The following is a 144,179-nucleotide window of genomic DNA, read 5'->3' on the forward strand; positions in this document are numbered from 1 at the left end:
TTATCCCAACGTAATGATGCTGTTCCAAATACTTATAACAATCCCTATGAATACCCCTTAGCAAAAAAAGGAAAAAGACCAACAGAGGTTCTTACAGGAGAGATCTCAGAGAGAGGGAGGATCAGCATGGACCTGCTACTTTGTGTCCAGCAGCTTCACAACTGACTGCCTGCTCAAACCAAACCAAACCAGAGAGAAGCCTAGCTGGGAGAACTGGCCACTCCCTTTTCATTGTACAAGTGTCTTTTTTTTACTTGAAAGCTTCTTCAAGTAGATTAACCCCATACATTTCGGAACCTGTGTCTTTCCAACCTCCTGAAACCAAAACCAAGGACAACATAACCTTGTTAAAGGAGCAGCACCATCACACCATGTGTTTGATTGTGGGGCTAGGGATGCAACCAGGGGAATGGGTCAGGTTTGGAACTAGGGTCCATGACTTCTATCCCTGCTCCTGGTGTAGGAGCAGTCGAAAGCGAGCTGTGAGACTTAAGTACAGAGGATTTCATTTTGCAAGGCCAAAGGAAATAGTAATGATAAAAGTAATGAAACCAGTGTTGTGTTTAGATGAGATGAGATTGTTGTCTGAATTCAAAATGAAGAAGACAGGAGATGAGTAAGAGAGGAAAAAAGGCAATAAACATTAAACACAACTGGGTCAAATGTTACAAAACAGAATTGTCAAACTCTGTGTTGAAGGCTAAAATGTGAAAAGAGGAGAAGATGAGCAACTTGTTCTTGACTTTGCATTGAGGTTCACTGAAGCAGGACAAATATAGAAAGGTCAGTGTGAGAGTGAAATCTCTGGACGTGGGGCTGGAAAGGGGCATCAGCTGTGAAGGTGTGTTATTGGTATTGGACAGAAAATGGAAAAAATAAATCTAGACCAGTCACTCAATTTAAATTCTGAGAGTAGGGAAAGCAAACAGAAGGTTATTATGAGGAAAATCATCTTCATACTAAAAATGATCAAGGGTTGGAATTGACCCCCACAGAGGAGAAATGGAGACAAGATAATGGATAATTAACAAAGGGCTGAAAGGTTTCTCCTTTAGTTCTGTGTATAACCAGTTGCAATGGGAGTGAATGTCTTCACTGTTATCTATCTAATGGACCATAGAGCTATAGAGGTATATGGCATGGAAACAGGCCCTTTGGCTCAACTGCTCCATGCCAACCAGGTTTCCTGAACTGAACTAGTCCCATTTGCTGGCATTTTTCCCATATCCCTCTAAACCTTTTCCCATTCATATCCAAATGTCTTTTAAATGCTGTAATTGTATCCGTCTCTCCCATTTCCGCTGGCAGCTCAGATGCACTGCTCCCTGTGTAAAAAGGTTGCCCCTCAGGTCCCTTTTAAATATATCCCCTCTCCCCTTAAAACTATGTCTTCTAGTTTTGAACTTCCCTACCCTGGGGAAAAGACCTTGGTTATTCACCTTATCTGTGCTCCTCTTGATTTTATAAACCTCTTTAAGTTCACCCCTCAACCTCCTACTCTCCAGGGAAAAAGGTCTCAGCCTGTCCAGCATCACCTTATAACTCAAACCTTCCAGACATGGTAACATTTTTGTAATTTTTTTTGCACCCTTTCCAGTTTAATAGCATCTTTCTTACAGCAGGGTGAACAGAATTGTATGGAGTACTCCAAATGTGGCCTCACCAATGTCTAATATAGCTATAAAACGCCATTCTAACTGCAGTACTCAATACTCTGACTGATGAAGGCAAGCATTCTAAATGCCTTTTTCACCAACCTGCCTACCTGTGACACCACTTTCAAAGAACAATGTATCTGCACTCCTAGGTCTTGCAATTTGACAACACTCCTCAGGGCCCTACCATTAACTGTGTAAGTCCTGTCCTTGTTTGTCTTACCAAAATGCACCTCACATTTATCTGACTTAAACTCTATTTGCCATTCTTCAGCCTGTTGGCCCAGTTGATCAATATGCCATTGTACTCTTCGATAACCTTGTTCATTGACCACTCTACCACCTACTTTGGTGTCATCTGCAAACTCACTAACCATGTTTGCTCTATTCTAATCCAGATTGTTTATATGAATGACAAACAACAGTGGAGCCAGCACCAATCCTTCGGCACAGCATTGGTCACAGGCCTCCAGTCTGAACAATAAGTCTCTACCATCACCCTCAGTCTCCCATTGTCAAGCCAATATTGTATCCAATCGATTAGTTCTCCCTGGATCCCATGTAATCTGATCTTACTAACCAGTCTACTATGTGGTACCTTGACAAAGACCTTGCTAAAGTCCATGTTGACAATGTCTACCGCACTGACCAGACTGAGGTTTAGGAGGGTTAAGGATGAATGGGAGATGAGTATATGATGGAAATGCAGAGAAGGCCAGCATCAATTCATCAACTCTGAGCCAAGGTTCCTTGAGCAGCTAGCTGACTCAAATGTTATCACTGTGGATCTCACCTGCATCCACCAGTTCACACAGAATACAGCCACAGTACACTTCATGCAAAGCCATCTCTACTTTACTGAATTATTTAGTTAAATATTTTAAAAGTGATTATTTTTTAACTGCTGCAACAACATCTCCTGATCTAAACCACTTGGCCAATCAAACAATACATGGAAGAAATACCTACAGGTCTGCTCTTCTCTTCATGAAGCTGCTGTTGCTGTACTCCCTAATGCCATTTGAGAAGCTTCTGACCCCACATTTAGAGTTAGAATACAGAACAATACAGCACAGAACGGGCCCTTCAGCCCTCAATGTTGCGCCGACCTGTGAACTATTCTCAGCTCGTCCCCCTACGCTATCCTATCATCATCCATGTGTTTATCCAAGGATTGTTTAAATCTCCCTAATGTGGCTGAGTTAACTACATTGGAAAGTAGGGCATTCCATGCCCTTACTACTCTGAGTAAAGAACCTGCCTCTGATATCTGTCTTAAATCTATCACCCCATAACTTATAGTTATGCCCCTTCATACAAGCTGATGTCATCATCCTAGGAAAAAAACTTTTACTGTCCACCCTATCTAATCCTCTGATCATCTTGTATGTCCTATCAAATCCCCTCTTAGCCTTCTTCTTTCCAATGAGAACAGACCGAAGTCTCTCATCCTGCATTGAACTCCATTTGCCACCTCGCAACCCAATTTTGCAGTTTATCCAAGTCCCCCTGCAACCTGTAACATTCTTCCACACTGTCCACTACTTCACCCATTTTAGTGTCATCTGCAAATTTAATGATCCATCAACTTATGCCTGCATCTAAGTCATTTATGAAAATGACAAACAGCAGTGGTCCCAAAACAGATCCTTGTGGCACACCACTCGTAACCAGACTCCAGGCTGAATACTTTCCATCAACCACCACTCGCTGCCTACTTTCAGAAAGCCAGTTTCTAATCCAAATGATTAAAGCACCCTCAATTCCATGCCTCTGCATTTTCTCCAACAGCCTACCATGTGGAACCTTATCGAAGGCTTTACTGAAGACCATGTACACCACGTCAACTGCCCTATCCTCATCTACATGCTTGGTCACCTTCTCAAAAAACTCCATGAGGTTTGTGAGACATGACCTGCCCTTGACAAAACCATGTTGAATATTTGAAATCAAATTGTTGCTTGCTAGATGATTATAAATCTTACCTCTTATAATCCTTTCCAAAACCTTTCCTACAATACAAGTAAGGCTCACTGGTCTATAATTACCTGGGTCATCTCTACTGCCCTTCTTGAACAAGGGCACAGCATTTGCAATCCTCCAGTCCTCTGGTACTTAACCTGGAGACAATGGTGACTCAAATATCAAAACCAAAGGCTCAGCTATCTCCTCTCTAGCTTCCCAGAGATTCCTGGGATAAATCCCATCTGGCCCAGGTGACTTGTCTACTTTCACTCCTTCTAGAATTGATAACACCTCTTCATAACTAACCTCGATCCTTTCTAGTCTAATATCTTGTATCTCATTCCAAAAGAGAAAATGCTGGAAAATCTCAGCAGGTCTGGCAGCATCTATAAGGAAAGAAAAGAGCTGACATTTCGAGTCTAATTGACCCTTTGTCAAAGCTTTGACAAAGGGTCAGTTAGACTCGAAACATCAGCTCTTTTCTCTCCTTACAGATGCTGCCAGACCTGCTGAGATTTTCCAGCATTTTCTCTTTTGGTTTCAGATTCCTGCATCCGCAGTAATTTGCTTTTATCTTGTATCTCATTCTTCTCCTCTACAATATTCTCCTTTTCCTGAGTGAAAACTATGAAAAATATTTGTTTAGCATCTCTCCGACCTTCACAGGGTCCACACTCAACTTCCCACTTCTGACTTTGACTGGCCCTGAAGACATGCAGGTCCTGGGCCTCCTCCACTGCTGCCCTCTCACCACCCAACGCCTGGAGGAAGAATGCCTCACCTTCCGCCTTGGATCACTTCAACCCCAGGGCATCAATGTGGACTTCACCAGTTTCCTCACTTCCCCTTACCCCACTTCACCCCAGTTCCAACCTTCCAGCCCAGCACTGTCCTCATGACCTGTCCTACCTGCCTATCTTCCTTTCCACCTATCCACTCCACCCTCCCCTCTGACCAATCACCTCCATCCCCACCCCCATTCACCTATTGTACTCTTTGCTACCTTCCCCCACCCTCCTCTCTGACCTATCACCTCCATCTCCACCCCCACTTCACCTATTGTACTCTATGCTACTTTCTCCCCAGCATCCCCCCCCCAAAATTTATCTCTCCACACTGGAGGCTTCCTGCCTCTATTCCTGATTAAGCACTTTTGCCCGAAACTTCAATTTTCCTGTTCCTCAGATGCTGCCTGACCTGCTGTGCTTTTCTAGCACCACTCTGATCTAAACCCTATTCTACCCTAGTCATCCTTTTATTCCTCACATACCCTATAGAAAGCTTTAGGGTTCTTCTTTATTTTATTTGCTAAAGACTGCTCGTGTCCTCTCTTTGCTCTTCTTAACTTTCTCTTTAAATCCTTCCTAGCTGATCTGTAACTCTCCATCACCTCATCTGAACTATCTTGTCTCATCAGCACATAAGCCTCCTTCTTCCACTTAACAAGAGATGCAAATTCTGTAGTAAACCATGGTTCCCTTACCTTATCACTTCCTCCCTGCCTGACAGGGACATACCTATCGAGGACACGCAATATCTGTTCCTTAAACCAGCTCCACATTTCCATTTTCTGCATCCCCTGCATTTTGCTACCCCATTCTATGCATCCTAATTGATGCCTAATTGCATTATAATTGCCCTTGCCCCATCGATAACTCTTGATCTGTGGCATGTACCTATCCCTTTCCATCGCTAAACTAAATGTAATTGAATTATGGTCACTCTCTCCAAAGTGCTCACCTACAACTAAATCAAACACCTGGTCTGGTTCATTACCAAGCACCAGATCCAGTGTGGCCTCCCCTCTTGTCAGCCCTTCGACATACTGTGTCAGGAAGCCCTCCTGTACACATTGGACAAAAACTGATCCATCCGACGTACTAGAGGTATAGCATTTCCAGTCAATATTGGAGAAGTTAGAGTCCCCCATAATGACCATCCTGTTCCTTTCACACCTACCCAGAATAATTTTGCCAATCCTCTCCTCCACCTCTCTGGAACTCTGCGGACACCTATAAAAAACCTCGGCCCACACTACCTCGCCAAAAGTTTTTTCAGCCACCATTATACTATCTTTGACTAACTAGGCCACACCTCCCCCTCTTTTACTGCCTTGCCTGTTTTTAATGAAGGATCTAAACCCTGGAACCTGCAACATCCATTTCTCACCCTTTTCTATCCATGTCTCCGAAATGGCCACAACATCAAAGTCCCAGGTACCTATCCATGTTGCAAGCTCACCTACCTTATTTTGGATACTTCTGGCGTTGAAGTAGACACACTTCAAACCAGCTTGCTGTCTGCCAGCACATTCCTGTGGCTGTGAAATCCTCTCCATGCCCTCCCTAATCTCATCCTCCTGTGCACTGGAACTACACCTCAGGTTCCCTTCCCCCGCTGAGCTAGTTTAAACCCACCCAAATAGCACCAGCAAATTTCCCACCCAGGATATTAGTACTCCTCTGGTTCAAGTGAGGACTGTCCTGTTTGTACAGGCCCCACCTTCCTCAGTTATCCAAGTACCTGAAACCCTCCCTCCTGTACCATCCTTGCAGCCACATGTTCAGCTGATATCTCTCCCTATTCCTTGCCTCACTATCCCATGGCACGGATAACAAACCAGAGATAACAACTCTGTTTGTTCTAGCTCTCAGCTTCCATCCTAGCTCCCTGAAATCCTGCCTTACATCCCTATCCCTCTTTCTACCTATGTCATTGGTACCTATGTGGACCATGACTTGACACTGGTCACCTTCCCCCTTCAGGACCCCAAAGACATGATCCAAGACATCACGGATCCTGGTACCTGGGAAGCAACACACCAACCATGAGTCTCATTCGTTCCCAACAAACCTTCTATCTGACCCTCTAACTATTGAGTCCCCAATGACTAACACTCTCCTCCTTTCCCTCCTGCCCTTCTGTGCAACAGGGACCAGCTCTGTGCCAGAGACCTGGGCCCACTGCATACTTCTGGTAAGTTGTCCTCCTCAACAGTATCCAAACCAGTATGCATGTTTTTCAGGGGAACAACCACAGGGAGTCCTTCCACTGACTGTACTTTTCCCCCTTCAAACAGTCACCCAGCTTTCGTCGTACCTAGGAGTAACTGCTTCCCTGTAACTCTTATCCATCACAGCCTCTGCCTCCCGAATGATCCGAAGTTCATCCAGCTCCCACTCCAGTTCCCTATCACGGTCTTGGAGGAGCGAGAGTTGGGTGCACTTCCTGCAGATGGACTTGGATGGGGCACTAATGGCATCCCTCACCTCAAACATCATGCAGGAGGAGTATTCCTCTCTCTGCACTGCCATCCCTGTTAGTCTACTTATCACAAAGTAAAACAAAGGTCCAAGCTCCCGCCCTTCAAGTTGCTGCTGCTGCTGAAAAACAGAAATGGAGGACTCCCGCACTTGAGGTAAGTTTTTAAAGGTTCAAATCAGGGACTCACCGCTCCCGGCAGGCCCCTGGTCCAACCTCCCTCCCAGCCTTCGAGCTGCTGTAGCTGCTGCTGAAAAACACAAATAGAGTTATAGAGATACACAACATGAAAACAGACCCTTCGGTCCAACTCATCCATGCTCACCAGATATCCTAAACTAATCTAGTCCCATTACCAGCACTTATCCTCTAAACCCTTCTAAACCCTATTCATATACCATCTAGATGCCTTTTAAATGCTGTAATTGTAGCAGCCTCCAACACTTCCTCTGGCAGCTCATTCCATACACGCACCATCCTCTGTGTGAAAAAGTTGCCCCTTAGGTCCCTTTTAAATTTTTCCCCTCTCACCCCAACCTTATGCCCTCTAGTTGTGGTCTCCCCTACTCCAGGGAAAAGACCTTGTCTATTTACCCTATCCATGCTCCTCATGGTTTTATAAACCTCTGTAAGGTCACCCCTCAGCCTCTGACATTCCAGGGAAAACAGCCCCAACCTATTCAGCCTCTCCCTATAGCTCAAACTGTCCAACCCTGGCAACATGCTTATAAATCTTTTCTGAACCCTTTCAAGTTTCACGACATCCTTCCTATAGGAGGGAAACAGCTGATAATTCCACACAACGTTCCAAAAGTGACCTAACCAATGTTCAGTACAGCCACAGCATGATCTTCAACTCCGATACTCAGTGCTCTGACTAATAAAGGAAAGCATACCAAACGTCTTCTTCACTATCCTGTTGACCTGTGACTCCACTTTCAAGGAGCTATGAACCCCCCCTTGTTGAAGCTGCCCACCCCACTCTCTCATGCTTTTTCAGAAGCATTAGTCCTCCGCTTTTGCTCTGCGCAAAATTAATAAAATTAATAAAAATTGCTCAGCAAAAACTGGTGGGAGTAGTTCATAATCTCCCTAGGCATATCTGCTCTGTAGAGCATAACTTAAATCTATAAATAATGCGTACTTTAAGAAAGGTACCACTATAATTCTGGGCAATTTTAATTTTCATATGGATTTGATAAATCAAATTGGCAAAAGTAGCTTTGAGGTTTGATTTATGGTATACTCAACACTGTTTCTTAGAACAGTACATTCTGGTATCAACCAGGGAAGAAGCGCTGCAGAATCTGGTAATACATAATGAGACAGGATTAATCAATGATCACACAGTAAAGGATCTTCGAGGCATGGTGATGGTGTAATGCTCCTAATTCAAGAAATAAGAGACTGAAAGCAGAAAATGGAGGCTAATTGACCTGTTGTCTGCCGTTGGGTAAATGCTAGAATTCATTGTTAAAGAAGTAATAGCAGGACATTTGGAAAATACAGTCTAATGGAATCAGGATGGATTTACGGAATAGAAATGATGGTTAGTAAAGTTCTTTGAGGATATAATACGCAGGGTGGATGAATGGAACCAGTAAATGAAGTGTGTTCGGATTTGGTTGAAGTGTTACAGAAATGATCATTTCACAAGATAACAGCTCATGGTACAGAAAATGTTACAAATGTTTGGTTGATGGACACGATGCGTTACGATAATCAAGATGAATGAATCATTTTTTTGGTTGGCAAACTCTAACTAGAAGATTATTACAGGAATCAATGTTGGGACTACACACAATTTATTAATGACAAAGGATGAAGGGATCGAGTATATTGAAACCAAATTTCCTAATGATACAGAAATGAATAGGAAAGCAACTGGTAAGGAGGTCATAAAACATCTACAAAGGGATATAATAAGTTGAATGAGTGGTAAAAAGTTGATAGATGGAGTGTAACATGGGAAATTGTGAAGCTGTCCTTGTTGGTGAAAGGAATATAAACAAGACTGGATAGAAACAAGACAGCTACAATTCCTGACATGAAATTTAAAGAGGTTACCTGATATCTCCAGTGCATTTCCTGCTCATCTCGCCCTCCATCTTGGATAGCAGTCATTCATATCTCAGGGCATGTTCTGTGGGGCGACATGGTGGCTCAGTGTTAGCACTGCTGACTCACAGCACCATGGACCTTGGTTCTATCCCAGCCTTGGGTGACAGTCTGTGTGATGTTTGCATGTTCTTCCCATGCCTACATGGGTTTCTGTCGGGTGCCCCGGGTTCCTCCCACAGTTTAATGATGTGCAGGTTAGGTTTATTGGACATGCTAAATTTCCCCTTAGTGGCCGGGGATGTGTAGGCTAGGTAGATTAACCATAATAAGTGCAGGGTTATGGGGATAGGGTGGGATGCTGTTTGGAGGAATGGTGGCTCCTTGATGGGCTGAATAGCCTCTATCTGTACTGTGATTCTTTGGGCAATAATTGCACACAGTCCCCTCATTCATGGACATTGGCACTAGACACATATCAGCCTCGCTACACCCTCAGGGCACATCTCTGAGACACAGGCAGGACCTACACCTCAAAGCACTGGCACTTCTCATTGGAATCCTGCTGCCAGTACACTTTGTGTTCATGGAATGGGTATCCATCTCATTGATTGGTCTCAGATACAACTCAGGCTCTTCACTTGCTCTCTTAGCACCCACTCATTTTGCACTTGCTTGGATGCTTAGAGCTTCTCTGCCTTGTCTTGCCATTTTAAGCATTGTTCCCCCAGCCAGAGCTTAAAGAACCACTACTTTTTATTTTTACTTGTATTTTAGTGCAGACACAAAGCTAGGCAGCTTGTCTTGGTGGTCAGCGGTGATCAGTTGAGAGGTTGGACATGTTGCTTTACATCAATCTCATGCCTCACCTTGTGCCAGCAACTTATGTGGCAAACACAATGTGCTTCAAGCAAAATTGACCATATTTCAAAGTTTAAGAGGAGTAGTCCACAGTCAAGGCAAGCAAGCCACCCTCATTCACCATTCCGGCATAGAAAGTCATCTGTCCATAGGCTGAGACATAGAGTCATAGAGTCATAGAGTCATGGTCAGTCAGACACTGATGCATCCTCTGAGGGGTCTGTGGCTTCTTTATAGGTGGAGGAGGAGATGTCTCGCAGGTCTGCCATCTTGATGGCTCAGACCTTGCAGATTCACTGATATCTGGAAAGACAAATGAAGAATGTGTCACTAAAAGACATAAAAGTTCAGGTATGTTAAAGGTACATTAATGGTGGCAGTAATGAGAGAGACATGGACATATTATCACAGAAATGGTTGTGGTCCTCACTTACAAGGCCAGGGTCTTCTCATAGAGGGTGAAGAGCCAAATGTCTGGTACCCTGGCTGTTGTCTTGGCTCTCTCTACAAAAGTGTGAAACATTTTCTCTTGGGATAAAGCAAAAAGAGCAATTCAGTGAGTTGGTGCAGGTGCAGGAAGAATGGTGAGCTGACCCAAATAGATAAGTAGGCATCTCAGAAGGCATGCAGGGTTCATATTGAGGGGGGATTGGCTAGGGGAGAGCGAATACAGGAGATATGAACAGAGGTGAGAGTGGTACACAGTGAGTCTCAATGGGAGGTGAGTGAAGTAGAAAAGAGAGAGTGAATGTGAGGTAGCAGGGACAACATGATGGTAGTTTCCCTGACAGAGCAGATACGATCATTGACCTTCTCCCTGCATTGTGAGTGCTCCTCTAGTCCATGGAAACAGCACTAACCTGAGGCCAGGCTGGCTATCTCCTCCGCCAGTCCTGAATAAAGAGGACAGCTCTTATCTGCACTGGATAGCATCACAGATCATTTGGCAATAACCTTAAATTGAATAGTGATCAGTTTTCACACCCTATGGATAGTTAACTTTTTGGACCAACTTTGGAACTGTCAAGTCAACATGAGGTGAAACCTGGCAACAACATGGTCTGGCAGCTTCCATTATCATTTATCCCACCACATATTAAATCTGTTTCCTTTCCTTATTAATTGTTTCCTTGTTTCTTTCTATTTAGGGTTGGGATCATTGAGTTTCCGTGACACAGATAATTCATAGTTTTGCTTAAGAGAACAATGATGCATTATGCATTGTGTTAAACAAGAAAGTCATTGCCCATTCATAATCAATGGACTCAATTTGTTCCTTACATTGGGTTTCTTACCAAATTGTAATGTAATGGTCAAAAGTAAGGTAATCATGTCCAATGTTTGATGGTTTACATTCCAGAAATCAAAAGATTAAAAAAAAGCAAAGAGGAAAACATGAACTGGGGGAATTGATTGGACTGCAATGTGACAATATTAATCATCCAAAATAAGCAGTGTACCACATTTCTCAATAGACCCTGTTAATGGAATTACTCAGTGACATGGCAATAGTAATAATTTAAGTAAACTTAAGCTGTTATAATAACAAATTTGACTAGTCTCCATCTGTGTTCAAACTAACAGACTGTATTTAAGAGACAACCAAAGTCAAGAATTTAGGAACCATTTAACAGACTGTCTTTCCTTCAAGGCTATTCATCACCGTGGAGCAGGTGAGGATGAGAAATCGAGCAGCAATCGCAGGAGAGTGTGAGATATCAGGGTAGTAAACACAGGAGAGTGTGAAATGTCAGAACAGTAATCATAGAACCCCTACAGTGTGGAAGCAAGCCATTCAGCCTATTGAGTCCACACTGGCCGTCTGATGAGCACCCCACCCAGACTCACACCCCTAACCTATCTCTGTAACTCTGTATTTCCCTTGGCTAATCCGTTTAGCCTGCACATCTCTGGACCATGGGAGGCAACTGGAGCACATGGAGGAAACCCCTACACACACAGGGAGAATACACAAACTCCACACAGCCAGTCACCCGAGGTTGGAATCAAGCCTGGGTCCCTGGCGCTGTGAGGCAGCATTGCTAACCACCGAGCCACTGTGTCACCCGTAATCACAGGAGAGTGTGAGGTATTGAGACAGTAATCACGGAAGAGTGTGAGATACGGGGCAGTTACCACAGGAGAGTGACAGCTATTGGGACAGTAATCATGGGTAATGATGAGAAATAAGATTACCGAGCACTGGACCCCGCTCTCTTGTTTCATAGTAAGCAGTCCAGGAACTGTGCAACTTGTTATTGGAACATGTGTTTATACAATAGAGAGAGGAAGACAGCCTGGGATTTACATTTTAAAAATGCATTGGTTCCACATGCTGTCACGCACTAACTTTTTTTTTATTTCAGAGGAGTGATGACTAGTTTCACTGCCCAAGCTGGACTCTGCATCTTAGTACTTGCTACAGTTGTAGGAGCAGATGTTTTGCCATCGTTAGACAGGTAACATATGCTAGGTAAGAGCCAGGAGTGACCTTATTCTAAGACACAGATTGTGAAAACATTAAATACTACTGTCCCAACGAGACTTTGTACAGGCTTCATTCCGTCATTAGCACCGCCCCATGCTTTGTGCCTCAGCATTGTCTTTTTCTTTATCCCCCAAAGTCTTATCATTTTTTTCCTTAAATGTGGCTGTACCATTCGCTTAAATATTCCCAGCTGTCACAGATTGCACCTTCTTACTGTTGGGAAGGTAAGTTTCCTCTGAATTACTTATTGGATTTATGAGTGACCATCTTATATTATGGTCCCAAATTCTCATTCTTGTAGATGAGGGTGCTGAAGCCTTTCTTCTGGATTCCAAAATGCTGCCAGACAGAAGCATAGTTTGCCCATATGTCTAAATGAAACTCCAGCTCCCTCTAGTGGAGGAGCAAGATTTTCCAAAATTCATTTACCACGAACCGTGCTGTACACATTATCTGATCAACTGCTCCTTGTTAGAATTCTAAACCAGTCACAGAGTTATAACTCATGCATTAAAATTCAGAGATACATTTGATTAGGAAAAACTAAAGGCTAAGCATTTGTTCATATAGTAACTACCAATCTCATTTATGTTGCTGTAAAAGCTCCACTGGTGCTAAATGGGAATGAGTTTTTTTTTCAAAAATAGCAGGTGTTTGTGAAGCTTTTAATGCTGGATGATTGTTCCTCACTCTTCAAGAATTGCACAAAGCTGTACTTATTCTGCAAGTTTCAACTTTGTCCTTGTTCCAACACACCAGGTTATAGTCCAACAGGTTTATTTGGAAGTACTAGCTTTCGGAGCTCTGCTCCTTCCATCAGGTAACTGGTGGGATAGGATCATAATACACAGAATTTATAGCAAAAGATCGTAGTGTCATGCAACTGATACAATATATTGAACAAACCTAGATTCCTGTTAAGTCTTTTAGAATGGGTTGCAGGTATCGATTTATTAATATGTAAATCCTGAAACTTCTTTCAAGTCACATTCCTAGGTAACTTAAGGTTTTATAAAAAAAGGTGACATCTCAGCTCAGACAATGCATTAAAGGTGTGAGGTTAGAATTTGTCTGTTTTCCAATCTTAAGTCTGATTGGTTCTATTTCCAAAGTAGGAATTTATAAAATGTCATATGAGTTGACTGCCTGTAGATCGTGTGTGTGTTGAACAAAATAGTGTCTGCAAATACAATTCTGCAAATGCAAATTCACCCGATAGACTTATATGTGTGCATAGGTGTGAGCGAGAGAGAGAGAATATGTGCTTGTGAGTGTGTGTGCGTGTGTGTGTATGTCAGTGTGTGTGTTTGTGTGAGAGTGTGTCCATGTGACGGAGTGTAAGTCTGTGAGAGGGTGTGCGTGTGGGTAGGAGTGTGTGGGGTGTGTATGTGTGTGTCTGTGAGACAGTGTGTGTATGAGAGAGGGTCTGTGTGACTGTGAGAGCATGTAAGAGAGACAGAGAGAGAGAGAGAGTGTGTGTGTAGTGTAACAGGGTTACCTGTAGTGTGACATGAAGCCAAGGCCCCAGTTAAGACTATCCTCACGGGTAGCGAACTTGGCTATCAGCCTCTGCTCAGCCATTCAGCGTTGTTGCATATCCCAAAGTCCATTTTGGAGGGTGGTCACCTGAAGGTCCTGAGCCAAATGTCCCTGACCGTTGAAGTGTTCCCCAAATGGGAGGGAACACCCCTCTCTGGCAATTGTTGCGCAGTGTCCATTCATCCGTTGTTGTAGCTTCTGCTTGGTCTCACCAATGTATCATGCCTTGGGACAGGCAATTAATATAACAAACACACATCTGATGAAGGAATAGAAGTTTGAAAGAAGCCGGAGTGGAGAATGGAACCAGTTGTTGGATGACGCTCTTGCCAATTCCTCGATGGTATGAGAAATGAGTTTTTATCTGGTTGACTGAATCATCAACATGTAGACATGCAGCAAAAGGGACTGTGGAGACAAATCTTCAAATATATTGTTCTCACAATAGGGACTCTGATGAACTGTTCACTGATGAACTCACCAAATTACTTATAATTGAAACTGCCAACCAACTGACAAATTCACTGCCATTACCCAGTGAAAGTTGAGAACTATAATTGTAAGATTGGATGTTAATGAGTAAGTGAGACCTGAGTTGGTCTGTCCTAACACTGTCATTCAGAGTGTGACCAAATGAGAGACGCCCAATTGTCAGACAGTGGGTTCACCTCCAGATCCTCTGATTACTTCTGAACACAAGGCAAGGTGGAATACTTGTGGTTTAATTACAAAGCATTCAACCTTTGTGAGAAGATTTGTAGCTCGGGTGCTCGTTGTTGTGGTTCTGTTCACCGAGCTGGGAATTTATGTTGCAGACGTTTCATCCCCTGTCTCGGTGACATCCTCAGTGCTTGGGAGCCTCCTGTGAAGCGCTTCTGTGATGTTTCCTCCAGCATTTATGGCTATCAGCATCTGCTCAGCCATTCAGCATTGTTGCATATCCCAAAGTCCATTTTGGAGGATGGTCACCTGAAGGTCCTGAGCCAAATGGCTATCGATGATACAAATGTCGCAGCAAGGGGCCCAGCAATCATTTCCCTACCTTCCCACAAAGTTCTGAGACATACCTGATTCGGTCCTGGGGGTTTATCCATCTTTATACATTTTAAGATGTCCAGCACCACCTCCTCTGTAATATGGACACATTTCAAGACATTGCTGTTTATTTCTCCAAGTTCTCTAGCCTCCATATCCTTCTCGGGACTGTAAATAATAACGCAAAATACACATTTAGTATCTTGCCCATTTCCTGCGGTTCCACATGTAGATGGCCGTGTTGATCTTTAAGGGGTCCTATTCTGTCCCTGGTTCCTCTTTTGCCCTTAATGTATTTGTAAAATCTCTTTAAATTCTCCTTGACTCTATTTGCCAGAACTATCTCGCATTCCTTTTTTTTGTCCTCCTGATTTCCTTTGAGTATAATAGAGTCATAGAGATGTGTAGCATGGAAACAGACTCTTCGGTCCAGCTTGTACGTTCCGACCAGATATCCTCAATTAACCTAGCCCCATTTGGCCCTTCCTATTCATATAGCTAATCTTGGATCAGAAGATGTAATACCATATGAGTGGAGGTAAGAAATAAAAGAGAAAAAGATTTTAGTAAGAATAGTCTCTAGGCCCCTTAACTGGAGCTGTTTGGTAGGACAGAGAATAAATGAAGAGATAATGAAGACATGTAACAAAGGCAGGACATTAATCATGGGTAAATTTGATTTTCATATAGATAGTTGCATTGGGAGAGGAAGCCATAATAAAGAATTCATAGAGTTCATTCTTAAAACAATGTGTTGTAGATTCAATCAGGGATCAGTTTATTTTAGATCTGGTGATGTTTAAAGAGGCAGGTTTAATAAATGATGTCAGAGTAAAAAAATTGCCTTGGAAATGCTGACCATAACATGGTAGAATTTGGCATTTAATTTAAGAGGAAGGAACTTGTGTTGGAAGTGACTGTGTTCGACTTTAATAAGGTTAATTGCAAAGAAATTACGGCAGAACTAGCTGGAGTGAACTGGGAAAGGAGTTTAGCAGCAATGACAGGAAGTAGAAAAGAACAAAGGAAATAGGTCATGGCTCACAGCAAAGATATATTGCAGTGAGGAAGAAAGAGTCTGGGAAAGGGTACATTAGTCATGGCAAACCTGGGAAGTTAAGACTGGCATCAAATTGAAGAAAAAGCATATAATCTGGCAAAGATTAATGGTAATTCATAAGATTGGGCAAATTTAAATAACCAACAAAATTTGACCAAAAGAAAGGAGAAAATAGACTTTGAAGATAAACTTGCCAGTAATGTCAAGATGGAAGGCAAGAGCTTCTTGAAATATATAAAAACCAAGAGATAAGCCGAAGTAACATAAGCACCTTAGCGAATCAGGCTGCAGAAATAATAATAGATAACCAGAAAGTGACAGAGGAATTGAATAAGTAGTTTGCATCTGTCTTCACAGTAGAAGACACTAATAACATGGCAAAATAGTCAAGAGCAAAATGAGGAAAGAAATTAAGTACAATAACTTTCACTTTCACGAGGTGCAGAGTATCGTGGATAGCAAGTATAGAGAGGCGGTCGCACTGCAGACACAGACCCCACAGGCAGGAAGGGAATGGGTGACCACTAGGCAGAGCTGGAGGGCTAGGCAGGAATCTCCTGTGGCTATTCTCCTGCAAAACAGATATACTGATTTGGGTACTGTTGTGGGGAATGGCCTCTTGGAGGATACCAGCAGCAGCCAAATTCATATCATCCTGGTTGGATCTGCTGCAGAGGGAGGGAGAAATAGGCATTGAAATACTATAATTATGTGGGATTCAATCGTAGGGGGAATGGATAGGTGCAAACGAGAGTCCAGGATGATGTGTTGCCTCCCTGATGCTAGGGTCCTGAATGTCTCTGAGTAGTTGCAGAACATTCTGGAGGGGGATCGTGAGCACCCAGTGGTTGTGGTACGCATTGGGACTAATGTTATAGGTTAAAAAAGAAGGGATGAGGTCCTAAAAGCAGAATATAGAGAACTAAGAATGAAGTTGAAATGTAGGATCTCAAAGCTGGTTATCTCAGGATTGCTACCAGTGCCCCGAATTAGACAGAGCAGAAACAGCAGAATATATAGGATGAACATGTGGCTGAAAATATAGTGTGAAGGGAAACCTTTCAGATTCGTGGGTCAGTGGTACATTCTGGATGAGTTACACTTGGGTAGGACCAGGACTGATGTCCTTGGGGTGTATTTGGGAGAATGGTTGGGGAGGGTTTAAACTGATGTGGCAGGGGGATTGGAACCAGAGGGGTGGGGCAGTAGATGCAGAAATTGAGTGAAAAGTGGAAACCAAGGTAAACATGACTAGGAACAAGAACAGGAGAAAGTGCGGAGTGCAGATGCTGGAGATCAGAGTCAAAAAGTGTGGCACTGGAAAAGCACAGCCAGTCAGGCAGCATCCGAGGAGCAGGAGAGTCGACAGTTTGGGCATAAGCCCTTCATCAGGAATGTGGGGTGGCCAAAGGGGACTGAGAGATAAAAAGGAGGAGGTGTGGGGCTGGAGGTGGGGGGGAGGTAGCTGGGAAGGCGATAGGTGGATGCAGGTGGGGGGTGATGGTGATAGGTCAGAGTGGAGGATGGAGCGGACACATGGGAAGGAAGATGTAGAGGTGGGAGAAGCTCAAGGGGGCGGTGCCGAGTTGGAGGGTTGGATCTGAGGTAAGGTGGGGGGACGGGAGATGAGGAAACTGGTGAAATTAACATTGATGCCATGTTGTTGGAGTGCCCTAAGGTTGAAGATGAGGCGCTCTTCCTTTAGGGCGTTGGGTGGCTAGGATTTGGTGGTGGAAAAGGCCCAGGACTTGCATTTCCTTGGCGGAGTGGGAGTGGGAGTTGAAGTGGTCAGCCACAGGGCAGAAGGGTTGTTTGGTTCGTGTGTCCCGGAGATGTTCTCTGAAACATTCCGCAAGTTGGAGTCCTGTTTCTCCAATGTAAAGGAGACCACATCAAGAGCAACAGACACAGTAGGTGAGGTGTTTGGAGGTGCAGGAAAATCTCTGCCAGATGTGGAAGGATCCTTTGGGGCCTTGGATGGAGGTGAGGGAGTTGGTGTGGGTATAGGTTTTACACCTTTTGCGGTGGCAAGGGAAGGTGCTGGGAGTGGAGGATGGGTTGGTGGCTCTGCAGAGTACTGAAAGGGGTGGGGAAGGAAATTTATCTCTGCTGATGGGGTCCATTTGGAGACAGTGGAAATGGAGGAGGTTGATGCATTGAATCCAGAGGTTGGTGAGGTGGAAGGTGAGGACCAGGAGGGCTCTACCCTTGTTTCAGTTGGAGGACTAGGGTTCAAGGGCAGAGATGTGGGAAGTGGAGAAGATGCCCTGGAGGACATCATCGACTACATGGGAGGGGAAATTGAGGTCCTTGAAATAGGAGGCCATCTGGAATGTTTTGGAGTGGAATTGCTCCTCCTGGGAGCAGATGCGGCGGAGGTGAAGGAATTGGGAGTTAAAGGATAGCATTTTTACAGGAGAGTGGGTGGGAGGAGGTGTAGTCCAGGTAGCTGTGGGAATTAGTGAGTTTGAAGTAGATGTCCATGTTGTGTCGGTCACCAGAAATGGAGATGTTGAGCCCCAACCCCCCCTCCTATTTATCTTGCAGCCCCCTTGTGCCCCCCACCACACCCGCCACATTCCTGATGCTGGAAATGTCAACTCTCCTGCCTCTTGGATATTGCTTGACCCGCAGTGCTTTTCCAGCACCACACATTTTGACTAAGAACAAGAATAGGCAAGGAAACACTGCTGAAAAGAGCAGGGCAGGTGGTCTGAAGTGCATGTGTTTCAATGTGAGAAATATAATAGGCAAGGTAGATGAACTTAGAGCTTTGGTTAGTATTTGGAACAATGACCTTAAGGTGATTACAGACATGTGGCCGAAAGGGGGACTGGACTGGCATCTGAATGTCCCAGGATGTAAATGTTTCAGGTGTGATAGAATGGGTGGGGGAGTTGCATTACTGGTAAAGGAGTATCTCACAGCTGTACTGAGGGAGAAAACATCAGGGAACTCATGCAGTGAAGCAATATGGGTGAAACTCAGAAATAGGAAAGATGAAATCATGATGCTGGAGGTACACTACACGCCTCCCAAAAGCCAGTGGGAGATATGTAGACAGGTTTTGGAAAGATGTAAACACAGCAGGGTTATTGTGGTGGGTGATTTTAACTTCCCCTGTATCGACTGGGATTTACTTCATGCTTGGGACTTGAATAGGGTAGAATTTGTGAGGACTATTCAGGAAGGTTTCTTAACACAGTATTTAAACAGTCCAACCAGGGAAGGGGTTATACTGGACCTGGTTTTGGGAAATGAGCCTGGCCAGGTGAGTGAATTTTCAGTGGGGGAGCGTTATGTGACCATAATCCCATGAGTTTTAAATTACTCATGGACAGGGACAACAGTAGTCATTGGGTGAAGGTGCTAAATTGGGGGAAGGTGAACTACAACAACATTAGGTAGGAACTGGAGAATTTTGATTGGAGGTAGCTGTTTGAAAATAAATCCATATCGGACATGTGGGAGTATTTCAGGCTGTTGATAAGAGTTCAGGAGTAGCACATTCCCGTGAGAATGAAGGATAGGTATGGCAAGTTATGTGAACCTTAGCTGACCAGAGTTATTATCACCTTGGTCAAAAAGAGAAAGGAAGCACACGTAAGGTCTAGGAGATTGGGAACTGATGAAACCCTTGAAATATATAAGGAAAGCAGGGAAGAAGTTATTAGAAAGACTAAAATGGGTCAAAAAAAGTCATTAGCAAACGGGATTAAGGATAATCCCAAGGCTGTTTATACACATAAAAAGCAAGAGGGCAGCCAGTGAAAGGGTTGGCCCACTCAAAGACAAAGGAAGGCACCTATGTGTGGAGCCAGAAGATGTTGGTAAATGAATATTTTGTGTCGGTATTCACTAAAGAGAAGGAATTGGAGGAGGATATTCTCAGGGAAGGGAGTGTGGAATTTCTAAGCCAAGTTGCAATTAAAAAGGAAGAAGTGTTATGCATCTTAAAAAGTATTAAGGTAGGTAGGTCCCTAAATCTTGATGGGATCTATCCCAAAATATTGAGGGAGGAAAGAGAACAAATTGCTGAAGCATTGACAGACGTTTTGGTATCCTCTTTGGCCACAGGTGAGGTGCCAGAGGACTGGAGAATAACCAATTTCATTCATTAAGAAGGGTAGCAGGGATAATCCCGTATGTTACAGATCTGTGAATTGCATGTTGGTGAGGGGAAAGTATCGAAAAAGATTCTCAGGCACGAGATCTATGCATATTTAGAAGCAAATGGACTTAATAGTGATAAGCAGCATGGACTTCTGTAAAGCCTTTGACAAGGTCCTTCGTGGCCGACTGGTACAAAAGGTGAAGTCACATGGTATCATGTGTGAGTTAGCAAGATGGATACAGAACTGTCTTAGTCATAGGAGACAGAGGGTAATGGTGGAAGGATGCTTTTCAGAATGGAGGGTTGTGACTAGTGGTATTCTACAGGGATCAGTGCTAGGATCTCTGCTGTCAAATGATTTTGAGGAAAATGTAGCTGGTCTAATTAGAAATTTTGCAGACAATACAAAGATTGGTGGATAGTGAGGAGGATAGTCAGAGGATACAGCAGGATATAGATCAGTTGAAGGCAAGGGCAGAAAAATGGCAGATGGAGTTTAATCTAGACAAATTTGAAGTAATGTGTTTTGGAAGGTCAAGTACAGGTAGAAATTATACAGTGAAAGGTAGAACCATTAGGAATATTGATATGCAGAGGGTTATGGGTATGCAGGTCCACAGATTGTTAAAGGTGGTAGTGCAGGTAGATAAAGCAGTAAAAAAGTCCTATGGCATGCTTGCTGTCATTGAAAGGGGTGTTGAGTATAAGGATAGATAAGTTATGCTGTAGCAGTATAGAACTTTAGTTAGGCCACGCTTGCAATATTGTGCAGTCCTGGTCACCACATTACCAGAACGGTGTGGATGCTTTGGATAGGGTACAGGAAAGGTTTACCAGGATGTTGCCTGGTATGGGGGATTTTAGCTGTGAAGAAATAGAAATTGAATAGAATGGGTTTGTTTTCACTGGAATGTAGGAGGTTGAGGGGATGAAAGTTTATAAGATTGTGAATGGCATGGATAGAGCGAAAAGCATGAAGCTTCTTCCCAAGGTGGGGGGGTCAGTTACAAGGGAACACAGGTTCAAAGTGCAAGGACAGGAAGTTTAAAAGAGACGTACCAGGCAAGTTTTCACATTAAGGAGGGTGAGTGCCTGAATGCTTTGCCAGAGGAAGTGGTGGAAGCAGACACAATAGCAACATTCAAGAAGCATCTAGACAGATACATGAATAGAAAGGGAATAGAGGGATAGGGATCCTTTAAGTGAAGACAGTTTTAAGATGGAAGGGCAAAATGTATCAGTGCAGGCTTGGAGGGCTGTCTACCTTTCCAAATGCTTTGTGAATACTGGTGTTATTCTCAAAGATTCTCTCTCTATCTTACCACACCCTACCAAAATACTTTAAAGTCCTCCCAAAATACCTCACAAGGAACACAGTCTCAGCTCTGATCAGGTCTAAACTGTCCAGTTTGTACAGGTGCCATCTTCCCCAGAATCAGTCCCTGGGTCCAATGAAACCGAAGCTCTCCCTCTGAGCAGTTAGATCTATACTCACCAGGGTTTGGAAGGATGAGAGGACATCTCAGATGCTGAAGGGAATTGATGAAGTCGAAGTAGAACAGTTGTATCCGAGAAAGAGAGGTCATAGTTTGAGGCTGGGGGGTGGTAGATTTAGGACAGAGTTAAGGAGGAATTACCTCTTTCAAAGGGTTGTGAATCTGTGGTATTCACTACCCCAGACTGTGAATGATACAGAAGACATTTAAGGAAGAAATAGATTTTTAATTAGTAATGGATAAAGGCTTATGGGGAGAAGGTAAACAAGTCGAATTGAAGCCGAGTTGAGATCAGCCATGATTGAATTAACACTTTCAAGGGGCTGGATGGCCTACTGCTTTCCTAGTTCTTATGCTTCTAACTTTTTCTTCGAGTTTTTCAATTAAATCCAAATATTTAGCTGAACTAGAAATAGTATGCTTTTATAATAAAGTGCTTTCCTCATTTTCAGCAATTCCATTTTCTCCCGTTAAATTTACACTTTGAACCAATCCCAAGATGTATTCACACAACTTCTGTCTTCTTTCATTTATGTCTTATCAACTTTGAAGAACTTTAGGAAACTTTTAGTGACTGTCACCATTTCCACAGGGCAACTAATGATTCCAGGTCACTGGGAGATTCAATACATGATTATTACAGGAGAGTCGACATTTCAGGCAAGAGCCCTTCATCAGGAAAGAGGCTGTGAGCTGAGGGAGTGGTGAGACAAATGAGAAGGGGGGTGGGGCTCGGGGGGAAGGAAGCTGAGAGTGTGATAGGTAGACAGAGGTGGGGGTAATGGCGATAAGTTGGAGAGGAGGATGGAGTGGATAGGTGGGAAGGAACAAAGACAGGTAGGACAGATCATGAGGTACTGAGTTGGAAGGTTGGAAATGGGATAAGGTTGGGGGAGGGGAACTGAGGAAACTGGTGAAATCCACTTTGATGCCGTGTGTTTGGACGGTCCCAAAGCGGAAGATGATGCATTCTTCCTCCAGGTGGTTAGGGTGTGGCGATGGAGGAGGCCCAGGACCTGCATGCCCTTGGTAGAGTGAGAGATGGAGTTGAAGTGTTCGGTCACAGGGTGGTGGGGTTGGTTGGTGCAGGTGTCCCAAGGATGTTCTCTGAAGCGTTAGCAATAAGACGTCCTGTCTCCCCATATCTTCCTCCCCACCTATCCACTCCACCCTCCTCTCCAACCATCACCATTAAGCCCAACTCTGTCATCAATGTGGTTTTCACCAGTTGCCTCATTTCCACTTCCCCCCACCTTATCCCAGTTCCAACCTTCCAACTCAGCACCGCCCTCATGACCTATCCTACCTGTCCATCTTCCTTCCCACCTATCCGCTCCACCCTCCCCTCCAACCTATCACCTTTACCCCCACCTCTGTCTACCTATCACACTCTCAGCCTTCTTCCCCCCAGCCCCCCCCCCCCCTTTCATTTATCTCTCCACCCCCTCGGCTCACAGCCTCATTCCTGATTAAGGGGTCTTGCCCGAAACATCAATTCGCCTGTAATAATCATATATTGATTTTAGTACTACATTACCAATAGCTAATTCTTATGGGAGGTAAGATAAACATTGCTGCTTTGGTGCAATTGCCCTGTTGTTGGCAGGAGTTCATTAGCTGGCAGCAAGTCATGATGACAGCACAATGTTGAGCAACAGTTGCCACTTATAAAAGGATGCAAGTTCCTGGTAGCAGATCCACAGCATCCTCACTGAAGATCAGTGAGATGACAACCAGGAATTTCAAAGCATTCAGGAAACTAACAGCACTAATTTCTGTGAGTAAATAATGTCATAGACTCATAGGAATGTACAGCACGGAAACAGACCCTTCGGTCCAACTTGTCCATGCTGACCAGATATCCTAACCTAATCTAGTCCCATTTGCCAGCACTTGGCCTATATCTCTCTTAACCCTTCCTATTCATATACTCATCAATTTGTCTTTTAAGTGCTGTAATTGTACCAGCCTCCACCACTTCCTCTGGCAGCTCATTCCATACATGTTCCTCCCTCTGTGTGAAAACGTTGCCCCTTAGGTCCCTTTTATATCTTTCCCCTCTCACCCTAAACCTATGTCCTCTAGTTCTGGACTCCCCCACTCTAGGAAAGAGGCTTTATCTATTTATCCTATCTATGTCCCTCATGATTTTATAAACCTCTAATAGGTCACCCCTCAGCCTCCGATGCTCTAGGGAAAATAGCCCCAGACTTTTCAGCCTCTTCTTATAGCTGGTAACATCCTTGTAAATCTTTTCTGAACCCTTTCAACTTTCACAACATCCTTCCAAAAGGAAGAAGACCAGAATTGCACGCAATATTCCAACAGTGTCCTGTACAGCTGCAACATGATCTCCCAACTCCTATACTCAATTTCTGACTAATAAAAGAAAGCATACCAAAGGCCTTCTTCACTATCCTACCTACCTGCGACTGTACTTTCAAGGAACTGTGAAGCTGCACTCCAAGGTCTCTTTGATCAGCAACAGTCCCCAGGACCTTACCATTAAGTGTATAAGTCCCGCTAAGATTTGATTTCCCAAAATGCAACACCTTGCATTTATCTAAATTAAATTCCATCTGCCACTTCTCAGCCCATTGGCCCATCTGGTCAAGATCCCATTGTACTTTGAGATAACCTTCTTCGCTGTCCACTACACCTCTAATTTTGGTGTCATCTGAAAACTTACTAACTTTACCTCCTATGTTCACATCCAAATCGTTTATGTAAATGACGAAAAGCAGTGGACCTAGCACCGATCCTTGTGGCACTCCACTGGTCACAGGCTTCCAGTCTGAAAAACAACCCTCCACCACCACCCTCTGTCTTCTAACTTTGAGCCTGTTCTGTATCTAAATGGCTAGTTCTCCCTGTAGTCCATGAGATCTAACCTTTCCTAACCAGTCTCTCATGTGGAACTGAGTTGAACGCCTTACTGAAGTCCATCTAGATCACGTCTACTGCTCTGTTCTCATCAATCCTCTTTGTTACTTCTTCAAAAAACTCAATATAGTTCATGAGACATGACTTCCCACACACAAAACCATGTTAACTATCCCTATTCAGTCCTTGCCTTTCCAAATACATGTACATCCTGTCCCTCAGGATTCCCTCCAACAGCTTGCCCACCACCGACTTCAGGCTAACTGGTCTATAGTTCCCTGGCTTGTCCTTAACACCTTTCTTAAACAGTGGCACCACGTTAACCAATCTCCAATCTTCCGGCACCTCACCTGTGACTTTCGATGATCAAATATTTCAGCAAGAGGCCCAGCAATCACTTCCCTGGCTTCCCACAGAGTTCTAGGGTACACCTCATCAGGTCCTGGGGATTTATCCACTTTTATGCTTTTGAAGATATTAAGCACTTCTCCTCTGTTATATGGACATTTTTCAAGATGTCACCATCTATTTCCCCACAATCTATGGAGATCAGAGTCAATGAAGGATTTATGACTTCCATGTCCTTCTTCACAGTAAACACTGATGCAAAAGACTCATTTAGTATCTCCCCCATCTCCTGCGGCTCCACACAAAGGCTGCCTTGCTGACCTTTGAGGGGGAAGAGAGTGGTGCTGCAAAAGCACAGCAGTGTCCGAGGAGCAGGAGAATCAATGTTTCAGACATAAGCCCTTCATTGACTCTGATCTCCACAATGAAAATGGAAACAAAAGTATGAATAATGCATAAGGAAGATTGCATCCTTGTGATACATTACTTCTTCAAATTTTCCAACACCCAACAGCTTTTAATGAGTGCATTGATTGTGAACAGGTTGACCACCATTTTCAGTTTATTTGGTCGTCTGGAATAGATACTACCTGACAGCAGTTCACTGCAAAACCATTTCAAAGCTTGTGTGCTAAGTGGGGAGTGAGCCATTTTATATTGTTATACCATTATCCACACTCAAATGGACTTGCAAGACATTTAGTATGTATTGTTAAATTTGAGATTGTCAAATGTTAAACAAAAAAAACCACATTGCATTGTTGAATTTTCATTCAGCACAAATGGAGACAGGGTTACAATACCCAGCTGATCTATGTTTGGAAGCTAAATATTAATGATCCATCTCAGAAACCAAACATTAACCATTCCAACACATCGAACATAGTGCTTGAAAGATACAGGAGAATGTGAAAGATTACGTGACCAGTGAGCAGGGAGAGAATTACCACTACCTCTATATACCAGAAAGAGTGTGTGGGTCAGAAATCCAGTCACAAATACCTGGATAGCAGTCAAGGTTTCTGAAATATGCAACCAACCCATATTAGATCATTATTGATCATGAGGATTGTGTGGTTAAGTGACAGCAATCAGCAGCAAGACTAACAAGCTGTCAACCAAGAGCAACAGAAAGCAGGTGAGTGACCAGGATAAGTTATCAAACCTTCTTAACATTACATTGAATTTAAATTGTTAATTTTGTTAACTTCAATCTTATCTGTTTGCATAATTGTTGATTTGTCATTCTTGATTGAATATTTATTATTAAATTAGCCACATACAGCTCTTATGGAAGCTAACATAAGGATTGTCGTGTCAGGTACAAGTACCTTGCTGGATCATCAACCCACAACATGGTGGTAAATCAGGAGTGTGATGGCTGAATGGCCTCAGACAGTGACCTTTCCCCATTGTGCCCCTCCAACAGTAGCCTAAGCTTCAGGGCAACCTTCAGCACCCAGTCCTGAACCTTAGAATATGCTTGTTGGCAAGACTTGGTTTAAAATGACTCCACACACTTGAAGACCAGTACATTTCAGGGAGAGCAGGGGTGTCTTTCCCAGGTGATTGCCCTTGTATATGTATCTGCAAACAGCCCATAGGATACAGAATTCATAGCCAGCACAGTTTGACCACCTTCCTGAGTAAAGTTACAGCTTCCTGCAATTGGGAAATAAGATTTGCCAAAATTCGTTTACCTTCATCCATGGATTTCATGGTAGATGTTTTCGACATGGACTTCAGTAAAGCCTTTGACAGGGTGCCTCATGACAGACTGGTACAAAAGGTGAAGTGACATGATATTGGGGTGAGCTGGCATGATGGGTACAGAACTGGTTTAGTCATATGGAACTGAGGGTAGCGGTGGAAGGATACTTTTCGTAATGGAGGGATTCACAGGGATCAGTGTGTGACCTTGGCCGTTCATGGTCTGCATAAGTGATTTGGAAGAAAACATGGCTTGTCGAACTAGTAAGTTTACAGACAATACAAAGATTGGTAGAGTTGCTGATAGTGAGGCTGATTGTCTGAGGTTACAGCAGGATATAGATTAGTAGCAGGCATGGGCAGAAAAATGGCAGATGGAGATTAATCCGGACAAATGTGAGGTGATGCATTTTGGAAGGTGGAGTATAGGTGGGAATTATGCAGTGAATGGCAGCATCCTAAGGAGTATCGATATGCAGAGGGATCTGGGTGTGCGGGTGCACAGATTACTGAAGGTGGCAGCGCAGGAAGATAAGGTAGTAAAAAAGGGCTATGAGATAGAGTCATAGAGATGTACAGCATGGAAACAGACCCTTTGGTCCAACCGGTCCATGCCAGCCAGATATCCACACCCAATCTAGTCCCACCTACCAGCACTTGGCCCATATCCCTCCAAACCTTTCCGATTCAGATACCCATCCAAATGCCTCTTAAGTGTTGCAATTGTACCAGCCTCCACCACATCCTCTGGCAGCTCATTCCACACATGTACCACTGTCTGTGTGAAAAAGTTGCCCTGTAGGTCCCTTTTGTATTTTTCCCCTCTCACCCTAAACCTATGCCCTCTAGTTCTGGACTCTGCGACCCCAGGGAAAAGACTTTGCCTATTTACCCTATCCATGCCCCTCATAATTTTGTAAACCTCTATAAGGTCACCCCTCAGCCTCCGACGCTCCAGGGAAAACAGCCCCAGCCTGATCAGCCTCTCTCTCTATAGCTCAAATCCTCCAACTCTGGCAACATCCTTGTCAATCTTTTCTGAATCCTTTCAAGTTTCACAACATCTTTCCGATAGGAAGGAGACCAGAATTGCATGCAATATTTCAACAGTGGCCTAACCAATGTCCAGTACAGCCGCAACATGACCACCCAACTCCTGTGCTCAGTACTCTGACCAATAAAGGAAAGCATACCAAACGCCTTCTTCACTATCATATCTACCTGCGACTCCACTTTCAAGGAGCTATGAACCTGCGCTCCAAGGTCTCTTTGTTCAGCAACACTCCCTAAGACCTTACCATTAAGTGTATAAGTCCTGCTAAGATTTGCTTTCCTAAAATGCAGCACCTCGCGTTTATCTGAGTTAAACACCATCTGCCACTTCTCACCCCATTGGCTCATCTGGTCAAGATCCTGTTGTAATCTGAGGTAACCCTCTTCGTTGTCCACTACACCTCCAATTTTGGCATCATCTGCAAACTTACTAACTGTACCTTTTATGCTCGCATCCAAATCATTTATGTAAATGACAAAAGGTAGAGGACCCAGCACCGATCCTTGTGGCACTCCACTGGTCACAGGCCTCCAGTCTGAAAAACAACCCTCCACCACCACCCTCTGTCTTCTACGTTTGAGCCAGTTCTGTATCCAAATGGCTTGCCTTTATTGGAGGAGGATTGAGCGTAAGGATAGAGACGTTAATCTGCAGCATTAGCGAACTTTAGTTAGGCCACACTTGGACAGTTGTGTACAATTCTGTTCATCACACCACCAGAAGGATGTAGATGCTTTGGAGAGGGTACAGAAAAGGTTTACCAGAATGTTGCTTGGTATGGATGATTGTTGCTATGAAGAATAGTTGGATAGACTGGGTTTGTTTTAACTGGAATGCAAGAGGTTTAGGAGTGACCTGATAAAAAGATTATAAGATTGTGGATGGCATGGATAGAATGGAAAGCATGAGGCTTTTTCCCAGAGTGGAAGAATCAATTACTAGGGAACTCAGCTTCAAGGTATGAGTGGGGAAGTTTAAAAGAGATGAGTGAGACACATTTTTCATGCAAAGGGTGGTGTGTGCGTGGAACGAGCTGCCAGAGGCAGTGGTGGAAGCAGATGCAAAAACAGAATTCAGAAAGCACCTGGACAAATACATGGATAGAAAAGGAACAGAGAGAAACAGATCCTATACTTGAAGACAGTTTAATGTGGAAGGGCAAAATCTATCAACTCAGGCCGAAGGGTCTGTTCCTGTGCTGTATTGTTCTTTGTTGTTCTGTAAAAACAAAGTGAATTTATTAATGTTAATGCATAACATGTGAATAGAGAGACTTACACAGAGTGAAAAATCTTGCTGTCCATGGGGGGGCGGCACGGTGGCTCAGTGGTTAGCACTCCTGCCTCACAGCACCATGGTCCCAGATTCGATTCCAGCCTCGGGCGACTGTCTGTGTGGAGTTTGCCCGTTCTCCACATGTCTGCATGGGTTTTCTCCGGGTGCTCTGGTTTCCTCACACAGTCCAAAGATGTGCAGGTCAGGTGAATTGGCCATGCTATATTGCCCATAGTGTTAGGTGCATTAGTCAGAGGGAAGTGGGTCTGGGTGGGTTACTCTTCGGAGGGTTGGTGTGGACTATTTGGGCCAAAGGGCCTGTTTCCACACTGTAGGGAATCTAATCTAATCTAAATATAATTTAAACCATGTCAGAGGAAAATTATAGTTTATTGTTCTCCTGTGTTCTGTGTTGTCTCTTACAGGGACTTAGTGAGAATAGAAGATATCATCTGATTCTGTATTAAAAATAGAGCAGGTTTTTTGGGAGAAAGTTGTACAGTCTACTTTATTTCTTGTAGTAAACTGTAACTCAAGCATGTCTTTCCCCAAGAGAACCAAATTTTCACCTTGAACCAGACATACTCACTTGGTCTCTGTGTCACTGCATTCATCAACAATCAACCTTGGAGAATTTTATGAAGTATTTCATAACAGTCACCATTTCTGCGTTACACCCAATTTTTGCCACTCAGTCATTACATTACAGACAAAGGCCAACAACGGATGGACAACAAATGCATTAAGCACGCCCTTGATAAAGATATGATAGTGTGATAGTCGAGTGAGCATGGAATGGAACTGATCCATTGAGATGTTGATTGGTGCTAGACCCTTCAGTCATGCCCTAACTGTGCGGAATTTGATTCCCTACCTGGTCATCAAAAACAAGTAGAAATAGGATAAAAGTGATTTTAAATTTTTCAAAATTTTGTCTTGGCAACAGAGAGAAAAGACACAATGATGGACTCTTCCCCAGTGAACTCCCAAAAGTCCTATCCATCTCAAAAGCCAGAAAAATTTTGATTGACAATATAGCCCAACAATAGTAAGAACCATATAAGTAAGACTGAATGAATGAGATGTTGGTTAATCTGTCTAGACACTCTAATAAAATGTGTAGGTAAAGTTGCCAAAGTCCTTGTAGACCATTGAGCTGCCATCTCAAAAGCAAGAGGCAAATGATGGTGGTTTAATTTAAGGGATATCACACTGCAAGTGAGCAGAGAGGTCGTGAAGCGACATCCTTCATGGTATCTTCAGCCAGAGCAGGAATGGAACCCATACTGCTAGTATTGCAAACTGAATGCCCAACCAACAGAGTTAACGGAATCCAACAGCTTTGTTACAAAGGATTCAACCTGTGAAAATAAAGTGAGTTTACTGTGAATTGTCTATAAACTGCAAACAGAGATTTACTCAGAGTGAAAGACCTTGTTGTCCAATTTAAATAATCTAATATTATGTAATCACTTAATCTTATTGAAATATTATTTAAAGCATGTCAGAGGAAAGGTTTTCAGCTTATTGTTCTCCAATGTTCTGTGTCATTTTCGACTGGGGACTCTGTGAGGATAGAAGATACCATCTGATTCCTTACCATCTGGGAGGGTGTTACACGGTAGAATTAAATTTTGCAGTCACAATGTTTTCCTGTATTTTACCATATCCATTGGCACAAGGGTGCCCTTCTAATATAAACACATCAATCCAATCCCTAGAGGAGCAGAGCTGAGTACATGATGATGCATATGTTGAGGGTTTCACAGGGATCTAGAATCCCTACTGTGCAAATTTTAATGCAATTTTCAGAGTAACTGCCGTTTGAATAATAGCTCCTGTGTTTCCTGCATTATACCAAATCCCACACTCTGTGGAATTATGGCAAATATATACTAGAGAAATAAAAATTTAGGCCAAATGAGACAGTGCTGTTCTAACAATGTCAACAGAAATGTTTTGAGTTCATTGTTCTCTGGGGTGTTCTGTGTTGTGTTAGTGGGGACTCTGTATGAACACAAGCTACCTTCCAATTCCCTACTTAGTATACAGCAAGTTTCTGGGTTGAAATTGCAGAATGGGATTGAAATTTGCAGTTGCAATATTTTTGCACATTTTCCTGTTTCCATGTGTATACACAGAGTCTTCCAAAACCCATCAAACCAATTCTGTGGCAAACTAGCAGGGATGTTATTTAGTAAGTAAAGGGTTGAGGATTTCACAAGGTTCCAGTATTCCTGTATTATTCACAGATTCTAACCCTTATGAAATTCTTGAAATCTTGCTGCGCACAAATTGGCAGCATGTATTACAGGAAGAACTTCTCAGCTGTAAAGCACTTTGGGGCAGTGACAGGTGCTATTGAAATATAAGATATTTTCATATGAGCAGCCCCTGATACTGATATACCATCAGTATTATAAAATCAATCAGCTGCCAATGAAAGATCCTATCACATCCTCACTTTGTCCCACCTTTGAACAATTGTTTTTCTCCTCTGGTGCAGTGTTGTATTCAATATCACTGAATTTAGCTCCACACAAATATAGCTGAACTCCATCTGAACCAGATACAATGGATGAGCACATGGATGATAATGGGATAGTGTAGGGGATGAGCTGAGAATAGTTCATGGGTTGGCGCAACATCGAGGGCCGAAGGGCCTGTTCTGCGCTGTATTGTTCTATGTTCTAAACATTGACAATTTTTCCAACATAATTTCCTAATCAGCCAAATTGTGAACTAACTACGTTCAATGTTTTCAGTGATGAAAAGGATCCTGAAACTAAGAAATTGGCAGAGGCTGAAGTGAACATGGTTTGAACCAATTGGTTCCACAGATATTTGTTCAACAAAAGTTGTTCAACAAATAGTTTCTAAACTACAAACACTTAAATTAGTATCTCTAAAACATTCTCCTCATATTGCATGTTGATGATATTCCTTTGTAGGTTGAAGGAAAATGTTTGTACTAGATTTTTAACTTGATATTTAACAGAAATTCAAGCAGGCTGGATTCCGAATGTTAACCATAACCTCCTTGTATTTGATACCTCTATGTTTAAAGCCCAAGATGCCATCCCTTACCAACCCCTATTCAACCTGCTGTCTACCTTCTGTAACTTGTGCATATAAAGATAGATGAGGAGAAAGTGAGGACTGCAGATGCTGGAGATCAGAGCTGAAAAATGTGTTGCTGGAAAAGTGCAGCAGGTCAGGCAGCATCCAAGGATCCAAGGATGCTGCCTGAAGAAGGGCTTATGTCCGAAACGTTGATTCTCCTGCCCCTTGGTTGTTGCCTGACCTGCTGCGCTTTTCCAGCAACACATTTTTCAGCATATAAAGATAGAGACATAGTGGTCATGTCACTGGACCAGTGATCCTGAGACCTAGGTAAATGCTCTGGGTACATCGGTTTAAACCTCACCAATACATGAAAGCATGGGGATTTTGTGGCAACACCAGAGGCTCTGGAGTTAACTCCCATTTCAGGACTTGATGGTCACGGAAGGTACAATCAGATGTGATTGATCACGTTGATTATCAACTTGGAAATCCTTGCAATGGATCTGTGAGAGCTTGTAAGAATGGTAATGTTCCCTTGTTGAACAGTCTTGATGTGGAGCTGTGCTCCTCAAGCTAGATGTCAGTGACATGTTCCAGGAAAACTAGTTATGGAAACGCACAAGAGTACGTGTCACACAGACAGAGGAGAAAATAGAAGAAGAAACAAAGGAGGCAAATTCCATTATCAGAAAACTTGCTATACACCTGCACCCACTTTAGAACTGCATACTGCCTCTGCTAATTCTTCCTGCCAAAATGTATCACTTCTCTGCATTAAATCTTATCTTTTACGTCTTGCTCCTGTCCCGTAGAGGTTAACATTTTCCTTTGTGCAGTTCACAGTACCAATTTCAAGTCATCTGTAACTTGAAATTATACCCGACACATCCATGTCTAGGTCATTAATTTTTATGACAAGAAATACAGGGCTCCTAACACTGACCCCTTGGGAACCTGGGTTTGGACTCCACTCTAGACAATGTAGGTGAGTGCTCACTCTGAATGCCAAGTTAATGCCTAACAGAGAGATTGGTATCTCATGAGAGCAGCAGCATTGGATAGAGTGGATCTGAATTTATTGTTCTTTTCAACCCGATAAGGACAAGATATTCAAAAGATTAAAGACTGGGAGGGAGACAATGACTAGTGGGTGGCTCAATGATCTTGTGCATCCCTCAGGACAGAAGCTCATGACTGAATTCTCAGATTGCCATTAGATTGTTCTATATTCGTTGATGCTATTGAAAGCTTAATTCTAAAACATCTTCTCAATTTCTACAGTCAGTCAAAACCGAATTGAGAGAAATGGATCATCTGACTAGCAAATTTCTGTACCCTGTTTTCAACAGATGATTGAAGATATGTAACTAAATACTGTCTCACTCATCTGTCAAAGAAATTGTTGTGGCTAATTCTTGCTATACTTTGGGTGGAGTTCCTTATTTTTCTCTCTATTTCAAGTACAATCACTCATTGTTTGTAATTTTCTGAATTGTAATGTCGGTCACGTGATTTTAATTTTACAGTCCATTTATGTTCACATTTAAATGGGAAGCTTCTGTATGTCAAGATTTTTTTTCTTGCGACTGAACTCAAATGGAATAAGTATGAAATGATTCTTTGCTCCATTTGTTTGTTTCTGATTTAAACCAAGAACTGAATGAAGAACATTCAAACTAATATCCAACTAAGCATATGATGTGGAAGTGGCAGTGTCGGACTGGGATGGACAAAGTTAGAAGTCACATGACACCAGGTTATAGTCCAACAGGTTTATTTGAAATCACAAGTTTTCAGAGAGCTGTTCCTTTGTCAGGTGGTGACAAAGGAGAAGCGCTCTGAAGGCTTTGGGATTTCATATAAACCTGTTAGGCTATAACCTGGTGTTGTGTGACTTCAAGTTAACGATGGACACTGAGCCACATGAGACAGTATAGGGTCAAATGGCCAAGCACTTTTGATTAAATTAGATCCCTACAGTGTGGAAACAGGCCCTTCGGCCCAACAAGTCCACGCCGACCCTCTGAACAGTAACCCACCCAGACCCATTTCCCTCTGACTAATGCACCTAACACTATGAGCAATTTAACATGGTCAATTCACCTGACCTGCACAGCTTTGGACTGTGGGAGGAAGCCAGAGCACCCAGAGGAAACCCACACAGACACAGGGAGAATGTGCAAACTCCACACAGACAGTTGCCCAAGGCTGGAATCATACCTGGGACCCCTTGTGCTGAGAGGCAGCAATGCTAACCACTGAGCCACCGTGCTGCCCATGAGAGGTAGGTTTTAAAGAGCATCTTTAGTAGGCACAGGTTGCTTAAAGAACAGAGAAATTTCTGTTTGCAATTCTTAGTTTAATACATAGGCCGTTGAAGGTAGCAGTTATGGGTAGGAAGTGATCCATTGCAGGAGATCATTTGGGAAGATCAACGGAACCAACCAAGGATTTTCCCACAAGGAGAACAGCGGAGGAGATATGTTGGATGACGATGGTGTGTTTGACAATGACAAAGGCAGCTGGGAGGTTGAAGTGGTAAAAGGATAATTCGTCATGGACACACATTGGTCTGAGGATGTTTTGATATGCTTCCCTACCAGGAAAAATTGAGCATGCAATGATGTTTTAAAATGCTCATAACTGCATCAGACATTGATGGATGCTATAGTTTCCAAATGAGTCATGATCACAGATGATTATGTTTGAGTCAAATATTCAAAAGTGATCACAGTTTGTCAATTTCAATATGTACGGATATAGGTGTGAAATGCAGTTTCCTACAAGTTATGATGTAAGCAAAAGTAAACAAATTATTACTGAGTATTGTCATTATTTCCCCAGTAGACTCCCTTAAACCATTCCATGCCAACTGACATGCCTCCTTCTGTCTGATCATTCTCTGGTGACTTTGTGCTGACTCTGCAAGGTGACTTCAATGATCACCTCTGCCAAGATGACTAACACTTTGGAAAAACAAGGGACACACTATCAGTGGAAGTAATAAATAAATAGTCAATAATGTAAATCTAGCAATATTGGAGAAAGAACGGTAGAATGATATTTAAAAGTGTATGAGAAAATGAAAATGAACAGTTCACCCAAAGCTCCTTCTTTAGCAATTTACAAATCCCCAACATCAACAACCTAGAGGACAAAAACAGTAGGTGCATGGCAACACCATCTGCATATTGACCGTGTTTTAATAACATGACTGGACCAGTAGTCGCTAGCCCCAGGCTAAGGATCTGGGATAGGTTTAAATCTAACAATGGCAGATGGCGAAATTTCAATTACCTGGAGTTAAAAGGTAACAATGGTGACCATTGTCAGTTGTCTTAAAACCTCACTTGCTTCATGAATGAACTCTAGGCGACCATAAGATCACAAGAAAGTGGAGCAGAATTTATGCACGCCCGGACTCTCAGCCGCACCACACGCTGCCCTCGAAGCGGCTGCGGGGGGGGGGGGGGAGGGAATGAGACTGTCACACACCTCCTTCTGGAATGTGCCTACGCAGAAGAAGTCTGGAGAGGCATGCAGTGGTGTTTGTCGAGGTTCGTCCCGAGCAGCGCCATGACGCGGGACTCCATCCTCTACGGCCTGTTCCCTGGGACGCACACCGAGACGAACATCAACTATGCCTGAAGGATCATCAACTCGGTGAAGGATGCTCTCTGGGCGGTCCGAAACCTGTTGACCTTCCAGCTGAAGGAGTTGACCCCGACTGAGTGTTGCAGACTGGCACATTCCAATGTCCAGGACTACGTGTTGAGGGACACGCTGAAGCTTGGGGCAGCTGCCCCCAAGGCGCGATGGGGAAAGACCACCGTGTAACATCTGCCTGCCTAAAGAAGAACAGGGGGTCCGTGCAGTCATTTGGGCTCTGCTGACGCCTCAGCTAAAAATGTAATCGTATAGACCTGTAAATAGGAATGATTACTCTGTTTTCAGTATACAAACAAATGGAATGTTTACATATGTATGGCATGTCCAACTGTACACACCATTAAAGTATTTTATGAATAAAGTATATTTTTGAAATAAAAAAAAGAAAGTGGAGCAGAATTAGTGCATTTGGCCCATCGAACCTGCTCTGTTGTTTGATCACAGCTGATATGTTTCTCAACTCTACTCTCCTCCCTTCTACCCATAATCCATGATTCCATTAGTAATCATGAACCTATCTATTTCTGCCTTTAATAGACTCAATAACCTGGCCTCTATAGCCCTCTATGGCAACAAGTTCTACAGATTCACCACTCTCTGGTTAAAGACATTCCTCCTCAGTTCTCAAGGACCATCCCTTCACTTGGAAACTATGCCCTCAGGTCCTAGTCTCTTCCACAAGTCCACTCTATCCAGACCTCTCTGTATTCTCTAAGTTTTAATGAGATCCTACGCCCTCAAAATTCCATCAAGTACAGGCCCAGAGGCCTCAACTGCTCCTCTTAAGACAAGCCTTCATCCCTAGCACCATCCTTGTGAAGCTCCTCTGGACCCCTTCCAAGGTCAGCACATCCTTCCTTACAAATGGGACTCAAAACTGCTTCAAATGCAGTCAAACCAGATCCTTGAATAGCCTCAGCAGTAATTTCCTGCTCTTGTATTGAAACGAACAAAATATATTGTCCTTACTCAGTCTTGCTTGCGTGTGATTCCAAACCCTTAGCAATGTGGTTGATTCTTAACTTCCCTCTGATATTGCCCAAGCAAGCCACTCAGTTCAAAGGGTAATTAGGGATGGGCAATGACTGCTGGTCTGGCTGTGACATAGAATTCTGTTGAATGAATGTAATTCCTCCACACATCTCACACCATTCTGACTTGGAACTATATCACCATTCCTTTGATATCATTGGGTCAAAATCCTAGGACTTATTCCTAACAGCTATTACAAAGTTGACCACTGAACTCCTGACTGCTTAGACTGCAACCCAAAATGACAATGAAAATGTGCATCCATGACACAATGTGCTGTGAGCTGTGCCCAATGAAGATAAATTCATCGGGCTGGCAGGAATCTTCATAACTCACAATATGGTCCTGACCAATTCCAGACTGTGCTACTGCCTCAGACAAAAACAGTAAATGCAGCAAAGTTTGCATCGAAAGGGCAAGATGGGAAAAAAGATAAACATGTATTGGGAATAAAAAAAATTTAAAGAAACATTACTGAGATCCAAGATGGCAGTGATCCAGTAGGTCTGCCCTTCTGAGCTCTACAACAGAACCCAGACAAAGTGGTGCATTCACCCTCCCTTTCTCACCCACTGTGGTAAAAATCTGCTGTTTTGGATCCCTAGAATTTCTGTACGTCAGTTTAATTGATTCAGAAAAATGACTTAAGGGAAAATAGTAGCAAGGATTTCAATAAGCAGGGCACTCCCCTGCAGCTATGGACACACCCATGGCTGCAGCATCGATCTCTGCGAAGGCCCCAGGGGACTTCCCTGTGGAGCAGAGCCTGGTCTCCAAGTTGGTGAAACTCAGACAGAAAATCAATTCAGCGATGGAGGAGATCCCTGGAACCGATCTCTGACATAGTGCAGAAGCATGACCAGGAGACCTAATGTCTCAGGCAGCGCATTGTGGAGGTGCAGTAGCGGACCACGGCCTCTAATATCGTGGCAGAATCCACAGCGGGTTGGGTCCAGGCCCTGAAACGGCAGGTACTGGCCTTTGTAGAGCAGGTCAATGACCTCGAAAATCGAGGCTGTCGGAAGAACTTCCACCTGATTGGATTGCCAGAATGGGAGGAAGAAGGCCAGCTAGTCAGCTTCCTGGAGCAATGGCTCTCGCAGTGGTTGAAGCTGGAAGTCGGGGCGGACTGGGTGCTGGTCAAGCGGGCTCAGTGCTTGGCCCGGATCGGACCAGTGCCCTCACCCAGTCCCAGTGCGACTCCAGTACTATAGAGATAAACAAATGATGCTGGAAGCTTCTAGAGCACTGGGGAAGGATCCATGTGCTCTGATATACAAAGAATTATGTTTTTCCAAGATTTTTTGGCAGCCATGATCTCCAAGAGGAAAGCTTTTGATGAGATAAAACGGAGGCTGAGGAACTTGGCTATTCAGTACTCTGTAAGATATCCGGCAATATTACGTTTCAGCCATGGAGGGTCCATGTTTAATTTTGACTCCCCGAAATGGCAAAGGACTTCCTGGAGACCTTAAGATGGACTGACTAGCTCAAATAATATGGAGAATAGTGTTCACTTTGTTTCCTTGGTTTTGTTTTTTTAATATGTGGGGGCCCTTTTTTGTCTCTTTCTCTCTATTCTTCCTTCTTTCTCCCCTTTGTTTTGTTTGTCTATCATTCCTTTTTTGTTTCTCTCTCTCAGTACGGGATGGGGTAGTGGGGTAGTTGTGGAGGTGGGTTTTTTTTAACCAGCATTAGATAACTTACAGTGTGGAAGCAGGTCCAACAAGTCCACACTGACCCTCCGAAGAGCAACCCATCCAGATCCATTTCCCTACATTTACCCCTACACCTAACACTACAGGCAAGTTAGCATGGCCAATTCACCTAACCTGCACATTTTTGGATTGTGGGAGGAAACCGGAGCACCTGGAGGAAACCCACGCAGACACGGGGAGAATGTGCAAACTCCACACAGACAGGTGCCTGAGGTGGGAATTGAACCCAGTCTCTGGTGCTGTGAGGCAGCAGTGCTAACCACTGTGCCACCGTGCCGCCATATTGCTCAGGGTCAAAGTATGAATGGGATGGGTTGAGTGCCCACTTTTAATTTTCTTGTTGTAAGACATGTGTAACTTTTTTTACTTTGATTTGCCTGGGTTTGGGGCATGGCTTCAGCTAGAAGGAGCCACAGATGGGTTAATGCCTAGTATGAGCGCCCCCTGTGGGCAAGAGCAAAGGTCTCCTCTTGTTTGTTTTATATGTTGGTCGTTTGTAGACGTGGTTGTTAGAAATGTTGATTTGGTAGTTTATATGAACTGTTTACAGTTTTCACTCGGTCGATATGAGTGGGGTTCTTCTTCCCAGTGGGTCACGGACTGTTTCAGATGGCTATGGTATACCATTTTTTAAAATGGTGCACCTGGAATATTAAGGGCAGTCATTCACCGATTAAGAATGACCGATCAAGCCTTAGAAAAGAAAGGATCGATGTAGCCTTGCTGCAAGAAATACATTTAACTGATAAGGATCACTTAAAGTTACAGCAGGGATGGTTCAGCCGGGTGTTTTTTGCATTCTTTAATTCAAAAAGTAGAGCAGTTGCTATACTCATCCAGAAGAATCTCCCACTTCATCCGTTAGACCAAATTAAGGACCAATATGAGCTGTTTATGATCCTTAAAGCTTTAATATGTGGAGAGGAGTATGGGATTTTGAATGTATGTTGCCTCCCCACCCTCCCACCCCCCCCCCCCCCCCACCCCCCACCCCCCGGCACACCCCCTCAAATTTTTAACGGATGCACTTTTCAGGTTGATGGCCCTTGGAGTGCGTCATACAATTATAGGGGGAGACTTTAACCGACCTATGGACCCCGAGGTGGACATGATGCTTAGGGGTCTCACAGGTATATCCCCACAATCTAGGCAACTGGTGGACATGAAGAGGGAAATGGGGCTGGTGGATATGTGGAGATGTCTTCACCCTGAAAGTAGGGGCTTCACCTTTTTCTCTAACCCACATAAGTGCTACATTAGGATTGACATGCTTTTTGCCCCATCGACCTTTTTGAATTCAGTGCTGTCCTTCAAAATTGGGAATATAGCCATTTCTGATCTTGCGGCAGTGTACATGGAGGTTAAGGCCAATGGTGATGGGACAGGCTCGTAGCATTGGCACATAGATCCTATCCTCCTGAAGGACAGTAAGTTTACTCAGTATTTTTCGCGGGAGCTTAAAATATTTTGGGATATTAATTCGGGTCTGGCCAGTAACCTGTTGGTGCTCTGGGAGACTGCCAAGGCCTATGCAAGGGGTTTGATTACTTCTTACTCGGTGACCTGGAAGCAGCAGAGGGGAGAGCAGCAGTGTATGCTTGAGGTCCAGCTGAAGGCAGCTGAGATAGTATACTTTAACAGTCCATCTGTAACCAAGTTGCAGTGGATTACAGCCCTCAGCGCTGCTCTGAATGCTGTGCTCACCCAGACAGCAAAGAGGGAGATTTCCTTTGTGAAACAGCGATTATTTGAGTATGGTGATAAACTGGGTAGATATCTGGTGTACCTGGCCAGAAAGAAGGGTGCCCCCCATTCTATCATATCCCGAGAGTGTGCTGGTACTCTCACTTGCGATTCCAAAAAGATTAACACTGCATTCAGGAAGTTCTACTCTGAGTTGTACCGGTCGGAGGGCTGTGAGGATAGATTGACGAAGATGGAGTCCTTTTTTAAGACCTTGGACCTCCCAGGTGTAACTTCAGAGCAGGTGTCTCTTTTGAATGCCCCTCTGACAATTCAAGAGATACAGGAGGCAGTGACGCAGCTCCAGAGCGGTAAAGGGCCCGGCCCAGACGGATTTCGAAGCGAGTTTTATAAGGAATTCATAGACATACTGGCCGGGCCAATGTTGGATATGTACAATTATTCATACAGTCAGGACTGCCTTCCGTCCTCTCTGAGAGAAGCAAATATCTCCTTTATTCTCAAGAGAGGGAAAGCCCCAGAGGATTGTACTTTGTACAGGCCCATATTGTTATTAAATGTGGATTTTAAAATTTTGTCGAAAATACTGGCGTTGAGGTTGGAGAAGGTCTTGTCCTTCATTGTGAAGGAGGACCAGCCAGGTTTTATTAGGGGTTGTAGGTCCTCTAATAACATTAGACGAGTATTCAATTTGGTTCAGATATGCCAGCAAGGGTCAATTCCGGGCTTGGTAGTCTCCCTAGATGCAGAGAAAGTCTTTGACTGAGTGGAGTGACCGTACCTCTTCTATGTCTTGGAACGGTTTGGTCTTGGAGGGGTCTTTGCCAGGTGGGTGGCAGTATTATATAGTGACCTGAAAGTAGCAGTTCTCACTAATGGAATAAGGTCTGACAATTTTAGCATTGGTAGAGGCAGCCTAAAAGGGTGCCCCCTTTCACTGCTGCTGTTTACATTGGTGATTGAGCCATTGGCAGAGGCTATCTGGAGGGACCCCAATATAATTGCCTCAGAGGTAGGATCAGGAGGGCATAAGATCACCCTTTATGCAGATGACGTTCTTCTTTTTTTAACTAACCCGACAATATCTGTGCCCTGTTTCATACAAGTTCTTTCTCAGGGTAAAAAATCAATTTTATGAAGTTGGAGGCTTTGCCCGTGGAAGGTCTTGTCAGAGTACCCGATCTTTGGGGTGGGATCTGATTCCCTTTCAGGTGGCCACAGGGAGGTTTCCTGTATCTAGGCATTTTTATACCTCCGGCCTTTAATCAATTATACAAAGCTAACTTTGTGCAGATGCTAGAGAAGATCAGACAGGACCTTCAGCACTGGGAGGATCTTCCGATATCCTGGTTGGGTAGAATAGCTCTGGTCAAAATGAATGTTCTTCTTCATTTATTATATCCCATGCAAATGCTCCCTTTGATGCTGCCCAGGCAAGTGCTATGGAGGCTTAACAGTTGGCTCAGTTCTTTTATCTAGCATCAATGGCGACCTCTTATTATGCTCCTGCAGGGGATGGGGGGTGTGGACTTTCCAGATTTTCAGAAATATCAGTTAAGTTCCCTATTATCCTATGTGGCTGATTGGGCTTGCCAGGACCTGTGGTCAATTTGGTTGGACATCGAGGTCTCCCAAGCAAAATGGCCCCTCATTTATTTGTTGTTTATGGACAAGATGAGGACTGTAATGGAGCATTGCAGAAATCCGATTGTCCTTAACACAGTTAAAGAATGGAAAATGATGCAACAAAGTGAGGGCAATTTACAAAAAACTTCCCCTTTTACTGCCATAGTAGGAACGTTAGAATTCCAGCCAGGATTGATGGATTCTGGCTTTAGGCTCTAGGAGTCTACAGGAGTCTCCTGTTTAGAAGGTCTATTTGATGGGGAGGTCTTTCGAGCAGTTGAGCCAGAAGTATGAACTATCTAGGAGGGACCTCTTTCGTTATTTTCAGATTAGGGACTTTGTCCAGAGAAAGACTACATTAATGGTTAGTCCCTGTAAGTCTGTTGTGGAGAGGAGAATACTTTGGTCCATGGGTACTCTCTCGGTAAGCACCCTCTGTCATTTATTAGGAGATAGTGTATCAAAGGACATTGAGCAGCTGTGCAGGAATTGGGGGTAGAGATCTTGTTAGAGGTGTGGGAGGATATTTGGGAGAATGTAAGGAAGGTTTTGATTTGCAATAGGATGCAGGTTATACAAGTGAAGGTACTCCATAGGGCTCATTTGGCACCGGAGCGGCTTGCGAAATTTAAGACAGGAGCGTCCCCAGTATGCCCTAAATGTAAAACAGATATTGGTACTCTTACTCATTGCTTATGGTACTGTCATAAACTTCGTAGGTATTGGGGCGCTATAGCGTGTGTTTTGGAAGGGATCTTGGGAACCGAAGTCAAGGTAGATCCGGTGTCCCTCCTCTTGGGTTTGCCGAGACTCCCCTCTTTGGACACACATGGGAAGAAACTGTTTAATATTCTTTCATATTGTGCGAAGAAGAACATCCTGATGAGCTGGATGCCGCAAAATTCCCCCCAGGGGTCTCGGGGTAGTGTAGGTTAGTTATGGAGTACATCCCCCAGGCTTCCTTACAAGTAAGGTGCACCAGAAAACAGAACTCTTTCATAGGACCTGGTGGCCCTTTTTGAACTATGTAGACGCAGACTTGTCAGCAATATTGGTCAGGGCCTTTGTGCACCCATGAGGGCTGTGTCTGGGGGTCCCTGGGAGGAAGAATTCCAAACAAATACCGGTATGCCAACTGATGCTCCTGGTGGTGGGGAGCTTTGATGGGATTACGCTGAGTGTTGTAACTTAATTTAATTTAATTTAATTTACCTTGGTTCAATTCAGTTTAATTTAGTTTTTTTTTTATTTAGTTATTTATTGAATTGTAGGTTTTTTTTCTCTTTATTCTTTTTTTCTTCTAATTTGTTTGTGGAATAGAGTAATAGTTTGTTTACTGTTACTGTATCATATAATTTTTTTTGTAGTTATTTCCTAATTTTGTAAAAAATTCAAAACCTTTTTCTCAATAAAAATATTTACAAAAAAAAGGAACATTACTACCCAGTGAATATGGTAGAAGTGCAATATTGCAGTTCACCCTACCCTTTCAACTCTCCACCATATTCCCTTCCCGTCAAGATCATCATACTGAGGTTTGCTGGGAATATACTTCATTGTGACTGTTTGGCGGAAACCAGCCTTGCCACACACATGTCTTCGGGTTACACTCCCTCCCTCCTTGAAGCTCAGGGCCACAAGTCTTCCCACTCCTATCAGGGTCTGCTCTCACCTCGCCCTTCATTCCAGCACCCCCACCCTCACCCTCACACACTGTCAAGGACTCTCACCCACTGCGTACTCTCACCTTCATCCAGGTCTTATTGGTCTCCCAAGGTCACTGACCTCCACTCTGTCCACTCACCCACAATCAGCGAAGTCCACCAACACGTGTACCTAAGGAGATTGGTGAGGGTTTTGAGGGAGATTGGTGAGGGTTTTGAGTGAAACTATCATGGTATTCGAACAGATGAAAGACTCAACAGACAATCAAGGTATTTTTCAATGTATAATTTCAGTTACATCACATTGTAAACTTTTGCTATAAATTCTGTGCCTTACAATTGTGTCCTCCACAATCCCCTGATGAAGGAGCGGCACTCCGAAAGCTAGTGTGCTTCCAATTAAACCTGTTGGACTATAACCTGGTGTTGTGTGATTTTTAACTTTGTACACCCCAGTCCAACACCGGCATCTCCAAACCATGCCCACTATTCCCAGCATTGTCACAAAAGTTAAAGATTTTAAAAAGCTTGCAGTGTTTTTCAATTTATCTGCCTTTTCGATTGAGGTTGACAGAAAGCAGAGACCAGGTTTTTAATATTAGACTTTAGCTACAAGTAAGCAATTATAACCATCAGCACAGAGACAGACACACATACACACCCTCTCAGGATTAAAGGATGGGTGTTATGGGCAAAAGGAAAGACTGGGAATACAAAAACACAAATTGCTGTGAAACTCAGCAGGTTTGACAGCCTCTGTAGGAAGAAAGCAGAGATAACATTTCGAACAAATGCTGTCAGTCCTGATGAAGAGTTACCAGACTAAAACCATTAACTCTGCTTTCTTCCCACAGATGTTGCCAGACCTGCTCAACTTCACCAGCACCTTCTGCTTTTGGTTCAGATCTCCAGCAGCCACAGATCTTTATTTAACTTTGTTTCATTTAAGACCGGGTAGGCAATTCAATGTTCATGTTTACAGGATCACTAAGAGGATTCTTATATTTCTTGTCCTGGTCAGAACACTGCCTCACTGGTTTGCGGGATACACAGATTCATACTGACAGAAAGCTCTCTGACTTATAAATTAAAAGTTAAAGCTGACTGCAACTGCTGAAGGAAAAATAAGTTGGGTTTCTTCATGTTTTAACCGGTTTTGCTGCATTAAACGGAATCAGTTTCTGGGCTGGTGGTGATCTGATGACTTCTCAGTATCTTCTTCACAAACCAAGCTGTTCAGTGACCTGAGAACCAATCACATAAGTTGTTGGTGGACACACAGCTTTTGTCACAGCTAACTGAGTCACCAGTCCACGGACCAGTCAGCTACTTGTTACAGCTGACCCATCATTTTTATACAAGTCCTCAGCTCCAGCTCATCTGCAAATTTCATTTCAACTACTGCTGGAACAAGCAGCTGTGCAAGTAGTGTTTACAAAGAGTGCTGGGTTATTTGCTCTCAAAACACGCTGCAGTTCTCCAGTAATCCTTGATTTTAAAACAATTATTTTCTCATTTTGACTACACAACAGAAAATACAGAAAAATACAAAGTGGCAGTCTTTACAAGACAGGCCCTGCAAAGATATAGGAACACAATATGAACATATAAATCAGTCCTTGCTTACTCTGCTATTTAATTGGATCATGGCTTGTTCTGATTTTAATTTCAAGTCCACATTTCCATCTACTCCTGATAACTTTTCACCCCCTGCTTAACAAGAAACTCCCTTAAAAATATTCAAGGACTCTGTTTCACCACTTTTTCAAGAAGAGAATTCCAAAGAATCATGATCCTCCTGAGTGAAGTATTTTGTCTGATCTCTTGTGTTAAAAGGGTAACCCTTGAGTTTAAACAATGGCTGCTTGATCTAGATTCTCTTAAAAGATATCGTAGGGCAGGTAGCTCTGTGGCATGTGAGGAGTTGTAGAACCATCTTATGACCTAGATGGGCTGGAAGTGACACTGAGGCATAAACTTGAGCTCTGAGCATCAAAGCACAAGCAACAGCTGGAGTCACTAAGATGCAGCAATGTACATGGATCCATAGAGCAATCTACAGGGAATTCATCACACTCTAAATTAGGGACAAGCAGGCGGATAGGGTATGCCTGACACCAACAATCTAAGAGAAACAGGAAGGTACTGCAGGAATCCCCAGTGGTCTTGCTCAGAAACTGTTTCATTTCTCAATATTGGTTCGGCATGAGTCAAGCCTGTAGTACTACAGGTAGCCCAGCGTTGCACGAGTGGGGGGAGAAGAGTGAAAGGGCAGTTTTGATCAGGAATTCAAGGGTTGGGGAAGCAGACAGGTGTTTCTGCAGCCATCGATGTGACTCCAGGATGGTCTGTTGTCTCTTTGTTGCTAGGGTCAATGATCTTACCGACATTCCTCTGGGGGAGGTTGAAAAGGCAGAAGGGGTGTCCTGCAGTGATACTAACAACAGAGGGAGAAAGGGGAAAGTGGTCCTGCAATCATCATTTAGAGAGCCCTGTGGAAACAGCCCTCTAAAATAGAAATATCCAGACCAGTCACAATCCCACATTAGTCCAAAATACGAAGATAAATCAGATGAATGCTTGGCTGGAAGGATGGTGCAGGAGGCAGACTTTAAATTTCTGGGACTGGCTCAAGGGAAGTGGCATCTATATAAGTCAGACAGCTGGCACCTAAACAGGGCCAGGACTGAGTGCCTTGCAGGGTGTTTTGCTAATGCTGTTGAGGAAGTTTTAAACTAATTCATCAAGTGTGTTCGATACAGGTCAGAATAATAAAGTAATTCAAAAATGAACGAAACTCTGGGAGAGGTAACACTAGAATAGAGAATAGTAAATTATTATTGGTGGAGTCAGAGTAAAAGAGAAAGTAGTAAAGTGAGAACCCACAACGTGTAGTTAACAGGAGTGGGGAGTTACAAGGTGCAGGTTGTCATGTAAAATTAATGATGTTGTATGATAACAGAGAGAAGGGAAGATCTGGGTTTTAGATATGTCTCGTTACAAGATAGTCTGAAGAGACAGAAAAGGGGAGAAAGGAGGAGTGATTTAAGAGGGGTTAAGGATGGAATTAATTTGGCTAGAACTAAAGAATATAACTACATTGTTCAATGCAATCTACGGATCACCACTGAATGAGAATGATATACAAGAACAAATTTACAAAGAAATTCTAGAGAGGGGTCAATTTCACAGGATAGTTATAAGGGGGATTGTTAATTATCTGAGTATAGACTGGGATAGAAGATTAGATTTGATTAGATTACATTACAGCGTGAAAACAGGCCCTTCGGCCCAACAAGTCCACACCGACCCGCCGAAGCGCAACCCACCCATGCCCCTACATTTACCCCTTACCTAACACTACAGGTAATTTAGCATGGCCAATTCACCTGACCGGCACATCTTTAGACTGTGGGAGGAAACCGGAGCACCCGGAGGAAACCCACGCAGACACGGGGAGAACGTGCAAACTCCACACAGTCAGTCGCCTGAGGCAGGAATTGAACCCGGGTCTCAGGCGCTGTGAGGCAGCAGTGCTAACCATTGTGTGCCACCGTGCCGCCCACCTGTGCCACCCACCGAAGCCAAGTAAGAAACTGCAAGAGTCAAGTGTTTCTAGATTGTGCTTAGGAGAATTAATGTGAAGTCCTTCAATCCCAGAGGAGACTTGTGTCCCTTTGGGATGAGGCTCCCCTCTCTGAGAGCGAGTGGGAGCTGTCCAGTCTCAGTAGTGCCACTCAGAGGTGTGGCCACTGCTGGGATTGTGTTCAGTTCCTAATGATGTTCAGTAGTTGGAGCTGGTTAGTGAAGAGATTTCGCTGGCACCAGGTTGCCATGCCTGAAGTGAGAAGTGATGAAGGCCAGGATTGGGATGCTGAGTGGAGAGTAAGCAGAGCCAGATATTATTGTGGGGATGATGGGGGTAATCCCTAAGAGGAGGCATGACCTCAGCCTGCAACTGGTCTAGCTCATTCACAAGGTCTCACCAAGAGAATGAGCAACCCTGTACCACTCTTTCCTGGTAAATTATTAGAGGCAGTTGGGGGGAGGGTTTAAGTGGCAATTCATTGATCGAGGTGGTGGTTGGGTGAGCTGGGTGGGAGTGCTGATGTGCTCCTTAGAAGTTCCACCCTTGGAAGCAATCTACTGAGTCTTTGGTGAGAGATCAGAGACTTTGACCAGAAGAATATATCAGGAACTGTATACTTCAGTTCTGCCAACTGTTTGGAGAAACATTCACAACCACTTGAAGTGCAACTGTATCTTATTAGCCTTTAACCAGCAGTCGGTGTCGTGTCAAAGCAGAATGCAAAACACGTAATCAGCTTTTATGACTTTCCATAGTGGGGAATTAGACAGTGACTGAATAAGCAGATCAGCAATAAAGTGATAAAGACACGAAGCAAAGGTTGGGACAACAGGCACCAATATCTGCTTCCTTCAGTTTATTTTGATTCAGATTCTGGAGCTCCAAGCTGTAATGGACAGAAGTGGTTGAGGCTGGGATGGCTTGGGCCCAGTGAAGCTTTATTTACCATTTTTGGTGAAATCCTTCAGCGTCCATAAGAGAATGGATTCAAGCCGTATGTTTTGTGGCCCTTGCACCTTGCTGTTCGTCCTGTTTGTTGTCTTTCAGATAAATGTTACTGCTGTTGCTAATAAACACTGCTCTTTCGACAATGGTAAGCTATAGTTCACATAAAATGTTTACAGTTGTTTTGTTTGTCCATACTTAATTGTAAGTTAAAAATCCTTTTTGTCTTTCTTTAGCTTGTTGTGTTTCAGAAAATCCGATGCGTGTCGATGAGAATAATGAAGCAGGAGCGGTGATCAATAGTATAACAATAAATACGCCTCCTATTGCAATAGCAGATCCGTCGGAGGTGCCCGATGTTGCTATCAATGGGAGTAAACTGGTGCTCACAAAAACAATTGATTATGAGGTAATCTCAAGAAATCACTCAGAGGCTCACAGGACCCCCAGGCAGACACAGGGAGATAAACGATCCAGACAAACATGGGGAGACGAGAGCTCTAGACTGACAGGGGGAGACAAGAGCTCCAGACAGACACGGGGAGACAGGAGCTCTATACAGTCACAGAGAGACAGGAGCTCCAGACAGACTTGGGAGACAGGAGCTCCAAACAGACACGGGGAGACAGGCGCTCCAGACAGACAGGGGGAGACAAGAGCTCCGGGCAGACACAGGGAGACAGGAGCTCCAAACAGACATGGGGAGATAGGAGCTCTAGACAGACAGGGGGAGACAGGAGCTCCAGAGGGTTGCAGCAAACAGGAGCTCCAGACAGACATGGGGAGACAGGGGCTCTAGACAGACATGGAGAGACAAGAGATCCGGAGAGACAGGAGATCCAGATAGACACAGGGAAACAGGGGCTCTAGGCAGAAACATGGAGAAAGGAGATCCAGATAGACACAGGGAGACAGGAGTTCTAGACAATCACAGGGAGACAGGAGATCCAGACAGACACGGGGAGGCAGGAGGTCCCAACAGACATGGACAGATAAGAACTCCAGGCAGACAGAGGAAGACAGGAGCTGCAGACAGAGGGAGGTAGGAGCTTCAGATAGACATGTGGAGACAGGACATGGGGAAGCGGGCACTCCAGACAGACACAGGGAGACAGGAGCTCTAGATAGGACATGGGGAAATGGGCGCTCCAGACAGACATAGGGAGACAGGAGCTCTAGATAGGACATGGGGAAACGGGCGCTCCAGACAGACACAGGGAGACAGGAGCGCTAGATAGGACATGGGGAAACGGGCGCTCCAGACAGACACAGGGAGACAGGAGCTCTAGATAGGATATGGGGAAACGGGCGCTCCAGACAGATACAGGGAGACAGGAGCGCTAGATAGGACATGGGGAAACGGGCGCTCCAGACAGACACAGGGAGACAGGAGCTCTAGATAGGACATGGGGAAACGGGCGCTCCAGACAGACACAGGGAGACAGGAGCTCTAGATAGGACATGGGGAAACGGGCGCTCCAGACAGACACAGGGAGACAGGAGCTCTAGATAGGACATGGGGAAACAGGCACTCCAGACAGACACAGGGAGACAGGAGCTCTAGATAGGACATGGGGAAACGGGCACTCCAGACAGACACAGGGAGACAGGAGCTCTAGATAGGACATGGGGAAACGGGCGCTCCAGACAGACACAGGGAGACAGGAGCGCTAGATAGGACATGGGGAAACAGGCGCTCCAGACAGACACAGGGAGACAGGAGCTCTAGATAGGACATGGGGAAACGGGCGCTCCAGACAGACACAGGGAGACAGGAGATCCAAACAGAGAATGAGACAGGACCTCCAGAGAGACACGGGGAGAGAAGAGCTCAAGACAGTTACTGGGAGACAAGAGCTCCAGACAGACGCAGGGGGATTTAGGTTCCAATTAATCCTACTCAGAAAGAAGTTCCAGACAGCTTCGGAGTGACAAGTGCTCCTGACAATCAAGTGGAGGTAGATGTTCCTGGCTATTGCAGGGAGACAGAAGCTCCAGACAGTCATAGGGATACATTCGTAGAGACAGGAGATGCTGATATTTGCAATAAATTCAGAGTTGGCACAATCACAACTTTAAAGCAGCTGAAGTTCTTTGAATGGCTAGAAACAATGAAAGATTCCTGACTGTCATTGAATTTATTCGTTAGTGAGATTGATAGATTTCTAGATATGAAAGTCATTAAAAGGCAAGGAAAGAGTGCAAGACACTGGCATTGAGATAGAAGATCAGTCTGGATCAAATTGAATTATGGGGTAGTAAGTCAAATAGCTTACTTCTAAAATTAACTTCTGTTTTCTTATGACCAGGTATCTAGATCATTAAAATGTCATGAACTGATAGAGACAATGATCAAAAACTGAATGGAATGCTGTCCTTATATCCAGAGAACTAGATTACAAAAAAATAGAGATCCTGGTTCAGCGATACAAAGCCTTAAATAGACTGAAGCGGAGGTGTTGGTGTTGGACTGGGGTGGACAAGGTTAAAAATCGCACAACACCAGGTTATAGTCCAACAGGTTTATATGGAAGTGCAAGCTACCTGAAAGCTTGTATTTCAAAATAAACCTGTTGGACTATAACCTGGTGTTGTGCAATTTTTAACTTTAAGTAGACTGGACCTGGCATATTGTAAGCAATTCTGGGGATTTCAGAATATGTATTGACCTTGAAAAGTACTTGCCAGAATGATACTCAACTCCAAGAATTAAATTACAAAGGGCCATTACACAAATTAAACATCTATTCCCTGAAATTTAGAAGGTTTAGGGCTGATTTAATCTAAGTTTTGAAGACGTTGTAAGAAACAGGGAGGGTAACTAGATGTAACAGTATTTGTTGGTCAAGATGTTCAGGATGAGGCGATACATTCTATAAATAGAAGTACAGATTTCTGAAGTGAGTTTTAAAAAAACCTTAATATTGAAAAGGGTGGTAGAATTTTGGCACTCTCTCCTGTAAGAGGCATTTGCTGCTGGATCAACTGTTAATTTTACATTCGAACTTGATTTTGTTTTGTTATGGTATTATGGTATGTAGGCATGGAAATGGAGTTAGGTCCTAAATCAACCATTGAATGGTAGAATAGTTTTGATGGACTAAATGGTCCCCTGTTATACCCCATGATCCTGGCCTGTTGCTGTGAGACTACGATGCCCAGTTCTTCATTTTCCAGCCAGGCAGGAAAAAGCCCCAAATCCTCACAGACTTTCATGTATTTCGATAAGAGCATTTTTCATTCTTCTAATCTGCATAAAATTTAGGCCCCTTCTATTAAATCTCTCCTCCAATGATAGCCCTCTCATCCCAAGATCAATCTCGTGAAATGTTGTTGCACTTCTTTTTGAGCAACTTTATCTTCCTTTAGGTAAGAGGAACCAAACCTGTACTCAGTACTCCAGGTTTAGTCTCACCGAGGCTCTGTGTAGTAAGTTAACGAGCGATGATCTCTGCACACAACATTGTTGCATGAGTCTGCATCACTGCTCATCATGCAGTAGATTTTCTGCCACCATCCTCTTGCAAGGTGGGGTTTACAGGGCTGGCTGATCTGATGCATTAGAGAAAAACCACTAGCTAGTCTAACAAGATGAAGCTTTTGTTTCAAATAAGATGTAGTTTATTACATTTAAGCAATTTTGTAAGTTGATTACAGAGACTAAGAGCAGGAGCTTACTATTTGCTCTTATACCTGAGCGATCCCCATCAGGTCCACATGATATGATCACAGTGTGGAGTCCTTAAAGCACTTCTCAGTATTAACCCTTTAAAACCCATATACAACATAATAGCAACAATAAAAACAGAAGTTGCTGGAACTCAGCAAATCTGGCAGAATCTGTGAAGAGACATCAGAGTTAACATTTCAGGTCCAGTGACCCTTCCTCAGAACTGATAGCAGCACCAGGATTTTCTCATGCCTTTACAGTAACCAACTTGTAATAAATGCTAACATAACCTTTACATTCCTAGCAGTTTTTAAGAAAAATTAGGGTCTGGTACATTCTCAACCAATGCCAATCCCTCACTCAGCACCGTAAGGACTGGCTGTACAACTGTAATTTGTGAAAGAATTCCTTCACACCACCTCTTCTCAGTCTACTGATGCCTTCCTGTCCTCCCACTTCATGCCCCTTTCCTGCGCACCCTGCACGCAGAGTGGCACCCCGTGCCATGCCCCCCTCCTCCTCACAGCCTTCCACTGAAAAATGGACACCTCCTGAATATCTAGACCATTGTGTTTTGGAATGTAAGGCATTGAATGAGCTACATGGGACTTGTGATTCAACTCACAAGTGGCAAAAAAAGCATTCAGAGGGATTTACACAAAACAGTGTGCCCATTTGAGGGTTCTGAGACAAGGGACTGGGGTTTATGTTTATTGGTGAGGCGCAGGAAGCAAAATGACAAATAGCTGGTCTGCTTACTCCTAGCTCACTCATCTCATTGAGTCAAGTCAATGAGTGGCTGTCCAGTGGGAAGGTGGCTAATTGGCAGTGTGAATACTGGCTCTGTGGCCAGTTAGGAATCTTGACCAGATCATTATGTGTCAGGCAGATTATACAGGACTCTAGATTAGAGTGGTACTGGAAAAGCACAACAGTTCAGGCAGCATCCGAGGAGCAGGAAAATCGGCGTTTCGGGCAAAAGCCCTTCATCAGGGCTTCACCTGATGAAGGGCTTTTGCCCGAAACGCCGATTTTCCTGCTCCTCGGATGCTGCCTGAACTGCTGTGCTTTTCCAGCACCACTCTAATATAGAATCTGGTTTCCAGCATCTGCAGTAGTTGTTTTTACCTACTAGATTATACAGAACGTTGGTCATGGCTGCAAATTTGAAGGCTCCCCACATTCTGAATCATTCTTTATTTATTATGGGAATCTGAAAAAAGTCAATGTGAACTCAAAAATCAGCCAAAAAGGTGCTGCCTTTAGAATCTGCAGATATCTCCCACCATTGTGCCAACTTGTCATACCCACCATAAAAAAATACAAACTTAGTCCCATCCAACATTCTGAAAAATGAAGTGAACAATGAAGCAAGTTGCAAAAGAGTGATTTTTTTTTAAGAAGTTCACTATTTTTTGTTCCTTTCAAAATGTTGGGCAACCTTCTGATTTCCTTGTCTATTTGCTTACCGTATTCTCTGAGACTGGCATCTGCTAGGAGAAAGTGAGGACTGCAGATGCTGGAGATTGATGGTATTGTGCCAGATTTTATATTTGTGGAGAGGATAGTGGTAGGCCGATAGGGCACACAATTTATGGGCATAAAACACAGACCTATATTCATCGTCATGTTATGTATGCTTTCAGCGTAAAAACATTGGCCTCAGTGGTCATCCAATGTTATTTGTTTTTTGAATGATGTATAAAATCAAGAATGATAAAATGGCACTGTTTTATTTGTTTAGTCTGACATTGTTTTGTGTGTTGTTGTCTGACAGAATCTGACAAGTCCTGTATTAATATTCACTCTAAACTGTGGAGATCCACCGGTAAGTAAAATAGTTCCATTAGTGATTGAAAATCTTGTAGAATATTGTGCAAAGTGAAATATAATGAATCAGAGCAATATGATGGTTTGCAAAATAATCTTAGAATGACAGAGCACTATGAGACGTCAATCAGCACATCTTTGCCAGTGCTTTGATAGAACTGCTCAGTTACACAATGGTACCATTCCCCCTTTTCCTATGGTAAATATCTTTGACAAGTCTTTCATCAATTGCCTTTTGGAAGTTACTATTGAATCTGCTTCCACCACCTTTTCATGTAATACTGTACTGGTAACAAGCAAATAAGATTATCTCCCCTCTGTCAATGACCAAACCTATCTTACCTGGTTACTCTCCACAGGAAGCAAAATTGATGGATAATCTTGAATATGCTAACAATCAATTAGGATTGTCAGTCAGGGTCACAGTGTGGTGCACTCATGTTTACCAGGGGCAACACATATTAGCCCCTGGCAAATTAGCAACACATACATCATGGTGGCTCAGTGAATAATACTGCTGCTTCCCAGCACCAGAGACACAGGTTTGATTCCAACCTTGGCCAACTGCTGTGTGGTATTTGCCTGTTCTCTCTGTATCTGTGTGGGTTTCCTCCAGATGTTCAAGTTTCCTCCCACAAAGATGTGCAGATTAGGTGGATTGGCCATGGGAAAGAACATGTGCACACACTATGCCTGTTTGAACTCAACAAAATAACAGCTGTATATTAGTTCACTTCTTGGGGCAATGCCCTGACCAATTCAGTCTGGCTGGTTTAAAATTTATCAAAGCCTCTATCTGTCAATCAGCATTCTCTATGGCAACATTTCTACCAATCAGGTTCTACTTGCCAACCAAACAGCACTCTCCTTGCATGCAGTGTAAATATTGGGTTTTTTCCTTGAAATTGTATTCTTGCAAAATATCCTGATGAGTGCAATATGAAAAGCTTCAAACATTTATGTCCATTTTTAGCAATACTCAGGTGGAGTACTGAGAAATGACTATTTGTATATCTTCCAAAACAGTTTAAAATTGTGAATACTTCTATCAAACTTCCTCTTAATCAGCTCTACTCTGAGGAACACAATCCCTGCTGCTCCACTATCTCCATATAGATTCCCTGATCCCCACAGAAAACCATTTGTGCAATTTCTCCTAGTCGCTGAATTTCCAAGGTTAATACTAAAGTCTTGTGCCCAGAATTGAGCAAAACACTCTTTTTGTAGTTTTACTCTATGCCTTTATATGTAAAACAGAAGACCCTGCACGTGTTTTTAAACAGTCTTTCCTATTTGCTCTACGACCCCAACTGATTTGTACAGCTATTCCTCCCAGCCTCTTAGTTACTAAACATCTTTTAAGACCATGATGTTGTACACCATGATGATGTACATTGCACATTGACATCTATATAACAAGCTTTACTTATCTAGTTAATGTCAAACATTTCAAAGATTATTAACAAACAACAGATTGAAGCCTTTATTTGTTTGATGTGTTTTCTAATTAATTCTCATTAAAAGGAACCACTACCATTAATTATTGAGATCCACAATGTAAATGACAATCCTCCCAAGTTTCCGCAGAAGGTATTGAATTACAACATTAGCGAGGTAAGATAACAATTTCATTTATTTTCCCATTCACTGCAGTGAAATATTACAATCATTGTTATGTATAATATGGTGGACAGTGTTGCACTCATTCTATGCTGTAAATATGCCACCCACTCTACAGAATCATAGAATAACAAGTTACATAAGAAGGTGGTTAAGTTGCTAGCACTCCTGCCTCACAGTGCCCGGGACCTGGGTTCGATTCCAACCTCGGGCAACTGTCTGTGTGGAGTCTGCACATTTTCCCAATGTCTGTGTGGGTTTTATCTGGGTGCTCCGGTTTCCTCCTAAAGTCCAAAGATGTGCAGGTTAGGTGAATTGGCCGTGCTACATTGCCCATAGCATTCAGGGATGTGTTGGTTAAGTGCATTAGTCAGGGGTAAATATAGGGTAGGGGGAACGGGTCTGGGTGTGTTACTCTTCAGAGGGTTGGTGTGGATTGTTGGGCCTACTGGCCTGTTTCCACGCTGTAGGGATTCTATACAAGTTCAATCAGCACATTCCATTCATGCTAGTTGTCTGTAAGAGCAATACAGCCTTGTTTTTTCCTGTCACCCTTCTGAAAGTCGTAATTGAATCTGTGTCCACTTTCTCTCAGGCAGTGAATTGCAGATTTGACTATTCACCGTGTAACAAAGAATTTGTCATCATTGTTTTATTTTGTCAATTACATTAAATTGTTGAACTCTGGTTCAAAATTCCTCTACAAAAGGAATCAGTTTCTATCTGTTATAGCCCCTATGATTGTGAAGAACTCTATCAAATTTCTTTCCAACCTTTTTTTCTTTATAAACAACTCTAAAGCCTGTATTCTAGTCACATAACTGAAATTCCTCTTTGCTAGAGCCAATCTGGTAAATCATCTGTCTGGATATGCCTTCACATCCATCCAAAAGCGTGAGATCCAGAATTGGAAACAAAATTCCAGTTGAAATTGAACCAGTGATTTGTAAAAGTTCACTGTAATTTCCTTGCTTTCGTACTCTATGTATCTATTTATAAAGCCCGTGATCCAGTACGTTTAAAAGCAAATTACGTACATTTTATTTGCCACTTTCTTTAGTTTGCCGTCATCTTCAGTGATTTGAGCACATGTGCCCCCAGGCCCCTCTGATCCACCATCCCGTTTAGATTTGTCCCTTTTTTATTGTGTGGTTTTATGCCATGTGGTGGAGATTGGATTCAAGATAGGATGGTACAGGAGAAGATAAGGCCAAGAACTATCTTCAGGCTCAGCTTCTTCAGGACAGTTTATTGCACATCAACACTATATAGAATGAACACCACTTTTTAATCAAGTGTGCAATATTAGCAATTTTCAGTCCTTTGACACCATCCTGAGATCCAAGGAGGTTTGGAAAAGTATGGACAGTTCAATGTTGGTAAAAGCATTTGCGGCCCAAGCCGAACTCAGATATTAGACATTTGCATTTGCAAATCATGAATTGTAACTTTGAACAGAGTGCTGGCAGTTAGGTGAGGAAAAGGAACTGTAATATGTGTACCTCCCAAAAATCTAATATTGTTTGTCTTTCACATTTACCATCTAATGAACTTCAGTGTTTAGACTCTAAATTCCATCCATATTTAAGCAGGAATATACAAACATTCCACTGGAGAGCTGCTTGATTAGTTCATTAAGGTAACTAGGTTAAACTATTTTTTCTATACCTGAGGCAGAGCTAATTCAGAACATTTAAAAAGAGGCATATCAGTGTAACTTAGCATGAAATACAACTCTGAACAAAGGAAGGAAGTTGGCCAAGTAAGGGAGCTGGATGAAGGGGGGAGGGAAGTGCTATATTTTACTGGAGTAAGGTGAAAATCGCCTGAGTGTTTTGAACTCCTCGGGATAGTCTTCTGAGACTAGGGAATGTGGCTGTAGCTGAAGCAGGTCAGGGGACCCAGAGGGCAGGCTTGCAGGAATATTAGTATTTGCAGTTGTCTAATTTGAGGTACTTTCGGTTTGTTTGGATGAAATTGACGGCTGCAAGGTGGTTCAGCTAACTGACCATGGTACAGGAAGCTATTCAAGCAGACAGAGCAGAAGGAACGTAGTGCTACTGGGGAAAGTACACTGAGGGGGATTGACACTGTTCTTTACAGCTTGGATTGAGAGATTGCCCAGTTCCCAGTCAGTGCCAGGTTAAGGGACATCTACTTGGAGCTAGTGAAGAATTTGCAGTCAGAGAGGGAGGGTCCAGTTATAGTCCGTGTAGAGACCAATGACATAGGAAGGAAAAGGGAGGAAGCTTTGCATAGTCAGTACGAGGAGTTAAAAAGCAAAACTACAAAGGCAATAATCTCTGGATTATTATCTGAGCCATATGAAAACTGGCCTCCTCCACCACCAAATCCAAACCACCCGATCCATTCTGCCAAGGACTTGCAAATTCTGGGCCTCCTCTACCGCCAAACGCCAAGTCACCCAACACCTGGAGGAAGAATGCCTCATCTTCCATCTTGGGGCCACAAACCACACAGCATCAATGTCAATTTCACCAGTTTCCTCATCTCTCCACCCCCACCTCATTCCAGATCCAACCCTCCAACTCAGCTGCGCCCTCCTGAACTGTTCTACCTGTCCATCTTCCTTCCCACCTATCTGGTCCACCCTCCACTCTGACCTATCACTGTCAACCACCCCCCCCTCCCCGGTTCTGCTTATTGCCTTCCCAGCTACCTTCCCCCAGTTCTACCCCACCCTCCTATTTATCTCTCAGCTCCTTTCCAGCCCCAAATTCCTGATGAAGGGCTTATGCCCGAAATGCTGACTTTCCTGCTCCTTGGATGCTGCCTGACCTGCTGTGCTTTTCCAACACCACTCTTTTCGACTCTAATCTCCAGCACTTGCAGTCCTCACTTTCTCCATATGAAAATTGACATAGGTCAAATAAAGTTAGAGAACTGAATGCGTGGTTCAGTGACCAGTGCAATATAAATAAGTTTCAACTAAAGGGCTGTGGCACCACTCCAGTCTGAAGTGGGGGCTGTATCGATGGGTTGGCCTGTACTTGTATGGTCTGGTTCCAGTATTCCAGGAATAAGTAGAAAAACAAAAAGCTTTGTATATGAATTTATATAGCGCTTGGGAAAAAATACAGATGAATTGATAACACAAATCAAAATAAGTAAGTACAAACTGATAGCCCTTAAAGAGGAATGACTGCAGGACAAAGTAGATCAGCACCTGAGTATTGCAGAAGCTAGACAAAGGTAGAATATAGTTCTGTTTATTTCTGATGGTATTAGAACAATGGGAATGAAACCTGAGTTTTAAGAAACCTAAGTGTAGAATGACCAATGATAAAGACAAGAAGTCATTTATTGTGTAGGCCCCCTGACTGTTACCACATGGTAGGGCAGATTATAAAGGAATAAATAATGAGAGATTATTATAATGGTATGATGAATAATAAAGAGAGACTTTAATATTTGTATAGATTGGAAAAAAATCAAGATGATCAAAACTAGACTGGGTAAGAAGTTCAAAGAAACCTTTTTGGAAAGTTTTTTAGGTCAACACTTTTTGAAGCAGAGAGTAGTCTATACAAGGCCTGGGATTGCACGACAAGATAGAATTAATTAATAAAGGTACTCCGCAGCAAAAGTAATCATTACATAATTGAACTTTGCATTCAGTTTGAGAAAGAGAGAAGAGTGACTCCAAGACTAGCACGATAAACTTAAATAAGCGCATTTATGAAGGCATGAATCAGAACTATATAAAAATGAGCAAGCAAATTAAGTGAAATGTTAGGTTAATTGAGATATAATGGCAGACGTTTGATGAGATATTCAGAATACACAGAAAATATCTATTTCAATGATAAATAAAAATTCAAAGGAAGAATCTGCTATCCATGTTAGTTAAAGAAAAAGCATATGACTAAAAGCTGACTCGCAGACCAGGAGCTTGGACAGAATATTTTTTAAAAAGCAAAACATGGCTAAAAGATTAATAATGAGGCAAACATCATAGTGTGAATGAAAGCTAGTTTGAAATGTAACAATTCATTGTAATAGTTTCTATAGATATTGTTCCGAAAAGAAAAAAAAATTGACAAAGTGAGTGTTGTCCTCTCAAATGTGAATCTGGAGAATTAATGATGGAAAATAAAGAGATGACTTGAATGAAATAGGTATTTTACATAGGGTTCACTACAGAGGATACAAGATCCCAGAAGGTGCTGTAAAACAAAAAGTGGAACAGAAGGAACTCAAGAAATTTAGAACTCAAGATGAACTTCAGATGTCAAACTAGTTTGCTCTTAATTTAAAGGCTAGCTGCTTGCTATTTGCGCACACATTTACTATACCTTGTTCACTCTCCTAAAGCTCTTCCCTGTCAATACAGTCTGGGTAAAAGAGACAGCAAGTGATCCAGATGAAGAACAAGTTTACTACAGTTTGGATCCAAACACAGTAAGTGTCAATTCTCAGCTCATGGACCACATGCATTAGATTATATATAACATTGCAACATCACTGAACTCAATTAATCTGTCTGTATTGTGCCTTCTTTAGAATGGAACAAAATACTTCAAATTACAGAGTGATACTTCACCCGAGATTATTCTCCAAAAGCCATTAGATTATGAGACTACCAAGAGCTTACAATTGATTTTACACGCAATGGTGAGATTTCAATGTACATTTCACAATTATGCTTTGGAGGGATTGTGAGATTCCAAGGAATCTGTGTGTTTGGAATTTAATTATTATGCAGTGTTTGCTTTGGTTCAGTGGCTAGCTCACTTACCTCAGAGTCAGTAATTTGTAGATGCAAGTTCCACCTCAGCAATTTGATCACATGATCTGAAATGATATTTCCTGTGCAATACAGAAGGGAGTGCAACAATTTCAGAGGGTCAGTATGAAGGTACTGCTGCATTGTCGAAGGTGAGGGAGAACTGTACTTTTGAAGTGCGGTACTGAGGGAGTGCTACCTATTCAAAGGGTCAGTGCTGAGGGAGTACTCCTCTTTTGTAATCGTAGAGCTGCATTATCAGAGGGTCAGTACCGTGGGAATGACACTTTTAGAGAGATTACTCAGGGAGCACTGCACTATCACAGGATCAATGCTGAGGAAATACTGCACTGGTTGTAGGAGACCACCAAGTGAGTGTTACTTTTTTGGAGAGTCAGTACTCAGAGATTGCTGCAGTGTCAGAGGATCAGTACTGGAAGAGTGCTACACTTATTGGAGGGGCAATACTGAGGGGGAGCACTGCTCTTTTAAGGGTCAGTGCTGAAGGAGTGCCAAACTGTAAGATGGGGAGTACTGAGGCTGCACTGTATTGTCAGAGTCAGTTGTGAGGGAGTAGTGCATGGTGGAAGGACAGTACTGAACAAATACTGCCATGTCAGAGGGTCAGTACCAAGGAATTGCTGAACCCTCAGAGGGACAGTACTGCATCAATTGAGGAGCAGTACTGAGGGGGGACTCAGTGAATCAAAAACGAGACAGCACTGCCAAAGGGAAGTACTGAGGGTCTGCTGCATTGCTGGCCAGGCAGTACTGCTGTATGCAAATTAGCCTCCATATTTCTTATATCACAATGATGCTTATGATTCAGAAATATTTCCTGCATCAAAAGGTGACAATTGTGAAAATGTTCTTTAATTCTTTGTCTAAGCCCTGAACTTACATATTTCCTTCATGCTCCATTTTGTCCATGGGAACCATCTTCTGAACTCTTGACCCTATTCCCATTGATCTGCTGATCACCCAACTTCCTCTCATGGCCCCTATGTTGGATTATTTTGTAAGCAGTTCCCTTCAGGTATTGTCCCTCTCCGTTTTAAATCTGCTATCATCAAATCTCATGTCAAAGAAACTGTCCTTGTTCTCACCATCCATGCAAATAACCATTTTGTCTTGAACCTGCCTTTCCTCTCAACAGACCTTGACAATGGTTTGTTTCATTTTTACCTCTTCAAATCCAAATCTATTTTTCCAGGAGATTCACATTCAAATTGGGGTGGGGGAATCCAGAACTAGAGGGCATAGGTTTAGGGTGAGAGGGGAAAGATATAAAAGGGACCTAAGGGGCAACTTTTTCACGCAGAGGGTGGTGCATGTATGGAATGAGCTGCCAGAGGAAGTGGTGGAGACTGGTACAATTGCAGGATTTAAAAGGCATCTGGATGGGTATATGAATAGGAAGGGTTTGGAGGGATATGGGCCAAGTCCTGGCAAATGGAACTAAATTAGTTTAGGATATCTGGTAGGCACGGACACAGTGGCTCAGTGGTTAGCACTGTAGCCTCGCAGCACCAAGGACCCGGGCTCGATTCGTGCCTCGGCCAACAGTCTGTGTGGAGTTTGCACATTCTCCCTGCGTCTGTGTGGGTTTCCTTCAGGTGCTCCAGTTTCCTCCCACAATCCAAAGATGAGCAGGTTAGGTGGATTGGCTATGCTAAATTGCCTGCGTTTGGTGCATTAGTCAGTGTAGGTGTAGAGAAATAGGGGAATGGGTCTGGGTGGGTTACTCTTCGGAGGATTGGTGTGGACTTGTTGGGCCGAAGGGTCTGTTTCTGTGCTGTACATCTCTATGACAGTCCAGCTTCAGCCCCAGCCACTACAACAAAACACATCTTACCAAAGTTACAAGGACGTTCCATGTTACTGTAAGGAAGGCAAACTTTCTCTCCTTCTCTTCCTGGACCTGTCTATAACCTTTGGCATGTTTACTCACATCCTCCTCCTCTTACACCTGTCCACCATCCAGCTGAGTGTGACTGTTCTACATCCTTTCATGTAGATGCATCTACAGTAACAATGGAATTGCTTGCAATGGCTTTTTTTTTCATGTTCAATGCTATTATCTCTGTGCTTTCCCCAGCCTGCAAGATCAATCTTTATTCCCATTTATTTCTCATTTACATGTTGCTCCATGGCCGTATTATTTGTTAATTTTCACATGTATGCTGATGGCACCAACTTAATTATCCAACAACCAGGGGCAGCAGACATACCCTTTAGTTAAATGTTGGGAAGTCTGAAGCCATTGTTGCTCGATCCCACTCAAAACTACTGACTCCATCCTTCTCTCCAGAAACAGTCTGAGGTGAAACCAATTTGTCACAACCTTGTTGCCATATTTGCCATAAAAGGTTTCAACTTCATATTCACAAAGACTGTCTATTTCTAGCTTCATAACATTGCTTGACGTCATCAGTGTATTAGCCCATCTGTTTTTAAAACCCTCATTCCTTCCACTATTATCTCTAGGCTCACCTGTTCCTATGTACTGCTGGCTGTTTTCCCAATTCTATCTGTGTAAACTTGAAGTAATTTAAAACTCTGCTCTCTGAATTATACTGAGGCCTGCTATCCTATCACTCTGGTGCTTGGTGACTTGCAAAAAATCCTGATTTTAAAATTCTTACCCTAGCTCTCAACTTTCTCCTTCCTCCATAACTCTGTAATCCTCGCCAACTCCCTAACGCTGCACTTATTGAATTCTGACCTTTGACCATTCCAGATTGGAAACACTGGACCACTGTCATGCCTTCAGCTGTCTGCGTCCTGAACTCTTGCATACCCTCCATAAACCATTCTGTCTCTCTACCTCTCCTGTCTCTTTTAGAGTGATAGAGTCACAGAGATGCACAGCATGGAAACAGACCCTTCGGTCCAACCCGTCCATGCCGACCAGATTTCCCAACCCAATCTAGTCCCACCTGCCAGCACACCCGGCCCATATCCCTCCAAACCCTTCCTATTCATATACCCATCCAAATGCCTCTTAAATGTTGCAATTGTACTAGCCTCCACCACTTCCTCTGGCAGCTCATTCCATACACATACCACCCTCTGCATGAAAGAGCTACCCCTTAGGTCTCTTTTATATCTTTCCCCTCTCACCCTAAACCAATGCTCTCTAGTTCTGGATTCCCCCACCCCAGGGAAAAGACTTTGCCTACTTACCCTATCCATGCCCCTCATAATTTTGTAAACCTCTATAAGGTCACCCCTCACCCTCCGACGTTCCAGGGAAAACAGCCACAGCCTGTTCAGTCTCTCCTTATAGCGCAAATCCTCCAATCCTGGCAACATCCTTGTAAATCTTTTCTGAACCCTTTCAAGTTTCACATCTTTCTGAGAGGAAGGAGACCAGAACTGCATGCAATATTCCAACAGTGGCCTAACCAATGTCCTGTACAGCCGCAACATGACCTCCCAACTCCTGTACTCAATACTCTGACCAATAAAGGAAAGCATACCAAACGCCTTCTTCACTATCCTATCTACCCACAACTCCACTTTCGAGGAGCTATGAACCTGCACTCCAAGGTCTCTTTGTTTAGTAACATTCCCTAGGACCTTACCATTAAGTGTATAAGTCTTACTACGATATGCTTTCCCAAAATGCAGCACCTCGCATTTATCTGAATTAAACTCCATCTGCCACTTCTCAGCCCATTGGCCCATCTGGTCCAGATCCTGTTGTAATCTGAGGTAACCCTCTTCGCAGTCCACTACACCTCCAATTTTGGTGTCATCTGCAAACTTGCTAACTGTACCTCTTATGCTCGCATTTACATAAATGACAAAAAGTAGAGGACCCAGCACCGATCCTTGTGGCACTCCATACAATTTAAAACCTGTGTGACTCCAAGTTATAGTTTTATTTAAATACTACTTTTGTAAAGTGCCACAGGATGTTTCATTACATTAACAACGGCTGACATTGATATAATGCTTTTATTTTTCTAAAGCACTTTGTCTGCAAAAGCTGTTCTGAATTGCAGGTCTTTTTATCTTCTTTTTCAGGAAACTCCAGCTGGTCCTCCGAACGATACACTGACCATTAATATTAATGTCCTGGATGAAGATAACAAGCCGCCAGAGTTTGAACCCTGTTCTGAAGTTTATGCTTTCACTGCCAGCATCTGCCTTAATGCAGTTTACATGGGAAATATCACACTAGGCGAGACTGAGGTATCAGTTAATCAGGACTTCCTAAACTTCATTTTCCAGCTCACATTTCTCTCGTCACTTGAAGCTCTTTCTCTTGTTTATTGCAGACTGGTCCATTGCAGCTGGAACCTCAGCAGATTCAAGCTGTTGATGGTGATAAAGAAATCAAAGCTGTGATTCATTACAGCTTGGGAAATGGTGAGTTGGCATAAAAGGTACCGTAGTCAATTGTTTTATAGATTTAATACGTTACCTGCAATAATTGGTTTAATTGTAAAGGGGGAGCAGAAGCACAGAGTTTTGAGAGTGTATGTACATACATTTTTGAAGGTAACAGGTTAAGAAGTCTCTTTAAAAAGCATATGATTTGGAGATGCCAGTGTTGGACTGGGGTGTATAAAGTTAAAAATCACACAACACCAGGTTATAGTCCAACAGGTTTAATTGGAAGCAGTGGCTTTCAGAGCACTGCTCCTTCATCAGACAACTACCTGATGAATGAGTGGCGCTCTGAAAGCTAGTGCTTCCAATTAAACCTGTTGGACTATAACCTGGTGTTGTGTGATTTTTAACTTTTAAAAGCATATGGAATACTTGACCTTATTAGTACAAAAACAGTGTAAAAAAGCACAAAGTTACAAACACAGGTGGAGTCACAGTCCGCGACCTCTGTAGGATTTAATAGCGTCCATTTATTAGCATTCTTCATGAGAGCCATAATATAAGAGCAGAGACTGTCTGTTGAGGCTGTATAGGTTTCTGGTCAAACCCTGGAATATTCGAATATTGTGAGCAGTGTTTGGCCCATATCGAAGGAAGGATGTGCTGATTTTGGAGGGGGCCCAGAGGAGGTTTACAAGACTGATCCTGGGGATGAAAGCAGTTGAGGACTTTTGGTTTGTACTCAATGATGTTTAGAAGAATGATCTGATTGAAACTTACAGAAATCTGAGAGGCCTGGATAGATTGGATGAGGAGAAGATGCTTCCACTGGTAGGGGAGACTAGAACCCAAGGGCACAGCCTTAGAGAGAAGGGATGACCCTTTAGAACTGAAATGAGGAGGAATTTCTTCAGCCAGAGGGTGGTGAACACATTGCTGCAGAGAGCTGTGGAGGCCATGCCATTGAGTGTATTTCATGATTAGTAAAGGGATCAATGGTTCTAGGGAGAAGGCAGGACAATGGGATTGAGAAACATATCAGCCATGAACAAATGGTGGAGCAGACTTAATGGACTGAATAGTCTAATTCTGCTCCTGTAACCTATGGCCTTCTTTTCCCCTTGGGCAGGTTTGAAGACGAGTGAAGCATTGAATCTGGCTGAAGGGCTGTGTGTGTGGGGGGGGGGGGGGGGGAGTGTGTTGACCCTGTGACCTTTTCACCTCCTCTTTGATTATAATTTGGGAGGAATGGCCTTCCTGTCCCGTTGCTAATTGAGACCCTTGACTGGGCCTCTTAAGGTCCTCACACTATCATTGCTGGCATTCAATTGGTGGCAGGCGGGAGTTTCCCAAACAGGGAAGGCAAAAAGCAAACTCTGACAGGTTTTGGACTTGAATATCAGTCATTGGTCTCTTATGCTCTTTGCTCTCTAAACCTGAGTCTGTCCAAAACTTTGCTGCACATTTACTAACTCCCTCTTCTGTTTGAGTCTGAAAGGGTTAATACTGAATCGTAGATTCTAAATGGGGCCGAACCAGCAATTTGCACAGACTTTAAGTTATCTGTCTGCTATTGTATTCTAAAGGTTTATCGATCCATTGGAGCGGATCTGATTGCTACTCTCCCAGCTTCCTGTACAGTGATTATTGTTGGATAATTTGTTCCATGTTGCTCTCTGTCAATCAGGAAACAATTACTCTTGCTGCTGTTGGCGGGACGGTGGCTCAGTGGTTAGCACTGCTGCCGCACAGCACCAGGGTTCGATTCCCACCTCAGGTGACTGTGTGGAGTTTGTACATTCTCCCTGTGTCTGTGTGGGTTTGCTCTGGTTTCCTCCCACAATCCAAAGATGTGCTAGTCAGGTGAACTGGCCATGCTAAACTGCCCATAATGTTAGGTACATTAGTCAAGGGTAAAAATAGGGTAGGGGAATGTGTCTGGGTGGGTTACTCTTCGGAGGGTCGGTGTGGACTTGTTGGGCCGAAGGGCCTGTTCCCATACTGTAGGGAATCTAATCGAGACTCTATCTATCGTGAGGTTTGAGCCCTTTCATTTAACAATATCTAATGTTGCTGTTGACCTGTTAACGAATAAATCGTCTTTTGAGTTTTATTTTCATTCACTGATTTTCATTTTATAGATCATGAGAAATCTTTTAAAATTGATCAAAACACTGGCGAGATAACCATGATTAAGCCTGTAACCAGCCAAAATCCAGTTGTCCTGACAGTCATGGTATGTACACCAGCCCTTATGTCTTCAAGATAAAAGAACATATTTTCCTGATTACTAGATCGGCAATAACATAATGTGAAAGTTAGTCCGTTTGATTCATTATCATTCAAATAAATCACGGTCAGATTTAAAGAAGAGAGAAACTCTATACCAGGACTTCTCAAATTGGGGCTTGGGACACCTGACGGGGTGAATACCTATAATTGTGGGGTCCTGAGCTCCGAAGCAGTGCCAACAATTGTGGAGGAGCAACTGAGAAACAATTGTGTTCCCTGCTCCAAAAAAGTCCAACTCTCACAGTCACCCACTTCCCCACCCAGTCTCTCACAGATTGCCAACCTTCACCTCCACATCCTGCTCTCAGTTTATACTGGGAATCACAACAATTTTTTAGTCTTGAAATGGGGTCAAAGTGTGAAAATGTTTAGGATGTGCTGCTGTGCACTTTCTTTCTAAAATTCCTTTGAAGAACATTTTCAAATCCTTGACTAACTTTTCTTTGCGCCAAGGATTGCATTCAAAGCCATTCATTAGATGCGAAAGATCTAGCATTTTACTATAGGAGCATTCTGTTAAAATTCCATGTGATCAAGAGTCAATCCCATTCCAATCACACTGTACGTCCCAGGATTTCCTATCTGATGGGAGAATTTGGACCATGGTAAATTTTGGAAAGCTATTCCCAAAGCAAAGCTTAGGATGCTGAGACTAGGGATTGGGTGTGCTGGTTAATGTTTTCGGATACATGTTCCCAAATTCTTTTAGTGACCAAATATTGGCATGTCAACCTCTACAACTGGTTTTCAATGTGTATTTCTTTTGTGCATTGGATAGACTGGAGCAAATCTGCCCCAATATCTGTCTAAAACAACAGACATGGACAGCTGTGCTAGATCAGTAAACACGTCCTGGTCCATCCACAACAGATTTGTAAAAACTGAAAGAACTGCACATGCTGTAAATCAGAAACAGGGTTGGGATGCCTTGTTTACTATGATTCACAATAGCTGCCTACCCCATTGATACACTTATCCTCCTGGTTAAAATGAAGAAAATAGGCACACAGCTGTACGCAGGAAAAATATTCCAGAAAATGTTTCCTCAACCCCTTTAGGTGACCAACTCATCCAGGAGATCACAAGGAGCAAGAAGGCTCACCCTGGCCCCACAAAACTGCTCCACCCTTCGAGATCCCATTGATTCTCAGAGACTCCAGTAACAGGGGGACCCCATCATAATAAATCCCTCTGACTTTCAGAGGCCCTCTAAATTTGGGGGTTCCATTGATTTTTAGAGGCCCTAAAAGACCTCATTTAACCAAAGAGACCTGTCTGACTCTTTACAGACTCACTGATCCTGAGAATATACATTGGCTCTGAGAGACCCCACTGATCCTGAGAAACCCTACTGACCCCTAGAGACCCCCATTAACTGCAAGATCCTGGGTAAACCCATTGGTGCTGAGAGAACCCACTAACCTCCAGAGACTCCATTGACCCAATGCATTGGGTGTGACTGCCTAAGATATAATCATCTGTTTTTATTTCTCAGGCTTATCAGGAGAATGACCACTACAAATACTCCATGACCACTGTTACTCTGAATGTTTTGAAAGAAAACAAATGCCCACCACAGTTTACAAAGGCGATCTATAATGGAAATATACAAGAAAACTTAGAACCTGGAAGTATTGTCTTTGAACAAAGTTCATCCTCAAAACCTCTTACAATTAGGGCTGAGGATTGTGACTTTCCTGACGTAAGTGAAAAAAGAAGCAGTGGGTTTGTTTGGGAACACACACAGACTTAACTGTATGATTAATCTGTACAGCATAGCACAGTCTGTGCAATGCTGCCCATTCCTGAGACAGCCCCACTCTCTGTTCAACAACAGACCACTGCATTCATCAATACCCTTCTCTGTCCATTCAAACTCATCTCTATTCATCCATACCCCCTCATTAGTAACCCCTTATATTTATCAATACCTGTGTCCATTCATCAGTACCCCCTCTGCTTTACTTTATCATTCTTTGATTATCAATATTCTAATCTCTGTTCATTTATACACAGTGCTGCTCATTGAAACCCTTCTTAATTCATCAATATTCCTTACTATTAACACACCTCAGTTCACCAATATCAATCTGATTCATTAACAGCCCTCTCTGTTCATTCTATGCCTTTCTCTCTTCAAGAATTACTCCTCTCTTGATTCAACGCTCATTACTATTCATCCCTAATACCTTCTTTGTTCTTCAATATCCCTGACTGTTTACCAATACACAATTTACTGTTCTGCATCCATTGATACCTCTCGCTGACCATCAATAATCTCTCTCCATTCATAAACACTTCTCTCTCCTCCATCAATATCTCCTCACCACGTATCAATATCATTTCCATTCATCACTCTTCATCAGATTGCCACTCTGTACAACAGGATATCACTGTTATCTTCTCCTCTTCCTGATCATAATCCTGATGCTGTTCTCAATTATAATCCTGATCAATTTGACCTGATGTCTGTGGAATGGAATATTAGATCAAGAATGGTTTATGTCTGTCTATGTATTTTGATTCGTGCAATTTTGGAATTTGATATTGCCTATTACTTATCTTGTTTAATTATCCTTTCTATTTTGTAGAAAACAAACCCTTCAATAAAATATAAAATTACACCAAGTGATGATTTCACCATAAACAGAGATGGATTTATCTTTACCAAGACTAAACTGATTGCATCCAGACTGTATGCTCTATTGGTAAGACTTCTTGCTGTTCAATTATAGATTTCTTACAGTATACAATAACTGTCCGTTAACCTAATCAACACAGTAGTATAATGCCATGTAGATCCCATTAGGTCATTGAAGGTGCCTGATTTTTCCATTCCCAATTTATGGGATGTGGACCCTGCTGGAAAGCCCAATCCTAATTACCTTGAGAAAGTAGTGGTGAGCCACCTTCTTGAGCCATGGCAGTCCAGGTTCACTCACAATGCAGCTAAGAATAGAATTTCAGGATTTTAATCTAACAACAGAGAAGGAGCAGCAATATTCAACTCTAGATAATGTATGGCTTGGACGGGAACTTCCAGGTTATAGTGCTTCCATGCATCTGCATTCCTTGCTTTTCTGTGTGGTAGAGGTCTCAGATTTGGAAGGTGTTTTTGAAGACGCATTGGTGAATTCCTGAGATACATCTTGTAAATTGTACACACTGCTGCCCATGAGTGTCAGTGGCGAATGTTCAGAGTATTAGACGGTGTGTCAATCAAGTGGACTGCTTTGTCATGAATGGAATTGAGTATCTTTACTGTTCTTGAAAATGCACGCATCCAGATAAGTGGAGAGTATTCCATCAAACTCCTGCTCAGTGGCAAGTAGACTATGAACTGGACTTAATTTGTTAGAAGGTTGAATTACCCTCTGCAGAATTGCTAACTTCTGACCTGCTGTCATTGCCACCTATCAACCTAAACTTCGATGTTGATCAGACTTGCTGCATATGGAAATGGAGAACTGAAAAAAAGATATGAATGTGTAATGTTCAGCACCAATCATAAATGAACATACCCAGTTCTTGTCTTATCACTGAATGAAGGGTGTTGATGAAGCAGATTGCTGGACCTTGGAATTACCCTGAGCAACTCCTCTAATGAGGTTCTATCAATAACTTGAACCTCCAACAACCACAAACTTCTTGCTTTGCAGTAGGTTTGACTCAAACTAGCGCAGAATATTTCACCCAATTCCCTTGATGCCACCTTTGCAGTTTTGATGTGAAGAGCAGTCAAACTCAGCCCACCTCTGTAGTTTAGCATTATTGTTCATGTTTGAAGCAAAGCTGAAATGGAGTTGCCACTCAAAACTGTCCCAATACTTGGTGCCTCAGATATTGTAGGCAAATCTTGGTTAACAATTAACTTTGATTTCATTCACTCAGTAAATAAAACTGTTTCACTCTGAGCCTATTACACTGGTTGTAATAAGTAAAAAAGTTGAGGGAAGTCATACTCACAGTAAGTGGGGTGGACTGGAAAAGGCAAGAAATCTGATAGGACAATGGGAGCAGAACATTGTGTGATGGCAGTAGAACAGGTGGTGGCATCTTGGGCAGATGCTGTAAAACTGGCAACACAAACTCTTGGTTGTATGTTAGCTCTGCATTTCAATTCAGTGTATGGAATAGTGGGATTTGAATGTTTCCAAAGACTCTATCTAAATAAGGCAATGTTTCATTACATTATTTAGATAGAGATACCAGGAATCTAGTAAACCTTGGGTAAAGGAGATTCTGCCAATACAAAACAAAGTATGTTAGCACTTGCTTGCTGATAGGAGTGCATATTCCAGCGCGAGAACATACAACATAATCTCTGTCTGAAATCTTCCCTGTCTTCCTTCTGGTTGCACTCCCTACTCCACTCTCTCTCTCCTTGCTTCTTCCCTTCGTCCACCTCACCAAAATTATACACAAGTATTGATAAATCACTGATTAGGTCTCAGCTGGAGTTAGGCCCTGTTTTGGACATCACACAGCAAAGATCTCAGAGAAGGCACTGAGGGGATGTGAGATTTCAGGGATGTGAATAGACTGGAGATGCTGTATTTGTTCACCGTGGAGAAGAATTTTAATAGAGGTGTTAACAAATCTGCCCAATTCCCATGGAAAACCTATTAACTCTGATCAACCACTTTAATTAACTGAAACAACAGGGGTGTAGTGACAATGTTACTGTATCAGTAAACAAGAGTCCCAAGCTAATGCTCTGGCAACATGAGTTCAAATCCCACCAGAGCAATTGGTGGAATTTGAATTCATTTAATTAGTCTGGAATATAAAGATAGTCTAAGTAATGGTGACCATGGCAACTATCATTGATTATTTTAAAAACCTATCTGCTTCACTGATGTCCTTGAGAAAGGGAATCTGCCATCTTTACAAAATCTGGCCTTCAGTAATGTGGTTGATTCTTAACTGACCTTTGAAATGTCTGAACACAATTTGGGATAGCGAGGAAAGTCTGGCTTTGCTGGTGACACTGACTTCCATTTGAAGAAGTAAAAATAAGCATTAATCTTACACAAAAGCAAAATGAAAATTGATATCTTTCTGTCCTCATAACTTAATCCTTTTAACTTGTGCATCGCTCAAATGAATTTCTCTATGGTTACTATATCCTTCATGACATAACATCCAATTTAAGCACACTAACAAAGATTGGAAAGCAGAGATTCTTTAATCCATTGGCATCAAGATTTTACAAACATGAAAGGAGATTAAACAAGGAAAACAGAGTATTTACGTATAGTTCATGTTTGGGGGATAAAATTCTTTGTCTGTCCCTCCCTATGCCATGATGTGGAGATGCTGGTGTTGGACTGGGGTGAACTAAGTAAGAAGTCACATGACACCAGGTTATAGTCCAACAGATTTATTTCAAATCACAGGCTTTCACAGCGCTGCTCCTTCATCAAGTGAAGTCACCTGACAAAGGGGCAGCGTTCCAAAAGTTTGTGGTTTTAAATAAACCTGAAGGACTATAATCTGGTGTTGTGTGACTTCTCCCTTTCTCCCTATGTCCATTGGGCCTCTTCCGCTTGACTGCTTGAGCTCCCCTTCTTGGTGTCCTCCCTCACTGTCACCACTGTATACCCTGTTATACTGAGGCACGATGCCTGGAGCTGTACACAGCCACTCAAGATAGAGTTAAACCAGAACGATGCACAAATGTGCAATTTATACTTCATCCCCTTTGAGATGATAATTAACAATCAGAAATCAAAACAGAAATTGCTGGAAAGCTCAGCAGGTCTGGTAGCATCTGTGAAGAGAAATCAGGGTTAATATTTCAATTCCAGTGGCCCTTCCTCAGAACTGATGGTAGCTAGGAAATGTCGGTTTATATGCAAAAGATAGGGTGGAGGGAGGGGGTAGGGAGTAAACGATAGGTGGGGATACAGTCCAAAGAGAGAGAAGAACAGTTGGACAGACAAAGGAGTGGATAATGATCTGGCTAGGAGGGTGAATAGCTGTTAAATACAAAACACTAGGTAGTATGTAATTGCAGACTATGTGATAACAAAGTCTGGTATGAGGGTTTGGGGGCTAGGATACTGGAGAGTTCAGGCCCTAAAATAATTGAACTCAATATTGAGTCCAGAAGGCTGGGAAATGAGGTGTTTATCTTCCAGGCTGCGCTGATTTGTCGGAGCACTGCAGCAAGCTGGAGTCAGAGATGCTGGCTAGGGAACAGGATGGTGTACTAAAGTGGCAGGCAATTGGAATGCAGGGTCTGTTTTCCAGGCAGAGCACAGATTATTCACCAAAGCGTTCACGCAGTCTACGCTTTGTTTCCCCAATGTAGAGGAGACCACATTCTAAGCAGCGAATACAATAGACTAGATTGTGTGAAGTGCAGGTAAAGTGCTGCTTCATCTGGAAAGTATATTTGGGCCCTTGAATACTGAGGGGGGAGGAGGTAAATGGGCAGGTGTTACACCTTCAGCAGATGCAGGGGAAGGTGCTGTGGGGTTGTGGGAGCGGGTGTTAGGAGTGAAGGAAGAATGGACCAGGATGTCCCGGAGGGAACGGTCCCTGCGAAAGGTGGACAGGGAAGGAGAGGGGTAATTGTGTCTAGTGGTGGCATCTCGCTGGAGGTGACAGAAATGGCAGCTGATGATCTTCTGGATATGGATGCTAATGGGATGGTCGATAAGGACAAAGCGAACCCTGTCGCTGTTGCAGGAGAGAAGAGAGGGGGTAAGGGCAGAATTGTGGGAGAGGGGTCAGACTCAGTTGAGGGCCCTGGCAACAACAGTGCTGGAAATCCTCGGTTGAGGGAGAAGGTGGACATATCAGAGGCTTTCTTGTTGAAGTTGGCCTTATCGGAACATATGTGATGGAGATGGAGGAACTGGGAGAATGGAATGGAGTCTTCACAGGAAGCAGGGTAGGAGGATATGTAGTCTGGGTAGCTGTGGGAATCAATGGGTTTAAAGTGGATATTAGTGGCCACTCTATTGTCAGAAATGTAAACAGAGATGTCTAGGAAGGGAAGGGAGGAGTCAGAGTTAGACCAGTTGGAAGTGAGGGCAAGGTGAAAATTGGAAGCGAAATCAATGAACTTTTCCAATTCTGAACAAGAGAGAGAAGCACACCGATGATATCATCAATATATTGGAAACAGACTTGTGGGTGGGGGCTGGAATAGGTCTGGAATGAGGAATGTCCTATTAACAATCGATTTGTCTGTTCATTTATTTTTTGGATTGACCACCAGTTTTCATTAATTATGGTGGATGGATCCTTCAATCTCTCTCCTTCTCTACAGTTTCTAGCTTTAGATTAGATTACTTACTTACAGTGTGGAAACAGGCCCTTTGGCCCAACAAGTCTATTTTTCTCTGATCCAAGCAGCCCTTAGTCAAGCTGACAATTTCTCTTTGCAACATTCTGTTCCTTGCTGCACTATTTAATGCACTGCCTGACTTAGAGTTATGATCGTGTATCACAGAGCTCAAACATTATGGCCATTATCACTTCACTAATTGCAGCTTATCACAATGAAAGTGTTACTCATTTCAGCTGATTTGTAGAATGATGATCTGTTACTTTGTGATGCCTGGTATTAATGTGTGTTCTCTACCTGTTGTACTTGGACAGATAACAGCAACTGATGACGAACATGGACAAACTGCTACAACGACAGTCAAAGTGCAAGTCACCAGCAATGACGGTAAAAATGTTTTGCTATATTCAAGAATCTGGCAGTTTAGATTGAAGTGGATCAATCTGATAGGCTGTGAAATGTGCAACTTGATGAGATTGCTGTAATTCCCCATTGTTTTGTCAGATCAGTTACAGTTATGATTAAACATTTACAATCTTTAAAACTTCTCTAGGGACAGGTCAAGATGTAAGTAAGTAGAGTGATGTTCTGAGTTTGTATTCCTGGGAAAAGTCCTAACCTTCTGGGAATGATTGAAAGTTGTTATAGATTAATCAACTTAACATTGGTGATTGGGAAAATAATGGAATCCTTTCTGTAATCCCACTCTCTCATTTGAGAGAGAGAGAGAGATGACTGGTGGAGGTTTAACCTGAGGGTCAGCATGTCTCAGGTGAGGGCTAAGGTTGAGAAACTGGGATCTTCATGTTGATGTCAGTTAGTATAGGAACTGAACCCATGCTATTGGTATCACTCTATATCTGAGGCCAGCTATCTGACCAACTGAACCAAACAACAATGGATTTGGATGGGGAATGATGGGAGAGGCTTCAGAGAATCATAAAGCCCAGTGTGGATGTTTGGGCACATGGTCTGCTTCAGTTCCATACATTCTCTGTAATACCATATAATGTCCATATGTTTTGCCTGTCATTGTTCTCACAATCAAAGTAAAATGGATAGGTAGAAAGTCATGGGTTAACTCCCACTGGGAATTCCAACACTGCTGCTCAAAGGTAGCAGCGTATACCATCTACAAGATGCACTGCAGTGACACAGCAATATCCCTTTGATAGTACTTTCCAAAACCCTGCCCTTTGCCACTTTGAAGGACAAGGGCAGCAGGCAGATGGGGCACTACCATCACCTGGATGTTCCTATCCAGCTCAGCACACAAACCTGTCTTCCAAACACATTTAGAGTGGCCACAGCAAAACCAGGTGTGAAAAGAACTTGCTCGGACAATGTAAACTATCTAGTAACTGCTACAGAATCTAATGTTAGTTAAAAGATAAAAGTACTGTGGATGTTGGAGATTTGAAACAAAAACAGTCAGTGCTGGACACAATCTGCAAGTCTGGCAGAATCTGTGGAGGAAGAAATAGATCCAACGTTTCAAGTTCAAAATGACTTACTTCTTCTAATCCCACCTCTGCTGTGTATTCATTATACCCTCTGACCTTTTGTCCAGTACAGAGTGATTTATGCGTGGTAAAGGATTCATTTTATCCTCTTACGCTCTCACATCAATGAATTTTGGGTACAGCGTGACATTGAACTCTTCTTCCATCACCATTGCCTCCATGCCCACCAAATTGGACAGGGGTCCTCTGTCCACTTTCTAGACCTTTCACCTTCTACAGGGTAGATCCAATGTGTTTTCCTTTGTCCTCAACTAAGGAATCCCTTAATTGTGGTTCAAAGGACCCTCACCTATGTTTGCCCATTTCCTGCACTTCTGTTCTCGCTCCTTTGCCTCTCTGCCAGAACAAAGATAAGATTCTTCTTTCCCTTGCTTTCCACTCCATCAGGCTCTGCATTCAAAAACTTGTCCATTTGCACCACATCCAGCAGGCTACGGTCACCAAACGCACTTCCCCTCCACTGTCAGAATTCCACAGGGACTTTTGCCTCAGTGACACAGGGCCCACTCCTCCATGGCTCCTCACACTTCTTCACTCCCCATGGCACCTTCCTATGTGATCACAGAAGATGCAACACTTGCCCTTTCACCTCCTCTCTCCTCACTATCCAAGACCCAAAACGCACCTTCCTGATGTAGGGCCAGGTTTATTTGTACTTCAAAAGAGAAAATGCTGGAAAATCTCAGCAGATCTGGCAGCATCTGTAAGGAGAGAAAAGAGCTGACGTTTCGAGTCTAACTGACCCCTTGTCAAAGCTGACAGTATTTTGCTTTTACTTGTACTTCTTTCAATCCAGTCTGCTGCTGTGTTCACTGCTCTCAGTAAGGTCTATTCTACATGGGCGAGACAAAACTGACTGGGTAACCACTTTGTGGAACACATCTTTTAAGAATAAGAACAGAAAATCATAAGACGTAGGAGCAGACATAGGCCATTCAGTCTGAATCTACTCCACCATTCAAATAGATCATGGCTGATCTAATAATCCTCAATGAGGTAAAAACAATAACTGCAGATGCTGGAAAGCAAATACTGGATTAGTGGTGCTGGAAGAGCACAGCAGTTCAGGCAGCATCCAATGAGCAGCAAAATCGACGTTTTGGGCAAAAGCCCTTCATCAGGAATACCCGAAACGTCGATTTCGCTGCTCGTTGGATGCTGCCTGAACTGCTGTGCTCTTCCAGCACCACTAATCCACTAATAATCCTCAACTCAACTTTCCTGTCTTTTTTCAATAACCCTTGATTCCCTTACTGATTAAAACAAAACTTCTCCATCTTAGCCTTGAATATACTGAACAATCTCTAAAGCCCTCTACAATAGAGAATTCCACTGATGCACTCCCCTCTGAGAGAAGAGATTCCTCTTCATCTCTGTCTTAATTGGGCTACTGTCTATTCTGAGATTGTGTCCTCTGGTCCTCGACTCTCTCTCTCTCAAGGGGGAGCAACCTTTCCATACCTAACCTGTTAAGTCGCATAAGAACTATATATGTTTCAATAATCACCCTAACCTTCGAGTTGCTTGCCATGTCAATATACCATTGTGCTCTCATGCTAACATTTGGAAATAGACCAGCTCTAGTATAGCATGACACAAGCTGGAGGAACAGAAACTCATTTACTGCTTAGACATTTTAGGACTCAATATTGAGCTCAACAACTTCAGACAATGAACACTGTATTCCGTTTTGATTATACCCTCTTCTTCCCCTCTCTCCCAACTGCCATGTCCCTATGCCCCTAATCTAGAGCCTAGTGCCTGGTTTGCATGGGTCACCTCAGCAGAGCACCTACTTTCCACCATCCATACTTTTGATTATCACCTATTTTGCATTTCTATCACTCTTCTAGTACTATTAGCACTCTCGTTGATTTTTGCTCTGGGCATCTTCACCATCTGTTCCATCTGATCTATTTGCTCCTCATACCCTTTCATCATAAAGTTATAGAATCATAAGTGATGTACAGCATAGAAACAGACCCTCCGGTCCAACCTGCCCATGCCAACCAATATCCCAATCCAATCTAGCCCCACCTGCCAGCACCTGGCCCATATCCCTCTAAACCCTTCCTATTCATATACCCATCCAGATGTCTTTTAAATGTTGCAATTGTACCAGCTTCCACCACTTCCTCTGGCATCTCATTCCATACATGTACCACCCTCTGCATGAAAAAGTTGCCCCTTAGGTCGCTTTTATATCTTTCCCCTCTCACCCTAAACCTATGTCCTCTAGTTCTGGATTCCCCACCCCAGGGAAAAGACTTTGTCTATTTATCCTATCCATGCCCCTTATGATTTTGTAAACCTCTATAAGGTCACCCCTCAGCCTCCGACACTCCAGGGAAAATAGCTCCAGTCTATTCAACCTCTCCCTTTAGGTCAAATCCTCCAACTCTGGCAACATCTTTGTAAACCTTTTCTGAACCCTTTCAAATTTCACAACACCTTTCCGATAGGAAGGAGACCAGAATTGATTGTCAACAGAATAAAACACATTTTTACAGACTCCTTCATTCTGAGGAAGAGCCATATTGCATTTGAAACTCGAATTCTGTTTCTCTCTCCACATACGCTGCCACATGTGCTCAATTTCTCAAGCACTTCCTTCTGGGTGAAGGATACTTGATGTTTCTAATCATGGGGTAAGATGAATCAAGATAGAAACGCACCATGGGAGATGTATGATTATTTCTCTCACTGTGTAGTTGTTTATTATTCGCTGTAGAATGTGGAAATAGATGGGGAGTACCCTTTATCATAGTGAGTTAGGGCTTGACATTATATCACATCCAAAAACATTGTTGCCTGAAACTTTATGAGTAAGCGTTGCAAATTGTCTTAATCAATCTTTAAAATCACTGTAAATAAGTTTATTTGTAATATTTATTCATGGGATGAAGGCATCACTGGCTTTATTGCTTGACACCAATTACTAAAGTCAACAACAATGCAAGAGCTCTGGGGTCACATGTGGGCCAAGCCAGATAAAGCATAGCAGATTTATTTGCCTAGGTGGAAGGAATTTAGTGGATCAGATGGGTTTTTATAACTATCAACAGTGGTTACATGATTGATTTTCAGCCAGCTTTTTAAAATTGATTTTAAATTTCCCCATCTGCCATAATAAGCCTTGAACTTCTGTTCCTGGAACAGTTTCTTGGAATTGCTGAATTATTAGTCCAGTGACATTATCACTGTACTGTTGCCTCCCATTCCTTAGCTGCTTAACAGTTGAACAGACATTGGGAAAAAATTACCTTTTCATGGCTGTGACCGTCTTTCTCACAGCTGATTCTGGGAGATTGGTCATACTGGAAGTTATTTAATGGGTTCCCATGAGATGAGAAGGAAAGGGATTACCTAAATCCACCAAGCGCCAAGATCCAACTGGATGTCACCTGAAATTCCAAGCATTAGCTCTGTTCTTTGTCTCACAGTACTGTCCAGAGTGGCATTCAAACACAGGACCTTCTGTCTCCAAGGCAGGAACACTATCATTGGAGGCAAGAAGGGACAGAACAAGAGGCAAAACTCCTGTCTGCAGCACTTGTGGCAACATGTAATATAGAGTCCCATTGAAATATTGGCCTTGTGTGTGGAAATTACTGCCATCCCAAGAAACTGTGGTTGGCCCTTCTTCGATCAGGAGAAAGTGAGCACTGCAGATGCTGGAGATCAGAGTTGAGCGTGTGTGGTGCTGGAAAAGCACAGCCAGTCATGCAGCATCCGAGGGGCAGATTCCTGAATCCTGATGAAGGGCGTCTGCCTGAAACGTCGATTCTCCTGCTCCTCGGATGCTGCATGACCTGCTGTGCTTTTCCAACACCACACACTCTCGGCCCTTCTTCAATCAGTGTTGATTTTATAACTCAGCAACTTGCTGAAATGTTAAGGGCATCGAGAGTCATCAGCAGTTTTTGAAACACCAAGCAAGTGGCACTGTAGTGCAGAGAAGGGTCTAGGACCCTGAAAACAGATGTCAGGTCAAACAGTTGACATGATCCCACCAATTTCTGGATTTTACTCAGGTGAATTGCTGGTGAATGGGAAAGCCCCACAGAGCTGTTGAATGGCTCACTTAAATATGGAAATAGACAATTGATTGAACCTTTACCTCTGAATTCTAGATATAACAGATTTCCCAAGCTATGTGAAGCTCACCAGAGTCAACACATTGAGAACAAAACAGGCAGACATTGAGCAATGAACCTAACAAACTGAAAAGCCTCTAAAAGAGTGAGAATGAAAGATTTTGTTTAAATAGTGACTTTCATGACTGATAGATGTCTCAAAGGCATTTTAATGAAGCAATGTCATTGTTGTAAAATAGATAACATAGCAGCCAAATTGTACAAAAGGAAGATCCCACAAACAGGAAAGTAATAATGATCGAAGCATCTGTTTTTGTGATGTTGATTAAGTGATAAATATATTCATGTTATCATAGATAACGTCTCTTACTCTTCTTTGAAATAACCCCATGGGATCTTCTAAATAAACCTATTCAAGCAGACAAACTTTGATTTACTGTTTCACCCAGAAGGTGACACCAAAGTTGTAGTAGTCAGTATTGTGCTGGAGGGTCTGTATTTATTGATTCTTGTGCAAAGCTCTGAAATGGGACTTGAACCCAGAGAATTATAATTCAGAGGCTAGTGTTGGCCACCAAACCAATCATAACTGGCACTAAAGTGGTGGAATGAAACCACATAGCTGTAGACCAAACTATGTGAAAGGTCATCTGAAAGTTTGATGTCACTGCTTTAAAAATGAGTTCCACTGTTTTGAAAATTATTTTGCCTAATTTTAGCCTTCATTTACTTTGATCTGAAAATCCTGCTGTTAGCCTTCTTTGAGCAGCTGTACCCTGCCTCTTTGATGAGAAGCAAGAAAGCTGTTGCAGTAGCATTAAAATCACCAGGAACACTAGCATAGTCTTCACTTCAGCTCCTTCCCAGGGTAGAAGGGATAGATACAGAGACCTAGATTTAAGGAGGTGAAACCCCCAAACATTAGGTCCACTGGCGTGTGACTGCCAGAGCCTCAGGAAGTTCAAGTTCTCATGGCAGCTCATTGCTGAGATCTTCATCCTCCTGGAATGAGATCTTCTCTCCTGTGGAATACTGTAGATGGCTGTACATTTCCAATGGCCAGAAAGCTGACCTGTCCGTTTCTGTGCCTCACCCTGGAATTCATTTCTATCGCAGGAAGAGAAAGCTGCGAATGAGTGTGAGAATTGGATTATGTACAGAGTCTTCATGTGATGGTAACACAGATCTGTCAATGAAAGGATTTCTATGAAAAGGAACAGCCACAGGGGTCAGATTGGCAGAACTGTTAACTGATTCCTGAGGCTGCAACAACCACGAGATGAAAATGTGACAGGAGAGAGTCATCACATATCCTCTACTGTAGAGGATATTGAATAGAAGGCGTAGATGTGAGGTTAGTCAGGGTGAGCCTGAGTGTTGGCTGTTCTCGTGAAGGTGAGGGAATGTCCAGACAGAGAGTAATTAATCGAGCTTCAGGGTATGTTGTTCGGGGGATTGCTGTGCAAGGAAATACTGGGAATGTCAGAGTGTGGGGCTTGGCATCTGGAAGAGTTATGCCATTCATCTATCCTGCCCTCGTGAAGTCTGGCGTTTGCTTGTTGCAAAGGGAGGAGGGAACACACGCGGCTGATGTCTGCAGCTACTTCCGTTCACATCTGTTTAGTTTGTGAAGCTGTTCTTTATTTTTTGAGTTTGGAAAACAACACTTCACTGCAGCCTCCCAAAGCAGCACCTCAGTTTCGGGGAGAGAGAGAGAGTGAGACTAAGGAGATGACTCTCTCCTGTCACATTTTCATCGCGTGGTTGTTGCAGCCTCAGGAATCAGTTAACAGTTCTGCCAATCTGACCCCTGTGGCTGTTCCTTTTTGTAGAAATCCTTTCATTGACAGATCTGTGTTACCATCACATGAAGACTCAGTGATTAATTGGGAAACTCAGAATCATGATGCTTACATAAGAGCCATGGAAAAGCTCACTCAATGATAAACAGATTCCTGTTCACTACCATAATCACCTCCGTAAGCCCTCACCGCTGTGTGTAAGTCTGTTTAGCTAAAATTCTGCCCTTGGTGTCCAGAGTCAAGTGTCACTCACATTGGCTTGAAGAGCCCAGTGAAGGGTATTAGTGACAAAAACAGAAATTGCTGGGAAAACTGTGGAGAGAAATCAGAGCTGATGCTTTGGATTGAGTGTCCCTTAGATTTCATGGCCATTTTCATGTGAGTCAGCTCATAAATCAACACTGGCCTGATATGATCTAAACTCCCGACCTTTGTACCATGCTCCACAATAAATTTAATCTGTCTGCAGTTTAATTTGCTCTGGATTAATCATTTACAAAACAGAAGAGCAAAGTAATGAATATTCACTTCCTTCTCATGCACATTGGTGATCTTTATTTTCATTGCACCAGGGAATTGCTGTGTTCTAAAATGTGCAATCTGAAAGGGTAGTGGAAGCAGATTTAAAACTAACTTTAGAAGGGAAACAAACAGAGAATACTGGAGAAACCCCAGCAGGTCTGGCAGCATATGTGGAGAGAGAAACAAGAGATAACTTTCTGAATCTGATATGGCTGTTCTTCAGACTCTTTAGCCATCAAGGAACCAACATAAATACTTACTATCACAGAATCAGAGCAATGGGGGGGGTGGGTGGGGGTGGGGGTGGGGGTGGGGGGGGGGGGGAGGGGAGGTGGGGGAAGGGGAGGGCTCAGAAATGTCCATCTGTTTCCTCAATCCAAGAATTCCCTGCTGCTATGGTTGATAGGGCCCTTAGCCATGTCTGACCCATTTCCTGCATTTGTGCCCTAGCCCGTTCCCTTCCCTCCCACAACCTTGATAGGATGATCCTCACTTCCTATTCCTACAGATTACTTATCAAAGGATCATAAACCACTATTACTGTCACCTGCGGCAGGATGTCACCACCGGACACGTATTCGCTCCCTCCCCTTCCTCATCAACATTTCACAGGGACCATTCTCTTGGGAGACCATGATCCACTCCTCCTCCATTCCCCACAGCCCCATAGCACCTTGCCATAAAGTCACAGAAGATGCAACATTTGTCTGTTTACCATCTCCCTCCTCACTATCCAGGGCCCCAGACACACCTTCCAGGTGAAGCAGCAATTTACCTGTACTTCACTCAATCCAGTCCACTGTGTTCACTGCTCATAATATGGTCCCATCTACATTGGAGAGACAAAACACAGACTGGGTGATTGCTCTGCATTACACCTACATTCTTTCTGTATGAATGATCCCAAGCTTCCAGTTGCCTACCACTTCAACCCATCACTGTCTCCATTGATACTGCCAGACCTGTTGAGCTTTTCCAGCACTTTCTGCTTTTGTTTCTGAGTTTGGGAAGTTTGGTGGAATTGTTGCCCAGTATTCCCCTGCTCTAGCAGAATTTTCAGTGGTATTTGACAAGATGTCACAAACAAAGATATTGCTCACAGTAGGAGTTCATGATGTAAGGGTAATGTACTTGCCTACAGAGAAGATTGGCTGGCTGGCAGGAAACAAAAGTCTGCATAAAAGAGTCATAGAGTCAGAGAGATGTACAGCACGGAAACAGACCCTTCTATCCAACCCGTCCATGCCGACCAGATATCCCAACCCAAACTAGTCCCACCTGTCAGCACACAGCCCATATCCCTCCAAACCCTTCCTATTCATATACCCATCCCGATGCCTTTTAAATTTTGCAATTGTACCAGCCTCCACCACATCCTCTGGCAGCTCATTCCATACATGTGCCACCCTCTGCGTGAAAAATTTCCCCCTAAGTCTCTTTTATATTCTTCCCCTTCCACCCTACCCACCCTAAACCTCTGAACTTGAGTTCGGGACTCCCCCACCCCAGTGAAATGACCTTGTCTATTTACCCTATCCATGTCCCTTATGATTTTATAAACTTCTATAAGGTCACCCCTCAGCCTCTGACGCTTCAGTGAAAATAGCCCCAGCCTATTCAACTCAAATCCTCCAACCCTGGCCACATCCTTGTCAATCTTTTCAGAACCCTTCCAAGTTTCACAACATCCTTCCAATATGAAGGAGATCAGAATTGCATGCAATATTCCAAATGTGGCCTAACCAATGTCCAATACAGCCTCAACATTACCTCCCAACTCCTGTACATAATACTATGACCAATAAAGGAAAGCATACCATAAGACCATAAGACATAGGAGTGGAAGTAAGGCCATTCGGCCCATCGAGTCCACTCCGCCATTCAATCATGGCTGATGCGCATTTCAGCTCCACTTGCCAGCGTTCTCCCCGTAGCCCTTAATTCCTCTAGACAACAAGAATCTATCAATCTCGGCCTTGAAGACATTTAGCGTCCCGGCTTCCACTGCACTCCGTGGCAATGAATTCCACAGGCCCACCACTCTCTGGCTGAAGAAATGTCTCCGCATTTCCGTTCTGAAATGACCCCCTCTAATTCTAAGGCTGTGTCCACGGGTCCTAGTCTCCTCGCCTAACAGAAACAATTTTCTAGCATCCACCTTTTCAAAGCCATGTATTATTTTGTACGTCTCTATTAGATCTCCCCTTAATCTTCTAAACTCCAACGAATACAATCCCAGTATCCTCAGCCGTTCCTCATATGCTAGACCTGTCATTCCAGGGATCATCCGTGTGAATCTCCGCTGGACACGTACCAGTGCCAGTATGTCCTTCCTGAGGTGTGGGGACCAAAACTGGACACAGTACTCCAAATGGGGCCTAACCAGAGCTTTATAAAGTCTTAGTAGTACATCTCTGCTTTTATATTCCAACCCTCTTGAGATAAGAGACAACATTGCATTCGCTTTCTTAATCACGGACTCAACCTGCATGTTTACCTTTAGAGAATCCTCGACTAGCACTCCCAGATCCCTTTGTGCTTTGGCTTTATTAAGTTTCTCACCATTTAGAAAGTAGTCCATGCTTTTATTCTTTTTGCCAAAGTGCAAGACCTCGCACTTGCTCACGTTAAATTCCATCAGCCATTTCCTGGACCACTCTCCCAACCTGTCTAGCTCAACACATTCTTCACTATCCTATCTATTTGTGACTCCACTTTCAAGGAACTATGAACGTGCATTCCAAGGTTGCTTTGTTCAGCAACACTCCCCAGGACCTTACCATTCAATGTGTAAGTCCTGCCCCGATTTGCCTTTCCAAACTGCAGCACCTTACATTTATCTGAATTAAACTCCATCTGCCACTCCTCAGCCCATGGGGCCATCTGATCAAGATCCCGTTGTAATCCAAGGTAACGTTCTTCGCTGTCCACTACATCTCTAATTTTGGTGGCATCTGCAAACTTACTAACTATACCTCTTATGCTCACATCCAAATCACTTATATAAATGACGAAAAGTAGTGTACCCAGCATCAATCCTTGTGGCACTGCACTGGTCACAGGCCTCCAGTCTGAAAAACAACCCTCCACCACCACCCTCTGTCTACCTTTGAGCCAATTCTGTATCCAAATGGCTAGTTCCCCCTGTATTCCATGAGATCTAACATTGTTAACCAGTCTCCCATGGGGAAGCTTGTCGAATGCCTTACTGAAGTCCATACAGATCACGCCCACCGCTCTGCCCCCATCAATCCTCTTTATTACTTCTTCAAAAAACTCAATCAAGTTTGTGAGACATGATTTCCCATGCACAAAGTCATGTTGACTCTCCCGAATCATTCATTGCCTTTCCAAATACATGTACATCTTGTCCCTTAGGATTCCCTCCAACAACATGCCCACCAGCGATGTCCAGCTCACTGGTCTATTGCTCCCTGGCTTGTCCTTCCCACCCTCCTTAAACAGTGGCACAATGTTTGCCAACCTCCAGTCTTCTGGCACCTCACCTGTGACTATCGATGATACAAATATCTTAGCAAGAGGCCCAGCAATCACCTCCCTAGCTTCCTACAGAGTTCTAGGGTACACCTGATCAGGTCCTAGGGATTTATCCACTAGGATAGTTTTGAGACATTCAGCACTTCCTCACCTGTAATATGGACATTTTTCAAGATGTCACCATCTATTTCCCTACATTCTATATCTTCCATGTCCCTCTCCACATTAAACACTGATGCAAAATACTCATTTAGTATCTCCCCCAACTCCTGCAGCTCCACACAAAGACCACCTTGCTGATCTTTGAGGGGCTATATTCTCTCCCTAGTTACCCTTTTGGCCTTTAATGTATTTATAAAATCCCGTTGGATTCTCCTTAACCATACTTGCCAAAGCTATCTCATGTCCCCTTTTCGCCCTCCTGATTTCCCTCTAAGTATACTCCTATTGTCTTTATATTCTTCTAAGGATTCACTTGATCTCTCCTGTCTATACCTGACAAATGCTTCCTTCTTTTTCTTAACCAAAACCTCAAGTTCTTTAGTCATCCAGCATTTCCTATACCTTCCAGCTATTCCTTTCACCCTAACAGAAATATACTGTCTCTGGACCCTCATTATCTCATTTCTGAAGGCTTTCCATTTTCCAATCATTACTTTACCTACAAACATCTTCCCCTAATCAGCTTTTGAAAGTTCTTGCCTAATACCATCAAAATTGGCCTTTCTCCAATTTAGAACTTCAATTTTTAGATCTGGTCTATCCTTTTCCATCACTATTTTAAAACTAATAGAATTATGGTTTCTGGCCCCAAAGTGCTCCCCCACTGACACCTCAGTCACCTGCCCTGCCTGATTTCCCAAGAGTAGGTCAAGTTTTGCACCTTCTCTGGTAGGTACATCCACACTCTGGATCAAACGAATTTATTGTACTCACTTAACTCTCCATCTAAACCTTTAACAGTATTATGGCAGTCCCATTCAATGTTTGGAAAGCTAAGATCCCCTACCATAACCACCCTGTTATTCTTACAGAAACTGAGATCTCCTTACAATTTCCCTCTGACTATTAGGGGGTCTGTAATACAATCCCAATAAGGTGATCATCCCCTTCTTATTTCTCAGTTCCACCCAAATAATTTCAATCCTCCTGAACAGCTCTAGCAATTCTCCCTGCCAGTATGTTAGTCCCCTTCCAATTTAGGTGCAATCTGTCCTTCTTGTACAGATCACTTCTACCCCAAACGAGATTCCAATGATCCAAAAATGTGAATCTTCTCCCATACACCAGCTCAGTAACACATAAACTCTCCCTGAACTCCCATATCCAACAAGAAGAAAATATCACTCTAATAAATGCAATTTTTGCTTCTTCCAATTTACAGACACAGAAAATAACACTGTCTTATTCCTCCACAAAACATGGCTCCAGGCTAACTTAATATTTATGGCTTATATTTTTAAGTTTAATCAAGAGATATATCTCAATAAAACATATAATAAAGAGAGAACCCACTCTACTCACTACTACAGACTTCCAGCAAGGCCACATTTAAAATTATTCAACTTATCTGTTTCTGTGCTGAGACTTCTCCCAAACAGGATCCTCCAAGATTAGTTGTGAATTTCACAGTTAATTTTCCCAGATGCACTCTGATGTCCAGCAATACATGAACTTAAAAAGCAAAGGTAGTAAGGATGCAGGCTCACTGCTGTCAGTTAGCAGTGTGAGTTCCTTCCTCTTTCTCTCTCTCCTGCACTGCCTGACCATGTGCTGTCTTTGTCTGTTCTTCTCCCTTTTAAAAGTGCTGATGTTTTGACTTTTTGTTTCTCCAAAGTTCCAAAATAATGCAACAGCATATAAAACAGTAATTGCTACTCCTGCAATTCAAGGAAATCACCTCCGACACCTAAAATACCTGAAAAAAGGAGCAGCCTGTTAGAGCCAGAAATGTTTCCTGCCCTCCATCTTGGATTACCATTGAATCCCTCAGCTCGTATTTAGATCGTCAGAATGTGACAGTGAGATTCTGTAGGAGTCTGTATTGGGACCTGAACTTTTTACAATTTACATCAATGATTGGATGAAGGAACAGTTGCTAAATATATAGAAGGTATAAAGACGGGTAACAAAGTAACAAGGGTAAGGCTGAACTATTTGCAACAATCTTCAGTCGGAAGTGTCGAATGGATGATCCATATCAGTGTCTTCCAGTGGTCCCAGCTTTTCAGCTAATTCAATTTACTCGACACAATATGAAGCAACAGCTGAAGGCATTGGATACTGAAAAGGCTGTGTCCTGAAACTATTCTAGCAATAGTACTGAAGACGTGTTCTGCAGAACTTGCCACTCACCTAGCTAAGCTCTTCCTATGCAACTGCAAAACTGGCATCTCCCTGGAATGAGAAAAGTTGTCTAGATATGTCTTGTACATAAAAATACAGGAATCCAACTCAGTTCCACCTGTCTACTATCGATCATCAGCAAAGTGATGGAAGGTGTCATCGACAGTGCTATCAAGCAGCACCTGCATAGCTATAACCTACTCACTCATGGCCAGTTTGGGTTCCGCCAGGGCTGCTCAGTTCCTGACCTCATTACAGACTTTGTTCAAACATGGATAAAACAGCTCAATTCCAGAGGTGATGTGAGAATGACTGCCATTGACATCAAGGCTGCATCTGACCAAGTGTGGCATCAAATCGCCCTGAGCAGAACAGGAGTCAATGGAAATCAGGGGGAATCTCTGAGCTGATTCACAACATAAAATGTTTGTAATTGTTGGAGGTCAGCTATCTCAACTCCAAGACATCTCTGCAGGAGTTCCTCATGGTAGTGTCCCAGGTCCAACCACTTTTAGCTGCTTCATCAATGTCCTGCCTTCCATCATAAGGTCAGGGAGTGTGAATGTTTGCTGATGACTTCACAATGTTCAGCACCATTTGTGATTTCTCAGATACTGAAATAGTGCACGTCCAAGTGCAGCAAGAGCTGGGCAGTCATTTTTCAGGCTGACATGTGCCACATGTGCCAGGTAATGACAATCTTTAACAAGAGAGAATAAAACCATCGCCCTTTGACATTTAATGGCATTAACATCACTAAATTTCCCACTATCAACCTCTGGGGCTACCATTGACCAGAAACTGAACTGGACTAACCATATAGTTGTATGTTCCATTTACAAGATGCACTGAAGTAATTCACCACAACTTCTATCAAAGCCATCTAAGGAACACCACCACCTGCAACGTCCTATCTAACCCCCGTACCATCCTGACTTGTGAATAAATGGTTGTTCCTTCACTACCAGTGAGTGAAAATCCAATAACTCCCAATGCACCAAATGGTCTGCAGGTGTTCAAGGAGGCATTCCAGCATTACCTTTTCAAGAGCAACTAGGGATATGAATAAATGTCAGCCCAGCCAGCAATGCCCACATCCCATGAATTAATTTTAAAAGTAGTCCCTCCATTAAGTATTGGAATTAGAAGTTTATTCCTTTTAAAGGCAGTTAGAAATTTCAGGCAATTGTGGAGATCTAGAATAACAATTTGCTGCTGTTCTTGTGGATATCCATTTCTGGCACGTTTCAGTAAGTATCTAACACCCATGAGAAATTGTTCACTAATGTCCATACTTTACTTATAATAACTAACTAATTTTTAATCCAGTACCAATCACGGTGACAACAATAACTCAAGGAACTGGACCAACTAGACCCGTGGGGACAGGGACAACTACCATTTCTGCAAAGACACCATCAAAGACCCCACCAACAGGTACAGATGGCAGCTGCAGTTGCATAGTTGGACAAAGACACAGTGCTGTCACTGGGAAGAATATTGGCTCACCTATTGTCAGTGATTTCTCTCACTGTTATCTCCTCCAGTCCAAACATCCTCTGAGATATCTGCACTCCTTCAAATCTGGCCTCTTGTCTAGCCCTGATTTAAATTGTTCCACCATTGATTGCCATGCCTTTAGGAACTTGGACCCTAAGTTCTGGAATCCACTCCCTAAACTTCTCCATCTCTCTACTTTTCTCCTCTTTTAATATGATCTTTTAACTTTTAACTATTTGACAAAGTTTTCTGACCTACCATCAATTTTTGTTTGATAATGGTTCAGTGAAGCACCTTAGGATGTTGATAAATGGTATAAATAAGTGCATAATATAGCATTTCATATTAAGTTTGAATACAACATATTTTATTTGTAATATGATCTTAAATCTGAACAAAGGCAACTATGAAGGTATAAAGGGCAGGTTGGTGCTGGCAGATTGGAAAATGCATTCAAAGGTTTGATCGTACACAGGTAATTTTAAAAGTACTACAAGATTTACTACAGATATACAGTAGTTCTCCTATACTGTGCATTATTAAATGCGATTCGTCTGTAACATGAATTGCTGTGAGTTCCCGTTCGCTGTTAGGCAATTCTCATCCTCAGCACTAGGTTTTAGCAGTGTGTGGTCGACTGGACTCCACGTCAGCATCATATGATCGGTCAACTCATGCGCTTTGTCATGAAGAGCTTCGTGAAATGTTTGTGTTAGTGGACTTGGAAAAACATCGAGAAAATGTCTCTACAGCCTGAGGACAGAATGCTGGGACCAATCTGTTAATCTAAAAACTTAAAAGCGTCATAGAGTCATCCATGCACATACCACCTTCTATGTGAAAAAGTTGCCCCTTAGGTCTCTTTTATATCTTTCCCCTCTCATCCTAAACCTATGCCCTCTCATTCTGGACTCCCCCACCCCAGGGAAAAGACTTTGTCTATTTATCCTATCCATGCCCCTCATGATTTTATAAACCTCTATAAGGTCACCCCTCAGTCTCCGACGCTCCAGGGAAAACAGCCCCAGCCTATTCAACTTCTCCCTCTAGCTCAACTCCTCCAACCCGATAACATCCTTGTCAATCTTTTCTGAAGCCTTTCAAGTTTCACAACATCTTTTGAGATAAGAGTGAAATTTTACTGGAATTGACTAACAGTAAAAGGACAGTGTTGAGGTGCAGTTTGAAACTTGATTGTTTATTGTTTGTGCTAAGAGCTTTTTTTCTCTTTTGTTTAAAAGATATGGTTAGATATTAAAGGTTATCTGCATACTCGTGTGATTCTGTTTCAGTGACCAATCACTATGGTAACCAACTGCAAAAAAAGTATCAGTATATGGTCAGTCAGCTACTCAGGGTGGTCAGAGTCAGGAAACTCTGCACATAGTGGGTGAGGGAGAGAAAGATGGGTGGCATACTGTTACTTCTGGTGCATGTGTGGAGATGTCCTGAGGGGATGAGTAGGCTGTGCAGAAGAGATTCAGGGTTAGTCAGGATCAGATGTTAGCAAGGTTGAGAGTGAGTGGCGAAGATGTTGCAAAAAATGGTGGGTACAGTAGCAGAGTTAGAGTGAGTGTGAGGTATCAATGACTCTCACTGGCAGAGTGAAGAAGGTCATTGATCTTCTTCCTACATTCTGTGCATTCGTTCAGATGGTTGAGACTGCACTGGCTCAGATGGTGACCCTGGTTCAGGTTGGCTTGGTTCCAGGAGAATGGTGTCCTCTGTTGGCCTGGGAGAAAAGAACATCTTGCCATAGTATCACACCATGCCTATCAGCAGCATTTCCACAAAAAGAGACCCCAATTTTCCATTGTCTGCAACATCCAGGGCCAATGTCAGGAACCATGCAGAGCAGCTCTGGACTAACAGCTCTTGTCTTAAAGATAGTGCTGCATCATGGATGTTGGTCAATTCTGGGATATCCAGAAAGCGGTGAGCTGTTTTGGAAATGGCATGATATGATGGTGCTAGGATGTGTGAGAGGGCCACCAAAGGATGGGGTAGGTAATAAATCAGGCGGGTTTTGTAAAGCAAGGTGATAGATGTCCCCAAGTATCATGATGTGAGACCCTCTGAAAAGCTTGACAAAACTGACACCTGACGAAAGAAATTAAGATTCAGCCCTTGGTCTATCAAGGCAGATGTTATTCTGGGATCTGACTTGTGCAGTGTTGCCATTGGATGGGATCAGAAGACTGGCTCAAATGATCTGCTGCCAATCGAGAGCAATCAGTTGAAGATTCTGATGAATTACACTATACAGTAACTACAGTAGGTCAGTTACAACAGATCAAAATTTATTTAGACTGTGCTATTGTTTATGTTAGGCTAATGACTATTTTTGTTTCAATTTTTAATGGCATTTTTGGTGGCTTGCCCCACCCTGTTTTTCCCATAGACCCCATTATTTCTATTGCACAATTTTCTATACACAGCGTCGCACAGGAACATAACTATGGTGTTATGGGAGAACTACCTGTACCTTCTAAGGCACAAGCAATCTAAAGGAAAAGGGAAATCAACAGTGGGTCATGGAAGAGGTTAACAATTACTTTAGATCTAAGGAAGTGGCTTGTGAGAACATTAGGGCAAACTTGTGGTTTGGGAGCAGTTTTGGACCAAGCAAAGGAGCTAAGAAACTAATCAGGAAATGGGAAAGAGCAAGCTGGCGAGGAATGGAGAGGAAGACAGTCAAATCTCTTCTTGGTATCTGAAATGTGAAAGATTAACTCAGACAAATGTGAGTGCATTACAGGTAGGGATAGGACAATTTATAATGAAGAACAGGGAAATGGCAGAGAAACCAAACAGTTACTTTGTATTGATCTTCAAGTTACAAAAGATCTCTCAGAAATACTAGATGATCAAGGGTCCCTGAGGAACTGGAAAAAAAAACAGTGTTAGTAAAGAGGTAGAACTTGAAAATTAAGTTAGATTTGGGGTTGATAAATCTCCTGAATTTGATAAACTTCATCCCAGGGTGTTAATGGAAGTGATTGTGGAAATGTTCCTGCTGATTGAAAGGTGACAAATGTAAAGTCACTATTTAAGGGAGAAGAGGGAGACTGGAGAACATCAGACCAGCTGAATTGATGTCAGTAATGGGAAAATATTAGAAATTAAAGGATGTGATTACTGGACATTAAGAAAAGAAAGGCAAAATTGGGCAGAGTCAATGTGGATTTACAAAAGAGAAATCATATTTGACCAAGTTGTTGGCATTTTTTGATTATCCTAACTTGTTGCAGAGATTAAAAAAAATCAATGGATGTGATATATTTGGATTTTCAGAAGGCATTTGATAAGGTTCAACACAGGAGTTTAGCAGATAAAATTATGGGATTGGGACTTATATACAGGAATGAGTTGGGAGGGAAAATAGAGAATAGAAATAAACGTATTATTCTCAAGGTGGCAGGCTACGACTAGAGAGTGTACTGCAAGGGTCAGTACCGGGTCCACAATCTATATAAACGATTTGGATGTGGGGATAAATTGTGGTGACATCAAACTGTGTGAGAACTTGGATTGTGGGGAGGATGCAAGAGGCTTCAAGGGAACTTAGGCGAACGCTGTATAATATGGCAGATGGAATATAATATGACTAAGTGTGAGATTATTCACTTCGGTTGAAAAAAAACAGAAAGGCACAATATCTCCTAAGTGTTGAGAGGTTGGGAACCTGCAGTGGTCCAAAGTGATCGAGGTGTCCTTGTTTGTGAATCACTAAAAGCTAGTATGCAAGTGTACTAAGCAATTAGAAATGCAAATGGTTTGTTGGCCTTCATTTCAAGAGAACTTCAGCGAAGAAATAAAGGTGTTTTGCTGTAGTTGTATAAGAAATTGTGAGCAGTGTGTACTTTGGCCTCTTATATACTTGGACATTCTTGCCTTATAAGATGTTTTCAAAGGTTCATCACATTAATTCTTGTGATGGTAGCATGGACTTATGAGGAGAGATTGAGGAAAGTGGGTTCCTTAGCATTCCTTTGTGTTTTGTAAAGTAAAAGGTAACCTCATTAAGACTTATAAAGTTCTTACAGGCTGTAACAGGATGGATGAAAAGAGAATGTTTTGTATAGCTGGTGGCTTCAGCATTAGGAGATATAATCTCAAGATAAGCGGCAGGCTATTTAAGATTGAGATGAAGAGGTGTTCTTCATTCAGAGCATTGTGAATATTTGGAGTTCTCTACTCCACCAACCTATGGAATAACAAACATTCAGTATGTTTAAATTGGAAATCGGTAGGTTTCTTAAGGTTGGTAACTTTAAGGGATATGGCGATAGCACGGAAAAGTGACATCGAACAAGAAGTTCAGCCATGGTCTCGATGTATGTTGGGCTGATTTGATGGGCTGAATGGCCTACTGCCAAAGCTCTGAAAAGTTGTTTGATATACAGAAAGTAAGTGCTCTTTTCTCATCCAGTGTCAATGTTGCTTTCCCTTTACATTGGTGTTTCGTGTGAATTGTCATGATAAGTGAAAGACAAAAATGTTTTTAAAAGTCTTTTTTCAACAATACTCAAGATGCTGTAATATGGTAAACAGGCAGCAATTCACTGGAAGGGTTTGCACATTTTAAAATTTTGATTTAATGCACTATTGACACTTACAAAGTTGTATGATGTCAAACACATACTTTGAAACAGAGAGGGGGGATCTTTGGTTGAACACTAATCGCAAACCCACCCTTTATTCACCTAAACATTTATTGATTATTTCCTGATGATTTAACATTTGCTTTCCTGGTTGTTAATATGAGCTAATTTATAATCCAGCACCCGTAACTGTAAAAACAACAACACATGGAAATGGAACAACAAAACCACCCACTAAACCTTCCGGAATTGGGACATCAACTCCACCAAAGACTCCTCCTCGACCCCCAGGATCCACAACAGCAAAGCCCCCTGAACATGGGACTGATGCTACAGGTAGGATTCTGAGGGTCAGCAATGCAACTGTCCATTCAACTAAACCCTTCAACAGTCATGGCAAAAGCCACCCACCTAATCTCATGGCACTAAGCTACTAAATACCAATAACTGTGAGCCTTCCGCAGTTTCTTCAGTAAGCCAACCAATGGGTCAGGAACTGAACCAACAGCTAAGTTCACACTGTGCTGACTCCCACACTATCATAGCTTGGGAATTCCTATTTATAAAGATCACAACAAAGTTGTCACAGTCCTTGTCACTTGCTGCTTGTCCCAACCCAAGTTGTAACTCTAGTAGCTTGATAAGAAGTCCAGACCTCATTTCCAGATGTTTCTTTATTTCTGGGCTCATTTCTCATTTCTAACTGACAAGCTGTCAGGGGCAATTTATAAAGAATGAAACAATCTATGCAACAATACTATGCACAGATGCTGCTGCCAGACCTGCAGAGCTTCTCCAGCAATTTCTGATTGTTTTGTTTCAGATTTCCAAGGTATACAGTTCCTTGCTTTATAACGACATGTATTTACCTAATGGCAATGAATAATAAAGCGAATGCAGCAGAAATATCTGGCAAGTCAGAAGGGGAAAGGTTAAAATGAGCAAGTGCGAAGCTTGAGAGGTAAAGAGATGAATAGAGGGATTTCCAGATAGTTAGGTAGAAACAGCCGAAGACATGGTGAAGGGGGACAAAGAAATTCGAGTAATTTTAAAAACTATTACAGAATATAGAAGTAGGCCATTTGGCCCATTTTACCTGTGTCAGCTCTCAGCAGGAACATTCACCTAGAGACCCCATTTCCGGGTTGCTCTGGGGAGGGTCGGTGTGGACTTGTTGGGCCAAATGTTTCCACACTGTAGGGATTCTATGATTTCTCTGTCTTTTCTCTGGAGCCTTGCAAATGATCTTATCTTATTGTCTTTTCAAAGGTGTGATTGATCCTGGTCCCACCACATTCTCACACAAAGTGTATTCCAGATCCTAACCACTCACTGTGTAAAAATGATTTTCCTAGTATCATCATTGCCCCTTTACCAATCAACTTAAAACATTTGCTTCTGCTTTTCAACCCTTTCAGCAAGGGAATCAATTTCTCTCTATCTATCCTGACCCAATCCCTCTTTGAATATGTCAAGAGTGTGGTACTGGAAAAGCACAGCAGGTCAGGCAGCATCCGATGAGCAGGACAATCAATGTTTCAGGCAAAAGCCCTTCATCAGCCCCTCTTTGAATACATCCATCAAATCCCCTTGAACATTGGAAAACAATGTTTTCTGCTCACTCTCAAATGCCTTCATACCCTTAACAGGGAAAAGCATAACTTCACTGAAAAAAACAGCTATGAACAACTAAAAGAGATAACAGACCACATAAATCTAAAAGAAAGGGCTTACAAAATTGCAAAAAAAAAACAGATCCCACTAAATGGGAAAGATACAAAGACAATAAAGGGCCAAAAAGCAACTTAAGGCAGCATCACAGATAGTATAGATGATTGTATAAAATTACAAATGGGTATTTATAGACTAAGTGAATGGACAGTGTGGTGCTGGAAAAGTATAGCAGGTCAGGCAGCATCCAAGGAGCAGGAAAATCAATGTTTCGGGCAATAGCTCTTCCATTCTTGATTTTCCTGCTCCTCAGATGCTGCCTGACCTGCTGTGCTTTTCTAGCACCACACTCTCGACTCTGATCTCCAACAGCTGCAGCCCTCACTTTCGCCTAAGTGAATAGACAAACTGTGGCAGATGGATTTCACTGTAAGAAAATGTAAGGTAATCCATTTTGAACTGATAAAGGATAGATCAGGGTACTTTCTAGAAGATATAAAGTGGATGGCAAAAGAGACTTGGGGTCTTAGGTATATAGATCATTAAAATGTCTCCAATAGGTGCAGAAAATAGTCAGGAAAGCTAAGGGAATACTGGCCTTTATATCTAGAGGAATACAGTTCAAGACGTAGAGGTAATGCTGCAGTTATACAAACCCTGGCTAGGCACCCCACCCCCCCCCCCCCCCCCCTCGCCTCCCCCCCTCCCTTCCCCTGGGTTGGGTGGACTCCTCTTGTTTCTATGCTGCTATGATGGTAATACAGTATTTAGAGCACAGAAAGCTTTTCTCATGAAAAAGGGATAATTGCACCTTTTAAGAGAAAGTTGAATAAATATTTGAAGTGCAGCAAATTTTAGGGCTATGGAGTGAGAGTAAAGTATGGGGATTGATCCCAAAGGATAGTGAGCTCGTGAGTGGAACTAATTTTGGATTGATAACACTCTGAGTAGAGAGAGGGCAGTGAGATTAGCCTGTGGTTGATAGAGGTGCAAATGAGACAGGACTGTGAGAGTGTGAATGGGACAGTGGGATCAGATTGGAATTGATTTAGGGCTATGGGCATAAGGAGGGGCAGTGCAATTAAATCAGAATTGCTCCAGAAATTGTCATGTAGATGATGAGCTGAATGGCCTGCCCCTTTGCTCCTATCTTCTTTGGTCCTATCCCATATACTAGGTGTTCAACATAGAGTGGGTGGGAGCTAGCAGGAAATTCTGGATTAACATCTGCAAGGATGGTGCTGAATTAGAAATTGGAAATATGCAGGAGGTTTTTGTACTTGGAATTTGAGGTTAGTGTGGGGGGATGTGGAGGGGGAACAGGGTATAGGGATGATTCTCAGGATGTTCTAGACGTTTTGTGCCTGTTACCTCAAATTTCATCCCCCCCCCACCCCACCCCACCTTCCCAACCCTTCCACTATTATAGAGTCATAGAGTCATAGAGATGTACAGCATGGAAACAGACCCTTCGGTCCAACCTGTCCATGCTGACTAGATATCCCAAGCCCATCTAGTTCCACCTGCCAGTACCCAGCCCATATCCCTCCAAACCCTTCCTATTCATATAACCATCCAAATGCCTCTTAAATGTTGCAATTCTACCAGCCTCCACCACATCCTCTGGCAGCTCATTCCATGCACATACCACCCTCTGAGTGAAAATGTTGCCCCTTAGGTCTCTTTTATATCTTTCCCCTCTCACCCTAAACCTATGTCCTCTAGTTCTGAACTCCCCCACTCCAGGGAAAAGACTTTGCCTGTTTATCCTATCCATGCCCCTCATAATTTTGTAAACCTCTATAAGGTCACCACTCAGCCTCCGACGCTCCAGGGAAAACAGCCCCCGCCTGTTCAGTCTCTCTCTATAGCTCAAATCCTCCAACCCTGGCAACATCCTTGTCAATCTTTTCTGAACCTTTTCAAGTTTCACAACATCTTTCCAATAGGAAGGAGACCAGAATTGCTTGCAATATTCCAACAGTGGCCTAAGCAATGTCCTGTACAGCCTCAATATGACTTCCCTACTCCTGTACTCAATACTCTGGCCAATAAAGGAAAGCATACCAAACACCTTCTTCACTATCCTATTTACCTGTGACTCCACTTTCAAGGAGCTATGAACCTGCATTCCAAGGTCTCTTTGTTCAGCAACACTCCCTAGGACCTTACCATTAAGTGTATAAGTCCTGCTAAGATTTGCTTTGCCAAAATGCAGCACCTCGCATTTATCTGAATTAAACTCCATCTGCCACTTCTTAGCCCATTGGCCCATCTGATCCAGATCCTGTTGTAATCTGAGGTAACCCTCTTCGCTGTCCACTACACCTCCAATTTTGGTGTCATCTGAAGACTTACTAACTGTACTTCTTATGCTCGCATCCAAATCATTTATGTGAATAACAAAAAGTAGAGGACCGAACCTTGTGGCACTCCACTGGTCAACGGCCTCCAGTCTGAAAAACAACCCTCCACCACCCTCTGTCTTCTACCTTTGAGCCAATTCTGTATCCAAATGGCTAGTTCTCCCTGTATTCCGTGAGATCTAACCTTGCTAATCAGTGTCCCATGGGGAACCTTGTCAAACGCCTTACTGAAGTCCATATAGATCACATCTACTGCTCTGCACTCATTAATCTTCTTTGTTACTTCCTCAAAAAACTCAATCAAGTTTGTGAGGCATGATTTCCCACGCACAAAGCTATGTTGACTTTCCCTAATCAGTCATTGCCTTTCCAAATACATGTACATCCTGTCCCTCAGGATTCCCTCCAACAACTTGCCCACCACCGAGGTCAGGCTCACCAGTCTATAGTTCCCTGGCTTGTCTTTACCGCCCTTTTTAAACAGTGGCACCATGTTTGCCAACCTCCAGTCTTCCGGCACCTCACCTGTGACTATCGATGATACAAATATCTCAGCAAGAGGCCCAGCAATCACTTCTCTAGCTTCCCACAGAGTTCTTGGTTACACCTGATCAGGTCCTGGGGATTTATCCACCTTTAACCATTTCAAGTCTCAGCATAGAGGGAGAGAATAATTTTGATCTTGCTCCATGCTAAATTTGCCCACATACGAAACAGAGCAGACACACCCCCCCGCCCCCAATCCAACAAGCTAGCCCTCCAGCTTCAGTTGAAGAATGGACATTGTCAGAAATAGGCTCCATGACCTCCTTTGATGCTATAATCTCCATGATCATGAACTTCACAAAATTATTATGCAAGAACCTGCCTGACAGATGACAATAAAAATCCTCCATGTGTTGGAACCTGTTGCTATGGTTACTGTGTATAATTATTCAATTGACTTGTTTCAATATAGTTCCATGCACCATTATCTGACAGACACAACCTGGATGATGAAAGGGTTGAGTAGATTGCAGACACATAATGAAGGCTCATGTAATAAACTTCAGACCACTCCATAAACATTTAATCCTATCAGATATTTTCTTAGTGCTGAAACCTGAAGTCCATGGCTTGGTTCAAACAGTCAGCAAAGAAAGGTACCCAGTTCTATCACACCCTTCTCAACATCAGAACTTCACGAACCTCTTCACACTCCGCTGAGGCAGTGGAAGATGTCTCAGATTAATTTCTTATCCAAAAGGCAGCATTTCTGAGAGTACAGGACACTCTTGGCATTGACTCTCAAATAATACAACCCACCTGCATTACTGACCTCCAACAATGCAGTGCTGCTTTAATAATAACACTCCAACAATATAGTGGTCCCTCAATAAGGACCATCTACAATATAGTGCTTTCTCAATATTGATCCTCAGTTAGTGCAGTGTTCCCTCACTACTGCCCCTCCAGCAGTGCAGTGCTCCCTCAGTGTTGCCCCTTTAACTGTGCAGTGCTCCCTCAGTACCACCCCTCCAACAGTGCAGCAGTCCCTCAGGACTGCACCAGGATTGTCAAACTGAATTATTTGCTTAAGTTCCCGGATGGGTTTTGAAACCTTCAGTTAAGTGGCAAGATAACATCCAAACAACTCACAGGTGAGAATTAATATTGTGTAAGAACAATAATATTATGTGAATGTCATTCATTCCAAGTTTCCCTGCAAGTCACAAACTATCTTGACTTGGTAATATACTGCAGTTCATTCAGTCTTTGGGCTGAAATCTTGAACTTGCTCCTTCATAGCACAGTGGATGTACCTGTACCACATGGACTGTTCAAGAGGCAATCAATCACAACTTCTCAAAGGCAATTAGAGATGGCCAATAAACTGTAGGCTTGTTAGCAATTCCCATATCCTGAGGATAATTTCTAAAAATCTAATAGCCTATTTATCTGATGATGTCTTCTCCTCTCTGAAACTTGTCAAAATTATATTTGAAAGGACTATAATGTTCCTGTCCTCACTGAATCACAATGCATAGTACCTAAGGAATTTCATTCTCACTGCAAGTCTGTCTCATTTGTCCTCACATTTCTGTGAAAATTCAGCTGCCTCTTCTTGGAAATGTGACTGTTTACTTGTAACCCTCCTGTAGCCCAGGGAAATTTCACTTTTGTAGTTATTGATTAATCTGTGCACTGTATGTCTAGGACTGAGTGATCATCGGCTAAATCTCATAAAAGTTCCACTGTTTTGTTTGAAATTGATCCTTGTTGCCTGACAATAAAATGTTGAGCAATTTGTGTGAACCTAAATTTGCAACACCTATTGGACATTGACCGTGATGTTTAACCTCCAGATAAACTGCCAAAGGTTAGAACTTGGTCACATGTTTCAGCCATAAAAGTTTCACCCTTTGTTTTACATTAGCTACAACGATAGAGTCATGCAAGTGTACAGCATGGAAACAGAACTTTCAGTCCAACTCATCCATGCTGACCAGATATCCTAAATTAATCTAGTCCCATTTGCCAGTATTTAGCCAATATCCCTCTAAACCCTTCCTATTCATATACCCGTCCAGATGCCTTTTAAATGTTGTAATTGTACCAGTCTCCACCACTTCCTCTGGCAGCTCATTCCACAAACACACCACACTCTGCATGAAAAAGTTGCCTCTTACATCTGTTTTAAATCTTTCCCCTCTCACCTTAGAGTGATGTTTTCCAGTTTTGGATTCCCCTACCTTGGAAAAAAGACCATGGCGATTCACCCTATCTATCCCCGTCATTATTTTATGAATATCTAAAAGGTTCCCCCTCAGCTGCCGGTACTCCAGGGAAAATAGAGCCCAGCCTATTCAGGCTCTCCAATAGCCCAAACCCTCCAATCCTGTCAACATCCTTGTAAATCTCTTCTGCTGCCTTTCAAGTTTCACAACATCTTTCCTACAGCAGGGAGACCACAACTGAATGCAGTATTCCAAAAGTGCTCTAATCAATGTCCTATACAGCCCCAACATGACATTCAACTCTTATACTCAATGCAGTGACCAATAAAGGAAAGTGTACCAAACGCCTCCTTCACAACCCTGGCTACCTGTTGTAGGAACTATGAACCTGCACCCCTCTTTGTTCAGCCATACTTCCCAGCATTCCACCATTGAATGTATATGTCCTGCCCTGATATACCTTACAAAAAATGCAGCACCTCACATTTATCTAGTAACTGAGGCAACTTACGTGTAGCGTGGGTTGTAAACATTTTCAGAACGAATTCACTCACAATTTACTCCCCGAGACATGGAGGAAATTTGGCTGAAAAGTTAAAAAAGACTTTTTATTCAGATTTTAAATATGCTGCCCACTTTACAATGCGTTATAGTTATTGATCATGAGGGGATGGGTCAGCTTCTTACTTGGTGATACCAGCTTTATCATTACAACCATTTGAGGAAAGGAAAATAATTTTTCAGTGAAATGTGCTTCCCTTGAGCTCAAGGCTGTTGCCTAATAACAAGACACAAATCTGCATTTGGATTCCAGTTCCACATCCCAAACCCTTTTTATACACCCAATCCAATCTGTGCAGCGAATAATTTTGCTAAGCTTGTCTATAATTGGCTGTCCATGAAATGAGAAAAACAATGTGGGAACTGACTGAAAAGTGGAAATGAGAAAGAGAATTAAAACTGACCTCAAATCCTATAATAAATAATGTGGTGCTGTGAATGTACCAATCAACCTGAGGAAAGTACAAACTGACAATTAAGTCTAAAGCGATTCAGAAATGGTTTTCCTCCTCCCTGATCAAGCAGTTAGCAGGTGTAAGGCCCACTAGCTAGAACCCCTTCTACTCCAGGGCCTGAAGATAAATCATTTACCTTAGGTATCCCATTTTTTAAATGTTCATTTATGGGAAATGGGAGTTCCTGGTTAGGCCAGCATTTAGTGCATCATCCTAATGGCCCTTGAAACATCATTGTCTTGAACCACTTCTGTCCTTGGGGAGGAATACACTTAGTGCTGTTAGGATAGAAATTCCATAATTTTAACCCAGCAACAATGATGGAATGGTGACTTATTTCCAAATGTGGATGGTATGCAGCCTGAGAGAACATGCAACTAGTGGTACTCCCATGCATCCATGGTGGTAGAGGTTAAATGCAGAAGATATTGACAAAAGAGGTTTGGTGGGTTAATGCATTACATCTTGTACACATTGCTGCCAGTGTGTCAGTGGTGAAGGGAATGAATATTTAATGAGGTAGATTGGCAGCCAGTGAAGTGGGCTGCTTTGTTCAGGATGATGTAAAGCTTCTTGAATGTTGTAGAAGCTGCATCCACTACACAAATGTGTTCATTCACACTCCTAATTTGTGCCTTGCAGATGGTGGATAGGCATTACTGATATAGAAGGTCAATCATTATGGAATTCCTAGCCTCTGACCTGCTCTTATAGCCATAGTATTTAGATGCTATTTACTGTTCTGAAGATGGGTCACTGGACCCAAAACGGTAATTCTGATTTCTTTCCACAATGCTGCCAGACCTGCTGAGATTTTCCTGCAATTTCTGTTTTTCTTTAGATGGCAGTTTAGTTTCTGGTCAATGGTAACCTCCAGAGTGTTAGTATTAGGAGATTCAGTGATGGTCATGGTATGGAATGTTAAGAGGAGATAATTAGATTCTGTCTTGTTGGTGATAGTCATTACTGTCAATTTTGGGAAATGGGTGTTGCTTGCTAATTTTTAGTCAAGTCTGGATGTTGTCCCAGGTCTTGCTGCAATTGGACATTAGCTGTTTCAGTATTTGAAGAGTCGCAAATGAATCCCGATTCTGTGGTTTCCAGGCAATTAAAATGAGCTCATTTCTAACCCAGCAACAACAACTGTGAAAACGATCACACCCCATGGAAATGGAACACCTGAACCACCAACTAAACCTCCTGGGACTGGGCCGACCAGCACTGGGGCATCAACTCCATCAAAAGTCCCTCCTGGAACCCCCCAAGGATCCACAAAAACAAAGCCAGCTGGACCCGGGCCAACAAGCACAAAATCTCAGGTCTCTGGATCAATAACAACAAATAATCCTGAGCCTCCAGGGTCAATAACTCCATCCAGGAAACCACCCGATGGACCCGGAACAACAAGTAAGCCAGCTGGTCTTACATCACGTCAACTCTCACACAGTCACTGTCACTTACTCATCCCCATGATCACGCTGTACTGTTCGGACGGGCTTCACTTAAACTTAGCTGGGGCTGGTGTCTTGGCACTTCAAATAATGGGCAGGAGCTAGGGCTTTGAATTATAAAGAAAGGAGAACTTAAACTGAGGGGAGACTTATCAGCGTGAAGGGAAAGGTCAAGGCCACAGAGCAGTGCAACAATTTGTGTAAATTTAAATGGTTTGTAATAAGAAGTAATGATAAGTTTAATTGCAATTCGACCAATGAATAATATTAAATCAGGAGGAAATTTGGAAAATAATTCAAGGCATTTTGTCAAATTTAGAACTTCTCATAACAAGAGACAAAATGCATAGCACAAGTAGAGCATAAGTAGTTAGCAGAAAATGAGAAGGGGATGTTGATAGACTTAGTGAATGAGCAAAACTGTGGCAGGTGGATTTCAATGTAAATGTGTGTGGCTATCTATTTTGGGCAGAAAATGGATAGATCAGGATACTTTCTAGATGATATGAAGTTACAAAGAATGGATGTTCAAAGAGACTCGGGGTTCAGCTGCACAGATCTTTAAAATGTCTCAAACAGGTGCAGACAATAGTCAGGAAAGCTAAGAAAATCCTAGTCTTTATATCTAGAGGACTGGAGTGCAAGTTGCAGATGTTACGCTGCAGTTGCACAAAGTGCTGGTTAGACCACACTTGGAGGACTGTCAGCAGATCTAAGCACCACACCATATGAAGGATATATTGGCCTTGAATGGAGTACAACATAGTTTTACAAGAATAATAATGGGACTTCTGAAGTTTAGATATGAGGAGTAATTACACAAATTTATCTCTAGAATTTAGAGGTTGATTTGATTGAAGTCTTCAAGATATTAAGAGGAAAAATAAAGATAAATTATTTCCACTAATTGGGGATTCTAGAACTAAGTGATAGAGATTCAGAATTAGGGCCAGACCATTTACGTTAAGTGCTAGGAAGCAGCTCCATACGCAAAGGGTGGTAGATATTTTGAACTATCTTCTGCAAATGGTAGTGGATGCAGGGTCAGTTGTTAATTTTAAATCTGAAATACGTAAATTGTTGTTAAGCAAAGGTGTTAAGGGATATTTGTCAAAGGTGGGTACATGGTGTTAGACCACAAATGTCATTGAATGGTGGAACAGGCTCCAGGGCTGAATGGCCTACTCCTGTTTCTATGTTCCTATGTACATATATCCTTCCAAATATCCAGTGCTTAGATCAGGACATTACGGCTGAAGAAGTGACTTAAAGGGTTTATTCTAACATATCTGCTTTTGTACACCTTGCCCCAATTAAAAAGCCCAGGATCCAGTACACTACTTAAGACACTAGCTCAACCTACCCTGCCACTTTCAGTGATTTGCATATACATATATCTCGCAACGCCTCCATCCCTGCACCCCCTTTAGAATCATCCCTGTTGTTTTATATTGCTTCTCCATTCTTCCCACCAAATCAAACCAAATCAATTCACATTTCTCAGTTTCATATGCTGTCTGCCACTTCACTGCTCATTCCAGCAGCTTGTCTCTGCTCCTTAGAATCTTTGCACCATCCTGCTCACAGTTCACAATGCATCCAGGTTTTGACATGGTCTTTATCGCTAAACAGCCAGAAATGATAAGTTGCATGATGAAATATCTATAAACTCTGTTTTCCAAAGATATGGAGCAAAGTGGATATGCATGGAAGAGGTCAGCAATTATGTAATTGAAAAGCAGAACAGTTTCAAAGTGTTGTGTGGACTCCTTGTTTATGTGCTGCTACAATAGTAATATTTGGAGCATAGGAAGCTTTCTCACAACAAATGGATAATTGCACCTTTTAAGGGAAAGTTGAATAAATGTTTTAAATGGACAAGTTTGTAGTGCTATGGAGTAAAAGTGAGGTATTGGGATTAGATTGGATTGATCCCAGGCTATAGCAAGCGTGTGAGGGGAATTAGTTTTGGATTGATACTGGGCTATGAGGAGAGAGAGGGCAGTGAGATTAGCTCTTCACACTCATGCGGGACAGCAAAAGATGTCTTAGATTAATTTCTCATCCAAAAGGCAACACTTCTGAGAGTACAGGACACACTTGGCATTGACTATCAAATAATTCAACACCCTTGCATCACTGATCCTCCAAAAGTGCAGCACTGCTTTAGTAAAAACTCTTCAACAATTTAGTGGTCTGTCAGGATGAACTATCTATAATATAGTGCTCCCTCAATATTGATCCTTTGATAGTGCAGTGTTCCCTCAGTAGTGTTCCTCCAACAGTGCAGTACTCCCTCAGGTCTGCACCAGGACTATCAAGCTGGATTATTTGCTCAAGTGTCCGGAATGGATTTGAATCCTCAGTCAGGTGGCAAGATAATGTCCAAAAACTCAACTGAGAATTAAAACCATGAAAGAACAATAATATTATGTGAATGTCATTCATTCCAGGTTTCCCTGCAAGTGACATACTACCCTGATTTGGGAATAGAGGTATACTGCAATTCCCTCAGTCATTGGTTAAAATCCTGAACTCCCTCCTAGATAGCACAGTGGATATACTGGTACTACATGAACTGTAGTGGTTCAAGAGGCAATCAATCACAACTTCTCAAAGGCATTTAGGGATGGGCAATATATATGAGGTGTGTTAGCTATTCCATATCCTGAGGATAATTTATAAAATCTAATATCACATCTATCTGACATTGTCTTTCCTCTGAAACTTATATCAAAATTATATTTGAAAGAACAATAATGTTCCTGTCCTCACCGAATCACAATGCATGGTACCCACAGGATTTCATTCTCATAGCAAGTCCGTCTCCTTCTTTCTCATGTTGCCTTCAAAATTCAACTGCTGCTTCTTGGAAATTTGACAGTTTATTAATAACCCTCCTGTACTCCAGGGGAACCTCTCTCTTCCTCGTAACTGGAATTATTTATCTGCCTATGCACTGTGTCTCAGTTTGAGTGATTATCAGCTGAACCATTTAAAAAACATTCCACTGTTTTGTTTGAACTAGGTCCTTGTTGCCTGACAATAAAATATTGAGCAATTTGTATGAATCTAAATTGGCAACACCTATTGGACATTGACCACGATGTTTAATGTCCAGATAAAGTGCCAAAGGTCAAGAAATGGTGAAGAGTTTCAACCATAAAAGTTTGACCCTTTGTTTTATATAGCTACAAGGAAACTTGAGGAAACGTACATGTAGCATAGGTTGTAAATATTTTCAGGAAGAGTTTACTCACAATTTATTTCCAGAGAAATTTAAAAAGACATATTTTGTTAGATTTCAAATATGATGCCCACTGTATAATGCATTATAGTTATTCGTCATGAGGGGTAACTTCTGTGTTAGTGATACCAGCTTCAGCATTATTGTCATTTAAGGAAAGGAAAAGAATCTTTCAGTGAAATGGGTTTGTCTTGAGCTTCAAGGCTGCTGCTTAATTACAAGGCACAGATCTGCACCAGGATTCCAATATTACATCCAAACCTCTTTGTGTACACTCAATCCAACCTGTGCCACATTAAATTTTGAAAAACAAATCTATAACTGGCTGCCCACAAAGTAAGGAAAATAATGTGGGTACTGAGAAACGGAAAAGAGAAAATAAGAAAGAGAATTAAAACTGACCTCGAATCCTATAATGAATGATTGGTGTGTTGCTAATGTACCTATGGCCCTGATGGATGTACAATAAACTGACAATTAAGTCTGAAGAGGTTCCGAAGTGGTTTTCTTCCTTCCTAACTAAGCAGTTCACAGGTGTAAGGTTCATTAGCCAGATCCCCTTCCACTCCAGGGCCTGAAGATTATCATTTACCTCAGGTATCCCAATTTTAAAATAATCATTCATGGGAAATAGGAATTCCTGGTTAGGCAATCATTTATCCAAATTTCCTAATAGCCCTTGCGACATCCACACCTTGAACCGCTTTTGTCCTTGGGGAGAAATACCCAGAGTGTTGTTAGGAAATAAATTCCAGAATTTCATCCAGCGACAATGAGAGATTGGCAATATATTTCCAAATTTAGATGGTGTGCAGCCTGAGGGAACTTGCAGGTAGCAGTGTTCCCTTGCACCCATGGCCCCTGTCCTTCTAGGTGGTAGAGGAATTAATAAAACAGCTTTGGTGAGTTAATGCACTACATCTATGTGTACATTATACACATTGCTGCTGAAGTGTCAGTGGTGAATGGAATGAACATTTAATGTGGTGGATTGGCAGCCAGTGAAGTGGGCTGCTTTGTTCTGGATGGTGTAAAGCTTCTTGAATGTTGTAGAAGCTGCATCCACTATGTAAATGTATTAATTCACACTCCTAATTTGTGCCTTGCAGATGATGGACAGGCATTACTGATATAGAAGGTCAATCATTATGGAATTCCTAGCCTCTGACCTGCTCTTATAGCCATAGTATTTAGATGCTATTTACTGTTCTGAAGATGGGTCACTGGACCCAAAACGGTAATTCTGATTTCTTTCCACAATGCTGCCAGACCTGCTGAGATTTTCCTGCAATTTCTGTTTTTCTTTAGATGGCAGTTTAGTTTCCGGTCAATGGTAACCTCCAGAGTGTTAGTATTAGGAGATTCAGTGATGGTCATGGTATGGAATGTTAAGAGGAGATAATTAGATTCTGTCTCGTTGGTGATAGTCATTACTGTCAATTTTGGGAAATGGGTGTTGCTTGCCAATTTTTAGTCAAGTCTGGATGTTGTCCCAGGTCTTGCTGCAATTGGACACTAGCTGTTTCAGTATTTGAAGAGTCGCAAATGAATCCTGATTCTGTGGTTTCCAGGCAACTAAAATGACCTCATTTCTAACTCAGCAACAACAACTGTGAAAACGATCACACCCCATGGAAATGGAACACCTGAACCACCAACTAAACCTCCTGGGACTGGGCCGACCAGCACTGGGGCATCAACTCCATCAAAAGTCCCTCCTGGAACCCCCCAAGGATCCACAAAAACAAAGCCAGCTGGACCCGGGCCAACAAGCACAAAATCTCAGGTCTCTGGATCAATAACAACAAATAATCCTGAGCCTCCAGGGTCAATAACTCCATCCAGGAAACCACCCGATGGACCCGGAACAACAAGTAAGCCAGCTGGTCTTACATCACGTCAACTCTCACACAGTCACTGTCACTTACTCATCCCCATGATCACGCTGTACTGTTCAGACGGGCTTCACTTAAACTTAGCTGGGGCTGGTGTCTTGGCACTTCAAATAATGGGCAGGAGCTAGGGCTTTGAATTATAAAGAAAGGAGAATTCAAGCTGAGGGGAGATTTATCAGCGTGAAGGGAAAGGTCAAGGCCACAGAGCAGTGCAACAATTTCTGTAAATTTAAATGGTTTGTAATAAGAAGTAATGATAAGTTTAATTGCAATTCGACCAATGAATAAGGTTAGATCAGGAGGAAATTTGAAATGAAAAGCTAAAGGATTTTTATCAAATGCAGAATTGTTTGTACCAAGAGAAACAAATTGAATGGTACAAGCAGAGCTGAATGGGTTCATTCTAACGTTATTACAGAAACATGGGGCTAGATTAAATACTGCCTATTGCAGAGGGAATTGTGCTGGGACCCAGCTAGCTACAGAAAATGCCAGATATCAGTCTCCTAGCTGTGGAAAAGCCTCCCCGATTAAGCCAAAAGGAACACTCCAGCACAGAATTCCCAGATACTACTGACAGTCAGGTTCATAAATGAACCAATTAATGCCCATTATAACTGAGCCCCCACCATTCAGCGAGATTCATTTGTGGCAGAGCAGTTTAGAGAAGTTGATTAGTCTATTCCTGCTCTAAATTCATACATTAACATGACACACACAGCATTCCTTTATCCTTAGAAAGCTATTCAGAAAACACTTCACAGGAGAGGGAATGTCCTCATTATCAGATACTTTGTTGTTGATGGATCCTGGCATTGGGAAGGGGGTCCTATTGAAAGCCACTCCCCTGGCCTTCCCTTAGGCTCCCCTGCATCCTCCTCATGTCAGAAGTCACACAAAACCGGGTTATAGTCCAACACGTTTATTCGAAATCTCACAAGCTGTCGGAGTGCAGTCCCTTCATCAGGTGGAGTGAGAGAGCAGGCACACAGAGAACAGGCCCTCCTCCTATGACCACCACCGTCAAAGAAGGGGCGGTTTTTGGGGAAGGGGAGTCCAGCCTACCAAGTGATGCTGGCTAATCAGAGGTTATTTATCACTACGGCACCAGCAGGAGCAGGGCTGCTGGTGACATTGCACCTGCCAGAGATCCAGGCACCCATGACCGTAGGTGAGAGAAGGTGGGATGGCAATCAGGGGCTGGGGGCTGTCCAGTCCTGAATTCTTCACACAGAAGCTCCATTGAGAGTTTTATGTAATATCATAAGTTACCGAATAGGATGTGAGATGTGTGATGTTGACTGATATATATGTGTGTCTAGATTAGAGTGGTGCTGGAAACGCACAGCAGGTCAGGCAGCATTTGAGGAGCAGGAAAATCAACGTTTCAGGCAAAAGCCCTTCATCAGGGCTTGAAATTCTTGGTGAGAAGTCCATTGGACTGCCTTTCTCTCCCATTGCCAACTGAGAACATATGTGGGGGTTGGGTGGGGAGCTGCCAAATGGCACATTGCTGCTAATCTCCTTTGCCACACAGGGCCTCTGCCTGCGTCCCTTATCTCCCATCACTCCATGATTCAAGGACTCAGATGGCAGCAGTGCTGGAAGCAATCTGCACGACTTTGTAGCATTGTGCCACTGTGGAGGTAGCCTCTGATTGGCCAACAGCTCATGGGTAGGACTTCTGCCCCCCCCATCCCCCCCCCCCCCCCCCACCCCCACCCCCGCCACGTCCCCCCAAGCTCTTTAATTCCTGGGAAGAAGGTTCACCATTGGCCTCTTGAGTGTCTGAGAAGAATAAGACATAATGGACCTTCTTGTAAAAATACAACATGGGGATCTCACCATGGCTAAGGTCCCCGTCATTTCTGCAACATTCTGTCTAACGTCTTCTTAAATGGCTCGTGACGATAGTTTTGATTCAATAAACTCCTATGACTCACCTTGGCATGTTTTCACCCTGAAGCCAAGACATTGAATGTTTTAAAGAAGAAATTAGATATCGGTCTTAGGGCTTGTGATTTGGAGATGCTGGTGTTGGACTGGGGTGCGCAAAGTTAAAAATCACACAACACCAAGTTATAGCCCAACAGGTTTAAATGGAAGCACACTAGCTTTCGGTGTGATGCTCCTTCATCAGATGATAGTCGTAGGGCTAAAGGGATCAAAGGGTATGGGGAGAAAGTGAGAATGGGGTACTAAGTTGGATGATCAGCCGTGATCATATTGAATAGCCTATTCCTGCTCCTATTATCTATGTTTCCATGTTTATTAATTAATTGTATATATAAATACAAGTTATTATGGGTTGTGCAGCTGGAGGTGGGTATGAAGAGGGGTGAATATGTGGACTGATTAGAATACAAGAGTGAGAGTTCTAAATTAGATATATTTCTAGATTGGGTTAACAAGCTCAAAGTTTGTGCTGTTTCTGTGTCCATAGAATTCAATAAGAATTTTTTTTTGATAATTGATATCACAGAGATTCAATGTGCCATTTGTTTCAATAAAATGCTGTTTTCCAGGCTCACCAGCAGTAAACCCAAGGCTGAAGTATGAAGCCAAACACATGGCAGCTCTTGGAGTTCCATTAGCCATATTGCTCATTATTTGTTTCATCATCATTGGAATTCTTCTCCACAAAATCCATAGAGGGAAAATAGAATGGGAAAAACTACAGGACGGATCAGTGAATAAGGTAAAAATTGTGAGTGGCTGAACCCTGAGGTACCTGAACAGAGAAACCTATCTGCCTGGTTAGACAAACCTTGAAAAAGCTTGTCCCAGATGAAGAGGTGGGATATGATAGAACTTTATATCTAAAAACTTCTTGGGTATCATTTCAAAGTCTATTGATGACCCAAGACTCAGATATATGGTAAAGAACAAGGAAAGTGATTAAAGGCTTGATGAAACAAATGCAATTCAGTGCAGAAAGAGGTGAACTGATATATTTTGCTAAGGAGAATGAAGAGAGACAATCTAAAATAACTGGAACAAGCATTGAATTAAGGCCATTTGACCCTTCTAGCCACTGTTCAACAATATAATGATTGATTGGATTGTGGCCTTAACTCCACTTCCCCATCTACTATCAATAATTATTCACTTCCTTAGCGGTCATTAATCAATCTATCTATCTCTGCCTTAAAGGTATTTAATAATTCCACCTCTGCTGTTTTCTGAAGACCGTACCAAATAAATCTCACTATCCTTTGAGAGAAAGAAATTCCTTCTTTTCTCAGTCTTAATTAAATCAGGTTCCCTAGTCTTAGTTTCTCCCATGAAGGGAAACATCCTTTTAGCATCCATCCTATCAAGTCATCTTAAGATCTTATGTGTTTCAGTAAGATCACGTCTCATTCTTGGAAACTAGACTGGAAAGGGGCCCAAACTAGTCAACCTTTCGTCATAGGATAATCCTCCTCTTCAAAAATATTAGTGAAGTGCATCTATATCCTTTCTTAGCTAAAAAGACCAAAACTGTACACAGTGCTCCAGATGTGGCCTCACCAATGCTCAATACAACTGTAGCAAAATATCCCAACTTTTATAGTCAATTCCTGTATCAATAAACACCAATATTCCATATGTCTTCCTAATCACTTGCTGCAACCACGTACTAACGTATTGTGATTCTTGTACCAGGACTCCCAGATATCTCTGTCAATCTCTGTCCTTATATAAGATATGGTGCTTTTCCATTCATCCGCCAAAGTTTACAGTTCCCTACGAAATACTCCATCTGCTAAAGTTTTGCCCACTCACTTAATCTATCCATATCTACTTATGTCCTCTTCACATACCTACCTATCTCAGGATCATGAGCAAATTGAGCAAGCATATATTCATCCAAGCCGTCTGTCCATCTCAACCTTGAATTTACTTAATGATCCAGCCTTGACAACTCTCTGAGGTAAAGAATTTCACAGATTCACTACTTCAGAGAAAAATTCTTCCTTATCTCCATCATAAATGGGCAAGCACTTATTCTGAGATTATGTTCCTTGGTCCTAGATGTTTTCCAACAAGTGGGATCAACAGTTTCACATCTACTCTGTCAAGTTCTCGAAGATTTTTATATTTTCTAATAAGATTGCCTCTCATTCTGCTAAACTCCAATGAGAACATGCCCAACCTATTCAGTCTCTCCTCATAAGACAGTCTGCCCATGTGGTGGATTAGTGTAATGAACTTCTCTGGACTGTTTTAAATGTAAGCATATCTTTCCTTAGATAGGGGTGCAAAATTGGTCACAATATTCCAGCTGTGGTCTGATGAATATCTTATACAGTTTTCAAAAGAGCTCCCTATTTTTATACTTCATTTTGTTGGAAATAAATGGCAATATTTTATTTGCCTTCCCTATACCTGCTGAAATTGGATGCTAGCTTTTTAGTGATTTATGCACAAGAACTTACAAATTCTTTGGTATCATAGCTTTCTATAGTCTTTCTCATTTATATAATATTTAATCCTCTAACCCTTCTGCCACCATGTGTAATCTTACATTTTACCACATAATGCAATCTGCCACTCACTTAACCTGTGCCCCTCTACAGACACTTTGTGTCATCCTCACCACTTATTTTTTCATTTATTGTTGAGTCCTCTGCAAATTTGGCTGCTCTCACTTTTCTCATCCAAGTCATTAATATATACAGTAAATATCTGTGGCCCCAGCACTAATCCCTGAGGCAGCACCGAATTACCAGAATGTTACTGGGAAGTAGGGTAGGGAGAAGTGAAACTGTAATGAGAATTATTCAAGAATTGTTACAGCGCATCTCTCTCAGGGCCAGCCCATTGTAGAGTTCCAGAAGACCAAGAAAAGGTCATTTGGCTCAACATATTGGCATCAGTTGTTTGAAGTAACTATGTGTTAGTTTTATTCCACTATGCATTCCTATTATCATTCTAACATTCTAGAGGCCTGGGTTCAAATCCCACCTTGACAGATGGTGGAATTTGAATTCAGTATAGAATCTGGAATTCAGGGTCTGATGATGACTATGAAACTATTGCCAACTGTCAGAAAAAACCATCTGGTTTACTAATGTCTTTTAGGGAAGGAAATCTGCCATTCTTACCTGGCCTGGCCTATGTATAATTCTACACCCACAGCATTGTTGGAAACTAGGAATAGGCAATAAATGCTGGCCCAGCCAGAGACACTCACCTGCTATGAGTGAATTAAAAAGATGACAAAGTAGTTTGCTTACACAGTGGATGGTTGTGATCTGGAATCCATTGCCTATAATGGCAGTAGAATCAAGTTCCATAACAACTCTCAAAAGAGAAGCAGACAACTTGATAGTGAAAGTGAGGTAGAACTATAGGGAATGCATAGTGGAGTAAGACTAACTGCATAGTTACTTAAAAAAATTGACACTAATATGTTGAGCTAAATGGCCTTTTCTTGGTCTTGTGGAAGTCTACAATGGGCTGGCCCTGGGAGGGATGCGCTATATTAATTCTTGAAAAATTCTCTTTTCACTTCCACTTCATCCACACCTACATATTTGCCCAGAGTGACATCATGGTATCTTGTTCTACCAGTTCTACCTCACCACTATATCTCTCAAGGTGGCAGGAGGAGATAAGTCACCCCCTCAAACCTGTTCAACTACTCCATAAGGTCATAGTTGCTCTCTGAACTGAACTAAATTTACCCACATTTGCTTCATTTTATCCAATAATCTTAGCCCAAAAATTATCAATCTGAAATTAGAAAATTCCAACTGGCCTCCAGCTTGCACAGTCCTTTAAGGGATCTACAATGTGCTGCTTTCCTTCCCCTCTCCTTAATATCTGTCAGTCACAATAAGAATAATCTTGAATGTTAATAGAGATCTAATAGTTATACTATCACAAAAGTATTCTTTATAGACTACTGATATGAATAATTGACCCTGCCCTCACTCTTTACCAATAAATGGAATTAGGTAATTACAAGAACTCTTTTCTCCATTGCAGTTTTCCAGAGGTTCAATTACATCACACAGTGACAAGCTGCAATTTGAAAATGAAGGATATTTAGAGGAAGCAAAATCTGAGGGGACTAAAAAATCAAGTTGGCCAAGGTGGAAGACTCCTCCCATCTTTGAATCTGCTGGGCTGGCTACTATCCTCGATCCACCAATGGAAAACAGCAATCCAACAGGATCTTCAGAAATCCAATCTGCCACTATGTCCCAAAGTTATTCCACAGATCAGGAAAATGACAAAGTGCAGCACTCCTCAGAAGAGATCGAGAATGACACAGAGGTGAAATCCATTCTCACCAAGGAGAGGAAATCAGATGAAGGCTACAAAGCCGTCTGGTTTAAGGAAGACATCGAGCCAGAAGCAAATGAAGAACATGTAATAGAGAGGCATGATGATGGAGAAGAGGGAGAAGAAAGTGACCTTGATCCTGACAACAGGAACAAAGGTGGGCTTATGTTAAAACTGAAGTCAGATGATGAATATTCTATCACCCTTTAGATCCATCGACAGCTTACTCACAAAAGCAGAAAATAAGAAATAAGAAATAAGAAATAATAAATGAATGCACAGTATGGGTTGCTTTTTCCAGGATGTTTAGAAGTGCCCCAGAGCTGGTATCTGTGGAACACTGTAGGCATCTTAAAGAACATGCTGCCCAGAGCAAGCCCACCTAAATTGTATAATCAAGGTGCCCACATGTGTTTACATTTTACCCATAACTCTCTTCACTCAAACATTCAATAAAAGTGGCATTGTCTCCAATTTAAACTCACAAGAATAATGATTATCTTCCATTTGCATTAAATCCATATTTCAAAAGATCTGAAGGGTAATTTTTAAAAATGCAAATTCTGCACATAAAAGTTTAACAATATCTACTGATTAGTTGCCCATAGCCCTGCATCAACCCCAAACATATCTCATTGTCTCAAGTTCTTCGCAGACCAGTATCAATCCCAAAATAATCCTACTACTCTGAAAATGTCATTTAACTCAAAACTTCATCTCTAGTCCTCTCTCCACAGATGCTACCAGACCATTCTCTTTTGTTCACAGGATGTCAGTGGCTTTATCACCCATCCCTAATTGACAGTTAATTGATAAATAGGAATGAGGAAGGGAGATCCAGGATTTTAACTGAGTGACAGTGATATAGTTTCAAATGGTGAATGATTTAGTAGGGAACTTGTAGGTGGTAGTGTTCCATGTATCTTTTACCATTGCTCTTATAGCTGGTAGAGATTGAGGGTTTGGAAGGTGTTGTTGGAAGAACCAAGGTGTGTTACTGCATAGCCCTATAACAATCCTAAAGTAATTCTATTGCCCATGCTCACTACATTGCACTGTATCAATCCCAGACTAATCCCAATATACCCTGCTTTCTCCCTCTGACTTTACGTAATTCTGCATCCAAAGACTTGCCTTGTTTCTCATTTGAAAGGTGTAGTGGTGGTCTGCATCTCAGCCATTCCCTTTGCTACGAATTCCGTGCTCTGACATTTTCCCTCAGCCCACTCCTTAATCTTATTAAGAATTAATGCCCTCTCCTCACTCTGAACAAGACCTAGTCATCCCAACTCTGTTTCCTCTATCATCAACATTCTGCTTTTCTACTTTAAAAATTCCTTCCTGTAGAACCTTTACAATGTTACGATGAAGTAATCGAGAAAACACAGTAACCAATTTGCACGCAGCAAGTTCCCACAGCCAACAATGTAGTAATGACCAGACCATCACATCTTTCTGATGATGATTGTGGGGTAAATATCAGACAGGACCCTGAAGAGAAATTACCCACTCTTCTTTAAGATAGTGACCGGGGATCTTTTACAGCTCTTGGGAGCGTTGGCTGGTTGGTTAGTTTCACATTTTATCTGAAAGACTACACCTTCAAAAGTGCAGAACTCCCAATGCACTACACTGCAAGGCCAGCCTTCATTTTGCACACAAGTTCTGGGGTGAGTTAGCAAAGGTTTTAATTTTATTTCAGGGTTGGGTAAGGGGTGGCAGTGGGATAGTGGAAGTCTGGGGTGAGTGACAACCTCACACTGTGGTACCTAGATAGATTCTAAGCCTGGACATTATATTCAGATTGTGTCTCTAATCTTACCTCACCCCCCACAAAATAAATCCCTTAGCAACAGACCACAGTAACAAAATAATGAGGAAGTGAATGCTGAGGTGATTGAAGTTGATTGGGGGTGTGAAGGAAGGGGGAGGAATGTAGCTTGTGGGATCTTGTTTTGCAGGTGTCGGTCACCATATCTTGTACATTGTAAAAGTGACTAATCTTCAAAAATGGTTCATTGGCTGCAAAGGACAATGAGACAGCCCCAAGATATGAAAGACACTACAGAAATGCTAATTCTCTCTTTCCTGAGGGAGATATGTATTGGTTTTGGGAGAAACAATAAGGTTTTTTTATCAGGGAACTCAGACAACAGTATGAACCATAAAGTTATACCTTGTGGAATTTACACACATGACTAAATTACTTGAGATTAGATTAGAGACTGGTGTTGCTTTTCTATCAAAATTGGCTAGTTTTATTCAGCTCGAGATCAATACTGTATATGGGTGTGTCTCTGGATATGTGCCCAAATTGTTGTTTGACTAGAAACCTTCATGGACATGATGTCATAACCACCAGATTGTTTCAACAAATTCTCAGGAAACTTGTGGTTAGTAATCAGAGAAGGCAGACCTCAGCGATCAGGACTCAGTTAAGCCAGTAGCAGCAGCTAACCCAGATACAGAAACCAGAAGTCTAGCAGCATCTTTGGAAAGAAAGATAGAGTTAATGTTTCAAGTTCAGCGAACCCTTGTCAAAACTGAAAGCAGCTGGTATTTAAGTTCAGGCAGGTTGTGGGTATTTAGGGGGAGCAGGGAAGCAGACAAAGGGATTGCTGATAGTAAGCCGGGGAAGAAGTAAATGCTGAATAGGTGATAACAGGAACTATGAATAGTTGAAAATGAGTTGGCTGTGTTGAGAGCAATCCATACAGAACAGGACCTGGAAGTGGGTGGGTGGATAATGGACAGCTAATCCATCTGACTTAAGTGCAGCAAGATGCTTATATATTGATAAGTCACTGGAGGGACTCAAAATACCAACCTTATCAATAAAAAAACATGAAATTTGGCAAAGTCAAGTACAAAGGGTGATGAGGGCCATTTCTTTCTTTGCTCACCTGATCCATTTGTTCTCATGAATTCACGTTTGCTTCAGTCGATCAATTTCCTGGGAGAGAGAACAATCCAAACCAATTCCAAAACTATTTTTCTCAGATCCTTCCTGCTGGTTCCCTAAGGCAGGCTGCATGAGACCTCTGAAATGATCCTTTCTCATCAGAAGAGAGCTTTGGGGCAATGGGCTCCTGTTTCTGGCAAAGCAATGCTTATTGAGGTAGAGACTCTGGTAAATTTTCTTCCAACAACAGCAGTATGTCCAGATTTTCCGGAATGTTCCAGTGAGTGACACCGGGTTGATGTCTGGAGTAGCCATGGTCCAAAGGCAAATTATCCCAGCCTTATGGCTTATCTGTTAGCCCAAGGAAGAAGCACTAGAAGGAACCAAGAATCAGTGAAGTGTTTGAAGAACCCTCCAATAGTATCTGGACAACAGTAAAGTATTGTTTATTATCTTCTTCCTGCTAAACCCGAGGTGGTTTAACCCCTGAGCCAATTGTGTTTGTGTTGCTTCATAAAAGATCCCAATAGTCTCAGACAAGGGGAAAGGAGAGTCCTTCATGGTTACCTCAGCCAGGATTAGGTTAGATTCCCTACAGTGCAGAAACAGGCCCTTCGGCCCAACCAGTCCACACCGACCCTCCAAAGTGTAACCCACCCAGACCCATTTCCCTCTGTCTAATGCACCTAATTTCCCATGGCCAATTCACCTGCCCTGCACATCTTTGGACTGTGGGAGGAAACCCCTCGCAGCCACGGGGAGACCTTGCAAACTCCACACAGATGGTCGCCCAAGGCTGGAACCCTGGTGCTGTGAGACTGCAGTGCTAACCACTGAGCCAAATGGCAACCGTATCCCACAACTTTCAAAAATCACATATTCATCTTCCACAAGTACGAAAAATAATAGTGGCATTAAAAAAAATTGTGCATTCTTTTCATTTTCCTGAACATTTCCGTTTATTGGTCATAAACATATCAGCATCTGTTTGACTGGATAGAGGTGAGAAATCATGTGACTCCAGTAGGTATGTCCACACAGAGTCAGACACGCTCAGTCAGAGCCCGTGTGATATCTGAGAGCTTGGAAATTCTGACTGTTCTTTACCACCAACGTCATTAAACCTCACTCAAATTAGCCAGCACCTCCAACCTTCACTGCCTTCTCCACTGTCATTTCATCTCCTTCTTCTCCAACTTTTTTTTATCCTCACCTCCTCTACCCCCGCCTCCACACACTATCCCTACCATCCTTACACTTCACACCAACTATCTCACTCCTCCTTTCCATCCTGACTTCCTCCCACTGCCCACTTCCCAAATACCTGCCTAACCCCCTCAATGACAATGTAACGGCAACAAACTCTGCTCTCTGGGGGAAAGTGAAGCTGTGTAAATGACCCATAATGGGACAAATCACCATCCATATCCTTTCACAGAACCAGAAATCCTCAGACACATTGTTTGGAAAGAAAGGCTCTCTGGCAGATCTGGTAGTTTAACTCCTGAGCCAATTGGGCTTGTGGTGCTTCAAAAAGGAGCCCAATAACCTCAGACAAGGGGAGAGGTTGAAAAGGAGAGTCCTTCATGTTTACCTCAGCCAGATGCAGGAATTGAACCCATGCTGTTGGCATCTCTTTACATTGCATACCAGCCATCCAGCAAACTGGAGTGTGCTCCAGGCTTCTCTTTATGTCCCCTCAGCATAATTTCAACAGAGCAAGGGAGCTTCTCACTGACAACCTTCAAGACTCTGCTGTAAATCAATACCAGATATGCTGAGGTATTCCTTATAATATAGGCAGCGTAAATATTCCCAGTGTTGTGTGCTGTTCCTACACATATAGATGGATTCTGAAAATTGGGCTGTTCCGAGAATGCACAGTAGTAGCCTTCAACTCAGTGAGACCCTTGCGTACTAGAGATAATAAACTGCAGCAGTGTGAAGATCAAAATGTCAAATAACCCTTGCTTTTCTACTGAAATAACAATGAAGGTGCAGCATGATTGTCTGAAATTACTGCATTTAAATAAAAATTGCTTAGTTACATTACTCAATACCTGTTTCAAAACTTGTCTATTTCTCTAATAAATATTCCCAATGAAAAAACTGTGTCACTCCTGAAATATTGATGTAACGGCATTAGTGTGATTTGTTTGTGGGAACTGTGTGCAAATTGGCTGCCAGGTTTCCCACATTATAACATTAATAGCATTTCATTCGAACTTCATTCACCGTGAGGAACTTCAAGCTATCCTTGGCTTGTAAAAGGAGCTATACAAATGCAATTCTTTCTTTCTAACTAAATGTATGAATGTCATAAATATATACATATTGAATTGGTTGAATCTGCTGTTGAACGGAATACAACAAAGCAACCTGAAAGTTGAAAGTGATATTGATGTACTTGTACAAATGCTGAACACAATCAGGACAAATCCATTCCTGTTAATGCAATGTAGAGGGGTGGTCACGACACTTAAAGAAGGGGTGGAAACATTTTACTCTGATCTTATTCCTGGAATGATCTAGACTTACAGTCTGAGGGTCTCTGATATTACCAAAAAGGTTTTGTTAACCTGCTCTGAGTTCTTGCAGTGGGATTTTCCAATTGGAATTCCGTTGTATGCAACAGTAATGGAAAGGACTGAACTGTATGGAGGACAGAAGAATGAAACATGACTTGAGAAGACAGCGTTCAAGATATTGCCCCTTTCAAAAAGAAATTGCAAGCTCACACAGATGTAATATTCAGTGAGCAGCTCCATGTGAGGAGAATCACTTTCAACAAGGAGAGAATGGTAAAAGTTGTGGAAGATCTGGGGTTGAAAATGTGTTGCTGGAAAAGCGCAGCAGATCAGGCAGCATCCAAGGAACAGGAGAATCGACGTTTCGGGCATAAACCCTTCTTCAAGCCCTGAAGAAGGGCTTATGCCGGAAACGTCGATTCTCCTGTTCCTTGGATGCTGCCTGACCTGCTGCGCTTTTCCAGCAACACATTTTCAGCTCTGATCTCCAGCATCTGCAGTCCTCACTTTCTCCTCTAAGATCTGGGGTTTTCAATTTAAGTTTAATCGCAAGACTTAGGTCAAATACAATTGTAGATTGATCTGAGAGAGCCAGTCTAAAGGTCTAAGTACAAGACACTCAGGACATAAGTGTTTTCACAAGTGTCACAGAATATATTCAGCGCTTATCATAATAATTGCAATACAGTAATACTTAATAAAGGCAGTTCACTCTGGAATACCAGCACAAGACTTCTGACTGACAAGGTACATGGTCAGTCTTGGATTAGCTAGGGCAAGTGGAATATGCTGAAATTCTGATTTGTTCCTTAAGGGTGATGGTTATCTTACTGATGTTATTTCCTGTTAACATGGTTGTCGAATTAGTAAGTTTACAGACAATACAAAGATTGGTAGAGTTGCTGATAGTGTGGCTGATTGTCTGTCAAAGCCATTCAGTATTCTGTATATTTCAATAGATTCCCCCCTCATCCTTTTATACTCCATCAACTATAAACCCAGAGTCCTCAAACGTTCCTCATATGCTAAGCTTTTCATTTCTGGGACCATTCTCATGAACCTCCTCTGAACATACCCCAGGGCCAGTACATCCTTCCTGAGATAAGGGGTCTAAAATTGCGCACCATAAATTCTGGAGGCTTTAGTTAGATGATGACTGGACATGCTAATGCAAAAAAAAACCCATCAATTAAATCACCCTCACAGCTTTCTAAACCCAAGGGCATTAATTTCCAGAAGCTTGGCTTTTAACCCTTGAAATTCTGCACAGTGTGTCCACTTGACCCATCTTATCCTAGGATGTCCTGACCCATCAGTTTACAGAGAGGTCAGCTGTGGACAACATCATTGGAGAAACTGTTTGCTCGAGGGTTAGTGTACAATATCTTGAAAAGACTGAAGTCCACAAAATTATGCAGAATAATGACAGGGCTCATTATTGTTTGCAAGATTTCATATCAAAGGATATAATGCAGCAAAGGTTAGCTGAGTTGCTACTGCAATCCTAGAAGTAGTGCAATTAAATGGAGGTGCAAGAACAGAGAAACTTCTGGCACTTTTTCAGGGATCCCATACCCCATACTGTGAGGTGAAGGATGGAGTGGGGGGGTTACTCAAACCCACCAATTTCAAGGACCCAAAGTTTTAACACTACAACCAGGACCTTCTGGTAGATCGAAACTGGTTGTTCCCCAAATAGTTGAGGGGATTCTCACTCAGGCTGCAGAGCTGAATGGAAAGACAATTGATTATGAGGAATAATTACCCCAACTGATTCGAGCAATCATCATGTGACCTGCAGCTCCAGGGAGATGAAGACAAATTCTGGGGACTCTTGCCCATTCTGGGAAGGGTAGCAATGGTACTTGTGCAAAAATACTCAGTACCTGGAATTAGCCCTGTTTGGCTGGGAGAAGGATGGTTAGATTAGATTACTTACAAATTAGATTAGATTACTTACAGTGTGGAAACAGGCCCTTTGGCCCAACAAGTCCACACCGACCCACTGAAGCGCAACCCACCCATCCCCCTAACCTAACACTACAGGCAATTTTAGCATGGAAAATTCACCTGACCTGCACATCTTTGGACTGTGGGAGGAAACCAGAGCACCCGGAGGAAACCCGCACAGACACGGGGAGAATGTGCAAACTCCACACAGTCAGTCGCCTGAGGCAGGAAGTGAACCTGGGTCTCTGGCACTGTGAGGCAGCAGTGCTAACCACTGTGCCACCGTGCTGCCCACTGATGGCCTCCTGTGTAAAAGTCTCTTGTTCCTGAGCAGCAGACCCAGCAGGTGGAATAACCCTCTCCTGTTTCTAAATACAAACAATAATTCAGTATTTGAGGGAATGCATTGAAGCTATAAAGAATTGCTTGAATTAAACATTAACTTCCTGGACAGAGATAAACCAATAATCCTTCAACTTAAATAAGTAACTAGGTCGTTAACTAGGTTTGTGATTATGGACCATCTTTAAGAAGCAGCCAATGTGTGACTAAATAAGCAATAAAAACTGTAAGAAGGATATTACTAAAATACTCAGGGAATCAGGTTCAGCTTCCTGTTAAAAATCATTCCTCTTTTAGTTAAAAGTCCTTTCTCGGTCTTAACTGGCTACTCGAGTTTAGCTCTCTGTTTTTCACCAATCCCTGACTGGAAGGCAGGGTTTCCAGAGTTTCCACAGCCTATGACAATTGGTTCTGGTTTTAATGACAATTAAGAGCCATCTCCTGTGCTCAGTGTCACCACCGTGTGGCAAGACTGGAGAATGTTGACTCATGAGGGGAGGTGGGATGGGCAAAGCCTGTTAGCTGTTGAGCAGCCATTCTTTAAGAGCTTAAAATACACTGTCTCCTCCAGGACAGGGCTACACAGAGTGTTTAGACAATGAGGCCCATCCTGTTCAGACTTTCTTTGATCCACTGGATGGGAAAGCACCTCCTTTCCCCACCTCATTCCTGTAACAGCACTACCTTCCCTTAACTTCCCCACTCCGTCCACTGTAGCTGAGGCTTGTCTGACTGGCTTCAGTGGCACCATACCCTGAGCTCATGCTCAAACCATAAGGCCTATGACCTCTCTTGTCCATGTGACTCCCTTCTGCCCTCCTCCGACTCTGGCCTCCTGCACTTCCCCCGTGCACTTCATTCCACCTTTGGAGGTCATGCCTATTTTCCAATCACTGCGATTCTCACCCTAGCCTCCTCCGCCTCTCACCTCACTCTCCTCCTGTTGCATCAGTAACTGTAAACCAAAATGACCTCAAAGAATTTGTAGACATTGGCAAGAAGTCGCCACTTTGTAACAAAAGTGACTTTAACATGAATTAGTTCGAATTTGAATTAACAGGAAAATGATACTTCAAATAAATTGTGAATTTAACCTGAAGTGACCGATACAAGCGAGATGCAGCTGCACAACCACAAATATTCACGTCACTCCCACAGAGATGTGATATTACGTAACAGTGTAGTTCCATAGTTTGCTGGTCTTTCGGTAGGTCAGGAGACCTGCTTGACAGCAGCTTTTACCTCTCAGTTTCAAAGTTACAATTAGTGTCAGCGTGAACACATCTCAACAAACCCTTTCTCTCCCTTAGGTTACAAAAGTCCTGAAAGTATAGCTTTCCAGTCTTTCTTTTCGACTGCATAATTGAGAGCAAAAACACAAACATCCCAGATCACGGTTTGGCCATTTCTGAGAGAACACTCAACTTCTTGGGGCCTCACAGGTTTTAGACCACGGCTTTCCAGGGTCAGGACACCGAGTGGGGTCTCAAGCTGGAAATTTGAGTTTCCAAGCTCTGAAGTAGCTGTGGCCACCGTGGAGCTCTGACTAAGCTGCGCTCCTAACCTTAGAGATACCCACACTCACAGCCTCCTCCCCCAGTCTCGCTCCATCCTGCGCCCATAGTTTTTCCACCACCTCCACTCTAACAGGTCTGTCTCCCTTACTCCACACTCTGATCCACCCCTATCCAACTGTCTCACAAATCTCACTGTAGGATTACAACAACTTTGAAAGCTTTAAATTGAATCATTGTGGGAAAAAGTTTGGCAAGCACTGCTGTAGATAGACCTTTTAGCCATTTCTACAATGTCTGCAGGAGCTCCCATCTCCTTTCCTGCCAAACAGAAAAACAACTTCACAGAAACAGGAGGAAACCATCCAATGAGGTTATGGCTGACTTGTGTACTAACTGTCTTTAGCCCACATCCCTTAACACCTTTGCTTAAATTTAAAATTAACAACTGATCCAGCATCCACTGCCATTTGTGAAGAGTTCTAAATATTTACCATCTTTTGCTTGTGGAAGTGCTTCCTAATATCTCTCCTGAATCATCTGGCCTTAACTCTCAGGCCCTGTTCCCTAATTCTAGAATCCCTAACCAGTGGAAATAGTTTATCTCTATCTACCCTATCTTTTCCTGTTAATATCTTGAACACTTTGATCAGATCATCTCTTAACCATATAAATTACAGATTAAACAGGATTAATTTATACAATTAGGCGAAAGTGAGTACTACAGATGCTGGAAATAAGAGTCAAGAATGTGGTGCTGAAAAAGCACAGCAGGTCAGGCAGCATCTGAAGAGTAGGAACATCGATGTTTCAGGCAAAAGACCTTCATTAGGAATGCGACTGGGAGCCTCAGAGATGGAGAGATAAATTGGAGGGGGGTGGGTTTGGGGGACGGTAGCTGAGGGTGTAACAGGCGTACTGTATCTGTTGCTCCCGATACGGTCTCCTCTACTTGCAGAGCGCTTCAGAGAACATCTCCGGGACACCTGCACCAATCAATCCCATCACCCCGTGGCCGAACAGTTCACCTCCCCTTCCCACTTTGCTGAGGACAGGCAGATCCTGGGGCTCCTCCATCGCCACTCCTTTATCACCCGATGCCTGGAGGAAGAACACCTCATCTTCAGTCCTGGGACCTTCCAACCCCAGGGCATCAATTTGGATTTCACCAGTTTCCACATTTCCCCTCCTCCCACCTTACCCCAGTTCCAACCTTCCAGCTCAGCACTGTCCCCATGACCTGTCCTACCTGTCCATCTTGCTTCCCATTTTTTCGCTCCACCCTCCTCTCTGACCTATCACCTTTATCCGCACCTCCATCCACCTGTTGCACTCTCAGCTACCTTCCCCCCTCCTATTAATCTCTCTACCCCTGAGGCTTCCAGCCTCATTCCAGATGAAGGGCCTCTGCCCAAAACATCGATTTTCCTGCTGCTCGGATGCTGCCTGACCCACTGTGCTTTTCCAGCACGACACACTTGACTCTAATTTTTGCAATCCCTTCTCATATCTAAGTCTCTGAAGTTCAGCTTTTATTCTTGTAAGCCTACACTGTACTCGCTCCAAGGTCAATCTATCCTTCCTAAGTTGTGATGCCCGGACCTGCTCACAGTTCTCCAAATGTTTTTGTGTAACTGCAGGTCATGTTCTACATCTACCCCAACCCTCTAGATATAAAGGACAGCATTCCATTACTTTTCTTTATTATTTTCTGCACCCAAAGATCTTTGCATCTGAACCCTCAGGTCTCATTGGACATCCACTGTATTTAACTTCACACAATCTAGCAAATGCCCTGATCTATCTTTTGCCAGTCCAAAATGGATAACCTCACGCTTGCTAACTTTGAAGACCATCTGCCACTGTTTTGCCGATTCACTTACAGTCATAGAGTCATAGAGATGTACAGCATGGAAACTGACCCGTCGGTCCAACCCATCCATGCAGACCAAATATCCTAACCTAATCAATCCCATTTGCCAGCATTTGGCCCATATCCCTCTAAACCCTTCCTATTCATATATCCATCCTTAGTCTAGCAATGTCCCTTTGTAATTTTGTGCTATCATCTACACTGTCCCCAATGCCACCTAACTTTGTGTCATCTGCAAATATGGATATATGACTTTCTATGCCATTATCCAAGTTGTTAGTGAATCATGTGAATAATTGATTCTCCAAAACAGATTGCTATGGGTCACCATGGGCCACATTATGTCAATTTGACTAGCTACCCATTATCCGTACTTTCTATCACCTGCCACTCAACCAATTTTCCAGCCAGGTCAGTCATTTGCCCTCAGGTCTGTGGGTTTCTATCATAGTTAACAGTCCCTTGTGTGGAACTTTGATAAAGGTCTTCTGAAAGGACTAAGAATTAGAGCCAGGCCATTCAGGAGAGATGTTAGAAGGCACTTTATATACAAAAGGAAGTGGAGGTTTGGAACTCTCTTCCTCAAATCATGTTTGATGCTAATTCACTTGTTAAATTTAAATCTGAAATAAACATTTTTATTAAGCAAGAATATCTAGGGATATGGGCCCAAGGCATGTAGGAGTTATACCACAGACCAACCAAGATCTTATTGAATAGTGGAGCAGGCTCTAGGGACTAATAGCCTATTCCTGTTCCAACGTTCCTATGAACCTAAGCCCATATAAACAACATCCATAGACAGTGTCCAATCCATCTTAGTCACCTCCTCAAAAAATGTAATGAGGTTTGCCAGATATAGCTTACCTGCTGGCTCTCCCTGAGGTGTTTAAGTTACTCCTATCTTTGAGTACAGACTCCAGAAATTTCCCCACCACAGATATTAGGTTAACTGGTCTATTATTCTGTAGTTTTCCTTTTTTGCTCTTCTTAAAATGTGGGGTGACACGCGCAATTTGCCAATCCAGAGAATGATTCCTGTATCCCCTACTTCCTTTAACACTTTTGGATGAAAACCATCAGATTTTGGGAATTTGTCATCTTTAATTCGTTACTGATGCTTTACTTACATTAATTGATTCAGTTCCTGTTCCCAATCCACTATTATCTCCTTCAGGACTTCCAGCAAGTTATCCTTCTTTTCTACTGTAAATACTGATTCAAACGAATCATTTCAATATATCTGCTATTTCCCCATTGTCATTGACAATATCCCCACTTTCAGTCTTTATTGGGTCAACATTGCTCCTGACCAGCTGTTTTCCCTTAATGTAACTCAAAATTCTTCTTATTGATTTTGACATTGCTGGCAAGTTTCCTTTCATAATTGCTTTTAGTAGCTCTTATAAGCTGTTTTGTGGTCCTTAGCTGGTCTTTGTATCTTTCTCTTTCTTTTGCACTTTTGTAAGCTTTTTCTTGCAGTTTTATGCTATCCCATTAACTCTAGTTGTCCATGGCTGTTTTTTGTGAAGTAGAGCTTTTCCCTCTCAGGGATATAAACTGGTTTTGGATTGTGTTAAATGTTTCTTCAAACATCTTTCACTGTTCTTCAGTTGTTTTACCCATTAGCAGAGTCTCCCAGTTTAATGTGGATAGTCTCTGCCTCATCTTGTTAAAGTTGGCTTTATCAAAATCTATCATTTGAGTTGCTGATTCATGCTTTTTGCTTTCAACTGCTACATTGAACTTGATCATGTTATGATCTGTATTTGATAAATGTTTGTGCACAATTAGGTTACTGGAGTATTACTAATTACTAAATCCAATATGCTTCACTCCTTGTTGCATTCAGGAAACATTGCTGTACGAAACCACTCCAGAAATTCACCACTTTTCTGACAGGTGCTTGACTGCCATCCCAATCTATGCTAAAGTTAAAATTTCCCATTAGTATTGAGGAAATGGAATCATGGATTTGGGTCTAGAGAGATTTGTATTATTGAATCAACCTACTTTGGTATTAACATCATAAAGTAAGATGGTTTATCGTAAACTCTCTGGAAATGGACAATCCAAGCAGCAGAGTGTGTGCTGATGGCAATGGCTTAAATATACCATGAGAAGGCACTCTTGTGTAACATTATATTCTGCTGTTTGGTTCAGAAATCCTTGTAGCACATAAGACTTCATCAAAATCAGCCATCTAAATTGTGAATGAGTGGCAGAGTACATTCTGTTTTTCGATGAATAAATGAACTTGTTAACTAGACATCAGTGATTGAACTTATTAGGTACATTGGAATGCACCAAATCCCCAATATTTCAGTCATTTGTTTCACCCATTTTACCCTTTTCCCAAAAACACACATTCAGAGGTGGGACCTTCTGATGTGAAAAACATCAATAAACTGTTTGAGTTTACTTCTTTCGTGAATTTATTTGTTTTGACTCCAAGTTTACATGCGACTTCCCAAAGTCAGAGCGAAATGAAGCGTGATTTGCTTTAAGGTCTGAGTTTTAATGCAGGTAAATGAGTTCGACTAGATGGATTTAAACAAACAGCCTACTTCCTTGAACCCTAGCACCAATATAAATCACATTAACATCATAATTTCAGTTAAGTCAGAAGGAATGTGGAAGGAAATAAACTTACATAAATGTTCGGAAATTGCTATTTCCTTAATTTAGTTTTACTTCACAATACAAACTTACAAAAACATAAACTGATTAAGCCTGTGCTGTTGGTCCAGGGGGGATTTCTACCTGGAAACATCTGGCTGAAATATTTCCCAAAATGAGCTCTGAAGTTGTGTCACTGGACTCAAAACATTAACCCAGCTGCCAGACCTGCTGTGTTTCTCCAGCAGTTTCTGTTTCTGAAATGTTTCCTGCTTCAGTCTGAAATGGTGTGCAAAGGAGTTACTTACTGATTAGGGTGATCATTATTTTCATACAGAGTCATAGAGTCATTGAGATGTACAGGACAGAAACAGACCCTTCAAGTCCAACTTGCCCATGCCGACCAGATATCCCAACCCAATCTAGTCCCACCTGCCAGCACCCGGCCCATATCCCTCCAAACCCTTCCTATTCATACACCCATCCAGATGCCTTTTAAATGTTGCAATTGTACCAGCCTCCACCACTTCCTCTGGCAGCTTATTCCATATATGTACCATCCTCTGCATGAAAAAGTTGCCCCTTTGGTCTCTTTTATATCTTTGCCCTCCCACCCTAAACCTGTGCCCTCTAGTTCTGGACTTGCCCACCCCTGGGAAAAGACTTTGTATATTTACCTATCCTTGCCCCTCATGACTTTATAAACCTCTGTAAGGTCACCCCTCAGCCTCTGATGTTCCAGAGAAAACAGCACTAGTCTATTCAACCTTTTCCTATAGCTCAAATCCTCCAACCCTGGCAATATCCTTGTAATTCTTTTCTAAACCCTTTCAAGTTTCACAACATCTTTCCGATAGGAAGGAGACCAGAATTGCATGCAATATTCCAACAGTGGCCCAACCAATGTCCTGTATAGCCGCAACATGACCTCCCAACTCCTGTACTCAATACTCTGACCAATAAAGGAAAGCATAACAAGTGCCTCTTCACTGTCCTGTCTACCTGTGACTCTAACTTCAAAGTGCTATAAACCTGCACTCCAAGGTCTTTTTGTTCAGCAACACTCCTAGGACCTTAACATTAATTGTATAAGTCCTGCTAAGATTTCAGTTTGAACACACAAATCCCTTTATAGGATGTGAGTACTGCTGCTATGACCAGAACTGGGATATTCCCCTGGTGAAAACTTTGGATTAAAATGATAACACTTCACTTGCCTGAAATATGAGTTTGTTGATCATTTCTTCCCCATCATAATCACTGTCAACGATTAGCAGCTGATGTAAGTCAAGACCTTTGAAACATGATGTGTTTAAGTACACGTGCCCTAATTCTCTCTCTGAATTCTGTTTTCCTGGAAAGGAATGCTAAACTTTGGTCAGCGCAGTTAATTAGTGAGCTGTGCTCTCATTCAAACCTCTCTGTAAAAGAGAACTGAGCATTTTCAAACGCTGATTGATTATTTTGAGACAGAGACCAGGGGATTTCTAGAAGTAGTAATATTTGCCACAGGAAATATTTACAATGAATTTGGAAAAGTTCAGCACAGTGTGGTTAGAATCCCCCCCTAATCAGTAAGTAACTCTTTTGCACACCATTTCAGACTGAAGCAGGAAACATTTCAGAAACAGAAACTGCCGGAGAAACACAGCAGGTCTGGCAGCTGGGTTAATGTTTTGAGTCCAGTGACACAACTTCAGAGCTCATTTTGGGAAATATTTCAGCCAGATGTTTCCAGGTAAAAAATGGGTGGGGATTTCTAGAAGTAGAAACATGTGCCACACGAAATGGAGACAATTAATTTGGAAATGTTCAGCACAGTGTGGTTAGAATTTTGTTTCATGGACAATCATTGGCAATCCTTTCCTTTTAAAATTTAGGGATACAATGTTAAGGCAAGATAATGATCATGGAAATTGTGCTGTTACATCAGAACAGCATTTTCATATGTAATCCCCACCAACAAGCTTTCTTCAATGATGCAAAGACCTAAATCACAAATGTCACTTGTATTTAGACTGATGACACACAAAATTCACCTTCAGAAGGATGGCATTATATCTGAGGACTAGAGTGAGAATTCATTTGAGCACTAGCTCTCACAAGTAGAATGCTATTCAATACTTAATACTAGATATGCAATATAATAAGGATCAATAACTGAACTACTAATTGGAAGAAGTCCTTCTTTCAAAAGACCTCCTTATCTGATATTTAGGTTGTTTTGCCTGTGACGGTGGAAGTAGTTACTGCAGATTCTGGAGATTAGAGTCAAGACTAGAGGGCGCTGGAAAAGTACAGCAGGTCAGGCAGCATCCAAGGAGCAGGAAAATCGACATTTCGGACAAATGAAGGGCTTTTGCCCGAAACGTCGATTTTCCTGCTCCTCGGATGCTGCCTGACCTGCTGTGCTTTTCCAGCGCCACTCTAATCTTGCCTGTATTGGTGACTAATTATGACAGTATGAGATGGTGAGGACTGTAGATGCTGGAGAGTCAGAGTCAATAAAGTGTGGCGCTGGAAAAGTACAGCAGGTCAGGCAGCATCCAAGGATCTGGAGAGTCAACCATTCCGGCAGGACCCTTCATCTGGACTACCTTGATCATGCAGCAGGCTCCTCTCTTAGCAAAAATGTTAATATATGCAAACTATTATAAATTACTCCAATGCAGGGAAATTAATTGCAATCTATTAAGTGGCAACAGGTTCTCACTCTAACCCTAACTTTAAGTGTATTGAGAGCTCCTTTAAAATGTTTAGTGAGTGATCTGAGGTAAGTGCCATTTTACCTTGTCGATCTCATGTTCTGCACAGTGTTCCACCTCCAGCTTTCTCGTCTGTAAAATCAAAGAGGAATATGGGTTAAAAATAATTCCTACGGTATTATAACAGTTCGTTTCACACATAATTTCCTTTCACAAGGATATGAATGATGCTTTTCCTCAGCCTTATTTGTGAAACCCCCAATAGCCATATGCTTTGCAGTTGTCAGAGCATTTTCTATTGAGGAGCACTTCTTCCCTTGGATTCTGAGAATTCTTCTAAATAACCAACTTTATTACTACAACAGTGGAGGCACTTTCTGCAAAGCATACGAATCATGTGGAAACAGTAAGGGTGCAGGCAGCACAATGGAAAATGGGAACACCAGTTCTTGCCATAAAACAACAACAGGAACAACAACTGAAGCAACACAGAAATGGACAGAGGTCATTCAGCCTGTTCTCTCATTTAATGAGACCACCATTGATTGGACCACAACTTCAACTGAAATTTCCAACTGAATCTCGACCTTTTGGAGTTCAAAGCTGCAGTTACCCACTGCCGAGACTTGTAAAGCTGCTCTCTCAGATGAATATTGTGCAGCCACGCTCCAAATATTATTGCCAGAGAAAATAATTTCTCTCCATTTAACATTTCGGCTGCTCTTATCACTTTAAGCAACTAAACAAGTCTCGTTCTTCCTCAGCTTCAAACGTCAATCCAATGAACTCAGAACCTCACATCCTTGGATTGATATTCATCAGTAAGAGTTTGTCCTCTGGAAATTCCTGGTCCCAATTTTCTTTTAAAACTGTTTCTCAGGATGCAGGCATCATTAGCAAGGCTGACATTTATTGCTCAACCCTAGTTGCCCTGAAGGCATTGGTAATAGAATGTCGTCTTGAACAGTTGCAGTTGGTGAAATTCCTCCCACACTGCTGCCAAACAAAAGTCTGATATGATGCTGCGGTAATTCTGGATCTGGCGTTTTGCACTCCTGGAGAGGTTCTCCCGTTCTTTATAATATTATTTCTCAGCCAGAAAATGCATGCAATAGCAATTTTAATCATTACCAGCAGATCTCCAGTGGCCCTTAATTTAGCAAAATGCTTGGTGGACTCCATGCACTTCATTACAGGGAATAGCATTCCTTGCTCATGAGTGTGGATCTGTGAGATAGCAGATGACCTTCAGCTCTGGTGTGAACATAGATTTCAGCTATGGCTCAGTGGGGACGTACTCTCACTCTTGAACCAGAAAGTTGTGGGTTTAAACCTCAAACTGGACATCTTGAGTGCACAATCCAACTAACCTCCGAAATCTGTGATTGGGGCAATGCTTTCCTTTTAAAATTTATGGATGTAATGGAATTTGTGCTCTTATATCAGGACAGTATTTTCACATTTGGACCCAGCACAAAAAAAGCTTTCTTCAATGATACTGGGACATAAATCACAAACATCACTTGCATTTAGACTGATGACAAGCATGATTCAGTCACCTTCAGAAGGATGACATTACATCTGAGGACAAAAGCGAGAATTCATTTAAGCACTAGCTCTCACTAGAATGTCATTCAATACCTATTGCTAGATATGCAATATAATAAGGATCAGCCACTGGAATAGTAACTGGGAGAAGTTTTTTTTCCCAACGATCTCCTGATCTGGCATTTAGCTTGTTTTACCTGTAACAATGACTATCTTAATCACACAAAAGCTCCTCTTTTTGTGTTCTACAAGGATATTAATATTTGCAAGATGCTATAAATTAACCTAATGCAGGGAACTTAAATACCAAATTCCAAAATGCAGCTGTGAGGTCGATTTACTTTGCAAGCTCATATGTAGCACTATCATCAATGTTTTGTGCTGTGTGATCTCACGGTAATAACACAGCAGAGCTCAGAGATAGAGAATGTGGGCACTTTTAACAAAGCAATCAACTGATATTCTGAGTCAGCCCTGTCCATTGATATATTTCAAATTAAAACTGCAGCAGTGGACTCATCCCTACAGTTGGATCAGGAGGTCTGGGTTCAGATCCCACCTGCTCCAGCAATGTGTAACAATGTTTCGAAACAGATTGATTAGAGAAATAGGTTAAACAGGAAACACTGGAAATGCTCAGAGGGCCTGGCACCATCTATGGATTGAAAACAGAGCTAACATTTCAGGACTGCAACCTTTCAACAGGACTGGGAACAGTCAGAGACGAAACAAATTTAAAGCAAACGCAGAATCCAGGAAAGGGGCTAAGGTGGGAAGCAGAACAAAAGGGAAGGTCTGTGTTGAGGTGAAAATGAGACTGATTAACTGACAAAAGGATGATGGCGAAAGGCAAAAACCCGTGAGACTTGCATTTATATAGCGTCTTTCACAACCTTGAGATCCAAAACTGGATGATTCGTATTCTTAGCAGAATTTAGAACAGTTGTCGCTATTGAGTTTGATTGGTGAACATTCAGTTAACAATCCCTCCGCCATTTCCGCCACCTACAAACAGACCCCACCACCAGAGATATATTTTCCTCCCCACCCCTATCTGCTTTCTGTAAAGACAGTTCCCTTCACGACTACCTCATCAGGTCCATGCCCCCTAACAACCCACCCTCCCCTCCTGTCCTGGCACCTTCTCCTGCACCACAGGAATTGCAAAACCTGTGCCCACACCTCCCCCCTCACCTCCATCCAAGATTCCAAAGGAGCCTTCCAAATCCATCAAAGTTTCACCTGCACTTCTACACATGTCATTTATTGTATCTGTTGCTCCCGATGCAGTCTCCTCTACATTGGGGAGACAGGACGTCAACTCGCAGATTGCTTCAGAGAACATCTCCGGGGCACCCGCACCAACCAACCCCACCACACTGTGGCTGAAGACTTCAAATCCCCCTCCCACTCCGCCAAGGACCTGCAGGTCATGGACCTCCTCTATTGCCACTCCCTTACCACCCGATGCCTGGAGGAAGAACACCTCATCTTCTACCTTGGGACCCTTCAATCTCATGGCATCAATGTCGATTTCACCAGTTTCCTCATTTTCTCTTCCCCCACCTTACTTCAATTCCAACCTTCCAGCTCAACACCACCCCTATGACCTGTCCTACCCGTCCATCTTCCTTCCCACCTTTCCGCTCCATCCTCCTCTCTGACCCATCACCATTACCCCCACCTCCATCCACCTACTGCACTCTTAGCTACCTTCCCCACAGCCCCACCCCCCACTCTTATCTCTCCAACCCCGAGACTCCCAACTTCATTCCTGAAAAAGGGCTTTTGCACGAAATGTCGATTTTCCTGCTCCTCGGATGCTGCCTGACCTGCTGTGCTTTTCCAGGACCACACTCTTGACTCTAATCTCCAGCATCTGCAGTCCTCACTTTCACCTCGGTAATGTTCCCTGTCTAACGTATACATTCTGATGAGGTAATTGTGCTGGAAATAAAGTCAATGCCAAGGTAAATATTGCACTGAAGGAGTCAGACTACAGAACAACACACCAGGGATTTTGAAGAGGAGTGAAATTACTAAGGGACTTTTTGCAATTTATTTTAAAAGATATATTCAGATTTGAAAAGTACCCACTGTAACTTCCCCTCATTACTACATGACATAGTAAGGTTGTCCTTACATCTGCAGGCTTATTCCTGAAGAAGGGCTTATGCCCGAAACATCGATTCTCCTGTTCCTTTGAGGCTGCCTGACCTGCTGCGCTTTTCCAGCAACACATTTTTAAGCTTACATCTGCAGGCATCTGGACTTTAGAGCTCGCAAATGATCAGGCATTTGTTTCTGATCATCTCCAGTCAGCATGGAGGGGAGGAGAGGATCAGTGTGTCTCTGTTCCTTGTCACCCTCTGACTGGGCATTGTGTGCTGCATGCTGCATGAGTTACTGCAATGTTTCTATAATTAGAAAGGAAGCAAGACTGGCATTTATCCCCAATCACTAGGCATTTGAAAGTACTTTACTGCGATTGAAATACTTTTCGAAGCATAATCAACTGTTCGAGTGTAGAAAACTAGGCAGCCAGTATGTGCCCCGCAAACTCCTACAAATAGCAATGTGCAAATCTCCAGTTAATCACTTCTTTATCACAAACAAAAACAGAGAGTGAGTGAAACACCAGGTCTGGTAGCATCTCTAGATAGACATCAGAGTTAACATTTTGGGTCCAGTGACCGTTTGTCAGTTCTTGCATTCATATTAAGTTTTTTAAAGTTGATCCCTCCATGGATTGCCATCTGAAAGCAATGAAAAGACACCTGTGCTCTGATATTTCTGTAAGCATTGTCATTGGAAGCTCTTTGCTCCTGGCAGGGCCAGCCATGGCAGCAATGTTGGGGTGAGGTGACAGACAAAAGTTCCTCAAAGACAGGAAAAGGCAATGTAGATCTGTGCGTTCCACCAGCAGCAAAGGTGCTAGAAGGCTACTGTGACATGGTGGTCAATCATGGTACTGCACACCACTAAAGTCTACCCACCAAGGTCATATTGCCTATCACAGTGCTGAGGAAATCCCCTCACTGCTGAGAGACAGACTGTGGGTTTAAAACTCCCACAGTAACCTCTGACACCATCTTTGTCCCATATTAAATATTGAGAACAATGCTAGGAACTGTTCATTCCACTCATCAACCTGCCCAAACCACATGACTAGGTCAATCCAGATTCTGTGGATTATGCCCTGAATATGTGAATGTCTTAGAACCTTCATTGCCACCGTTCAATTGCTTGATGATGATATGATCACAACTGTGTTCAGTGGGAGGCATGGAATGGATACCTTCAAAACCCAAACTGGGGTCAGCCAAAGCTGTATAGTCAGCCCCCTACTACTTACAATCCACCAGACGGTGACTATTCACCTCATCAAGTCTCCTCCCTTTATATCTAAACTGACCATCACAGACACACTCATCTACAGTTTGCAATGCATGTAATAACAGGAGCAGGTGTGTGGTGGATCTGAAACATGGGAGGATGGAATCCAGCTCTGAAGTTACCGAATGTGATGCTGAGGCCTGCAGGCTGCAGGGTTCCCAAGTGGAAAATGAGATGTTGTTCTTCGAGCTTGTGCTGAGGCTCACTGGAACACTACAGCAGGCCAGTGACAGAAACATTGGCACAAGAACATGGTGGTGTGTTGAAGCAGCAGACAACTGCAAGCTCGGGGTCATTTTTACAGTCAGAATGTAGATGTTCTGCAAAATGATCACCCAGTCTGAGTTTTGTCTCCCAAGTGTAGAGAGGACCACATTGTGAACCGTGAATACTGCGGACTAGATCGAGTGAACGTTGCTTTTACCACAGTTACCCATTCCCATGTACTGCTAGGCCCATTATCACATTATATGGGTTGCTAACCCATTCACAGCTAACCCATTTTCTCACTCTTACTTCTTGTTTAGCTTTTCATCTGTCCTGGCCTCCTATCCATAATCTCCTTATTTACCAATCTCTTTTAGATAGCTCTCATTCTGGGTTCAATCTCTACCTATCTGCTCACTTTTCCTGCCTACCCATCCACCCACTTTGGCTTCAGCATAAATGCCACTTTTTTGCAGCTACTAACTGTCCTGATGACCAATTACTGGTCTCAAAATGTTAACTCTGCTTTCTTCTCATAGATTCTGCCAGACCTGTTGAGTGTCTCCAGCAATTTCTGTTTCAAATCTCCAGTTCTCTGCTTTCTTTTACTGCAATATCATTATTCGTTCTGCATCAATTTTACAAAGTACTCTCAATCTTTTTAATTTTGTAAGAAGGAGCTCAACTGGTTCTTAAACGTTGTCAAAACAGACCACATATATCAATCCATGACTCATCAACCAAATAAGCCACCTATATACTGAGCTATGAACATAGGAACCGGAGTAGGCCATTCAGCCCCTTGACTCTATTCTGCCATTAAATGAAATCATGGCTGATTTGTGGCCTAACTTCATTTACCTGCCTCTGGCTTATATCTGTCAATACCTTTGCTCAACAAAAATGTGACCACCTCAGTTTTAAAATTAACAAACGATCCAACATTCACACCATTTGTAATCTCCCAAGTATTTCCATCATGTCTCCTTCTTCCCACATAACCCCTCTCCCACATATAGGCTTAGTATATAGGTGGCTTTAGTGTTTCCTCCTGTGTGTGCACCCTTCTTCCACTAAATTGTGAAATTAACATATACTTTGTAAAGAAAACCAATCTGTCCTTAAAACGGACAAAACATCTTGATGGGGGGCATGGTGGCTCAATGGTTAGCACTGCTGCCTCATAACACCAGGGACCCAGGTTCAATTCCATCCTCAAAAGACTGGTAGAGTTTGCACATTCTCCCCGTGTCTGCGTGGGTTTCCTCCTACAATCCAAAGATGTGCAGGTGAGGTGAATTGCCCATAGTGTTCAGGGATGTGTAGGTCAGGGGTATATATATAGGGTAGGGGAATGGGTCTGGGTGGGCTTGTTGAGCCAAATGGTCTGTTTCCACACTGCAGGGAGTTTGTGCTGATCTTACCAAACGTTTCCCAGAAGTCACATGATTACCTTTGTGGATTTCAGCTACTATTGGGATGAGACTGCATTTACCACAGGAAGAATTCACAAGATGACGTTTGAAAGTCAATGAAATGTTTTAGAGGATAAAGAAAAACTCCTTGACAATGGGTCCTCAGGAGGTGTGACTAGCTTGACTTCACAACTTAAAAATGAGAACCATCCAAATGTCAAAATTGTTCATCGTTAATGACATCAACTGAAAGACAATATAACGCCCCAGGGCTAAACTACACATTGCCTAATATATTTTGCTACTTTGAGGGTTTAGTGGAACTTGTGAATGACACATAATGGTCTAACTTGTCTCATATTTCAAAGTGGAGCTCCTGTACACCCAGTTCATTAATTCCCATGGATTACTATTTTTATTTCTCTCCAGGATAGCAAATATTTGTGGTTTATTTACTTAAGACAGGCTGTGAGCATTCATTTCATGCAGAAATCTCAGGAGATCATGTAAGGTGATCCAGTCACCTGCTTCAGCTGAACTAGCTGTGAACATAGCTGAGAGTTAGGATTGCTCTCTTTCACCAGGAGTTGCTGTGAAAAGGGTCCTCAGAAAACTCCTGTTCCAATAAGAAAGATTCCAGGTAGATTTCAAGTACAGTATTGTGCCAGCAGAACCAGTAAAGAAAATGTTCCTTCATTGACTCTCTGAAGCTATTGAACCCACTAAGTCCACCCACAAAGGCAAACCCTGACTATTCGATTACGATTTGGTGGTGCCGCTGTTGGACTGGGGTGGACTAAGTTGATCACACAAAACCAGGCTATACTATTCAACTACAGAAGTCATCACAACTACTTCAAGTCACAAATCTACTTTTGAAAAGAAAATTCAAGCAACCCAAGCATGCAATGTTTGTGCTTGAAATCTTTGTATCTGTACTTTAGCTAATTACTTTAGCACTGTTTATAACTTTCAGCACTCGTTGCATAACAAACTGAGCTTTTATCTTGTTTAAAACATAAAGCTGTGCTGCTGGTTATTTTTAAATTGAAATATGCAAAAATTAAAAGCCGGCTACAAATGAGCTTTACAAATTCACAGGTCCTGCATCACTCTGAGGAAGTGGCCAGTGTGTTTGGAACAATATCCTCTCCAACATAATTTGAGAAGTCGGTGTTGGACTGGGGTGTACAAAGTTAAAAATCACACAACGCCAGGCTATTGTCCAACAGGGCCCCAAAGGAAAATAAAAATAATAATCTATGGGAATTAATGTACTGGGTGTACAGGAGCTCCACTTTGGAATATGAGACAAATTAAACCATTATGTGTCATTCATAAGTTTCACTAAAACCTCAAAGCAGCAAAATATATTTAGCCAATGGCCCAGGGGTACATGCACCTTATATTGTCTTTCAGTTAATGAAATTAACGATTAACAATCTTGACATTTACTTGGATGCTTCTCACTTTTAAATTGTGAAGCTAGTGCTTCCAAATAAACCTGTCGGACTATAACCTAGTGTTGTGTGATTTTTAACTTTGCACACCTCCAACATATCCTTCCTCTTGCTTATCTTCCTTCCAAAGTATTCACCCTCCCACGTATCCTCCATCGTGTGCACACAATCCACTGCCTATCTTCCCATGTATCTTTCCTCCTGCATAGCTTCAACTGGTGTATCCAACTCCAGAATAACCTCCGATGGTGTACCCACCCTCCTATGTACCCACTCCTTCCTTGTAGACTGCACCAGTCTATCTCCTTAGAGATATAAACACAGCACAGTAATAAACGTCTGTATGGGGACTGCCATCCTAACTCTTCTGTCGTTACATTAATGACTGCATCAGTGCAGCGTCCTGCTCCCAGGCTGAACTGGAGCAGTTCATTGACTTTGCTCACAACATCCACACGCCCTCAAATTCACTTGGTCCATCTCGGACACCTCCCGTCCCTTTCTTGTCCTCACCATTTCCATCCCCAGCAACAGTCCCTAGACAGATGTTTACTACAAACTCACAAACTCCCATAACTACCTGGACTACACCTCCTCCCAGACAGTATTCTGCAAGAACTCTATCCCCTTCTCCCAATTTCTCCACCTCCGCTGCATATGCTTGGATGAGGAGACATTCCACTCACGAGCATCCCAGATGTCCACCTATTTTGAATAATGTGCTTTTCCTCCCTCCGTCATCCAGACAGCCCTCCACCACACCCCCTCCATTCCCCATTCCCCTGCTCTAAACCCCACCCCTCCAAACACAATAAAGACAGAATCCCCTTGTCCTCATATACCACCCCACCAGTCTCTGCTTCCAACGCATCATCCTTAAACACTTTTGCCAACTCCAACTTTCCCCCACTACAAAGAACATCTTCCCCTCCCCACCCCTCTCTGCCTTCCACAAGGACCATTCCCTTTAACAGTCCTTGGTTTGCTTCACTCTCCTCACCGAAAATCCCCAAAACCCCCAGGTACCTTCCCCTGCAACTGGAAAAGATGCAAAACCTGCCAGTACGCCACCCCCCTCACTTCCATCCAGGGCCCCAAACTGTCCTTCCAGGTGAGACAGAGGTTCATCTGCCTCTCTTCCAACCTAGTTTACTGCATCGGGTGCTCCCGATGTGGTCTTCTCTACATTGGGGAGACCGAACATAAACTTATGGAACGATTCATCGAGTATCTCAGCCAGGCCTGCAAGGGCTGACTGGACCTCCCAGTCACTATCCATTTTGATTCCTTAACCACTCTCTTTCCAATATGAGCATCCTTGGTCTCCTCCATTGCCACAACAAACCACACCACACATTGGAGGAATAACACCTCATCTTCCGTCTGGGCAGCCTACAGCCCAGAGCACCAATCATCGAGTTCTTCAATTTCAAATAACCTCCCTTTCCAGCCCCCTACTCCCTTCCACTGTCCCCTGCCACCAACCAGATTCATTCCTCCTACTGATCAACCAGGTCATACCCTCTGCCTGTCTTCACCTATTCCCCACTTCACTGCCCTGCCCTGGCCATCCACTCTATCTGCAGCTCCCCCCACACCCACCCCGAGTCCTGAAGAAGGGTTACACCCGAAATGTTGACTTCTCCACCCCCTGATGCTGCCTGGCTTGTTGTGTTCTTCCAGCCTCCTCTCTGTCTATCTCCTTTCCAGTTATTCATTTGCCCATGTATTATTCATCCTCTGCTGCTTTTTCTGCAGGGATGTGTAGTCCCTGGAGTTCATCCTCCTGTATATACCTTCCCTTTCGACACTGTCACACCTTGGAGATGGAATGGTGGAAGAAGTACTCTGACTCCTTGTTATCCATGGATTCACTATCAGCTGTTCTACATACTCATGATGTTGTCCCCAGATCCCTTTATTTCTCATTGACTCATCTTGTGTGGTTGTGCAGTCCTTCTTAGTATGTAAGAGAGTTACAATTGAGCAGTATCCATGGGAAATCAATGCCCCTATGGATATCCAATGGTCTGTATGTGAATGCCGCCATGTGGGAAGGGGAAAATCTAACCTAATGCTTTGTCAGTTTGCATTAGTGATTCTCCTTTCTTTCTGAAAAACAGTCTGTGTCTTGAGGAGGAAGTCACATGTCAAATTTTAAATTTAGATCTTTCTACAACTGCAACAGACTAATTTTCTTTGATGCTCTCGGCCTCAACCGTTCCTTGTGGCATCAAGTTCCCCATTTTCACCACTCTCGATGGAAACTAATTTGTCCTAAGTCCTTTATTGGCTCTGTAGTGATGAGTTTCAATTTCTGCTCCTCGCTCTGAATTCACGCAAAAGTGGAAACATTTTATCCACAACTACCTCATCAAAATCTTTCCTAATTTTAAAGTTCTTTCTCAGGTCTCCCCTCACCCTTCTCTTTCCCAGAATGAAGAGTTTCAGCCTATTCACAGAGTCACTTATCAAATGGGAGATGGACTTTAGGTCTATTATTTCTAAATTGGCTTAATACAGTAGTCCAGGCAATCCTATTCCCTCTATCGCTCTAGCCATGCAAGTTTATTTCCTTCAAATGCTCGACAAATATCCTTTAGAAATCATTGATTGTTTGGAAATGGTGTGCAGCGAGTACCAGGTAGTTCCGTGGTAGGTTTGCTGAACCGTGTTCTTGACAATGCACCCCTCCCCCGATGCAACCTGCAACATTTTTCCAAATTTTATCCTGAATTTCTGCTTAATGTATGATCAAAACGTATAGATAAATTCGTATGGATCTTTTCTGCCACCATACACCTTGCTTCATCTCTTTTGACTCTTTTCTTCACAGCCATTTCCCCAGTTTACCTCCATTGCACACTGTTCACCAAGTTGATTCCCATTGATTCTCCCTCCAAATTACAACGCACTTGCCATTCTTGTCAATACTGATTCAACAAGTGTGATGCTGACAGGTTTCAATATCTCTACTGCGGTTTATTAAACAACTTTCTCTTGCATCAGTACTTGGGAGAAGTGGTAACGTGGTGGTAATGTCATTACGCTAGTAATGCAGATACGCATACGTAGAGACTGTAATGAGCTCAGCCAGGTGGACCTCATAGATCATGAGTTCCCTGATTGGGGCTGTTAATCTGATCCAATCGGGAGCCCTGGCTGATAGATAAGGACAGGAGTGTCAGACATTCTGATCACTCTGAGAGCTGGCTCTAAGGGAGCTGGATCAGTATCAACGACTCTCCACATGTAAATAAAGGGTGACTAGATGATGGAATACTGCCTCTGTGGGGTTATTTTATCAGGTGAATGCTTTTGAGGGCATAGGTCCACATCAAGAAAGGTAGTGGGGTTTAAATTCAATTACAAAATTTAGATTCTAGAAAGATGACCATGTAAATATTGTCCATAAAATTTCATTTTACTCACTCATGTCCTTTTGGGAACAAAATCTCCCTTCTTTATTTTGTTTGGTTAACGTGAATCCAGTTCCATAGGGATGTGATTGGCTCTGAAATCACAACAACGCCACACAGTTAAAGGGAAATTAGATTTGTACAACAAAATTCTGGCCTTTTTTGTGACACCTACATCCCATGAACAAATAAAAATGGAAAAGGCAACCCTTACAATCTCACTTTTTTTTGAGCAGACCCAATTTTTACATTTAAATAAAACATATTATTCATTCTTTTACAATACAATACAGCACAGAAACAGGCCCTTCGGCCCACCAAGCCTGCGCCTGATTCCTCTTCCTTATTTAGACCCACTACTTACTGCCCAGATGCGGTTTCTAATCCCCTATTTGCCTTCCAATTATGTGCCTATCAAGATATACTTAAACATTGCTAAAGTGCCTAACATGCCTAATCCTACCACCTCCACTGGCAGCATATCCCCAGGCACCCACCACCGTCTGTGTGAAAAATATTCCCTGCACTTCTCCCCTAAACTTTCCATCCTCACCTTGAATTCGTGCCCTTTTGTAGTTGATTTTTCAACTCTGAGAAAAGGCCTCTGACTATCCACCTTGTCTACAGATTGCCCCAGACCCTCTGTCTTTCCAGTGAAAACAATCCAAGGTTATCCAACCTCTCCTTATAACTAAAACCCTCCAGACCAGGCAACATATTGGTTAAACCTTTTCTATGTTCTCTCCAAGGCATCCACGTCCTTCTGATAGTTTTGTTTTACATGTTTCTCTCTCGTCATCATTTTGATCTGTTCTCTTTCTGGTGTCAGACTAACTGGGTGACTGTGAACTTGACAGACATTAGTAAGACTTTGGTAAAACATTGATGAAACCTGGGGAGGCGATGGCCTAAAGGTATTATTGTTATTGATTAATCCAGAGACTCTGCAAATGTTCTGGGGATCCGGGTTCTAATGCTGCCATGTCAGATGGTGGGATTTCAATTCAAATAAATATCTGGAAGTAGAAAACTAATGATGCCCATAAAATCAATACTTACTGTTGGGAAAACTCATCTGGATCATTAATGTTCTTAGGGGAAGGAAACTGCTATCCTCACCTGGTCTGGCCTACGTGTGATCCAGATCCACAGCAATGTGGTTGACTCTTAATTACCTTCTGGGCAATTAGAGATAGGTAATAAATGCTGGCTGAGCCAGTGACACCTACGTCCCATCAGCAGATTTTTAAAAATGGTGATAGGACATCTGTAGTTGTTCTCACATCTCTCCATATTGAAGTCCATGGAAATGTGAATTGGAACAAAATGAAGACTGAGCAGTGAAATCAATAATGCTCAGGTTCACAGAAACCCCCCAAGTTGAACACTACCTTCACTAATTGCCAGTTCAAACCCTCAGACTGAAAATAATTGAAATGGCATTTCATTAGAAGCCTCAGCGCCCAATAAAGAGACACTAGCAATCCAGGCTTCAATGTCTGAACAAGAACATTCAGACTTTAAAATTATCAATGTTAGAATTGCACAACAAACCACACAGGCTGGGGGAGGGTAATGATTAGTGTATGTTCCTTTTATGAAAATTAGAGGGTATTACTGATAAAGGAAATAGCAACAGGAGGAGAACATTCAGTCCTGCTGTTCTCCTCTTCAGTTATGACTGATTTATACCTTGATTCTATTTACCCTTCTTAGTTCACAGAGTCCATACCATCATTGAGTCATAGAGTCATACAGCACGGAACAGACCCTTCAGTTCAACTTGTTCACTCCAATAAGACATCCCAACCAGACCTAGTCCAACTTGCCAACACTTGGCCCAGACCCTGTAAGCCCATCCAGAGGCTTTTTAAATGCTGTAATTTTGTCAGTCTGCATCACTTCTTCTGGCAGCTTATTCCATACACACACCAGCCTCTGTGTGAAAAAGGTTACCCCTCAGGTTCCTTTTAAATATTTCCCCTCTCACCTTAAACCTATGCCGTCTTGTTTTGGACCCCCTTACCCTGGGGAAAAGACATTAGCTATTTACCTTATCCATGTCCCTCATGATTTTATTAGCTCCTATAAGGTCACCCCTCAGCCTCCAACACTCCAGGGGAAAAAGCCCCAGTCTAATCAGCCTCTCCCTGTA

General features: G+C 42.6%; 1 protein-coding gene across 7 annotated transcripts; it reads left to right on the forward strand.

Moving 5' to 3' along the window:
- The first annotated feature begins 47,691 nt into the window (after nt 1–47,691).
- LOC140493694 (cadherin-related family member 5-like) lies at nt 47,692–119,143 on the forward strand. Of its 7 annotated transcripts, XM_072592428.1 has the most exons (18): nt 47,692–47,963; nt 48,052–48,224; nt 53,263–53,313; nt 54,840–54,929; nt 59,271–59,357; nt 59,460–59,570; nt 63,715–63,882; nt 63,969–64,059; nt 66,165–66,259; nt 67,811–68,017; nt 68,907–69,023; nt 73,930–74,002; nt 88,733–88,840; nt 93,688–93,843; nt 102,412–102,684; nt 107,577–107,849; nt 110,396–110,568; nt 113,847–119,143. In XM_072592428.1, exons 1-18 carry the CDS (start codon nt 47,852–47,854, stop codon nt 114,354–114,356), a joined length of 2,868 nt encoding a protein of 955 aa, XP_072448529.1. In that variant the 5' UTR covers nt 47,692–47,851; the 3' UTR covers nt 114,357–119,143. The 7 variants fall into 7 exon arrangements, with proteins under 7 accessions (XP_072448529.1, XP_072448530.1, XP_072448534.1 ...); XM_072592429.1 differs by lacking the exon at nt 88,733–88,840; XM_072592430.1 differs by lacking the exon at nt 93,688–93,843 and having other exon boundaries at nt 47,693–47,963.
- Nucleotides 119,144–144,179: the final 25,036 nt, after the last annotated feature.

This window comes from Chiloscyllium punctatum, chromosome 22, assembly GCF_047496795.1.
Source record: "Chiloscyllium punctatum isolate Juve2018m chromosome 22, sChiPun1.3, whole genome shotgun sequence".
Classification (NCBI taxonomy): Eukaryota; Metazoa; Chordata; class Chondrichthyes; order Orectolobiformes; family Hemiscylliidae; genus Chiloscyllium; species Chiloscyllium punctatum.

Excerpts from the sequence above, each read along its gene's own strand:
- LOC140493694 (XM_072592428.1), top strand. The coding sequence starts at position 47,852 with ATGGATTCAAGCCGTATGTTTTGTGGCCCTTGCACCTTGCTGTTCGTC. Across the intron at positions 69,024-73,929 it reads CCAGACTGTATGCTCTATTG|ATAACAGCAACTGATGACGA; the intron begins GTAAGACTTCTT and ends GTACTTGGACAG. Across the intron at positions 102,685-107,576 it reads CGATGGACCCGGAACAACAA|CAACAACAACTGTGAAAACG; the intron begins GTAAGCCAGCTG and ends TTTCTAACTCAG.